Raw genomic sequence first — 144,179 nt, forward strand, 5'->3', positions numbered from 1 at the left:
AGCGTTAATTTAGTCAGGCACCGGTAAATTTATTCAGGCAAGCGTAAATCATTCAGGCATGCGTTAATTTAGTCAGGAAAGCGTTAATTTTTTCCTGCAAGAGTTAATTTACTCAGGCAGGTAACAATTTATTCAGGTAAGTAATAAATTAGTCAGGAAAGTAATAATTTAGTCAGGTAAGAGTTAATTTACTTAGGCAAGCGTTAATTTAGTCAGGCAAACGTTAATGTTGTCAGGCAAGCGAAAATGAAGTCAGACAAGCGTAAATGTAGTCAGGTCACCGTAAATATACTCAGGCAAGCGTAAATGTAGTCAGGCAATCGTAAATATAGTCAGGCAATAGTAAATGTAGTCAGCTTACCGTAAATATACTCAGGCACCCGTAAATGTAGTCATAAACTCGTAAAAATAGTTAGGCAAGAGTAAATGTAGTCTGGCAAGCGCAAATGTTGTCAGGCAAGCGTAAATGTAATCAGGTCGTCGTAAATATAATCAAGCAAACGTAAATGTATTCAGGCAAGTGGAAATGTAGTCAGGCATGCGTAAAAGTAGCAGGGCAAGCGTAAATGTAGTCAACCATGCATAAATGTAGTCACGCCACTGTAAATATAGTCAGACAAGCGTAAATATAGCAAGGCAAGCGTAAATATAGTCAGGCAAGTGTAAATCTAGTCAGGCAAGCGTAAATATGGTCCGGCCATAGTAAATATACTCAAGCAAGCGTAAATGTAGTCAGGCATGCGTAAATGTAGTCAGACAAGCGTAAATGTGTTCAGGCAAGCCAAATGAAGTCAAGCAATCATGAATGTAGTCAGGCAAGTGTAAATGTAGTCTAGCCAACTTAAATATGCTCAGGTTTAAATGTAGTCAGGAAAGCGTAAAGGTAGTCAGGCAAGCGTAAATTTAGTCAGGCAAGCATAATTTTAGTCAGGCCAGCGTAAATGTAGTCAGGGAAGCGTAAATGTAGACAAGCCATCGTAAATATACTCAGGATTAATTGTAGTCAGCAAAGCGTAAATGTAGTCAGGCAAGCGTAAATGTAGTCAAGCCATCGTAAATGTAGTCAGGCAAGCGTAAATGTAGTCAAGCCATCGTAAATGTATTCAGGCAAGCGTAAATGTAGTCAAGCCATCGTAAATGTAGTCAGGCAAGCGTAAATATAGTCAAGCCATCGTAAATGTAGTCAGGCATGCGTAAATGTAGTCAAGCCATCGTAAATATATTCAGGTGTAAATGTAGTCAGGCAAGCATAAATGTTGTCAGGCAGGAGTAAATGCAGTGAGACAAGCGAAAATTTAGTCAGACAAGCACAAATGAAGTCAGACCAGCGTAAATGTTGTCTTTCAAGCACAAATGTAGGCAGGCAAGCATAAGTGTAGTCTGGCAAGCGATGTTGGAAATTTCCAACACTAATACAATACTATTGTATTATAAGAAATCAGTATTATTATATACTAACTACAGTAGTCACTAAAACTTTCTAACAGTAATGTTCACATAAACTAACCATTATATCTACATATGGATGCTGGAATTCTTACGAAACCAAGCACCAGTATTGCGTCAGATTATATCTAGTTAATCACATTTATTGCCAGTGTGTTAGAGAATTGAATGTGGTTCTCTAAAATCATAAAAGTATTCCGTGTGATAATTATTTATGGATAACATAACTCCCAAATAATTCTAAATCGAGAGTTTTTAGTTACAATTGTTATCAAGTAATAGTTTTTCTGTCACGCGTGAATGCCATGGAGAAAACTAAAATCTTCTCCATTTCTCGTTTACCACCATAAGATGAGAAAGCAATAATATTTAAATCCCTAGAATCACAACCCAGTCTTTATTAAAGTATTTCAACCGCAATTGCGCGAAATAGTATTATTTGTGATAAATAATTTTTGTGGTGAATGCGGGATGCGGGTTGAGGGAGAAGGAGACGCCGTTGTGAGGGTGGCGGGCTCGTGTTGCGGAGTGAGCAGCGAACGCACGTACTTGGACAGGAAAGTCGTGGCGTCAGAGTCTGAGACACGTGACGTTGGGATTATGAGCAAGAATTACACTGATACTCAGCTTAGAACGAATAATTATTCTTCCACGTGATCTACAGTGCTCGGTCAAATAATAACATGTCGATATTCAAGCCAAACTCTCAACCACGTGTACAACATTGTGGAAGTTTGAGACTGTGACGCAATACCGGCAGACTTCAGCATACACTGCACTCATCGCTAAGTATATATTTCTTTCTTGATGCATCATTAGAGATTGTATATTTCGTGGGCAGTCTGTCGTTACATAGCAAGACGACTAAAAATCCAATGTTTGTACCGCATTAATCTTTATTTTCTATTTTCATAAATATTGAGATTTAAGTAGCCTAGTTCAATGCTACGTAATATCCTTTAAATTACAGCTCGTATGTGAGGAGTCGACGAGCCGTTAACTACATTCGTGTTATTCACCTCAAAGGGCTTCTATGTGGAGATCCTGAGATCACGAGGACGAGGCACGAACGATGTCATAGAAATCGTCTTAATGCTAAGACTTTTTGTACACATTTAATTGTTCCAATTTATTCCACATATCTATAATATTATTATATTGAGTACTTGCCATGTGAACTGGAGATGGATGTGTTTACTTAGATGATTGCTCTTTAATTCTAACAATCATTAATATTTTCTATTTGAATTTACCTTTTGAGTCTATAATAATTTGGTCATAATATTCTTTATTCAACAATGAACTGGTGCACGAACCACACTAGTTCCTAGACGTATATGAAGTTCTAGCAATACCCCCCCCAATGTAGGTGTTTGAGGCTCTGACTTTAGTTAATTAACCATACAGTTCATTATTTATTTAAGTGATTATTCTTTCTAGTATTTATCCATAGACACTGGTTCTTTCTTGTGTTTCTAATGATCACTTTTTATTAGTTTCCCTCTTTTCTCAAAATTGGGTAGTCCTTCGTTATTAAATTAAATCATTAAATAAATAAATAATTGAGTCAAGTATATTGTCAAGTATAATTAGTATATTTATATAAATATAAATATACTAATTAGTAATAACTAATCACCGTGTGAAGTAGTCTAGACTAACCACATTAATTAATTGTGTCTACTGGCAGCGTAACACATAGGTTAGCCTAATTCACACCAATTCATTGCTACTTATACCTCATGTATAAGGTAGCACTCGTGGGACACAGTCAATTACCCACAACGCTTAGACCTATACCTCATACTGAAGTAAGAATCTTTAGGTCACCAGGAGCAACAGCTCATAACTTCTATAACAATTCCACACTAACACCTGCGTTAGAGTAGCCTCACCATCTAACCATTATTTATTTAGGTGGTAATGACATTCATCCTACTCGACATCCAGCTGAGGTAATTAATCACCTTAAAACCATAATTTCTTCATTTAAACTCATCAGCAATTCGGTAGTATTCACATTGGTGGAACCTCGCCAACTGAGTAATGATAATCGTTGGGGAGTAACCCCAGAATATTACCAAAGAGCTGCCAAATACATAAACTTCAGGCTGAAAAAACGAGTACGATTGGATGCCACTTATGTTCAATTTACAGCCAGACCATACAGACAAAACCTGGCAAGAGATGGTGTACACCTGTCAGGTGAGTCTAGGTCACATGTAGTTGACAAATTGATCAACACAATCAATTATCACAAACAACTGTGGCTAGCAAGCCAAAATTAACTGTGCATAATTGTTTTTCACCTGTGTGCAAGTGCACATTTATATAAACTATAAAATCCCCCCCCCCCCAAAAAAATACAGCACAACTATATAGTCACATTACTGCACCACAATATAAGCTTTGCCAACCTTTATTAGGTAGGAATTTAGGCTGTGATTGTGCTGAATTTGGCACAAACGCAGACTAAATAAATTTGTAGTTTCTTAGGTAGAAATTCTTACAACTAGGCTTGAGCTAGCTAGTTAGTAGTACATATATTATTCATTCTTGTGCTGACCCTATCAAGGGTGGGATTAAAGCTTAAGATAACTCTGATTAGAGTATATTCATATTATTTATTCTTTTACTCATTATTTGTGTATACATTTTGAGTGCTGCTGAATGATCACCATTACATCTAATGGTGATAAAGATGAGCTAGCCGGACGAAAGTTAATGGTGAAGTTCAAGCACTACTCAAAATAATTAGTTACTTGTTGTTAGGTAGGTAAATTAACCTCTGAACGAGGTAGTGTAGTCTATTCCAATATTAGGCTATTATATTGATATTGAACTCCATTGAATGAGTCAATATCCCAGTTATCTCAGTAACAACTATTTACTGTCAAACCAGCCTTTACCCACCAAGATGGAAACGGCTGAAAAAATGAAAAGGGCCCTTATCGGTCTGAAAGGTCATTTGACCCGACATATTACTAAATGTCAAAATCTGTCACAACAGTCACCTGTTGACTACCTTGAATTAGAAGATTTACTTCAAGTTGCTGAAAACAAATTCGCCCATATTAAGCAACATATGAATCTGTATTTGACAAAACTTTACTCAACTTCTATGGGTAATAGTGAACTTGAGGATGTTGTAAACGACTTAGCGCAGTATGAAGATGATATACAGGTTAAGCTTCAACCCTTTAAAAGGCAAATTGCTAAAAACAAATTAACAATAACTTCTACTGCACATACAGATCCTGATGTCAAATTACCTCAGATCAACATACCCACATTCTCTGGTAACGAGAATGAAAGTTGGGATGATTTCTGGAGTAAATTCGTGGATGCAGTAGACTCTAAAGACAACATTCCTAAAACAACCAAATTCACTTATTTACAAGGCTTGTTACGAAATGAAGCCTTGAAAGTAATCTCTAACATAACACTGACCAGTGATGGTTACACCCTAGCTGTTCAATTGCTCAAAATCAACTACGATAACAAGGAGAGAACTATTACTGTCTTAGTTCAAAAATTGCTAGATTTACTATCTGCTAATAATTCTACCGATTCTCTCCAAACATTCAGGCTAGAATTAGAATCTTTACTCAAGGCCTCAAGCCTTAAAGTCCAAATTCAGACAGCTGAATGGATGACCAAAGTAGTTGTAAGGCGAAAATTACCAAGAGAAACTTTAGATAAATTGTGTACTATGTACAATAAAACCTTTCTGAAAGAAATTACAGAAGGTCTACATACGTTAGTCGAAAGACAAAGAGCCAACCAAGATGGGAAAGGTGTTTCAAAATTCTCTACTAACTCCCATCGTAACTCAGCTCATATTGACACTTCAGTCAAACCCAAACCGACTTTAAATAAGTCTAATAAATTTAAACCTAGGACTGCTCCATCCACTGGAAAGAGGAGTGGTAATGTAGGTACTTATTCAGTATCTCCTTCTGATGTAACCAATGACTTGTCTGCTAAAGAGACAAAGTCAACCAGAGAGAGAAGGTGTCTGTTCTGTAGTCAAGATCATGCCACCTACCAATGCACTGTTTATCCAAACTTTAATACCAGGTGTGACGATAATCTCCTTCAAGAGAGATTGAGCCTGCTCTTCCCTCCTAAGTACGTCCCTATACAACTAATATAGAAGAAATATCTAACAAATACAACACCAAGGTTTGCCCAGAGAGCAAACGTATTCAGCACCGGGAACACCTGCTCCACCTCCACCACTCCAACCACCAAACTACCTGTCCGTCGCCTGCTCATTGCTGATTGGCTGGTGCCCTGTCACACCTGCTCCCTCCACCCGCCACACTAGCTGACGTCTGAGCCACCACGACCTACAGACCTCAGAATATCCCGTGCTTTCCACAAGTTAACACGTCTCATTGGTAGACTAAGCTCTGGCTTACGTGTACTAAGAGAGGTGGCAGCTTAAAGCCAATATTCCTGCACCCATATATTTCATTGTATATTATTCACTTTGTTATTACTCACTTGTCTTAACGTAACTTTTCATTTTGCCATTGATTATTCGTATTATTTTGATTGATTGATTTTATGTTACAATTTGTATGTCCATTTTATTCATGTTTTGCTTTTCTAACGTAATTAAAATCTCATTGTTAAATTTACTTGTGTTTTGTGTGTCTTCCCATTACCTTACCTCAGACGAAAGTTTCAGATTTTCTCTTTTTGTTTCTTTATGTGACGAGGCCATACCCCTAGCTTTTGAAACAGCCGAACACCAACGCGTTACCGTCACACAGGATTAAACGGTTACAAGAAATACACAGGTGCACCAAGTGCATGGGCTCTCATGATCCCAGTAAATGTGTAGTGCAACTACGTTCATGCAGTAGATGCAACAAAGGTATACATCATTATGCCTTATGTAGAAAAACTTCTACCCAATCCATGACAACTGGGGAGAATTCTACGAATTCTACCACGGTACAATATTGCAAGGTACATCAAGAAATAAATGTACTTGCTACTGAGTCAGGCAATAATACCACTCTGCCTACAGCTCAACTCAAATTAATTAACAGGAAATCTAGAGTTAACACTACAGGTCTTTTTGATCAAGGATCACAGAAAACCTTCATCACACAACAATTAGTCGAGCAGTTAAATTTAAAACCTACCAAAAGTGAGATTGAATATTTCTGGTTTCTTGACTAATAGTGGACCTCGTGAATACCAAGTGGTTAAGGTATTAGTGAGACTTGGATCTTCCACTAGTTCAATACAAGCGGTAGTAGTAGACAAACTTCCTACAGACCTGCAGGTCACAGGATTAGCTCGCACTGCGAAATATCTTAAACGAAACCGCATGAGGCTAGCAGATTACAAAATAAATTCTGACTTCCTCACTGATGTTGGAATACTTATAGGTGCTGACCATTATTATAAATTTATAACGTGATGCACCAGACAACACGGAATGAATTTGTTGTCATCTGCTAGAGGCAAGTTGCTTACTGGACCGGTGCTTTTCCAACAAAATCCAGCGTCAACCAACCAACAATCTAACAATACAATAGTGGCGTGACTAGGCTTGGAACAGTCACCCCTACATTTCAGAGAAATATCTGAAGATATTGAATCTGATCCACCTGTTCATCGTCTGTGAGATTTAGACACTTTAGGTATTGTCCCTGAACAATCAAGCCCTGATGATATGTGGACTTACCAGCAATATCTGGATACAGTTGTCTATAAAGATAAACAATACTGGGTGAGACTACCATGGAAGTTGAATCATCCACAACTTCCAGTTAATTATTTCATGGCAGCCTCACAATTACAGTCTCAATTAATACGGCTGAAGAAGCAGCAAGACAAACTGAACATGTATCATCAACTAATCCAACAACAACTCAACAGTAAATTTATCAATGTTGTTGATAATGATGACCGAAAAATAGGTCACTATTTACCCCATCACGCTGTGGTGAAAGATTCATTGACAACACGAATACGTATTGTCTTCAACTGTAGTGCTAAAGTGAAGCCAAACAGCGTGTCCTTGAATGAATGTCTCCAAACGGGACCTAGCCTAACACAAAGGCTACATGATGTGCTATTACGATTCCGTACTGGTATTTTTGCTTATACTGCTGATATCAGCATAGCTTTCCTTAGAGTAGGCTTACAAGAAGAGGATCGTAATTACACCAAGTTTCTCTGGATTAAGGACCCACTGGATCCTAACAGTGATATCATAACTTATCGTTTTGCCTCAGTGCTATTCGGAGCAACTTTCTCCCCCTTTCTACTTCAAGCAACATTAGATACACATTTGAGGAAGTCAAATAGCCCTTATAAGGCAGAAATCAGTGACAACCTGTATGTCGATAATTTCCAGGGAACTACAAATAATCAATCCAATTTGGTAGGAATCTACCATGAGGCTAACCGTGAGTTATTAGGAGCCAATATGCCACTACAATCATGGGCCTCAAATAATAAATCATTAAACCAGATAATCGAGAAAGAGTTTCCAGGTTATCAGGTGCCTAATCAATTAAAAGTTCTGGGTGTGGAATGGAACACAAGTACTGACGAGATGAATGTCAAGTCAGTACAAACCGATAATTCATCCCTTACCATGAGAAAATTACTCTCGTATGTCAGTCAACCATTTGACCCTTTAGGCTCACTTAGTCCTATATTAATAAGGGGCAAACTCCTAATGCAGGAGTGCTGGCAGAAACATATGGGATGGGATGATCCATTGCCAATTGAGTTGCAAGATAAATGGCAGATACTCACAACGGATTTCAATCAGTTAGGTGTTTTGAAATTTCCTCGTAATGCTTCAGGACAATACTTGCCCACAAATTTGGACGTTTTTTGCGATGCCTCTGGTAAAGCATATGGCGCTGTAGCCTACTTAGTCAATAGTGCACAATCAATTTTGCTCACATCTAAAGCAAGAGTTGCTCCCATTAAGAAGAGATCTTTACCTCAAATGGAGTTAACTGCATTGCTGGTGGGAGTAAGATTAGCTCTTTGCCTGACCATGACACTCAATAATATCCACTTTGGTGAAATCGTCGTGTGGTCAGACATTGAGGCAGTCTTACAATGGATAAGAAACAACAACAATAAAACTCCCTACGTTAGTAATCGTGTTAGGGAAATTCATGAATTATCTGCTGGATATAAATTCAGACATGTTCCCACTAAGGACAATCCTGCAGATTACTTATCTCGAGGATTAACATTAAAACAACTCATCAAGTCTTCGATGTGGTTTAATGGACCTTCAAGGCTTGTTAGTGGTCAGTGGCCCAAACAAAAGCCACAAGTCATAGTGACCAATATCACTACTCCCATGAAAGAACCAGAACCTCATCGAATCTTAGCTATTAATCCTCACAATTATTCTAACTTGAGTAAGTTATTAAGAGTAACAGCACATGTGTTTGACTTTCTTGCTAAGATAGGAATCAGACTTAAGTTTACCAATCCTATCCTCTACTGGATCAAACGTGCACAGCAAGAGACATATGGAAGTGAATATGAAAATCTTCCAGATAAATTAACCAAGTCTCTAGGTATCTGGTATGATGCCAACACTCATAATATATTAAGGTGTGGAGGACGTTTGCTTCATGCAAAAATTGACTTGGATACAAAGAATCCGATCCTTCTACCACGTCACCACATTATTACAAAACTTCTAGTTTTACATCACCATCAATATGGTACTTTGCATGCTGGAGTGTTAGACACTCTCACCTACCTTAGACAGAAATATTGGCTTCCTCAAGGTCGTCAAACGTCAAATCAATTATTAAGTTCTGTGTGATCTGCAAAAGATACGACGCTCGAGTGTGTCCTTACCCAGGACCTCCACCACTCCCTGAAGAAAGAGTAGTTCATCTTCGTCCTTTTGAGACCACTGGTGTCGATTACACAGGAGCCTTGCTTCTCACTGGCAATCCAGATATGATACCAGTGAACGCTTATATTTGCCTCTTCACGTGTGCTACCACGCGAGGCGTACATCTAGAAGTGACTTCGGACATGAGTGCTGAAGCCTTCATCCAAGCTTTTCGTAGATTTGCAGCTCGCAGATCCTGTCCCAAACTAATGATATCGGACAATGGTTCAAATTTTGTAGCAGGAGAAGCCTGTCTACGAGAGGTATGGAATCATCCAGAAGTGCAGTCAGTCCTGCAGAGACGACAATGCCACTGGAAATTTATTGCTCCCAGAGCCCCCTGGCAAGGTGGGTTCTACGAACGTATGATAGGAACTGTCAAGAAGTGTTTAAGGAAGACCTTACATCGACAGAAAATTAGTTACTCCGAACTCCAAACACTTGTCGTGGAAATCGAGGCGCGAGTCAACAATCGCCCATTAACATACCTATCAGATGATTTCTCACAGAGAGAACCTCCGAGTCCCTCACACTTAATACATGGAGGCCTGCTGAGCCCTCTAATACCTTTGACAGAAGAGGACCCCGTCGACCCTTCCCATGTAACCAGGAGTGACTTAGTAGAAAGTTACCAACATCTCTCAAGAGCAATCGAAAGGTGGAATGAGGTGTGGACTCGAGAGTACCTCACAGCTCTACGAGAGTACCACTACGGAGCTTCGAGCCCCCTATAATAAAGGTCAACTTAAACCAGGAGACCTAGTATTGGTTGACAGTGATGGACCAAGGTCAGAGTGGCCCCATAGGCAAAATTGTTGCTATCCACCCAGATCACCAAGGCATCCTGAGAGTCGTAAAGGTTTTGTGCCGAGGCAACACTACCCTAAAAACCTTAGAGAAGTTGGTACCGCTCGAATTAGCAGAACGAGAGTGTTTACCAGAACCAGCTTCACCAACAGTTTCCGCGGACAACAATTCTGATCCACCGAGCAACCGCCCCACTGGAGCTGCTGCTCAACAATGCAAACGAAAACTACAAGCCTATTATAGCTCTGACCAAGAGCAAATAATTTCCCATCCAATTTAAGTAAACATGATGATACTGTGCTGTGATGTCAAGTAACAAATCGTTACAAGTCACAATGACCCAGAACATTCTCACCACAGTGGATTCTCAATTACTTTAAATTGTATGATTTAATTCTTAATTTGTTGTATAGGCTATTAACAATAACATTATTTCGTCTAGAGTATCTGAGAGTTTACAAGACTTTAAGACTTAGTAACATAAACATTACATGTCATAGCGACACCAGTCCCAGAGTTTATTGTAGGCTTTGTTAGTCATTAACTATAGATGATTCACAATAACATGTTCCATTCAACATGAATTTCTTTGCAGGACTTAAATTTCTAGTATGTCCTTGACAATTACGGGACATCCGTTATGTGTGTACTAACATACTAACATATTAACATTAATACTAACTTCGGGATAGGTATGTCAGTACTCAACATTGCACTGCGACCCAAGAAATCTCCCCCCGGAGTTATGTTGGAAATTTCCAACACTAATACAATACTATTGTATTATAAGAAATCAGTATTATTATATACTAACTCCAGTAGTCACTAAAACTTACTAACAGTAATGTTCACATAAACTAACCATTATATCTACATATGGATGCTGGAATTCTTACGAAACCAAGCACCAGTATTGCGTCAGATTATATCTAGTTAATCACATTTATTGCCAGTGTGTTAGAGAATTGAATGTGGTTCTCTAAAATCATCAGTATTCCGTGTGATAATTATTTATGGATAACATAACTCCCAAATAATTCTAAATCGAGAGTTTTTAGTTACAATTGTTATCAAGTAATAGTTTTTCTGTCACGTGTGAATGCCATGGAGAAAACTAAAATCTTCTCCATTTCTCGTTTACCACCATAAGATGAGAAAGCAATAATATTTAAATCCCTAGAATCACAACCCAGTCTTTATTAAAGAATTTCAACCGCAATTGCGCGAAATAGTATTATTTGTGATAAATAATTTTTGTGGTGAATGCGGGATGCGGGTTGAGGGAGAAGGAGACGCCGTTGTGAGGGTGGCGGGCTCGTGTTGCGGAGTGAGCAGCGAACGCACGTACTTAGACAGGAAAGTCGTGGCGTCAGAGTCTGAGACACGTGACGTTGGGATTATGAGCAAGAATTACACTGATACTCAGCTTAGAACGAATAATTATTCTTCCACGTGATCTACAGTGCTCGGTCAAATAATAACACGTCGATATTCAAGCCAAACTCTCAACCACGTGTACAACATTGTGGAAGTTTGAGACTGTGACGCAATACCGGCAGACTTCAGCATACACTGCACTCATCGCTAAGTATATATTTCTTTCTTGATGCATCATTAGAGATTGTATATTTCGTGGGCAGTCTGTCGTTACATAGCAAGACGACTAAAAATCCAATGTTTGTACCGCATTAATCTTTATTTTCTATTTTCATAAATATTGAGATTTAAGTAGCCTAGTTCAATGCTACATAATATCCTTTAAATTACAGCTCGTATGTGAGGAGTCGACGAGCCGTTAACTACATTCGTGTTATTCACCTCAAAGGGCTTCTATGTGGAGATCCTGAGATCACGAGGACGAGGCACGAACGATGTCATAGAAATCGTCTTAAAGCTAAGACTTTTTGTACACATTTAATTGTTCCAATTTATTCCACATATCCATAATATTATCATATTGAGTACTTGCCATGTGAACTGGAGATGGATGTGTTTACTTAGATGATTGCTCTTTAATTATAACAATCATTAATATTTTCCATTTGAATTTACCTATTGATTCTATAATAATTTGGTCATAATATTCTTTATTCAACAATGAACTGGTGCATGAACCACACTAGTTCCTAGACGTATATGAAGTTCTAGCAATACCCCCTCCCCCAATGTAGGTGTTTGAGGCTCTGACTTTAGTTAATTAACCATACAGTCCATTATTTATTTCAGTGATTATTCTTTCTAATATTTATCCATAGACACTGGTTCTTTCTTGTGTTTCTAATGATCACTTTTTATTAGTTTCCCTCTTTTCTCAAAAGTGGGTGGTCCTTCGTTATTAAATTAAATCATTAAATAAATAAATAATTGAGTCAAGCCCCAGATATCCCACAATTGTAAATGTGGTCAGGCATGCAAACAGTTAATCAGGCAAGCGTTTATTTTGTCAGGCAAGAGTTAGTTTAGTCAGAAATGTAATAATTTAGTCAGGCAAATAATAATTTAGGGAGAAAAGAATTAATATTTTCAGGCAAGTAATTATTTAGTCAATCATGTAGTATTTTAGTCAGGCAAGCGTTAATTTTGTCAGGAAATTATATATTTAGTCAGGCAGGAGTTCATTTATTCTTACAAGAGTTAATTTATTCAAGAAAGTAAAAATTTATTCAGGCAAGTAATAATTTATTCAGGCAAGTAATAATTTAGTCAGTAAAATAATAACTTAGTGAGGCAAAAATTAATTTATTCAGGCAAGTGATAATTTAGTCAGGCAAGTAATAATTTAGTCAGGTAAGAGTTAATTTAGTCAAGCAAGGGGTAATTTAGGCAGGCAAGCGGTAATTTAGTCACGCATCCGTTAAGTCAGGCAAGAGTTAATTTGGTCAGCAAGCGTTAACATTAAATAGCTTAAATCTATTCGGGAAAGCATTAATGAGGTCAGGCAAGCGGTAATGAAGTCAGGCAGGCGTAAATGTAGTCAGGCAACCGTAAATATACAGGCTAGCGTAAATGTAGACAGGCAACCGTAAATATACAGGCTAGCGTAAATGTAGTCAGGCAATCGTAAATAGTCAGGCAAGAGTAAATGTAGTCAGGCCACCGTAAATATACTCAGGCACGAGTAAATGTAGTCATAAACTCGTAAAAATAGTTAGGCAAGAGTAAATATACTCAGACAAACGGAAATGAAGTCAGGCCATTATAAATATACTCAGGCAAGCGTAAATGTCGTCAGGCAAGCGCAAGTATTGACAGACAAGCAAATATGTATTTAGGCAAGCGTAAATGTAGTCAGGCAAGCCTAAAGTAAGTTCAGCTAGCGTAAATGTAGTCTGGCAATCGTAAATTGAGTCAGGCAGGCGTAAATGTAGTCAGGTCGTCATAAATATAATCAGGCAAACGTAAATGTATTCAGGCAAGCGTAAATGTAGTCAGGCAAGCATTAATGTAGTCAGGCAAGCGTAAATGTAGTCAGGTCATCGTAAATATAATCAGGCAAACGGAAATGTATTCAGGCAAACCTAAATGTAATCAGGCAAGCGTAAATGTAGCCAGGCAAGGTAAATAAAGTCAGACAAGCGTAAATTTAGTAAGGCAAGCTTAAATGTAGTAAGTCAAGGGAAAATATAGTCAGACAGCGTAAATGAGGTCACACAAGCGTAAATGTAGCCAAGCAAGCGCAAATGTAGTCACACCACCGTAAATATAGGCAGGGAAGCATAAATATTGTCAGGCAAGCGTAAATGTAGTCAGGCAAGCGTAAATCTAGTTAAGTCATCATAAATATACTCAGGATTAAATGAAGTCAGGCAAGCAAAAATGTTGTCAAGCAACCGTATATGTAGTCAACCCATCGCAGAAATATACTGAGGATTATATGTAGTTAGGTAAGCGTAAATGTAGTCAGGCATGGGTAAATGTTGTCATGCATGAGTAAATGTAGTCAGACAAGCGTAAATGCAGTCAGACAAACGAAAATTTAGTCAGACAAGCGTAAATGGTGTGTGGCAAGCATAAATGAAGTCAGGCAAGCATAAATGTAGTCAGGAAAGAGTAAATGTAATCAGGCAAGCATAGAAAGGAATGCGAACATTTATTCAGTCAAGCGTTTATTATGTCAGGCAATAGTTAGTTTAATCAAGCAGGTAATAATTTAATCAGGCAAGTAATAATTTAGTCAGAAAAATGATAATATTGTCAAGCAAGTAATAAATTAGACACGCAAGTAGTAATTTAGTCAGGTAAGCGTTAATTTAGTCAGGCAAGTTTTAATTTTGTCAGGCAATAACCATTTTTATTCCTGCTGGAGTTAATTTATTTAGGCAAGTAATAATTTAGTTAGGCAAGTAATAATTTACTCGGACATGAAATAATTTAATATGGCACAAAATCATTTAGTCAGGCAAGTGATAATGTAGTCAGACAAGTAATAAATTTGTCAGGAAAGCAGTAATTTATTCAGGCAAGCGTTAATTTAGTCAGGCAAGCGTTAATCTAGTAAGGAGCGTAAATTTATTCTGGCAAACGTTAATGTTGTTAGACAAGCGAATATGTATTCAGGCAAGCTGAATACAGGCAAAATAAAGTCACCCCAGCGTAAATGTTGTCAGGCCACCTTAAATACACTCAGGCAAGCGTAAATGTTGTCAGGCACTCGTGAATGTTGTCAGGCAATCGTAAATATAGTTTGGCCAGAGTAAATGTAGTCAGGCAATCGTAAAAATAGTCAGGAAAGAGTAAGTGTAGTCAGGCCATCGTAAATATACTCAGGCAAGCGTAAATGTAGTCAAGCAAGCGCAAATATAGTTAACCCACCGAAAATATAGGCAGGCAAGCATAAATGTAGTCAAGCAAGCGTAAATGTAGTCACGCAACCATAAATATGGTCAGGCAAGCGTAAATGTAGTCAGGCAAGCGAAAATGTAGTTAAGTCATCATAAATATACTCAGGATAAATTGAAGTCTGGCAAGCATAAATGTAGTCAGGCAAGCGTAAATGTAGTTAAGCCATCGTAAATATACTTAGGATTAAATGTAGTCAGGCAAGCGTACATGTAGTCAGGCATGGGTAAATGTTGTCAGGCATGAGTTAATGTAGTCAGATAAACGTAAATGTAGTCAGACAAGTGTAAATGGTGTCTGGCAAACATAAATGTAGTCAGGCAAGCATAAATGTAGTCAGGCAGGAGTAAATGTAATCAGGCAAGCATAAATATAGTCAGGCATGCGAACATTTATTCAGTCAAGCGCTTTTTTTGTCAGGCAATAGTTAGTTTAGTCAGGCAGGTATTAATTTAGTCAGGCAAGTAATAATTCAGTCAGAAAAGTAATAATATTGTCAGGCAAGTAATAATTTAGTCAGGCACCTGTAAATTTATTCAGGCAAACGTCAATTAGTCAGGCAAGCGGTAATGTAGTCAGGTAACCAATATATGTAGTCAGGCAAGAATCTTTTTTATTCTTGGAGTTAATTTATTTAGTCAAGTAATAATTTAGTCAGGCAAGTAATAATTTACTTAGGCAAGAAATATTTTTTTTGGGGCAAGCGTTAATTTATTCAGGCAAGCGTTAATCTAGTAAGAGGCGTAAATTTATTCTGGCAAGCGGTAATGTTGTCAGGCAAGCGAAAATAAAGTCAGTCCAGCATAAATGTAGTCAGGCCACCTTAAATATACTCAGGCAAGCGTAAATGTTGCCAGGCAATCGTAAATGTTGTCAGGCAATCGTAAATGTTGTCAGGCAATCGTAAATATAGTCTGGCAAGAGTAAATGAAGTCAGGCAATCGTAAAAATAGTCAGGAGAGAGTAAATGGAATCAGGCCATCGTAAATATACTGAGGCAAGCGTAAATGTAGTCAGGCAAGCGTAATTTTACTCAAGCAATCATAAATGTAGTGAAGAAAGCGTAAATGTAGTCAGACAAGCGTAAATGTAGTCAGGCAAGCGTAAATGTAGTCAGGCATGCGTAAATGTAGTCAGGCTAGCGGAAATGTGTTCAGGCAAGCAAAAATATAGTCAGGCAAGCGTAATTGTAGTCAAGTAAGCGTAAATGTATTCAGTCAAGCGGAAATGTAGTTAAGTCATCGGAAATATACTCAGGATTAATTGAAGTCAGGCAAGCATGAATGTAGTCGGGCACGCGTAAAAGTAGTCAAGCCATCGTAAACATACTCAGGTTTCAAAGTAGTCAGGCTAGCGTAAATGTTGTCAGGCATGAGTAAATGTAGTCAGACAAGCGTAAATTTAGTCAGACAAGCATAAATGTAGTCAGACAAGGGTAAATTTTGCCTTTCAAGCACAAATGTAGACAGGCAAGTATAAATGTAGTCTGGCAAACATAAATGTAGTCAGGCATGCGAACATTTATTCAAGCAAGCGTTTATTTTGTCAGGGAAGAGTTAGCTTAGTCAGGCAAGTAATAATTTAGGCAGAATCGATTATAATATTTCCAGGCAAGTAATTATATAGTCAAGCAAGTAGTATTTTAGTCAGGCAAGCGTTAATTTAGTCAGGCACCGGTAAATTTATTCAGGCAAGCGTAAATCATTCAGGCATGCGTTAATTTAGTCAGGAAAGCGTTAATTTTTTCCTGCAAGAGTTAATTTACTCAGGCAGGTAACAATTTATTCAGGTAAGTAATAAATTAGTCAGGAAAGTAATAATTTAGTCAGGTAAGAGTTAATTTACTTAGGCAAGCGTTAATTTAGTCAGGCAAACGTTAATGTTGTCAGGCAAGCGAAAATGAAGTCAGACAAGCGTAAATGTAGTCAGGTCACCGTAAATATACTCAGGCAAGCGTAAATGTAGTCAGGCAATCGTAAATATAGTCAGGCAATAGTAAATGTAGTCAGCTTACCGTAAATATACTCAGGCACCCGTAAATGTAGTCATAAACTCGTAAAAATAGTTAGGCAAGAGTAAATGTAGTCTGGCAAGCGCAAATGTTGTCAGGCAAGCGTAAATGTAATCAGGTCGTCGTAAATATAATCAAGCAAACGTAAATGTATTCAGGCAAGTGGAAATGTAGTCAGGCATGCGTAAAAGTAGCAGGGCAAGCGTAAATGTAGTCAACCATGCATAAATGTAGTCACGCCACTGTAAATATAGTCAGACAAGCGTAAATATAGCAAGGCAAGCGTAAATATAGTCAGGCAAGTGTAAATCTAGTCAGGCAAGCGTAAATATGGTCCGGCCATCGTAAATATACTCAAGCAAGCGTAAATGTAGTCAGGCATGCGTAAATGTAGTCAGACAAGCGTAAATGTGTTCAGGCAAGCCAAATGAAGTCAAGCAATCATGAATGTAGTCAGGCAAGTGTAAATGTAGTCTAGCCAACTAAAATATGCTCAGGTTTAACCCCTGCACTGCTCACCCATTTTCGGCAAAAACGTCTTGGTGCAATTGTCAAGGACATATTTTTGTTGTTTTCATAAATGCTCAGGTAAAGTTAATGTCAAAATGTTTCCAAAGTCAACTATTTCCCTTTCAGAACACAAAGAGTAATGAAAACATTAAAAACATAAAAATAGAGTCTAATTAAAAAACAAACCTCACAACTCTTAGAGCGCCTAAAGGCGCTTTGCGCAGTGCAGTGGTTAAATGTAGTCAGGAAAGCGTAAAGGTAGTCAGGCAAGCGTAAATTTAGTCAGGCAAGCATAATTTTAGTCAGGCCAGCGTAAATGTAGTCAGGGAAGCGTAAATGTAGACAAGCCATCATAAATATACTCAGGATTAATTGTAGTCAGCAAAGCGTAAATGTAGTCAGGCAAGCGTAAATGTAGTCAAGCCATCGTAAATGTAGTCAGGCAAGCGTAAATGTTGTCAAGCCATCGTAAATGTATTCAGGCAAGCGTAAATGTAGTCAAGCCATCGTAAATGTAGTCAGGCAAGCGTAAATGTAGTCAAGCCATCGTAAATGTAGTCAGGCATGCGTAAATGTAGTCAAGCCATCGTAAATATATTCAGGTGTAAATGTAGTCAGGCAAGCATAAATGTTGTCAGGCAGGAGTAAATGCAGTGAGACAAGCGAAAATTTAGTCAGACAAGCACAAATGAAATCAGACCAGCGTAAATGTTGTCTTTCAAGCACAAATGTAGGCAGGCAAGCATAAGTGTAGTCTGGCAAGCGTTGTTGGAAATTTCCAACACTAATACAATACTATTGTATTATAAGAAATCAGTATTATTATATACTAACTACAGTAGTCACTAAAACTTTCTAACAGTAATGTTCACATAAACTAACCATTATATCTACATATGGATGCTGGAATTCTTACGAAACCAAGCACCAGTATTGCGTCAGATTATATCTAGTTAATCACATTTATTGCCAGTGTGTTAGAGAATTGAATGTGGTTCTCTAAAATCATCAGTATTCCGTGTGATAATTATTTATGGATAACATAACTCCCAAATAATTCTAAATCGAGAGTTTTTAGTTACAATTGTTATCAAGTAATAGTTTTTCTGTCACGCGTGAATGCCATGGAGAAAACTAAAATCTTCTCCATTTCTCGTTTACCACCATAAGATGAGAAAGCAATAATATTTAAATCCCTAGAATCACAACCCAGTCTTTATTAAAGTATTTCAACCGCAATTGCGCGAAATAGTATTATTTGTGATAAATAATTTTTGTGGTGAATGCGGGATGCGGGTTGAGGGAGAAGGAGACGCCGTTGTGAGGGTGGCGGGCTCGTGTTGCGGAGTGAGCAGCGAACGCACGTACTTGGACAGGAAAGTCGTGGCGTCAGAGTCTGAGACACGTGACGTTGGGATTATGAGCAAGAATTACACTGATACTCGGCTTAGAACGAATAATTATTCTTCCACGTGATCTACAGTGCTCGGTCAAATAATAACACGTCGATATTCAAGCCAAACTCTCAACCACGTGTACAACATTGTGGAAGTTTGAGACTGTGACGCAATACCGGCAGACTTCAGCATACACTGCACTCATCGCTAAGTATATATTTCTTTCTTGATGCATCATTAGAGATTGTATATTTCGTGGGCAGTCTGTCGTTACATAGCAAGACGACTAAAAATCCAATGTTTGTACCGCATTAATCTTTATTTTCTATTTTCATAAATATTGAGATTTAAGTAGCCTAGTTCAATGCTACGTAATATCCTTTAAATTACAGCTCGTATGTGAGGAGTCGACGAGCCGTTAACTACATTCGTGTTATTCACCTCAAAGGGCTTCTATGTGGAGATCCTGAGATCATGAGGACGAGGCACGAACGATGTCATAGAAATCGTCTTAATGCTAAGACTTTTTGTACACATTTAATTGTTCCAATTTATTCCACATATCTATAATATTATTATATTGAGTACTTGCCATGTGAACTGGAGATGGATGTGTTTACTTAGATGATTGTTCTTTAATTCTAACAATCATTAATATTTTCTATTTGAATTTACCTTTTGAGTCTATAATAATTTGGTCATAATATTCTTTATTCAACAATGAACTGGTGCACGAACCACACTAGTTCCTAGACGTATATGAAGTTCTAGCAATACCCCCCCCAATGTAGGTGTTTGAGGCTCTGACTTTAGTTAATTAACCATACAGTTCATTATTTATTTAAGTGATTATTCTTTCTAGTATTTATCCATAGACACTGGTTCTTTCTTGTGTTTCTAATGATCACTTTTTATTAGTTTCCCTCTTTTCTCAAAATTGGGTAGTCCTTCGTTATTAAATTAAATCATTAAATAAATAAATTATTGAGTCAAGTATAATTAGTATATTTATATAAATATAAATATACTAATTAGTAATAACTAATCACCGTGTGAAGTAGTCTAGACTAACCACATTAATTAATTGTGTCTACTGGCAGCGTAACACATAGGTTAGCCTAATTCACACCAATTCATTGCTACTTATACCTCATGTATAAGGTAGCACTCGTGGGACACAGTCAATTACCCACAACGCTTAGACCTATACCTCATACTGAAGTAAGAATCTTTAGGTCACCAGGAGCAACAGCTCATAACTTCTATAACAATTCCACACTAACACCTGCGTTAGAGTAGCCTCACCATCTAACCATTATTTATTTAGGTGGTAATGACATTCATCCTACTCGACATCCAGCTGAGGTAATTAATCACCTTAAAACCATAATTTCTTCATTTAAACTCATCAGCAATTCGGTAGTATTCACATTGGTGGAACCTCGCCAACTGAGTAATGATAATCGTTGGGGAGTAACCCCAGAATATTACCAAAGAGCTGCCAAATACATAAACTTCAGGCTGAAAAAACGAGTACGATTGGATGCCACTTATGTTCAATTTACAGCCAGACCATACAGACAAAACCTGGCAAGAGATGGTGTACACCTGTCAGGTGAGTCTAGGTCACATGTAGTTGACAAATTGATCAACACAATCAATTATCACAAACAACTGTGGCTAGCAAGCCAAAATTAACTGTGCATAATTGTTTTTCACCTGTGTGCAAGTGCACATTTATATAAACTATAAAATCCCCCCCCCAAAAAAATACAGCACAACTATATAGTCACATTACTGCACCACAATATAAGCTTTGCCAACCTTTATTAGGTAGGAATTTAGGCTGTGATTGTGCTGAATTTGGCACAAACGCAGACTAAATAAATTTGTAGTTTCTTAGGTAGAAATTCTTACAACTAGGCTTGAGCTAGCTAGTTAGTAGTACATATATTATTCATTCTTGTGCTGACCCTATCAAGGGTGGGATTAAAGCTTAAGATAACTCTGATTAGAGTATATTCATATTATTTATTCTTTTACTCATTATTTGTGTATACATTTTGAGTGCTGCTGAATGATCACCATTACATCTAATGGTGATAAAGATGAGCTAGCCGGACGAAAGTTAATGGTGAAGTTCAAGCACTACTCAAAATAATTAGTTACTTGTTGTTAGGTAGGTAAATTAACCTCTGAACGAGGTAGTGTAGTCTATTCCAATATTAGGCTATTATATTGATATTGAACTCCATTGAATGAGTCAATATCCCAGTTATCTCAGTAACAACTATTTACTGTCAAACCAGCCTTTACCCACCAAGATGGAAACGGCTGAAAAAATGAAAAGGGCCCTTATCGGTCTGAAAGGTCATTTGACCCGACATATTACTAAATGTCAAAATCTGTCACAACAGTCACCTGTTGACTACCTTGAATTAGAAGATTTACTTCAAGTTGCTGAAAACAAATTCGCCCATATTAAGCAACATATGAATCTGTATTTGACAAAACTTTACTCAACTTCTATGGGTAATAGTGAACTTGAGGATGTTGTAAACGACTTAGCGCAGTATGAAGATGATATACAGGTTAAGCTTCAACCCTTTAAAAGGCAAATTGCTAAAAACAAATTAACAATAACTTCTACTGCACATACAGATCCTGATGTCAAATTACCTCAGATCAACATACCCACATTCTCTGGTAACGAGAATGAAAGTTGGGATGATTTCTGGAGTAAATTCGTGGATGCAGTAGACTCTAAAGACAACATTCCTAAAACAACCAAATTCACTTATTTACAAGGCTTGTTACGAAATGAAGCCTTGAAAGTAATCTCTAACATAACACTGACCAGTGATGGTTACACCCTAGCTGTTCAATTGCTCAAAATCAACTACGATAACAAGGAGAGAACTATTACTGTCTTAGTTCAAAAATTGCTAGATTTACTATCTGCTAATAATTCTACCGATTCTCTCCAAACATTCAGGCTAGAATTAGAATCTTTACTCAAGGCCTCAAGCCTTAAAGTCCAAATTCAGACAGCTGAATGGATGACCAAAGTAGTTGTAAGGCGAAAATTACCAAGAGAAACTTTAGATAAATTGTGTACTATGTACAATAAAACCTTTCTGAAAGAAATTACAGAAGGTCTACATACGTTAGTCGAAAGACAAAGAGCCAACCAAGATGGGAAAGGTGTTTCAAAATTCTCTACTAACTCCCATCGTAACTCAGCTCATATTGACACTTCAGTCAAACCCAAACCGACTTTAAATAAGTCTAATAAATTTAAACCTAGGACTGCTCCATCCACTGGAAAGAGGAGTGGTAATGTAGGTACTTATTCAGTATCTCCTTCTGATGTAACCAATGACTTGTCTGCTAAAGAGACAAAGTCAACCAGAGAGAGAAGGTGTCTGTTCTGTAGTCAAGATCATGCCACCTACCAATGCACTGTTTATCCAAACTTTAATACCAGGTGTGACGATAATCTCCTTCAAGAGAGATTGAGCCTGCTCTTCCCTCCTAAGTACGTCCCTATACAACTAATATAGAAGAAATATCTAACAAATACAACACCAAGGTTTGCCCAGAGAGCAAACGTATTCAGCACCGGGAACACCTGCTCCACCTCCACCACTCCAACCACCAAACTACCTGTCCGTCGCCTGCTCATCGCTGATTGGCTGGTGCCCTGTCGCACCTGCTCCCTCCACCCGCCACACTAGCTGACGTCTGAGCCACCACGACCTACAGACCTCATAATATCCCGTGCTTTCCACAAGTTAACACGTCTCATTGGTAGACTAAGCTCTGGCTTACGTGTACTAAGAGAGGTGGCAGCTTAAAGCCAATATTCCTGCACCCATATATTTCATTGTATATTATTCACTTTGTTATTACTCACTTGTCTTAACGTAACTTTTCATTTTGCCATTGATTATTCTTATTATTTTGATTGATTGATTTTATGTTACAATTTGTATGTCCATTTTATTCATGTTTTGCTTTTCTAACGTAATTAAAATCTCATTGTTAAATTTACTTGTGTTTTGTGTGTCTTCCCATTACCTTACCTCAGACGAAAGTTTCAGATTTTCTCTTTTTGTTTCTTTATGTGACGAGGCCATACCCCTAGCTTTTGAAACAGCCGAACACCAACACGTTACCGTCACACAGGATTAAACGGTTACAAGAAATACACAGGTGCACCAAGTGCATGGGCTCTCATGATCCCAGTAAATGTGTAGTGCAACTACGTTCATGCAGTAGATGCAACAAAGGTATACATCATTATGCCTTATGTAGAAAAACTTCTACCCAATCCATGACAACTGGGGAGAATTCTACGAATTCTACCACGGTACAATATTGCAAGGTACATCAAGAAATAAATGTACTTGCTACTGAGTCAGGCAATAATACCACTCTGCCTACAGCTCAACTCAAATTAATTAACAGGAAATCTAGAGTTAACACTACAGGTCTTTTTGATCAAGGATCACAGAAAACCTTCATCACACAACAATTAGTCGAGCAGTTAAATTTAAAACCTACCAAAAGTGAGATTGAATATTTCTGGTTTCTTGACTAATAGTGGACCTCGTGAATACCAAGTGGTTAAGGTATTAGTGAGACTTGGATCTTCCACTAGTTCAATACAAGCGGTAGTAGTAGACAAAATTCCTACAGACCTGCAGGTCACAGGATTAGCTCGCACTGCGAAATATCTTAAACGAAACCGCATGAGGCTAGCAGATTACAAAATAAATTCTGACTTCCTCACTGATGTTGGAATACTTATAGGTGCTGACCATTATTATAAATTTATAACGTGATGCACCAGACAACACGGAATGAATTTGTTGTCATCTGCTAGAGGCAAGTTGCTTACTGGACCGGTGCTTTTCCAACAAAATCCAGCGTCAACCAACCAACAATCTAACAATACAATAGTGGCGTGACTAGGCTTGGAACAGTCACCCCTACATTTCAGAGAAATATCTGAAGATATTGAATCTGATCCACCTGTTCATCGTCTGTGAGATTTAGACACTTTAGGTATTGTCCCTGAACAATCAAGCCCTGATGATATGTGGACTTACCAGCAATATCTGGATACAGTTGTCTATAAAGATAAACAATACTGGGTGAGACTACCATGGAAGTTGAATCATCCACAACTTCCAGTTAATTATTTCATGGCAGCCTCACAATTACAGTCTCAATTAATACGGCTGAAGAAGCAGCAAGACAAACTGAACATGTATCATCAACTAATCCAACAACAACTCAACAGTAAATTTATCAATGTTGTTGATAATGATGACCGAAAAATAGGTCACTATTTACCCCATCACGCTGTGGTGAAAGATTCATTGACAACACGAATACGTATTGTCTTCAACTGTAGTGCTAAAGTGAAGCCAAACAGCGTGTCCTTGAATGAATGTCTCCAAACGGGACCTAGCCTAACACAAAGGCTACATGATGTGCTATTACGATTCCGTACTGGTATTTTTGCTTATACTGCTGATATCAGCATAGCTTTCCTTAGAGTAGGCTTACAAGAAGAGGATCGTAATTACACCAAGTTTCTCTGGATTAAGGACCCACTGGATCCTAACAGTGATATCATAACTTATCGTTTTGCCTCAGTGCTATTCGGAGCAACTTTCTCCCCCTTTCTACTTCAAGCAACATTAGATACACATTTGAGGAAGTCAAATAGCCCTTATAAGGCAGAAATCAGTGACAACCTGTATGTCGATAATTTCCAGGGAACTACAAATAATCAATCCAATATGGTAGGAATCTACCATGAGGCTAACCGTGAGTTATTAGGAGCCAATATGCCACTACAATCATGGGCCTCAAATAATAAATCATTAAACCAGATAATCGAGAAAGAGTTTCCAGGTTATCAGGTGCCTAATCAATTAAAAGTTCTGGGTGTGGAATGGAACACAAGTACTGACGAGATGAATGTCAAGTCAGTACAAACCGATAATTCATCCCTTACCATGAGAAAATTACTCTCGTATGTCAGTCAACCATTTGACCCTTTAGGCTCACTTAGTCCTATATTAATAAGGGGCAAACTCCTAATGCAGGAGTGCTGGCAGAAACATATGGGATGGGATGATCCATTGCCAATTGAGTTGCAAGATAAATGGCAGATACTCACAACGGATTTCAATCAGTTAGGTGTTTTGAAATTTCCTCGTAATGCTTCAGGACAATACTTGCCCACAAATTTGGACGTTTTTTGCGATGCCTCTGGTAAAGCGTATGGCGCTGTAGCCTACTTAGTCAATAGTGCACAATCAATTTTGCTCACATCTAAAGCAAGAGTTGCTCCCATTAAGAAGAGATCTTTACCTCAAATGGAGTTAACTGCATTGCTGGTGGGAGTAAGATTAGCTCTTTGCCTGACCATGACACTCAATAATATCCACTTTGGTGAAATCGTCGTGTGGTCAGACAATGAGGCAGTCTTACAATGGATAAGAAACAACAACAATAAAACTCCCTACGTTAGTAATCGTGTTAGGGAAATTCATGAATTATCTGCTGGATATAAATTCAGACATGTTCCCACTAAGGACAATCCTGCAGATTACTTATCTCGAGGATTAACATTAAAACAACTCATCAAGTCTTCGATGTGGTTTAATGGACCTTCAAGGCTTGTTAGTGGTCAGTGGCCCAAACAAAAGCCACAAGTCATAGTGACCAATATCACTACTCCCATGAAAGAACCAGAACCTCATCGAATCTTAGCTATTAATCCTCACAATTATTCTAACTTGAGTAAGTTATTAAGAGTAACAGCACATGTGTTTGACTTTCTTGCTAAGATAGGAATCAGACTTAAGTTTACCAATCCTATCCTCTACTGGATCAAACGTGCACAGCAAGAGACATATGGAAGTGAATATGAAAATCTTCCAGATAAATTAACCAAGTCTCTAGGTATCTGGTATGATGCCAACACTCATAATATATTAAGGTGTGGAGGACGTTTGCTTCATGCAAAAATTGACTTGGATACAAAGAATCCGATCCTTCTACCACGTCACCACATTATTACAAAACTTCTAGTTTTACATCACCATCAATATGGTACTTTGCATGCTGGAGTGTTAGACACTCTCACCTACCTTAGACAGAAATATTGGCTTCCTCAAGGTCGTCAAACGTCAAATCAATTATTAAGTTCTGTGTGATCTGCAAAAGATACGACGCTCGAGTGTGTCCTTACCCAGGACCTCCACCACTCCCTGAAGAAAGAGTAGTTCATCTTCGTCCTTTTGAGACCACTGGTGTCGATTACACAGGAGCCTTGCTTCTCACTGGCAATCCAGATATGATACCAGTGAACGCTTATATTTGCCTCTTCACGTGTGCTACCACGCGAGGCGTACATCTAGAAGTGACTTCGGACATGAGTGCTGAAGCCTTCATCCAAGCTTTTCGTAGATTTGCAGCTCGCAGATCCTGTCCCAAACTAATGATATCGGACAATGGTTCAAATTTTGTAGCAGGAGAAGCCTGTCTACGAGAGGTATGGAATCATCCAGAAGTGCAGTCAGTCCTGCAGAGACGACAATGCCACTGGAAATTTATTGCTCCCAGAGCCCCCTGGCAAGGTGGGTTCTACGAACGTATGATAGGAACTGTCAAGAAGTGTTTAAGGAAGACCTTACATCGACAGAAAATTAGTTACTCCGAACTCCAAACACTTGTCGTGGAAATCGAGGCGCGAGTCAACAATCGCCCATTAACATACCTATCAGATGATTTCTCACAGAGAGAACCTCCGAGTCCCTCACACTTAATACATGGAGGCCTGCTGAGCCCTCTAATACCTTTGACATAAGAGGACCCCGTCGACCCTTCCCATGTAACCAGGAGTGACTTAGTAGAAAGTTACCAACATCTCTCAAGAGCAATCGAAAGGTGGAATGAGGTGTGGACTCGAGAGTACCTCACAGCTCTACGAGAGTACCACTACGGAGCTTCGAGCCCCCTATAATAAAGGTCAACTTAAACCAGGAGACCTAGTATTGGTTGACAGTGATGGACCAAGGTCAGAGTGGCCCATAGGCAAAATTGTTGCTATCCACCCAGATCACCAAGGCATCCTGAGAGTAGTAAAGGTTTTGTGCCGAGGCAACACTACCCTAAAAACCTTAGAGAAGTTGGTACCGCTCTAATTAGCAGAACGAGAGTGTTTACCAGAACCAGCTTCACCAACAGTTTCCGCGGACAACAATTCTGATCCACCGAGCAACCGCCCCACTAGAGCTGCTGCTCAACAATGCAAACGAAAACTACAAGCCTATTATAGCTCTGACCAAGAGCAAATAATTTCCCATCCAATTTAAGTAAACATGATGATACTGTGCTGTGATGTCAAGTAACAAATCGTTACAAGTCACAATGACCCAGAACATTCTCACCACAGTGGATTCTCAATTACTTTAAATTGTATGATTTAATTCTTAATTTGTTGTATAGGCTATTAACAATAACATTATTTCGTCTAGAGTATCTGAGAGTTTACAAGACTTTAAGACTTAGTAACATAAACATTACATGTCATAGCGACACCAGTCCCAGAGTTTATTGTAGGCTTTGTTAGTCATTAACTATAGATGATTCACAATAACATGTTCCATTCAACATGAATTTCTTTGCAGGACTTAAATTTCTAGTATGTCCTTGACAATTACGGGACATCCGTTATGTGTGTACTAACATACTAACATATTAACATTAATACTAACTTCGGGATAGGTATGTCAGTACTCAACATTGCATTGCGACCCAAGAAATCTCCCCCCGGAGTTATGTTGGAAATTTCCAACACTAATACAATACTATTGTATTATAAGAAATCAGTATTATTATATACTAACTACAGTAGTCACTAAAACTTTCTAACAGTAATGTTCACATAAACTAACCATTATATCTACATATGGATGCTGGAATTCTTACGAAACCAAGCACCAGTATTGCGTCAGATTATATCTAGTTAATCACATTTATTGCCAGTGTGTTAGAGAATTGAATGTGGTTCTCTAAAATCATCAGTATTCCGTGTGATAATTATTTATGGATAACATAACTCCCAAATAATTCTAAATCGAGAGTTTTTAGTTACAATTGTTATCAAGTAATAGTTTTTCTGTCACGCGTGAATGCCATGGAGAAAACTAAAATCTTCTCCATTTCTCGTTTACCACCATAAGATGAGAAAGCAATAATATTTAAATCCCTAGAATCACAACCCAGTCTTTATTAAAGTATTTCAACCGCAATTGCGCGAAATAGTATTATTTGTGATAAATAATTTTTGTGGTGAATGCGGGATGCGGGTTGAGGGAGAAGGAGACGCCGTTGTGAGGGTGGCGGGCTCGTGTTGCGGAGTGAGCAGCGAACGCACGTACTTGGACAGGAAAGTCGTGGCGTCAGAGTCTGAGACACGTGACGTTGGGATTATGAGCAAGAATTACACTGATACTCAGCTTAGAACGAATAATTATTCTTCCACGTGATCTACAGTGCTCGGTCAAATAATAACACGTCGATATTCAAGCCAAACTCTCAACCACGTGTACAACATTGTGGAAGTTTGAGACTGTGACGCAATACCGGCAGACTTCAGCATACACTGCACTCATCGCTAAGTATATATTTCTTTCTTGATGCATCATTAGAGATTGTATATTTCGTGGGCAGTCTGTCGTTACATAGCAAGACGACTAAAAATCCAATGTTTGTACCGCATTAATCTTTATTTTCTATTTTCATAAATATTGAGATTTAAGTAGCCTAGTTCAATGCTACGTAATATCCTTTAAATTACAGCTCGTATGTGAGGAGTCGACGAGCCGTTAACTACATTCGTGTTATTCACCTCAAAGGGCTTCTATGTGGAGATCCTGAGATCACGAGGACGAGGCACGAACGATGTCATAGAAATCGTCTTAATGCTAAGACTTTTTGTACACATTTAATTGTTCCAATTTATTCCACATATCTATAATATTATTATATTGAGTACTTGCCATGTGAACTGGAGATGGATGTGTTTACTTAGATGATTGCTCTTCAATTCTAACAATCATTAATATTTTCTATTTGAATTTACCTATTGAGTCTATAATAATTTGGTCATAATATTCTTTATTCAACAATGAACTGGTGCACGAACCACACTAGTTCCTAGACGTATATGAAGTTCTAGCAATACCCCCCCCCCAATGTAGGTGTTTGAGGCTCTGACTTTAGTTAATTAACCATACAGTTCATTATTTATTTAAGTGATTATTCTTTCTAGTATTTATCCATAGACACTGGTTCTTTCTTGTGTTTCTAATGATCACTTTTTATTAATTTCCCTCTTTTCTCAAAATTGGGTAGTCCTTCGTTATTAAATTAAATCATTAAATAAATAAATAATTGAGTCAAGTATATTGTCAAGTATAATTAGTATATTTATATAAATATAAATATACTAATTAGTAATAACTAATCACCGTGTGAAGTAGTCTAGACTAACCACATTAATTAATTGTGTCTACTGGCAGCGTAACACATAGGTTAGCCTAATTCACACCAATTCATTGCTACTTATACCTCATGTATAAGGTAGCACTCGTGGGACACAGTCAATTACCCACAACGCTTAGACCTATACCTCATACTGAAGTAAGAATCTTTAGGTCACCAGGAGCAACAGCTCATAACTTCTATAACAATTCCACACTAACACCTGCGTTAGAGTAGCCTCACCATCTAACCATTATTTATTTAGGTGGTAATGACATTCATCCTACTCGACATCCAGCTGAGGTAATTAATCACCTTAAAACCATAATTTCTTCATTTAAACTCATCAGCAATTCGGTAGTATTCACATTGGTGGAACCTCGCCAACTGAGTAATGATAATCGTTGGGGAGTAACCCCAGAATATTACCAAAGAGCTGCCAAATACATAAACTTCAGGCTGAAAAAACGAGTACGATTGGATGCCACTTATGTTCAATTTACAGCCAGACCATACAGACAAAACCTGGCAAGAGATGGTGTACACCTGTCAGGTGAGTCTAGGTCACATGTAGTTGACAAATTGATCAACACAATCAATTATCACAAACAACTATGGCTAGCAAGCCAAAATTAACTGTGCATAATTGTTTTTCACCTGTGTGCAAGTGCACATTTATATAAACTATAAAATCCCCCCCCCCAAAAAAAAATACAGCACAACTATATAGTCACATTACTGCACCACAATATAAGCTTTGCCAACCTTTATTAGGTAGGAATTTAGGCTGTGATTGTGCTGAATTTGGCACAAACGCAGACTAAATAAATTTGTAGTTTCTTAGGTAGAAATTCTTACAACTAGGCTTGAGCTAGCTAGTTAGTAGTACATATATTATTCATTCTTGTGCTGACCCTATCAAGGGTGGGATTAAAGCTTAAGATAACTCTGATTAGAGTATATTCATATTATTTATTCTTTTACTCATTATTTGTGTATACATTTTGAGTGCTGCTGAATGATCACCATTACATCTAATGGTGATAAAGATGAGCTAGCCGGACGAAAGTTAATGGTGAAGTTCAAGCACTACTCAAAATAATTAGTTACTTGTTGTTAGGTAGGTAAATTAACCTCTGAACGAGGTAGTGTAGTCTATTCCAATATTAGGCTATTATATTGATATTGAACTCCATTGAATGAGTCAATATCCCAGTTATCTCAGTAACAACTATTTACTGTCAAACCAGCCTTTACCCACCAAGATGGAAACGGCTGAAAAAATGAAAAGGGCCCTTATCGGTCTGAAAGGTCATTTGACCCGACATATTACTAAATGTCAAAATCTGTCACAACAGTCACCTGTTGACTACCTTGAATTAGAAGATTTACTTCAAGTTGCTGAAAACAAATTCGCCCATATTAAGCAACATATGAATCTGTATTTGACAAAACTTTACTCAACTTCTATGGGTAATAGTGTACTTGAGGATGTTGTAAACGACTTAGCGCAGTATGAAGATGATATACAGGTTAAGCTTCAACCCTTTAAAAGGCAAATTGCTAAAAACAAATTAACAATAACTTCTACTGCACATACAGATCCTGATGTCAAATTACCTCAGATCAACATACCCACATTCTCTGGTAACGAGAATGAAAGTTGGGATGATTTCTGGAGTAAATTCGTGGATGCAGTAGACTCTAAAGACAACATTCCTAAAACAACCAAATTCACTTATTTACAAGGCTTGTTACGAAATGAAGCCTTGAAAGTAATCTCTAACATAACACTGACCAGTGATGGTTACACCCTAGCTGTTCAATTGCTCAAAATCAACTACGATAACAAGGAGAGAACTATTACTGTCTTAGTTCAAAAATTGCTAGATTTACTATCTGCTAATAATTCTACCGATTCTCTCCAAACATTCAGGCTAGAATTAGAATCTTTACTCAAGGCCTCAAGCCTTAAAGTCCAAATTCAGACAGCTGAATGGATGACCAAAGTAGTTGTAAGGCGAAAATTACCAAGAGAAACTTTAGATAAATTGTGTACTATGTACAATAAAACCTTTCTGAAAGAAATTACAGAAGGTCTACATACGTTAGTCGAAAGACAAAGAGCCAACCAAGATGGGAAAGGTGTTTCAAAATTCTCTACTAACTCCCATCGTAACTCAGCTCATATTGACACTTCAGTCAAACCCAAACCGACTTTAAATAAGTCTAATAAATTTAAACCTAGGACTGCTCCATCCACTGGAAAGAGGAGTGGTAATGTAGGTACTTATTCAGTATCTCCTTCTGATGTAACCAATGACTTGTCTGCTAAAGAGACAAAGTCAACCAGAGAGAGAAGGTGTCTGTTCTGTAGTCAAGATCATGCCACCTACCAATGCACTGTTTATCCAAACTTTAATACCAGGTGTGACGATAATCTCCTTCAAGAGAGATTGAGCCTGCTCTTTCCTCCTAAGTACGTCCCTATACAACTAATATAGAAGAAATATCTAACAAATACAACACCAAGGTTTGCCCAGAGAGCAAACATATTCAGCACCGGGAACACCTGCTCCACCTCCACCACTCCAACCACCAAACTACCTGTCCGTCGCCTGCTCATCACTGATTGGCTGGTGCCCTGTCGCACCTGCTCCCTCCACCCGCCACACTAGCTGACGTCTGAGCCACCTCGACCTACAGACCTCAGAATATCCCGTGCTTTCCACAAGTTAACACGTCTCATTGGTAGACTAAGCTCTGGCTTACGTGTACTAAGAGAGGTGGCAGCTTAAAGCCAATATTCCTGCACCCATATATTTCATTGTATATTATTCACTTTGTTATTACTCACTTGTCTTAACGTAACTTTTCATTTTGCCATTGATTATTCTTATTATTTTGATTGATTGATTTTATGTTACAATTTGTATGTCCATTTTATTCATGTTTTGCTTTTCTAACGTAATTAAAATCTCATTGTTAAATTTACTTGTGTTTTGTGTGTCTTCCCATTACCTTACCTCAGACGAAAGTTTCAGATTTCCTCTTTTTGTTTCTTTATGTGACGAGGCCATACCCCTAGCTTTTGAAACAGCCGAACACCAACGCGTTACCGTCACACAGGATTAAACGGTTACAAGAAATACACAGGTGCACCAAGTGCATGGGCTCTCATGATCCCAGTAAATGTGTAGTGCAACTACGTTCATGCAGTAGATGCAACAAAGGTATACATCATTATGCCTTATGTAGAAAAACTTCTACCCAATCCATGACAACTGGGGAGAATTCTACGAATTCTACCACGGTACAATATTGCAAGGTACATCAAGAAATAAATGTACTTGCTACTGAGTCAGGCAATAATACCACTCTGCCTACAGCTCAACTCAAATTAATTAACAGGAAATCTAGAGTTAACACTACAGGTCTTTTTGATCAAGGATCACAGAAAACCTTCATCACACAACAATTAGTCGAGCAGTTAAATTTAAAACCTACCAAAAGTGAGATTGAATATTTCTGGTTTCTTGACTAATAGTGGACCTCGTGAATACCAAGTGGTTAAGGTATTAGTGAGACTTGGATCTTCCACTAGTTCAATACAAGCGGTAGTAGTAGACAAACTTCCTACAGACCTGCAGGTCACAGGATTAGCTCGCACTGCGAAATATCTTAAACGAAACCGCATGAGGCTAGCAGATTACAAAATAAATTCTGACTTCCTCACTGATGTTGGAATACTTATAGGTGCTGACCATTATTATAAATTTATAACGTGATGCACCAGACAACACGGAATGAATTTGTTGTCATCTGCTAGAGGCAAGTTGCTTACTGGACCGGTGCTTTTCCAACAAAATCCAGCGTCAACCAACCAACAATCTAACAATACAATAGTGGCGTGACTAGGCTTGGAACAGTCACCCCTACATTTCAGAGAAATATCTGAAGATATTGAATCTGATCCACCTGTTCATCGTCTGTGAGATTTAGACACTTTAGGTATTGTCCCTGAACAATCAAGCCCTGATGATATGTGGACTTACCAGCAATATCTGGATACAGTTGTCTATAAAGATAAACAATACTGGGTGAGACTACCATGGAAGTTGAATCATCCACAACTTCCAGTTAATTATTTCATGGCAGCCTCACAATTACAGTCTCAATTAATACGGCTGAAGAAGCAGCAAGACAAACTGAACATGTATCATCAACTAATCCAACAACAACTCAACAGTAAATTTATCAATGTTGTTGATAATGATGACCGAAAAATAGGTCACTATTTACCCCATCACGCTGTGGTGAAAGATTCATTGACAACACGAATACGTATTGTCTTCAACTGTAGTGCTAAAGTGAAGCCAAACAGCGTGTCCTTGAATGAATGTCTCCAAACGGGACCTAGCCTAACACAAAGGCTACATGATGTGCTATTACGATTCCGTACTGGTATTTTTGCTTATACTGCTGATATCAGTATAGCTTTCCTTAGAGTAGGCTTACAAGAAGAGGATCGTAATTACACCAAGTTTCTCTGGATTAAGGACCCACTGGATCCTAACAGTGATATCATAACTTATCGTTTTGCCTCAGTGCTATTCGGAGCAACTTTCTCCCCGTTTCTACTTCAAGCAACATTAGATACACATTTGAGGAAGTCAAATAGCCCTTATAAGGCAGAAATCAGTGACAACCTGTATGTCGATAATTTCCAGGGAACTACAAATAATCAATCCAATTTGGTAGGAATCTACCATGAGGCTAACCGTGAGTTATTAGGAGCCAATATGCCACTACAATCATGGGCCTCAAATAATAAATCATTAAACCAGATAATCGAGAAAGAGTTTCCAGGTTATCAGGTGCCTAATCAATTAAAAGTTCTGGGTGTGGAATGGAACACAAGTACTGACGAGATGAATGTCAAGTCAGTACAAACCGATAATTCATCCCTTACCATGAGAAAATTACTCTCGTATGTCAGTCAACCATTTGACCCTTTAGGCTCACTTAGTCCTATATTAATAAGGGGCAAACTCCTAATGCAGGAGTGCTGGCAGAAACATATGGGATGGGATGATCCATTGCCAATTGAGTTGCAAGATAAATGGCAGATACTCACAACGGATTTCAATCAGTTAGGTGTTTTGAAATTTCCTCGTAATGCTTCAGGACAATACTTGCCCACAAATTTGGACGTTTTTTGCGATGCCTCTGGTAAAGCGTATGGCGCTGTAGCCTACTTAGTCAATAGTGCACAATCAATTTTGCTCACATCTAAAGCAAGAGTTGCTCCCATTAAGAAGAGATCTTTACCTCAAATGGAGTTAACTGTATTGCTGGTGGGAGTAAGATTAGCTCTTTGCCTGACCATGACACTCAATAATATCCACTTTGGTGAAATCGTCGTGTGGTCAGACAATGAGGCAGTCTTACAATGGATAAGAAACAACAACAATAAAACTCCCTACGTTAGTAATCGTGTTAGGGAAATTCATGAATTATCTGCTGGATATAAATTCAGACATGTTCCCACTAAGGACAATCCTGCAGATTACTTATCTCGAGGATTAACATTAAAACAACTCATCAAGTCTTCGATGTGGTTTAATGGACCTTCAAGGCTTGTTAGTGGTCAGTGGCCCAAACAAAAGCCACAAGTCATAGTGACCAATATCACTACTCCCATGAAAGAACCAGAACCTCATCGAATCTTAGCTATTAATCCTCACAATTATTCTAACTTGAGTAAGTTATTAAGAGTAACAGCACATGTGTTTGACTTTCTTGCTAAGATAGGAATCAGACTTAAGTTTACCAATCCTATCCTCTACTGGATCAAACGTGCACAGCAAGAGACATATGGAAGTGAATATGAAAATCTTCCAGATAAATTAACCAAGTCTCTAGGTATCTGGTATGATGCCAACACTCATAATATATTAAGGTGTGGAGGACGTTTGCTTCATGCAAAAATTGACTTGGATACAAAGAATCCGATCCTTCTACCACGTCACCACATTATTACAAAACTTCTAGTTTTACATCACCATCAATATGGTACTTTGCATGCTGGAGTGTTAGACACTCTCACCTACCTTAGACAGAAATATTGGCTTCCTCAAGGTCGTCAAACGTCAAATCAATTATTAAGTTCTGTGTGATCTGCAAAAGATACGACGCTCGAGTGTGTCCTTACCCAGGACCTCCACCACTCCCTGAAGAAAGAGTAGTTCATCTTCGTCCTTTTGAGACCACTGGTGTCGATTACACAGGAGCCTTGCTTCTCACTGGCAATCCAGATATGATACCAGTGAACGCTTATATTTGCCTCTTCACGTGTGCTACCACGCGAGGCGTACATCTAGAAGTGACTTCGGACATGAGTGCTGAAGCCTTCATCCAAGCTTTTCGTAGATTTGCAGCTCGCAGATCCTGTCCCAAACTAATGATATCGGACAATGGTTCAAATTTTGTAGCAGGAGAAGCCTGTCTACGAGAGGTATGGAATCATCCAGAAGTGCAGTCAGTCCTGCAGAGACGACAATGCCACTGGAAATTTATTGCTCCCAGAGCCCCCTGGCAAGGTGGGTTCTACGAACGTATGATAGGAACTGTCAAGAAGTGTTTAAGGAAGACCTTACATCGACAGAACATTAGTTACTCCGAACTCCAAACACTTGTCGTGGAAATCGAGGCGCGAGTCAACAATCGCCCATTAACATACCTATCAGATGATTTCTCACAGAGAGAACCTCCGAGTCCCTCACACTTAATACATGGAGGCCTGCTGAGCCCTCTAATACCTTTGACAGAAGAGGACCCCGTCGACCCTTCCCATGTAACCAGGAGTGACTTAGTAGAAAGTTACCAACATCTCTCAAGAGCAATCGAAAGGTGGAATGAGGTGTGGACTCGAGAGTACCTCACAGCTCTACGAGAGTACCACTACGGAGCTTCGAGCCCCCTATAATAAAGGTCAACTTAAACCAGGAGACCTAGTATTGGTTGACAGTGATGGACCAAGGTCAGAGTGGCCCATAGGCAAAATTGTTGCTATCCACCCAGATCACCAAGGCATCCTGAGAGTAGTAAAGGTTTTGTGCCGAGGCAACACTACCCTAAAAACCTTAGAGAAGTTGGTACCGCTCGAATTAGCAGAACGAGAGTGTTTACCAGAACCAGCTTCACCAACAGTTTCCGCGGACAACAATTCTGATCCACCGAGCAACCGCCCCACTAGAGCTGCTGCTCAACAATGCAAACGAAAACTACAAGCCTATTATAGCTCTGACCAAGAGCAAATAATTTCCCATCCAATTTAAGTAAACATGATGATACTGTGCTGTGATGTCAAGTAACAAATCGTTACAAGTCACAATGACCCAGAACATTCTCACCACAGTGGATTCTCAATTACTTTAAATTGTATGATTTAATTCTTAATTTGTTGTATAGGCTATTAACAATAACATTATTTCGTCTAGAGTATCTGAGAGTTTACAAGACTTTAAGACTTAGTAACATAAACATTACATGTCATAGCGACACCAGTCCCAGAGTTTATTGTAGGCTTTGTTAGTCATTAACTATAGATGATTCACAATAACATGTTCCATTCAACATGAATTTCTTTGCAGGACTTAAATTTCTAGTATGTCCTTGACAATTACGGGACATCCGTTATGTGTGTACTAACATACTAACATATTAACATTAATACTAACTTCGGGATAGGTATGTCAGTACTCAACATTGCACTGCGACCCAAGAAATCTCCCCCCGGAGTTATGTTGGAAATTTCCAACACTAATACAATACTATTGTATTATAAGAAATCAGTATTATTATATACTAACTACAGTAGTCACTAAAACTTTCTAACAGTAATGTTCACATAAACTAACCATTATATCTACATATGGATGCTGGAATTCTTACGAAACCAAGCACCAGTATTGCGTCAGATTATATCTAGTTAATCACATTTATTGCCAGTATGTTAGAGAATTGAATGTGGTTCTCTAAAATCATCAGTATTCCGTGTGATAATTATTTATGGATAACATAACTCCCAAATAATTCTAAATCGAGAGTTTTTAGTTACAATTGTTATCAAGTAATAGTTTTTCTGTCACGCGTGAATGCCATGGAGAAAACTAAAATCTTCTCCATTTCTCGTTTACCACCATAAGATGAGAAAGCAATAATATTTAAATCCCTAGAATCACAACCCAGTCTTTATTAAAGTATTTCAACCGCAATTGCGCGAAATAGTATTATTTGTGATAAATAATTTTTGTGGTGAATGCGGGATGCGGGTTGAGGGAGAAGGAGACGCCGTTGTGAGGGTGACGGGCTCGTGTTGCGGAGTGAGCAGCGAACGCACGTACTTGGACAGGAAAGTCGAGGCGTCAGAGTCTGAGACACGTGACGTTGGGATTATGAGCAAGAATTACACTGATACTCAGCTTAGAACGAATAATTATTCTTCCACGTGATCTACAGTGCTCGGTCAAATAATAACACGTCGATATTCAAGCCAAACTCTCAACCACGTGTACAACATTGTGGAAGTTTGAGACTGTGACGCAATACCGGCAGACTTCAGCATACACTGCACTCATCGCTAAGTATATATTTCTTTCTTGATGCATCATTAGAGATTGTATATTTCGTGGGCAGTCTGTCGTTACATAGCAAGACGACTAAAAATCCAATGTTTGTACCGCATTAATCTTTATTTTCTATTTTCATAAATATTGAGATTTAAGTAGCCTAGTTCAATGCTACGTAATATCCTTTAAGTTACAGCTCGTATGTGAGGAGTCGACGAGCCGTTAACTACATTCGTGTTATTCACCTCAAAGGGCTTCTATGTGGAGATCCTGAGATCACGAGGACGAGGCACGAACGATGTCATAGAAATCGTCTTAAAGCTAAGACTTTTTGTACACATTTAATTGTTCCAATTTATTCCACATATCCATAATATTATCATATTGAGTACTTGCCATGTGAACTGGAGATGGATGTGTTTACTTAGATGATTGCTCTTTAATTCTAACAATCATTAATATTTTCCATTTGAATTTACCTATTGATTCTATAATAATTTGGTCATAATATTCTTTATTCAACAATGAACTGGTGCATGAACCACACTAGTTCCTAGACGTATATGAAGTTCTAGCAATACCCCCCCCCCCCCAATGTAGGTGTTTGAGGCTCTGACTTTAGTTAATTAACCATACAGTCCATTATTTATTTAAGTGATTATTCTTTCTAACATTTATCCATAGACACTGGTTCTTTCTTGTGTTTCTAATGATCACTTTTTATTAGTTTCCCTCTTTTCTCAAAAGTGGGTGGTCCTTCGTTATTAAATTAAATCATTAAATAAATAAATAATTGAGTCAAGCCCCAGATATCCCACAATTGTAAATGTGGTCAGGCATGCAAACAGTTAATCAGGCAAGCGTTTATTTTGTCAGGCAAGAGTTAGTTTAGTCAGAAATGTAATAATTTAGTCAGGCAAATAATAATTTAGGGAGAAAAGAATTAATATTTTCAGGCAAGTAATTATTTAGTCAATCATGTAGTATTTTAGTCAGGCAAGCGTTAATTTTGTCAGGAAATTATATATTTAGTCAGGCAGGAGTTCATTTATTCTTACAAGAGTTAATTTATTCAAGAAAGTAAAAATTTATTCAGGCAAGTAATAATTTAGTCAGGCAAGTAATAATTTAGTCAGTAAAATAATAACTTAGTGAGGCAAAAATTAATTTATTCAGGCAAGTGATAATTTAGTCAGGCAAGTAATAATTTAGTCAGGTAAGAGTTAATTTAGTCAAGCAAGGGGTAATTTAGGCAGGCAAGCGGTAATTTAGTCACGCATCCGTTAAGTCAGGCAAGAGTTAATTTGGTCAGCAAGCGTTAACATTAAATAGCTTAAATCTATTCGGGAAAGCATTAATGAGGTCAGGCAAGCGATAATGAAGTCAGGCAGGCGTAAATGTAGTCAGGCAACCGTAAATATACAGGCTAGCGTAAATGTAGACAGGCAACCGTAAATATACAGGCTAGCGTAAATGTAGTCAGGCAATCGTAAATAGTCAGGCAAGAGTAAATGTAGTCAGGCCACCGTAAATATACTCAGGCACGAGTAAATGTAGTCATAAACTCGTAAAAATAGTTAGGCAAGAGTAAATATACTCAGACAAACGGAAATGAAGTCAGGCCATTATAAATATACTCAGGCAAGCGTAAATGTCGTCAGGCAAGCGCAAGTATTGACAGACAAGCAAATATGTATTTAGGCAAGCGTAAATGTAGTCAGGCAAGCCTAAAGTAAGTTCAGCTAGCGTAAATGTAGTCTGGCAATCGTAAATTGAGTCAGGCAGGCGTAAATGTAGTCAGGTCGTCATAAATATAATCAGGCAAACGTAAATGTATTCAGGCAAGCGTAAATGTAGTCAGGCAAGCATTAATGTAGTCAGGCAAGCGTAAATGTAGTCAGGTCATCGTAAATATAATCAGGCAAACGGAAATGTATTCAGGCAAACCTAAATGTAATCAGGCAAGCCTAAATGTAGCCAGGCAAGGTAAATAAAGTCAGACAAGCGTAAATTTAGTAAGGCAAGCTTAAATGCAGTAAGTCAAGGGAAAATATAGTCAGACAGCGTAAATGAGGTCACACAAGCGTAAATGTAGCCAAGCAAGCGCAAATGTAGTCACACCACCGTAAATATAGGCAGGGAAGCATAAATATTGTCAGGCAAGCGTAAATGTAGTCAGGCAAGCGTAAATCTAGTTAAGTCATCATAAATATACTCAGGATTAAATGAAGTCAGGCAAGCAAAAATGTTGTCAAGCAACCGTATATGTAGTCAACCCATCGCAGAAATATACTGAGGATTATATGCAGTTAGGTAAGCGTAAATGTAGTCAGGCATGGGTAAATGTTGTCATGCATGAGTAAATGTAGTCAGACAAGCGTAAATGCAGTCAGACAAACGAAAATTTAGTCAGACAAGCGTAAATGGTGTGTGGCAAGCATAAATGAAGTCAGGCAAGCATAAATGTAGTCAGGAAAGAGTAAATGTAATCAGGCAAGCATAGAAAGGAATGCGAACATTTATTCAGTCAAGCGTTTATTATGTCAGGCAATAGTTAGTTTAATCAGGCAGGTAATAATTTAATCAGGCAAGTAATAATTTAGTCAGAAAAATGATAATATTGTCAAACAAGTAATAAATTAGACACGCAAGTAGTAATTTAGTCAGGTAAGCGTTAATTTAGTCAGGCAAGTTTTAATTTTGTCAGGCAATAACCATTTTTAGTCCTGCTGGAGTTAATTTATTTAGGCAAGTAATAATTTAGTTAGGCAAGTAATAATTTACTCGGACATGAAATAATTTAATATGGCACAAAATCATTTAGTCAGGCAAGTGATAATGTAGTCAGACAAGTAATAAATTTGTCAGGAAAGCAGTAATTTATTCAGGCAAGCGTTAATTTAGTCAGGCAAGCGTTAATCTAGTAAGGAGCGTAAATTTATTCTGGCAAACGTTAATGTTGTTAGACAAGCGAATATGTATTCAGGCAAGCTGAATACAGGCAAAATAAAGTCACCCCAGCGTAAATGTTGTCAGGCCACCTTAAATACACTCAGGCAAGCGTAAATGTTGTCAGGCACTCGTGAATGTTGTCAGGCAATCGTAAATATAGTTTGGCCAGAGTAAATGTAGTCAGGCAATCGTAAAAATAGTCAGGAAAGAGTAAGTGTAGTCAGGCCATCGTAAATATACTCAGGCAAGCGTAAATGTAGTCAAGCAAGCGCAAATATAGTTAACCCACCGAAAATATAGGCAGGCAAGCATAAATGTAGTCAAGCAAGCGTAAATGTAGTCACGCAACCATAAATATGGTCAGGCAAGCGTAAATGTAGTCAGGCAAGCGAAAATGTAGTTAAGTCATCATAAATATACTCAGGATAAATTGAAGTCAGGCAAGCATAAATGTAGTCAGGCAAGCGTAAATGTAGTTAAGCCATCGTAAATATACTTAGGATTAAATGTAGTCAGGCAAGCGTACATGTAGTCAGGCAAGGGTAAATGTTGTCAGGCATGAGTTAATGTAGTCAGATAAACGTAAATGTAGTCAGACAAGTGTAAATGGTGTCTGGCAAACATAAATGTAGTCAGGCAAGCATAAATGTAGTCAGGCAGGAGTAAATGTAATCAGGCAAGCATAAATATAGTCAGGCATGCGAACATTTATTCAGTCAAGCGCTTTTTTTGTCAGGCAATAGTTAGTTTAGTCAGGCAGGTATTAATTTAGTCAGGCAAGTAATAATTCAGTCAGAAAAGTAATAATATTGTCAGGCAAGTAATAATTTAGTCAGGCACCTGTAAATTTATTCAGGCAAACGTCAATTAGTCAGGCAAGCGGTAATGTAGTCAGGTAACCAATATATGTAGTCAGGCAAGAATCTTTTTTATTCTTGGAGTTAATTTATTTAGTCAAGTAATAATTTAGTCAGGCAAGTAATAATTTACTTAGGCAAGAAATAATTTTTTTGGGCAAGCGTTAATTTATTCAGGCAAGCGTTAATCTAGTAAGGGGCGTAAATTTATTCTGGCAAGCGGTAATGTTGTCAGGCAAGCGAAAATAAAGTCAGTCCAGCATAAATGTAGTCAGGCCACCTTAAATATACTCAGGCAAGCGTAAATGTTGCCAGGCAATCGTAAATGTTGTCAGGCAATCGTAAATGTTGTCAGGCAATCGTAAATATAGTCTGGCAAGAGTAAATGAAGTCAGGCAATCGTAAAAATAGTCAGGAGAGAGTAAATGGAATCAGGCCATCGTAAATATACTGAGGCAAGCGTAAATGTAGTCAGGCAAGCGTAATTTTACTCAAGCAATCATAAATGTAGTGAAGAAAGCGTAAATGTAGTCAGACAAGCGTAAATGTAGTCAGGCAAGCGTAAATGTAGTCAGGCCATCGTAAATATATTCAAGCAAACGTAAATGTAGTCAGGCAAGCGTAAATGTAGTCAGGCAAGCGGGAATGTGTTCAGGCAAGCGTAAATATGGTCAGGCTATCGTATACACACTCAAGCTAGCGTAAATGTAGTCAGGAATGCGTAAATGTAGTCAGGCAAGCGGAAATGTGTTCAGGCAAGCGTAAATATTGTCAGGCAAGCGTAAATGTAGTCAGGCAAGAGTAAATGTATTCAGGCAAGCGTAAATGTAATTAACTCATCGTAAATATAATCAGGATTAATTGGAGTCAGGCAAGCATGAATGTAGTCAGGCATGTGTAAATGTTGTCAAGCCATCGTAAATACACTCAGGAATAAATGTAGTCGGGCAAGCGTAAATGTAGTCAAGCCATCGTAAATATAATCAGGTTTCAAAGTAGTCAGGCAAGAGTAAATGTTGTCAGGCAAGAGTAAATGTAGTCAGACTAGCGTAAATAATTTCTTTGAAGCACAAATGTAGTCAGGCAAGCATAAATGTAGTCTGCCGAGCCTAAATGTAGTCAGACATGCGAACATTTATTCAGGCAAGCGTTTATTTTGTCATGCAAGAGTTAGTTTAGTCAGGAAAGTAATAATTTAGGCAGAAATGATTATGACATTTTCAGGCAAGTAGTAATTTAGTCAAGCAAGTAGTATTTTATTATTTACAGGTCAGGCACCTGTAAATTTCTTCAGGCATTAATTTAATATAGTCAGGAATGCGTTAATTTATTCATGCAAGAATTAATTTATTCGCGCAAGTAATAATTTATTCAGGAAAGTAATAATTTAGTCAGGCAAATAATAATTTAGTCAGGCAAAAAATATTTTAATCAGGCAAATGATAATTTAGTCAGGAATGTAATAATTTTAACAGGTAAGAGTTAATTTAGTAGGCAAGCGTTAATTTAGGAAGGCAAGCTGTAATTTAGTCACGCAACCGTTAATTTAGTCAAGCAAGCGTTAATTTAGTCATGCAAGAGTTAATGTTGTCAGGCAAGTGAAAATAAAGCCAGGCGAGCGTAAATTTAGTCAGGCCACCGTAAATATACTCAGGCACGCGTAAATGTAGTCATAAACTAATAAAAATAGTCAGGTAAGAGTAAATGTAATCAGACAAGCGTAAATGAAGTCAGGCCATCCCAAATATACTGAGGAAAACGTAAATGTAGTCAGGCAACCGCAAATACGTGTCAAATGTATGACGAAAATGTATTATGGCAAGCGTAAATTTGGTCAGGCAAGCTTAAATTAGCTTAAGCAAGCGTAAATGTAGTCAGACAATCGTAAATGGAGTCAGGCAATCGTAAAAATAGTCAGGAAAGAGTAAGTGTAGTCAGGCCATCGTAAATATACTCAGGCAAGCGTAAATGTAGTCAAGCAAGCGCAAATATAGTCACACCACCGAAAATATAGGCAGGCAAGCATAAATGTAGTCAAGCAAGCGTAAATGTAGTCACGCAACCATAAATATGGTCAGGCAAGCGTAAATGTAGTCAGGCAAGCGTAAATGTAGTTAAGTCATCATAAATATACTCAGGATTAATTGAAGTCAGGCAAGCATAAATGTAGTCAGGCAAGCGTAAATGTAGTCAAGCCATCGTAAATATACTTAGGATTAAATGTAGTCAGGCAAGCGTATATGTAGTCAGGCATGGGTAAAGTTTGTCAGGCATGAGTAAATGTAGTCAGACAAACGTAAACGTAGTCAGACAAGCGTAAATGTAGTCAGACAAACGTAAATGTAGTCGGACAAACGTAAATGTAGTCGGACAAGTGTAAATGGTGTCTGGCAAGCATAAATGTAGTCAGGCAGGAGTAAATGTAATCAGGCAAGCATAAATTTAGTCAGGCATGCGAACACTTATTCAGTCAAGCGTTAATTTTGTCTGGCAATAGTTAGTTTAGTCAGGCAGGTAATAATTTAGTCGGGCAAGTAATAATTTAGTCAGAAAAGTAATAATATTGTCAGGCAAGTAATAATTTAGTCACGCAAGTAGTAATTTAATCAGCTAAGCGTTAATTTTGTCAGGCAAGTTTTAATTTAGTCAGGCACCTGTAAATTTATTCAGGCAAACGTCAATTAGTCAGGCAAGCGTTAATGTAGTCAGGTAAGCAATATATCTAGTCAGGCAAGAATCATTTTTATTCTTGCAGGAGTTAATTTATTAAGTCAAGTAATAATTTAGTCTGGCAAGTAATAATTTACTTAGGCAAGAAATAATTTTGTTGGGCAAGCGTTAATTTATTCAGACAAGCGTTAATTTAGTCAGACAAGCGTTAATTTAGTCAGGCAAGCGTTAATCTAGTAAGGGGCGTAAATTTATTCTGGCAAGCGGTAATGTTGTCAGGCAAGCGAAAATAAAGTCAGTCCAGCATAAATGTAGTCAGGCCACCTTAAATATACTCAGGCAAGCGTAAATGTTTTCAGGCAACCGAAAATGTTGTCAGACAATCGTAAATGTTGTCAGGCAATCGTAAATGAAGTCAGGCAATCGTAAAAATAGTCAGGAAAGAGTAAATGGAATCAGGCCATCGTAAATATACTGAGGCAAGCGTAAATGTAGTCAGGAAAACGTAATTTTACTCAGGCAATCATAAATGTAGTGAAGAAAGCGTAAATGTAATCAGGCAAGCGTAAATGAAGTAAGGCCATCGTAAATATACTCAAGCAAACGTAAATATAGTCAGGCAAGCGTAAATGTAGTCAGGCAAGCGGAAATTGGTTCAGGCAAGCGTAAATATGGTCAGGCCATCGTAAACACACTCAAGCAAGCGTAAATGTAGTCAAGAATGCATAAATGTAGTCAGGCAAGCGGAAATGTGTTCAGGCAAGCGTAAATATTGTCAGCCAAGCGTAATTGTTGTCAGGCAAGTGTAAATGTATTCAGGCAAGCATAAATGTAATTAAGTCATCGTAAATATAATTAGGATTAATTGGAGTCAGGCAAGCATGAATGTAGTCAGGCATGTGTAAATGTTGTCAAGCCATCGTAAATATAATCAGGTTTCAAAGTAGTCAGGCAAGCGTAAATGTTGTCAGGCAAGAGTAAATGTAGTCAGACATGCGAACATTTATTCAGGCAAGCGTTTATTTTGTCAGGCAGGAGTTAGTTTAGTCAGGCAAGTATTAATTTAGGCAGAAAAGATTAATTTCAGGCAAGTAGTTATTTAGTCAAGCAAGTAGCATTTTATTATTTACAGGTCAGGCACCTGAAAATTTATTCAGGCATTTATTTAATATAGTCAGGAAAGCGTTAATTTATTCTTGCAAGAATTAACTTATTTACGCAAGTAATAATTTATTCAGGAAAGTAATAATTTAGTCAGGCAAATAATAATTTAGTCAGGCAAAAAATAATTTAACCAGGCAAGTGATAATTTAGTCAGGAAAGTAATAATTTTATCAGGTAAGAGTTAATATAGTAGTCACGCGTTAATTTAGGCAGGCAAGCTGTAATTTAGTCACGCAACCGTTAATTTTATCAGGTAAGAGTTAATTTAGTCATGCAAGCGTTAATGTTGTCAGGCAAGCGAAAATGAAGCCAGGCGAGCGTAAATGTAGTCAGGCCTCCGTAAATATACTCAGAAAAGCGTAAATGTAGTCAGGCAATCGTAAAAAAATTCAGTCAAGAGTAATTGTAGTCAGGCCACCGTAAATATACTCAGGCACGAGTAAATGTAGTCATAAACTCATAAAAATAGTCAGGTAAGAGTAAATGTAGTCATAAACTCATAAAAATAGTCAGGTAAGAGTAAATGTAGTCAGACAAGCGTAAATGAAGTCAAGCCATCGCAAATATACTCAGGCAAACATAAATGTAGTCAGGAAACAGCAAATATTGTCAAGCAAGCGAAATTGTATTATGGCAAGCGTAAATTTGGTCAGGCAAGCTTAAATTAACTTAAGCAAGTGTAAATGTAGTCAGACAATCGTAAATGGAGTCAAGCAAGCGTAAATGAAATCACATCGTCGTAAATATAATCAAGCAATCGTAAATGTATTCAGGCAAGCAGAAATATAGTCAGGCAAGCGTAAAGGTAGTCAGGTCATCGTAAATATACTCAGGCAAACGTAAATGTAGTCAGGCAAGCGTAAATGTAGTCAGGCAAGCGTAAATGTAGTCAGGCCAGCGTAAATGTAGTCAACCATACAAAAATGTAGTCACCCCACCGTAAATACAGTCAGCCTAGCGTAAATGTAGTCAGGCAAGCTTAAATGTAGTCAGGCAAGCATAAATGTAGTCAGGTACGCGTAAATGTAGTCAGGCCAACGTAAATTTAGTCAGGCAAGCGTAAATTTAGTCATGCATATATAAAAGTAGTCAGGCAAGCGTAAATGTAGTCAGGTTAGCGTAAATGTAGCCATGCAAGCGTAAATACAGTCAGGCAAGCGTAAATGGAGTGAGCCAAGCATAAATGTATTCAAGCAAGCGTAATTTTAGACAGGCAAGCATAAATGTAGTGAGGAAAGCGTGTATGTAGTCAAGCAAGCGTATATGTATTCAAGCAAGCGTAAATGTAGTCAGGCCATAGCAAATATACTCAGGCAAGCGTAAATGAAGTCAGGCAAGCAAAAATATAGTCAGAAAAGCGTAAGTATGGTGAGGCAAGAGTAAATTAAATCAGGTAAGTGTAAATGTAGTCAGTCACGCGGAAATGTCGTCAGGCCATCATAAATATACTCAGGCAAGCGTAAATGAAGTCACGCAAGCAAAAATATAGTCAGGCAAGCGTAAATGTAGTCAGGCAGGCGTAAATGTAGTCTGGCAAACGTAAATTTAGTCAGGCACGTGAACATTTATTCCGGCAAGTGTTCATTTACTCAGACAAGAGTTAGTTTAGTCAGGCAGTCAAAAATTTTGTCAGAAAAAAAATTATTTAGTCAGGAGAGTAATAATAAAGTCAGACAAGAAATAATTTCGTCACGCAAGTAATAATTTAGTCAGGCAAGCGTTAATTTAGTCAGGCAGGATTTAATTTACTCAGGCACCCGTTAATCTATTCAGGCCCGCGTCAATTTAGTCAGGCAAGCGTAAATTTAGTCTGGTAATCGTAAATTTAGTCAGAGAAGCGTTAATTTAGTAAGGCAATCATAAATTTAGTCAGGCAAGAATTAATTTATTCTTCCAAGAGTTAATTTAGTCAGGCACCCGTAAATCTATTCAGGCATGCGTCAATATAGTCAGAGAAGCGTAAATATAGTCAGGTAATTGTAAATTTAGTCAGACAAGAGTTAATTTAGTCAGGCAAGCATAAATTTAGTCAGGCAAGCGATAATTTATTTTGGCAAGCATTAATGTTGTCAAGCAAGCGAAAATGTAGTCAGGCAAGCCTACATGTAGTCAGGCTACCGTAAATAGAGTAAAGCAAGCGTAAATGTAGGCAGGCGTTCGTAAATATAGTCAGGCAGGAGTAAATGTAGTCAGGAAAGCGTAAATATAGGCAGGCATGCGTAAATGCAGTCAGGCTATCGAAAATTTTCTCAAGCAAGAGTAAATGTAGTCAGACAAGCGTAAATGTAGTCAGGCAAGAGTAAATATAATTAAGTCTTCGTAAATATAATCAGGATTAATTGGAGTCAGGCAAGCATGAATGTAGTCAGGCATGTGTAAATGTTGTCAAGCCATCGTAAATACACTCAGGAATAAATGTAGTCGGGCAAGCGTAAATGTAGTCAAGCCATCGTATATATAATCAGGTTTCAAAGTAGTCAAGCAAGCGTAAATGTTGTCAAGCAAAAGTAAATGTCGTCAGACAAGCGTAAATTTAGTCAGACAAGCATAAATGTAGTCAGACTAGCGTAAATATTGTCTTTCAAGCACAAATGCAGTCTGGCCAGCATAAATGTAGTCTGCCGAGCCTAAATGTAGTCAGACATGCGAACATTTATTCAGTCCAGCGTTTATTTTGTCAGGCAAGAGTTAGTTTAGTCAGGCAAGTAATAATTTAGGCAGAAAAAATTATGATATTTTCAGGCAAGTAGTAATTTAGTCAAGCAAGTAGTATTTTATTATTTACAGGTCAGGCACCTGTAAATTTATTCAGGAATTTATTTAATATAGTCAGGAATGCGTTAATTTATTCTTGCAAGAATTAATTTATTCGCGCAAGTAATAATTTATTCAGGAAAGTAATAATTTAGTCAGGCAAATAATAATTTAGTCAGGCAAAAAACATTTTAATCAGGCAAGTGATAATTTAGTCAGGAAAGTAATAATTTTATCAGGTAAGAGTTAATTTGGTAGGCAAGCGTTAATTTAGGCAGGCAAGCTGTAATTTAGTCACGCAACCGTTAATTTAGTCAAGCAAGCGTTAATTTAGTCATGCAAGCGTTAATGTTGTCAGGCAAGCGAAAATGAAGCCAGGCGAGTGTAAATGTAGTCAGGCCACCGTAAATATACTCAGGCAAGCGTAAATGTTTTCAGGCCACCGTAAAAGTTGTCAGACAATCGTAAATGTTGTCAGACAATCGTAAATGTTGTCAGGCATTCATAAATGAAGTCAGGCAATCGTAAAAATAGTCAGGAAAGAGTAAATGGAATCAGGCCATCGTAAATATACTGAGGCAAGCGTAAATGTAGTCAGGAAAGCTTAATTTTACTCAGGCAATCATAAAAGAAGTGAAGAAAGCGTAAACGTAGTCAGGCAAGCGTAAATGTAGTCAGGCCATCGTAAATATATTCAAGCAAACGTAAATGTAGTCAGGCAAGCGTAAATGTAGTCAGGCAAGCGGGAATGTGTTCAGGCAAGCGTAAATATGGTCAGGCTACCGTATACACACTCAAGCAAGCGTAAATGTAGTCAGGAATGCGTAAATGTAGTCAGGCAAGCGGAAATGTGTTCAGGCAAGCGTAAATATTGTCAGGCAAGCGTAAATGTAGTCAGGCAAGAGTAAATGTATTCAGGCAAGCGTAAATGTAATTAACTCATCGTAAATATAATCAGGATTAATTGGAGTCAGGCAAGCATGAATGTAGTCAGGCATGTGTAAATGTTGTCAAGCCATCGTAAATACACTCAGGAATAAATGTAGTCGGGCAAGCGTAAATGTAGTCAAGTCATCGTAAATATAATCAGGTTTCAAATTAGTCAGGCAAGCGTAAATGTTGTCAGGCAAAAGTAAATGTCGTCAGACAAGCGTAAATTTAGTCAGACAAGCATAAATGTAGTCAGACTAGCGTAAATATTGTCTTTCAAGCACAAATGTAGTCGGCCAAGCATAAATGTAGTCTGCCGAGCCTAAATGTAGTCAGACAAGCGAACATTTATTCAGGCAAGCGTTTATTTTGTCAGGCAAGAGTTAGTTTAGTCAGGCAAGTAATAATTTAGGCAGAACAGATTATGATATTTTCAGGCAAGTAGTAATTTAGTCAAGCAAGTAGAATTTTATTATTTACAGGTCAGGAATCTGTAAATTTATTCAGGCATTTATTTAATATAGTCAGGAATGCTTTAATTTATTCAGGCATTTATTTAATATAGTCAGGAATGCTTTAATTTATTCTTGCAAGAATTAATTTATTCACGCAAGTAATAATTTAGTCTGGCAAGTAATAATTTAGTCAGGCAAAAAAAAAAAATTAATCAGGCAAGTGATAATCTAGTCAGGAAAGTAATAATTTAGTCAGGTAAGAGTTAATTTAGTAGGCAAGCGTTAATTTAGGCAGGCAAGCGAAAATGAAGCCAGGCGAGTGTAAATGTAGTCAGGCCACCGTAAATATACTCAGGCAAGCGTAAATGTAGTCAGGCAATCGTAAATAAAGTCAGTCAAGAGTAATTGTAGTCAGGCCACCGTAAATATACTCAGGCACGCGTAAATGTAGTCATAAACTCATAAAAATAGTCAGGAAAGAGTAAATGTAGTCAGACAAGCGTAAATGAAGTCAGGCCATCGCAAATATACTCAGGCAAACGTAAATGTAGTCAGGCAACCGCAAATTTTTCAAGCAAGCGAAAATGTATTATGGCAAGCGTAAATTTGGTCAGGTAAGCTTAAATTAGTTTAAGCAAGCGTAAATGGAGTCAGGCAATCGTAAAAATAGTCAGGAAAGAGTAAGTGTAGTCAGGCCATCGTAAATATACTCAGGCAATCGTAAATGTAGTCAAGCAAGCGCAAATATAGTCACACCACCGAAAATATGGGCAGGCAAGCATAAATGTAGTCAAGCAAGCGTAAATGTAGTCACGCAACCATAAATATGGTCAGGCAAGCGTAAATGTAGTCAGGCAAGCGTAAATGTAGTTAAGTCATCATAAATATACTCAGGATTAATTGAAGTCAGGCAAGCATAAATGTAGTCACGCAAGCGTAAATGCAGTCAAGCCATCGTAAATATACTTAGGATTAAATGTAGTCAGGCAAGCGTATATGTAGTCAGGCATGGGTAAAGTTTGTCAGGCATGAGTATATGTAGTCAGACAAGCGTAAATGTAGTCAGACAAGCGTAAATGTAGTCAGACAAACGTAAATGTAGTCAGACAAGTGTAAATGGTGTCTGGCAAGCATAAATGTAGTCAGGCAAGCATAAAATGTAGTCAGGCAGGAGTAAATGTAATCAGGCAATCATAAATTTAGTCAGGCATGCGAACATTTATTCAGTCTAGCGTTTATTTTTTCAGGCAATAGTTAGTTTAGTCAGGCAGGTAATAATTTAGTCAGGCAAGTAATAATTTAGTCAGAAAAGTAATAATATTGTCAGGCAAGTAATAATTTAGTCACGCAAGTAGTAATTTAATCAGCTAAGCGTAATTTAGTCAGGCAAGTAGTAATTTAATCAGCTAAGCGTTAATTTAGTCAGGCAAGTTTTAATTTAGTCAGGCACCTGTAAATTTATTATGGCAAACGTCAATTAGTCAGGCAAGCGTTAAAGTAGTCAGGTAAGCAATATATCTAGTCAGGCAAGAATCATTTTTATTCTTGCAGGAGTTACTTTATTTAGTCAAGTAATAATTTAGTCAGGCAAGTAATAATTTACTTAGGCAAGAAATAATTTTGTTGGGCAAGCGTTAATTTATTCAGGCAAGCGTTAATTTAGTCAAGCAAACGTTAATCTAGTAAGGGGCGTAAATTTATTCTGGCAAGCGGTAATGTTGTCAGGCAAGCGAAAATAAAGTCAGTCCAGCATAAATGAAGTCAAGCCACCTTAAATATACTCAGGCAAGCGTAAATGTTTTCAGGCCACCGTAAATGTTGTCAGACAATCGTAAATGTTGTCAGACAATCGTAAATGTTGTCAGACAATCGAAAATGTTGTCAGACAATTATAAATGAAGTCAGGCAATCGTAAAAATAGTCAGGAAAGAGTAAATGGAATCAGGCCATCGTAAATATACTGAGGCAAGCGTAAATGTAGTCAGGAAAGCGTAATTTTACTCAGGCAATCATAAAAGTAGTGAAGAAAGCGTAAACGTAGTCAGGCAAGCTTAAATGTAGTCAGGCCATCGTAAATATATTCAAGCAAACGTAAATGTAGTCAGGCAAGCGTAAATGTAGTCAGGCAAGCGGGAATGTGTTCAGGCAAGCGTAAATATGGTCAGGCTATCGTATACACACTCAAGCAAGCGTAAATATGGTCAGGCTATCGTATACACACTCAAGCAAGCGTAAATGTAGTCAGGAATGCGTAAATGTAGTCAGGCAAGCGGAAATGTGTTCAGGCAAGCGTAAATATTGTCAGGCAAGCGTAAATGTAGTCAGGCAAGAGTAAATGTATTCAGGCAAGCGTAAATGTAATTAACTCATCGTAAATATAATCATTATTAATTGGAGTCAGGCAAGCATGAATGTAGTCAGGCATGTGTAAATGTTATCAAGCCATCGTAAATACACTCAGGAATAAATGTAGTCGGGCAAGCGTAAATGTAGTCAAGCCATCGTAAATATAATCAGGTTTCAAAGTAGTCAGGCAAGCGTAAATGTTGTCAGGCAAGATTAAATGTCGTCAGACAAGCGTAAATTTAGTCAGACCAGCATAAATGTAGTCAGACTAGCGTAAATATTGTCTTTCAAGCACAAATGTAGTCGGGCAAGCATAAATGTAGTCTGCCGAGCCTAAATGTAGTCAGAGAAGCGAACATTTATTCAGGCAAGCGTTTATTTTGTCAGGCAAGAGTTAGTTTAGTCAGGCAAGTAATAATTTAGGCAGAACAGATTATGATATTTTCAGGCAAGTAGTAATTTAGTCAAGCAAGTAGAATTTTATTATTTACAGGTCAGGAATCTGTAAATTTATTCAGGCATTTATTTAATATAGTCAGGAATGCTTTAATTTATTCTTGCAAAAATTAATTTATTCACGCAAGTAATAATTTAGTCTGGAAAGTAATAATTTAGTCAGGCAAAAAATAAATTAATCAGGCAAGTGATAATCTAGTCAGGAAAGTAATAATTTAGTCAGGTAAGAGTTAATTTAGTAGGCAAGCGTTAATTTAGGCAGGCAAGCGTTAATGTTGTCAGGCAAGCGAAAATGAAGTCAGGCGAGCGTAAATGTAGTCAGGCCACCGTAAATATACTCAGGCAAGCGTAAATGTAGTCAAGCAAGCGGAAATGTAGTCAGGCAAGCGTAAAGGTAGTCAGGCCATCGTAAATATACTCAGGCAAACTTAAATGTAGTCATGCAAGCGTAAATGTAGTCAAGCAATCATAAATGTAGTCAGACATGCGTAAATGTAGTCAGGCAAGCGTAAATGTAGTCAACCATGCAAAAATGTAGTCACGCCACCGTAAATATAGTCAGCCTAGCGTAAATGTAGTCAAGCAAGCTTAAATGTAGTCAGGCAAGCGTAAATGTAGTCAGGTAAGCGTAAATCTAGTCAAGCCAACGTAAATTTAGTCAGGCAAGCGTAAATTTAGTCAGGAAAGTATAAATGTAGTCAAGCAAGCGTAAATGTAGTCAGTATATCGCAAATATACTCAGGCAAGCGTAAATGAAGTCAGGCAAAGAAAAATATAGTCAGAAAAGCGTAAATATTGTGAGGCAAGCGTAAATTAAATCAGGCAAGCGTAAATGTAGTCAGTCAAGCGGAAATGTCGTCAGGCCATAGCAAATATACTCAGGCAAGCGTAAATGAAGTCACGCAAGCAAAAATATAGGCAGGCAAGCGTAAATGTAGTCAGGCAAGCTTAAATGTAGTCTGGCAACCGTAAATTTAGTCAGGCACGTGAACATTTATTCCGGCAAGCGTTTATTTAGTCAGACAAGAGATAGTTTAGTAAGGCAGTTAAAAATTTTGTCAGGAAAATAATTATTTAATCAGGAGAATAATAATATAGCCAAACAAGAAATTATTTCGTCACGCAAGTAATAATTTAGTCAGGCAAGCGTTAATTTAGTCAGGCAGGATTTAATTTACTCAGGCATCCGTTAATCTATTCAGGCCCGCGTCAATTTAGTCAGGCAAGGGTAAACTTAGTCTGGTAATCGTAAATTTAGTCAGAGAAGCGTTAATTTAGTAAGGCAAGCATAAATTTTGTCAGGCAAGAATTAATTTATTCTGCCAAGAGTTAATTTAGTCAGGCAAGCGTAAATTTAGTCAGATATTGTAAATTTAGTCAGACAAGCGTTAATTTAGTCAGGCAAGCATAAATTTTGTCAGGCAAGAGTTAATTTATTCTTCCAAGAGTTAATTTAGTCAGGCAAAAAATGATTTAATAAGGCAAGTAATAATTTAGTGAGGCAAGCGTTAATTGGGTCAGGCAAGGGTTAATTTTTTCAGGAAAGCGATAATTTATCCTGGCAAGCATTAATGTTGTCAAGCAAGCGAAAACGTAGTCAGGCAAGCGTAAATGTAGTCAGGCCACCGTAAATAGAGTAAAGTAAGCGTGAATGTAGGCAGGCATTCGTAAATGCAGTCAGGCTATCGTAAATTTACTCACGCAAGGGTAAATGTAGTCAGGCAAGCGTAAATGTAGTCAGGCAAGAGTAAATGTAGTCAGGCAAGAGTAAATGAAGTCAGGTAAGCTAAAATTTAGTGAGGCTAGGGTAAATGTAGTCAGGCATACGTAAATATATTCAGGCAGAGTAAATGTAGTCAAGCAAGCGTAAATGTAGTCAGGCCATCGTAAATATACTTACGCAAGCGTAAATGTAGTCAGGCAAGCGAAAATGTATTCAGGAAAGCGAAAATGTAGTCAGGCAATCGTAAATGGAGTCTGGCAAGCGTAAATGTAATCACGTCGTCGTAAATATAATCAACCAAGCGTAAATATAGTCAGGCAAGCTTAATTGTAGTAAGGCAACCGTAAATGTATTCAGGCAAGCGTAAATGTTGTCAAGCCATCGTAAATATACTCAGGAATAAATGTAGTCGGGCAAGAGTAAATGGTGTCAAGCCCTTGTAAGTATACTCAGGTTTCAAAGTAGTCAGACAAGCGTAAATGTTGTTTGGCAAGAGTAAATGTAGTCAGACAAGCGTTAATTTAGTCAGACAAGCATAAATGTAGTCAGACAACCGCAAATATTGTCTTTCAAGCACAAAGGTAGTCATTTACTCAGGCCAGCGTTAATCTAGTCTGGCAAGCGTTAAACTAGTAAGGCAAGCGTTAAACTAGTAAGGCAAGCGTTAAACTAGTAAGGCAAGCGTAAATTTATTCTGGCAAGCTTAAACGTAATAAGACAATCAAAAATATAGACAGAAAAAGGAAAATGTAATCAGGCAAGCGTAAATGTAGTCAGGAAAGCGAAAATGTAGTCAGGCATCTTGCATATACTCAGGTAAGCGTAAATGTAGTTAGGCAATCGAAAATTTACTCAGGCCAGCGTAAATGTAGTCAGGCAAGCGTAAATGGAGTCAGGCAAGCGTAAATTTAGTTAGGCAAGGGTAAATGTAGGCAAGCAAGCGTAAATATAGTCAGACAGAGTAAATGTAGTCAAGTAAGCGTAAATGTAGTAAGGCCATCGTAAATATACTCAGGCAAGGGTAAATGTAGTCAGGCAAGCGTAAATGTATTCAAACCATTGTTAATACAGTCAGGCAAGAGTAAATGTAGTCAGGCAAGCGTAAATGTAGTCAGAGAAGCGTAAATGTATTCACGCAAGCGAAAAATGTAGTCAGGCAGGCGTAAAAATAGTCAGGCTACAGAAAATATAGTCAGGCCTGCGTTGATGTAGTCAGGCAAGTGTAAATGTAGTCAAATCATCATAAATAAGCTCAGGATTAAATGTAATCAGGCTAGCATAAATGTAGTCAGGCAAGCGTAAATGTAGTCAGGCAAGTGTAAATGTAGTCAGGCAAGCGTATATATATCCAAACCACAGTAAATATAGTCAGGCAAGCGTTAACGTAGTCAGGCAAGCGTAAATGTAGTCAGGAAAGAGAAAATGTACTCAGCCATCTTACATATACTCAGGTAAGCGTAAATGTAGTCAGGCAATCGTAAATTTACTCAGGCCAGCGTAAATGAAGTCAGGCTAGCGTAAATTTACTTAGGCAAGGGTAAATGTATGCAAGCAAGCGTAAATGTATTCAGGCAAGCTTAAATGTAGTCAGGCCATCGTAAATATACTCAGGCAAGGGTAAATGTAGTCAGGCAAGCGTAAATGTATTCAAACCGTTGTTAATACAGTCAGGCAAGCGTAAATGTAGTCAGGCAAACGTAAATGTTGTCAGAAAAGCGTAAATGTAGTCAGGCCACAGTAAATATAGCCAGGCAATTGTAAATGTTGTCAGGCAGAAGTAAATGTAGTCAGGCAAACGTAAACGTAGTCAGACAAGCGTAAATGTAGAAAGGAATGCGTAAATGTAGTCTGGAGCGTAAATGTAGTCAAGCAAGTGTAAATATTGTCATGCCACCGTAAATATAGTAAGGCCGGCTTAAATGTAGTCAGGCAAGCGTAAATGTAGTCAGGCAAACGTAAATGTAATAATGCAAGCGTAAATGTAGTCAGGCAAGCGTAAATGTAGTCAGGCAAGCGTAAATGTAGTCAGGCAAACCTAAATGTAATCTGGCAAGCGTAAATGTAGTCAGGCAAGCGTAAATGTTGTCAGGCAAACCTAAATGTAATCTGGCAAGCGTAAATGTAATCAGGCACGTGAACATTTTTTCAGGCATGCATTTATTTAGTCAGGCTAGAGTTACTTTAGTCAAGCAGGTAAAAATTTTGTCAATCAAGTAATAATTTAGTTAGGCAAGTAATAATTTAGTCGGAAAGTAATAATATAGTCAAGCAAGTAATAATATAGTCAAGCAAGTAATAATTTAATCACGCAAAAAAATATTTAGTGAAGCAAGCGTTAATTTAGTCAGGCAGGCTTTAATTTAGTCAGGCACTCGTAAATTTTCTCAGGCACACGAAAATTTTGTAAAGCAAGCGTCAATTTTGTCAGCCAACTGTACATTTAGTCAGGCAAGAGTAAATTTATTCTTCTAACATGTAATTTAGTCAGGCAACAAATAATTTATTTAGATTAGTATTAATTTAGTCAGGCAAATAATAATTTAGTCAGGCAAGTAATAATTCAGTGTGGCCAGTAATAATTTAGTCAGGAATGTAAAAATCTTGTCAGGCAAGCGTTAATTTGGTCATGCAAGTGGTAATTTAATCAGGAAAGAGGTAATTTACTCAGGCAAGCGTTAATTTAGTTAGGCAAGCGTTAATTTAGATAGGCAAGTGTAATTTTGTCAGGAAAGAGTTAATCTAGTCAGGCAAGCGTTAATCTTGTCTGGCAAGCGTTAAACTAATAAGGCAAGCGTAAATTTGTTCTGGCAAGCGAAAATTTATTCTGGCAAGCGTTAATGTTATCAGGCAATCTAAAATGTAGTCAGGCAAGCGTAAATGTAGTGAGGCCACCGTAAATATAGTCAGACAAGCATAAATGTAGTCAGACAATCGTAAATATAGACAGGATGGAGTAAATGTAATCAGGCAAGCGTAAATGTAGTCAGGAAAGTAAATATGTAGTCAGGCATCTTATATATACTCAGGTAAGCGCAAGTATTGTTAGGCAATCGAAAATTTACTCAGGCTAGCGTAAATGTAGTCACACAAGCGTAAAAGTAGTCAGGCAAGCGTAAATTTAGTTAGGCTAGGGTAAATGTAGGCAAGCAAGCGTAAATATAGTCAGACAGAGTAAATGTAGTCAAGTAAGCGTAAATGTATTCAGAAAAGCGTAAATGTAGTCAGGCCATCGTAAATATACTCAGGCAAGCGTTGATGTAGTCAGGCACGTGTAAATGTTGTCAGGCAGGAGTAAATGTAGTCAGGCAAGTGGAAATGTAGTCAGAGAAGTGGAAATGTAGTCAGGCAAGTGTAAATGTAGTCAAATCATCATAAATATGCTTAGGATTAAACGTAATCAGGCAAGCATAAATGAAGTCAGGCAAGCGTAAATGTAGTCAGCAGGCAAATATAAATCTAGTCAGGCAAGCGTATATATATCCAAACCACCGTAAATATAGTCAGGCAAGCGTAAATGTAGTCAGGCATGGATAAATGTTGTCAGGCAAGAGTAAATGTAGTCAGGCAAGCGTAAATGTAGTCAGGTAAACATGAAGGTAGTCAGGCAAGCGTAAATGTAGTCATGCAAGCGTGAATGCAGTCAAGCAACCGTAAATGTAGTCAAGCAAGCATAAATGTAGTAACGCCATCGTAAATATATCCAGTCAAGCATAAATGTAGTCAGGCAAGCGTAAATGTATTCTAGCAAGCGTAAATATAGTCAAGCATGCCTAAATTTAGTCAGGGATGCGTAAATGTAGAAAGGCAAACGTAAATGTAGTCAAGCCGGTCGGCCGTAAATGTAGGGGAGCCGGTCGGCCGAGCGGACAGCACGCGGGACTTGTGATCCTGTGGTCCTGGGTTCGATCCCAGGCGCCGGCGAGAAACAATGGGCAGAGTTTCTTTCACCCTATGCCCCTGTTACCTAGCAGTAAAATAGGTACCTGGGTGTTAGTCAGCTGTCACGGGCTGCTTCCTGGGGGTGGAGGCCTGGTCGAGGACCGGGCCGCGGGGACACTAAAAAGCCCCGAAATCATCTCAAGATAACCTCAAGAAGAAGCCATCGTAAATATACTCAGAATTAAATGTAGTCCGGCCACAGTAAATATAGTCAGGCAAGCGTAAATGTAGTCTGGCTTGTTAAATGTTGTAAGGTGAGAATAAATGTAGTACGTTAAGCGTAAATGTAGTCTGGCAAGCGTAAATGTAGTCTGGCAAGCGTAAATGTAGTCAGGCAAGTGTAAATGTAGTCAGGCAAGCGTACATTTAGTCAGGCACGTGAAGATATTTCAGGCATGCGTTTATTTATTAAGGCAAAAGTTAATTTAGTCAAGCAGGTAAAAATTTAGTTAATCAAATAGTAATTTAGTTAGGCAGAAATAAATTAGTCACGCAAAAAGTATTTAGTGAAGCAAGCGTTAATTTAGTCAGGCAGGCTCTAATTTAGTCAGGCACTCGTAAATTTACTCAAGCACGCGTAAATTTTGTCAAGCAAGTGTTAATTTACTCAGGCAACTGTACATTTAGTCAGGCAAGAGTTAATTTAATCATCAAGGAGATTATTTAGTCAGGCAACAAATTATTTAGTCAGGCAAGTAATAATTTAGTAAGGCAAATAATAATTTAGTCAGGCAAGTAATAATTTAGTCAGGAAAGTAATAATTTTGTCAGGCATGCGTTAATTTGGTCAGGCAAGTGGTAATTTAGGCAGGCTAGCGGTAATTTACTCAGGCAAGCGTTAATTTAGATAGGCAAGCGTAATTTTGTCGGGCAAGAGTTAATCTAGTCAGGCCAGCGTTAATCTAGTCTGGCAAGCATTAAACTAGTAAGGCAAACGTAAATTTATTCTGCCAAGCGTTAATGTTGTCAGGCAAGCTAAAATTTAGTTAGTCAAGCGTAAATGTAGTCAGATACAGTCTCCGTGGTGTAGTGGTAAGACACTCGCCTGGCGTTCCGCGAGCGCTATGTCATGGGTTCGTATCCTGGCCGGGGAGGATTTACTGGGCGCAATTCCTTAACTGTAGCCTCTGTTTAACGCAACAGTAAAATGTGTACTTGGATGAAAAAACGATTCTTCGCGGCAGGGGATCGTATTCCAGGGACCATAGGATTAAGGACTTGCCCGAAACGCTACGCGTACTAGTGGCTGTACAAGAATGTAACAACTCTTGTATATATCTCAAAAAAAGATAATCGTAAATATAGACGGGAAGGAGTAAATGTAATCAGGCAAGCGTAAATGTAGTCAGGAAAGCGAAAATGTAGTCAGGCATTTTAAATATACTCAGGTAAGCGTAAACGAAGTCAGGAAATTGTAAATTTACTCAGGGCATCGTAAATGTAGTCAGGCAAGCGTAAATGTAGTCAGGCAGGCGTAAATTTAATTATGCAAGGGTAAATGTAGGCAAGCAAGCATAAAAATAGTCAGAGTAAATGTAGTCAATTAAGCGTAAATGTATTCAGGCAAGCGTAAATGTAGTCAGGCTAACGTAAATATACTCAGGAAAGCGTAAATGTAGTCAGGCAAGCGTAAATGTAGTCAGGCAAGCTTAAATATAGTCAGGCCACAGAAAATATAGTCAGGCAAGCGTTGATGTAGTAAGGCATGTATAAATGTTGTCCAGCAGGAGTAAATGTAGTCAGGCAAGTGTAAATATAATCAGACAAGCGGAAATGTAGTCAGGCAAGTGTAATTGTAGTCTGGCAAGCGTAAATATACTCAAACCAGCGTAAATATAGTCAGGCAAGCGTAAATGTAGTCAGGCATGGATAAATGTTGTCAGGCAAGAGTAAATGTAGTCAGGCAAACGTAAATGTAGTCAGGCAAGCGTAAATGTATTCTGGTAAGCGTAAATGTAGTCAGGCAAGCGTATATGTAGTCAGGCATATGAATATATGCTATATATCAGGTAATATGTATCAGGTATATGTAGTGTTAATTTAGTCAAGCAACTGTATATTTAGTCAGGCAAGAGTTAATTTATTCTTCTAAGAGGTAATTTAGTCAGGCAACAAATAATTTAGTCAGGCAAGTAATAATTTAGTCAGGCAAATAATAATTTACTCAGGCAAGCGTTAATTTAGTCAGGCAAGCGTTAATTTAGATAGGCAAGCAAAGTTTTGTTTGGCAAGAGTTAATCTAGTCAGGCCAGCGTTAATCTAGTCTACCAAGCGTTAAACTAGTAAAGTACGCGCAAATTTATCTGGCAAGCGTTAATGTTGTCAGGCCAGCTAAAATGTAGTCAGACAATCGTAAATATAGACAGGAAGGAGTAAATGTAATCAGGCAAGCGTAAATGTAGTCAGGAAAGAGAAAATGTAGTCAGACATCTTACATATACTCAGGTAATCGTAAATGTAGTCAGGCAATCGTAAATTTACTCTGGCCAGCGTAAATGTAGTCAAGCAAGCGTAAATGTCGTCAGGCAAGCGTAAATGTAGTCAGGCAGGCGTAAATTTAATTATGCAAGGGTAAATGTAGGCAAGCAAGCATAAAAATAGTCAGACATAGTAAATGTAGTCAATTAAGCGTAAATGTATTCAGGCAAGCGTAAATGTAGTCAGGCTAACGTAAATATACTCAGGAAAGCGTAAATGTAGTCAGGTAAGCGTAAATGTAGTTAGGCAAGCTTAAATATAGTAAGGCCACAGAAAATATAGTCAAGCAAGCGTTGATGTAGTAAGGCATATATAAATGTTTTCCGGCAGGAGTAAATGTAGTCAGGCAAGTGTAAATATAGTCAGACAAGCGGAAATGTAGTCAGGCCAGTGTAAATGTTGTCAAAACATCATAAATATACACAGGATTAAATGTAATCAGGCAAGCATAAATGTAGTCAGGGAAGCGTATATATAGTCAGGCATATGAATATATGCCATATATCAGGTATATGTATCAGGTATATGTAGTGTTAATTTAGTCAAGCAACTGTATATTTAGTCAGGCAAGAGGTAATTTAGTCAGGCAACAAATAATTTAGTCAGGCAAGTAATAATTTAACCAGGCAAATAAAAATTTAGTCAGGCAAGTAATAATTTAGTCAGGCTAGTAATAATTTTGTCAGGAAAGTAATAATTTTGTCAGGCAAGCGTTAATTAGGTCAGGCAAGTGGCAATTTAGGCTGGCAAGCGGTAATTTACTCAGGCAAGCGTTAATTTAGTCTGGCAAGCGTTAATGTAGATAGGCAAGCGAAGTTTTGTTTGGCAAGAGTTAATCTAGTCAGGCCAGCGTTAATCTAGCCTACCAAGCGTTAAACTAGTAAAGTACGCGCAAATTTATCTGGCAAGCGTTAATGTTGTCAGTCCAGCTAAAATGTAGTCAGACAATCGTAAATATAGACAGGAAGGAGTAAATGTAATCAGGCAAGCGTAAATGTAGTCAGGAAAGAGAAAATGTAGTCAGGCATCTTACATATACTCGGGTAAGCGTAAATGTAGTCAGGCGTGGATAAATGCTGTCAGGCAAAAGTAAATGTAGTCAGGCAAGCGTAAATGTAGTCTGGGGAGCGTAAATGTAGTCAGGTAAGCGTAAAGGTAGTCAGGTAAGCGTAAAGGTAGTCAGGCAAGCGTATATGTAGTCAGGCAAGCGTATATGTAGTCAAGCAAGCGTGAATGCAGTCAAGCAACCGTAAATGTAGACAAACAAGCATAAATGTAGTAACGCCATCGTAAATATATCCAGTCAAGCGTAAATGAAGTTAGGCAAGAGTAAATATAGTTTTGCAAGAGTAAATATAGTCAAGCATGCCTAAATTTAGTCAGGGATGCGTAAATGTAGTAAGGCAAGCGTAAATGTAGTCAAGCCAACGTAAATATACTCAGTATTAAATGAATTCAGGCCACAGAAAATATAGTCAGGCAAGCCTAAATGTAGTCAGGCTTGTTAAATGTGGTCAGGCAAGGGTAAATGTAGTACGTTAAGCGTAAATGTAGTCAGACAAGTGTAAATGTAGTCAGGCAAGCCTAAACGTAGTCTGGCAAGCGTAAATGTAGTCAGGCAATTGTAAATGTAGCCAGGCAAGCGTTAATATAGTCAAGCCCGTGAAGATTTTTTCAGGCATGCATTCATTTAATCAGGCAAAAGTTAGTTTAGTCAAGGAGGAAAAAATTTTGTTAAGCAAGTAATAATTTAGTTAGGCAAGTATAATTTAGTCACACAAAAAATTATTTAGTGAAGCAAGCGTTAATTAGTCAGGCAGGCTTTAATTTAGTCAGGCACTCGTAAATTTACTCAGGCACGCGTAAATTTTGTCAAGTAAGTGTTAATTTAGTCAGACAACTGTACATTTAGTCAGGCATGAGTTAATTTATTCTTCCATGAGGTTATTTAGTCAGGCAACAAATAATTTAGTCAGGTAAGTAATAATTTAGTCAGGTAAATACTAATTTAGTCAGGCAAGTAATAAATTAGTCAGGCCAGTAATAATTTAGTCAGGAAAGTAATAATTTTGTCAGGCAAGCGTTAATTTGGTCAGGCAAGTGGTAATTTAGGCAGGCAAGCGGTAATTTACTCAGGCAAGCGTTAATTTAGTCAGGCAAGCGTTAATTTAGATAAGCAAGCGAAGTTTGGTCTGGCAAGAGTTAATCTAGTCAGGCCAGCGTTAATCTAGTCTAGCATGCGTTAAACTAGTAAAGTAAGCGCAAATTTATTTTGGCAAGCGTTAATATTGTCAGGCAAGATAAAATTTAGTCAGTCAAGCGTAAATGTAGTCGTATAAGCGTAAATATAGACAGGAAGGAGTAAATGTAATGAGGCAAACGTAAATGTAGTCAGGCAAACGTATACATAGTTAGGAAATCGTAAATGTAGTCAGGCAAGCGTAAATGTTGTCAGGCAAGCGTATACGTTGTTAGGAAATCGTAAATGTAGTCAGGCAAGCGTAAATGTATTCAGGCAAGCGTATACGTAGTTAGGAAATCGTAAATGTAGTCAGGCAAGCGTAAAAGTATTCAAACCATTGGCAATATAGTCAGGCAAGCGTAAATGTTTTCAGGCAAGCGTAAATGTAGTCAGGCCAGCGTAAATGTAGTCAGGCAAGCTAAATGTAGTCAGTGAAGCATAAATGTTGTCAGGCTAGCGTAAATGTACTCAGGCTACCGAAAACATACTCAAGAGACATAAATGTAGTCAGGCATGGGTAAATGCTGTCATGCAAGAGAAAATGTAGTCACGCAAAGGAAAATGTAGTCAGACTAAGGTAAATGCAGTCAGGCAAGCGTAAATGTATTTAAGTCATCGTAAATATACTAAGGATTAAATGAAGTCAGGCATGCATAAATGTAGTCAGGCAAGCGTAAATGTAGTCAGGCAAGCGTAAATGTAGTCATGCAAGCTTAAATTAAGTCAGGGGGATGAAAATGTTGTCAGGCAAGCGAAATGTTGGCATGCAAACGTGAAGAACGTGCAGGAACCTCCTCAATGCAAGTAAATGTACGAAAAGCTGTGAATTCTTTCACCCAGAAATTTGCAAGAACTCTTTGGACAGGAAAGAGTGCTTCAATGCTGAATGTCCAGCTTTTCATATAAGATGTACCAGGCGAATAAAACCGACAGACCGCCACTATGAAAACAGCTACTACTCCATCGTCCGTGATAATTTTTTAGCAAGATGAGGAGGAGAAGAATGGCTAAAAATGACCAGACTCTACCACCAACTCGGTCAAATGCTAGAGAGGACGCAAACACAGTGGCCTCCTTACCAGAGCCTCAGATATTAACACCAAGTAAAGCATCCAGCACTTCCCCTAACACGATAATATCATTTATATTTGCCAACATCCAGGGTATAAAAACACGCAAATCCAACAAAGTTCACTTTATAGATGGTCTCCTTCATGAGGCAAATGCAGTGTTTGCCGCCCTAACAGAAACCCACACAAAGGACTACAATGAAGGTGAAATATGGATCTCAGAGTACAATCTTTTCAGATGTGATAGGAAACACCGGATTCAAGGTGGGGTCAGCCTCTACATCAAAGACACACTTATCTGTACTGAGCTGCTAAACACTTCAAATGATATGGTGGAAGTGCTGATAATCAAAATAGAGATAATAAATGTAGCTATTGTCCTTGTATATAAGTCACCGGAGGGAAACCCTCAGCAGTGTAAAGACCAACTAATGAAAATAGAGCACTGCTTGGAAAACCACACAAATCCAGCTCCGAACATCATCCTGCTTGGGGACTTCAACCTACGGCACCTGAAATGGAAGCACCTGGCTAATACAGTAATATCAGAAGGAATACCAGGAAGTAGCCTAAATGAACAGGCACATGCAAATGACCTGCTACGGATGTGCGACAGGTTTGCCTTAAACCAGCAAATAGTAGAACCAACTAGGAAGGAGAACACGCTGGACCTCATTTTCACAAATAATGATGAATTGATCAGGAACATAATGATTACAAATACCTGTTACTCAGATCACAACTTAATTGAAGTTATGACAACCATGGGGAATAGACCTTCAAAACCAGTCCAGATTCCCGGTGGAGAAGCTTTCAGCAAATTCAACTTCAATAATAAACAGATAAACTGGGAGCAAATAAACCAGGACTTCACAGAAATAAACTCGGAAGAACAGGTAGAAAATGCAAACCTGCACCAGTGCCTGGAAAAAATAAGCTCAGTAGCACTAGAAATATGTTCAAACCGCATACCCCTAAGAAAAAAGAGAAAGAGATGCAGATTGGAACGGGAACGTCGTTCCCTATATAGGCGAAGAAAACGAATCGCGGAACAACTTGAGAGTCGCACCCTATCTCAAGAACGGCGAAGAAGGTTAGGTAGAGAAATAGAAACAATTGAACTCAAGCTACAAGAATCATACAAAACCCAGGAGAGGCAAAGAGAGCAAAAGGCCATCAGTGAAATAGAGAGAAATCCGAAATATTTTTTCTCCTATGCAAAATCAAGATAAAAAAAACACATCTAATATCGGGCCCCTGCGATAGGGAGATGGAACTTTCACCGATGACAACAAAGAAATGAGCGAGCTACTGAGGAAGCAGTACGACTCTGTTTTCAGCGAGCCATTAAACGCACTAAAGATTGATAACCCAAATGAATTTTCTAGGATATGATACCAACATCAAGTCATATATCAGACGTCACCCTATCCCCACTGGATTTTGAAGAAGCCATAAACAGTATGCCTATGCACTCTGCACCAGGTCCGGATTCTTGGAACTCCATATTCATCAAGAACTGTAAAAAAAACACTATCGCAAGCACTCCACATTCTGTGGAGATAAAGCCTAGATACTGGCGTTATCCCTGATATTCTAAAAGCAGCACAAATAGCACCACTTCATAAAGGAGGAAATAAGGCAGAGGCAAAAAATTACAGACTGATAGCACTAACATCGCACAACATAAATATTTTTTGAGAGAGTGCTAAGAAGTAAGATCACAAAATACATGGAATCACAGCATCTCCATAACCCCGGACAACATGGTTTCAGAACAGGGCGCTCTTACCTGTAGCTGTTGCTGGACCACTATGATATGGCATTAGGTGCTATGGAAGACAAACAAAACGCTGATGTAATTTACACAGATTTCGCAAAAGCTTTTGATAAATGTGACCATGGTGTTATTGCACATAAAATGTGTTCAAAAGGAATAGCCGGAAAAATAGGCAGATGGATCTACAGTTTCGTGATTAACAGAACCCAATGTGTAATAGTCAACAAAATAAAATCCAGCCCATCAACCGTGAAGAGCTCAGTCTCCCAGGGTACTGTGCTTGCTCCAGTACTTTTTCTCATCCTCATATCGGACATAGACAAGAACACAACCTATAGCAATGTATCATCCTTTGCAGATGACACTAGGATCTTCATGAGAGCAGGCAACATAGAGGACACGGCAAACCTCCAATCAGATGTAGATCAGGTCTATCTATGGGCTTCAGAAAAAAATATGGTGTTTAACGAAGATAAGTTCCAGCTCATGCGCTATGGAAAAAAATAAAATATAAAAACGAAAACCAAGTACAAAACTCAGGCAAATCATAACATAGAACGAAAAGGCAATGTAAAGGATCTGGGTGTACTCATGTCGAAAGACGTTACCTTTAAAGAACACAATAAAGTAGCCGTCACAACTGCAAGGATAATGACAGGTTGGATAACAAGAACTTTTCACACTAGAGATGCTATACCGATGATGATACTTTTCAAAACGCTTGTGCTCTCTAGAGTGGAGTACTGCTGCAAAATGACAGACCCTTTCAAAGCTGGAGAAATTGCTGACCTGCAGAGCGTTCAGAGATCCTTTACTGCTGGAATCCACTCAGTAAGACATCTAACCTATTGGGACCGACTAAAGAGCCTAAATCTGTACTCCCTTGAGCGCAGGCGGGAGATATACATAATAATTTACACGTCGAAAATATTAGAGGGGCTGGTCCCAAACCTGCACACAGAAATAACATCACATGAGACCAGAAGACATGGCAGGATGAGCAGAATACCCCCGTTGAAAAGCAGAGGTGCAACAGGTACTCTGAGAGAGAACTCTATCAACATCAGAGGCCCGAGACTGTTCAACACGCTTCCGCTACACATAAGGGGCATAACTGGCAAACCCCTCACAGTGTTCAAGAGAGAACTGGATAAGCCCCTCCGAAGGATACCTGATCAACCAGGCTGTGGCTCATACGTCAGGCTGCGAACAGCCGCGTCCAACAGCCTGGTTGATCAGTCCAGCAACCAGGAGGCCTGGTCGACGACCAAACCGCGGGGACGCTAAGCCCCGGTAGCACCTCAAGGCAAGGTATCGTAAATATACTTTAGGATTAAATTAAGTCAGGAATAGGTAAATGTTGTTAGGCAAGAGTAAATGTATTCAGACAAGCGTAAATGCTGTATGGCAAGCATAAATGTAGTCAGGCAAGCATAAATGTAGTCAGGCAAGCATAAATGTAGTCAGGCAAGCATAAATGTAGTCAGGCAATAGTAAATTTAGTCACGCATGCAAACATTTATTCAAGCAAGCGTTTATTTTGTCAGGCAAGAATTAGTTTAGTCAGGTAAGTAATAATTTAGTCAGAAAAGTAATAATTTAGTCAGAAAAGTAATAATTTAATCAGAAAAGTAATAATTTAGTCAGAAAAGTAATAATGTAGTCAGAAAAAATATATGTTGTCAGACAAGTAATAATTTAGTCACGCAAGGAGTAATTTAGTCAGGCAAGCGTTAATTTAGTCAGGCAAGTGTCAATGTAGTCAAGCTATCGTAAATGTACTCAGGATTTAATGTAGTCAGGCAAGCATAAATGTAAGCAGGCAACCATAAATGTAGTCAAGCAAGCGAAATTTTAGTCAGATAACAGTAAATTTAGTCAGACAAGCATAAATGTAGTCAGGCAATCATAAACGTAGTCAGGCAAGCCTAAATGTAGTCAGGCAAGCGTAAATGTAGTTAAATAATCGTAAATATGCTCAGGATTAAATGAAGTCAGGGAAGAATAAAAATAGTCAGGCAAGCGTATATGTAGTCAAGTTATCGTAAATATATTCAGGATTAAATGTAGTCAGGCAAGCGTAAATGTAGTCAGGCTTGAGTAAATGTTGTCAGGCAAGAGTAAATGTTGTCAGGCAAGAGTAAATGAAGTCAGACAAGCGTAAAGGTAGTCAGGAAAGCGTAAATGAACTCTGACAAAGGTAAATATAGTCAGGAAAGCGTAAATGTAGTCAAGCCACCATAAATATAGTCAGGCAAGTGTAAATGTAGTCAGGTATTGGGAAATGTTGTCAGGGAAGAGTAAATGTAGTAAGGCAAGCGAAAATGTAGTCATACAAGCGTAAATGTAGTCTGGCAAGTGTAAATGTAGTCAGGCAAGCGAAAATTTAGTCAACCAAGCGTAAATGTAGTCAAGTAAACATAAATGTAGTCAGGCAACAGTAAATATAGTCAGACAAGCATAACTGTAGTCAGGCAAGCATAAATGTATTCAGGCAAGCGTAAATTTAGTCAGGCAGGTAATAACTAAATCAGGCAAGTAATAATTTAGAAAGAAAAGTAATAATATTGTCAGGCAAGTAATAATTGAGTCACGAAAGTTGTAATTTAGTCAGGCAAGATTTAATTTATTCAGGCAAGTTTTTATTTAATCAGGTACCTGTAAATTTATTCAGGCAAGCGTAAATTAGTCAGGCAAGCGTTAATTTAGTCAGGAAAATAAATTTATTCTGTCAAGAGTTAATTTATTCTTCCAAGAGTTAATTTACTCTTGCAGCAGTTAATTAATTCATGCAAGTAATAATTTAGTCAAGAAAGTAATAATTTATTCAGGCATGTAATATTTTAGTCAGGGAAAAAATTATTTAGTCAGGCAAGTGATAATTTTTGTCAGGCAACCGGCAATTTATTCACGCAAGCTATTATTTAGTCAGGCGAGCGTTAATTTTGTAAGACAAGCGTTAATTTAGTCAGGCAAGCGTTAATCTAGTAAGGAGCGTAAATTTTTTCTGGCAAGCGTTAATGTTGTCTAGCAAGCGAAAATAAAGTCAGGCCCCCGTAAATATACTCAGGCAAGCGTAAATGTAATCATGCAATCGTAAATATAGTCAAGCAAGAATAAATGTAGTCAGACAACCGTAAATATACTCAGGAAAGAGTAAATGGAGTTAGGCCGTCGGAAATTTACTTCGGCTAGCGTAAATGAAGTCAGACAAGCGTAAATGTAGTCAAGTAAGCGTAAATAATGTCAGGCAATCGTAAATTTAGTCAGGCCAGCGTAAATATAGTCAGGCAAGCGTAAATGAAGTTAGGCAAGCGTGTATATAGTAAAGCTATTGTAAATATACTCAGGATTGAATGTAGTCAGGAAGGCAAAATGTAGTCAGGCAAGCGTAAATTTTGTCATGCAAGCATAAATGTAGTGAGGCAAGCGTAAATGTAGTGAGGCAAGGGTAAATGTATCCAGGCAAGCATAAATTTAGTTAAGCACGCGAACATTTATTCAGGGAAGTGTTTATTTAGTCAAGCAAGAGTTAGTTAGTTAAGTTAGTGTTAAGTTGTAGTTTAGTAATCGTAATTATACACAGGATTAAATGAAGTCAGGCAAGCATAAATGTAGTCAGGCAAGCGTAATGTAGTCAAGCGATCGTAAATATACTCAGAATTAAATGTAGCCAGGCAAGCATAAATGTTGTCAGGCATAGGTAAATGTTGTTAGGCAAGAGTAAATGTAGTCAGACAAGCGTAAATGTAGTCAGACAAGCGTAAAAGTAGTCAGCCAAGCGTAAATGTAATCTGGCGAAAGTAAATGTTGTCAGGCAAGCGCAAATGTAGTCAGGCAAGCGTAAATGTAGTCAGGCAAGCGTAAATTTAGTCAGGCAATCGTAAATTTAGTTAGGCAAGCGTATTTGTAGTCAGCCAAGCGAAAATGAAGTCAGGCAAGCGTGATTGTAGTCAAGCAAGCGTAAATCTAGTCAAGCAAGCGTAATTATAGTCTGGCCATCGTAAATATACTCAGGCTAGCGTAAATAAAGCCAGGCAAGCGTAAATTTAATCTGGCCAGCGTAAATGTAGTCTGGCAAGCGTTAATGAAGTCAGGCAAGCGAAAATGTAGTCAAGCTATTGTAAATATACTGAGGATTAAATGTTGTCAGGCAAGCAAAATGTAGTCTGGAATGTGTACATGTTGTCAAGCAAGCGTAAATTTTGTCATGCAAGCATAAATGTATTCAGGCAAGCGTAAATGTAGCGAAAATTTAGTCAGGCACGCGAACACTTATTCAGACAAGCGTTTATTTAGTCAGGCATGAGTTAGTTTAGTCAGGCAGGTAAAAATTTAGTAAAACAAGTATTAATTTACTTTGGAGGGTAATAATTTAGTCAGGCAAGCAGTAATTTACTCAGGCAGGCTTAAATTTAGTCAGGCACCCGTAAATTTAATCAGGCACGCGTAAATTTTATCAGGCAAGCGTTAATTTAGTCAAGCAAGTGTAAATTTACTCACCTAAGAGTTAATTTATTCTTCCAAAAGTTAATGTAGTCAGGTAAGTACTATTTTAGTCAGGCCAGTAATAATTTAGTCAAGCTAGTAATAATTTGTCAGAAAAGATATAAATTAGTCAGGCAAGCGTTAATTTGGTCAGTACAAGTGGTAATTTAGGCAGGCAAGCGGTTATTTACTCAGGCACGCGTTAATTTTGTCAGGCAAGCGTTAATATAGTAAGGCCACAGTAATTTTGTCAGGCAAGAGTTAATCTAGTCAGGCCATCGTTAGCTAGTCAGGCAAGCGTTAAACTTGTCAGGCAAGCGTAAATTTATTCTGGCAAGCGTTATTATTGTCAGGCAAGTGAAAATGTAGTCTGGCAAGCGTAAATGAAGTCAGGCCACTGTAAATATAGCCAGGCAAGCTTAAATGTAGTCACACAATCATAAATATAGACAGGCAAGAGAAAATGTAGTCAGGCAAGCGTAAATGTAGTCAGGCAAGCGTAAATGTAGAGAGCTCATCTTAAATATACTCAGGCAAGCGTAAATGTAGCCAGGCCATCGTAAATTTACTCAGTCCAGCGTAAATGTAGTCAGCAAGCGTAAATGTAGTTAGGCAAGCGTCAATTTAGTCAAGCAAGCGTAAATGTAGTCAGCCAAACGTAAATTTAGTTAGGCAAGGATAAATAAAGTCAGGCAAGCGTAAATTTAGTTAGGCAAGGGTAAATGTAGTCAAGAAAGCGTAAATATTGTCTGGCAGATTAAATGTAGTCAACTAGCATAAATGTATTCAGGCAAGCGTAAATGTAGTCAGGCAAGCGTAAATGTAGTTAGGCAAGCGTCAATGTAGTCAAGCAAGCGTAAATGTAGTCAGGCATGCGAAAATTTATGCAGGCAAGTGTTTATTTTGTCAGGCAAGCGTTAATTTACTCAGGCCAGTAATAATTTAGTCGGGCAAGTAATAATTTAGTCAGGCAAGTAATAATTTTGTCAGGCAAGTGATAATTTAGTTAGGCAAGTGATAATTCAGTTAGGCAAGTAATAATTTAGTCAGGCAAGCATTAATTTAGTCAGGCAAGCATTAATTTAGTCAGGCAAGCGTTAATTTTGTCAGGCAAGCGCTAATTTTGTCAGGAAAGTGTCAATCTATTAAGGAGCATAAATTTATTCAGGCAAACGTTAATGTTGTCAGGCAAGCGAAAATGAAGTCAGGCAAGCGAAAATGAAGTCAGGCAAGCGTAAATGTAGTCCAGCCACTGTAAATATCCTCAGGTAAGCGTAAATGTAGTCATGCAATCGTAATTATAGTCAGGCAAGAGTAAATGCAGTTAGGCCTCCGTATATATTCTCAAGCAAGCGTAAATATAGTAAAGAAATCGTAAAAATAGTCAGGAAGGAGTAAATGTAGTCAGGCAATCGTAAATGGAGTTAGGCATGTGTAGATGTAGTCAGGAAAGCGTAAAAGTTTTCAGGCAAGCATAAAAGTATTCAGGCAAGCGTAAATTTAGTCAGGCAAGCGTAAATTTAGTTAGGGAAGCGTAAATGAATTCAAGCCATCGAAAATGCAGTCAAGCAAACGTAATTGTAGTCAGGTCATCATAAATATATTGAGGCAAACGTAAATGTAGTCAAGCAAGTGTAAATGTAGTCTGGCAAGCGTAAATGTAGTCAGGGTATCTTAAATATACACAGGCAAACGTATAACTAGTCAGGCTAGCGTAAATGTAGTCAGGCATGCGTAAATGTAGTCAGGCAAGCGTAAATTTATTCAGGCAAGCGTAAATGTAGTCAATCAAGCGTAAATATAGTCAGGCAAGTATAAATGTAGTCAGGCAACCGTAAATGAAGTCAGGCAAGCTTAATAAAATGTAGTCAAGCCTCGTAAATATTCTCAGGCAAGCTTAAATGTAGTCAAGCCTCGTAAATATTCTCAGGCAAGCTTAAATGTAGTTAAGCCTCGTAAATATTGTCAGGCAAGCGTAATTTTAGTCAGGCAAGGATAAAGGTAGTGAGGAAAGCGTAAATGAAGTCAGGCCTTGATAAATGCTGTCAGGCAAGAGTAAATGTAGTCAGGCAAACGTAAATGTAATCAGACCAGCGTAAATGTAATCCTCACGGTGCCACTGTTCACCTGGAGAGTCTCTCAATCTATCTCTGGCCGGCCTCGTAGCCTAAGACGAGTGAGAACACGATCACCTTACTTGATCATGTGCCCGTCCCGACAGAAGGCTCTACCGCTCACTAAAGGTCGCCAACTGGTGTTTCCTGTGTCCAGTAACACCTCAGTGGAAATAGTAATAATGTTGTAGTAGTAGTTGTCCCTTAGAACACTGATTAAGTTGGTAGCAGGTAAGTATATGTTTAAATCATTCACTCTCAGAAGCAACAAGGTAATGGAGGGTTGATACAAACACGGCGGTGGTTTTGTAGTTTACTTAAAAGATTAAAGAATTAAAACTCTGCATCAACAACATGTCAAAGGAACAAATGAGCAGCTTCCTCTCCGCCTCTTCACAATTCTGGAACACTCCTGAATGGCAACACTCCCGGCGGGCATGTTTTCCCACGCTCTACAAGCAGTATTATCAAACGTTTGGCAACTCGCGAGATGCCACGCCCATTCACTTTCCTCGCTAAGCTCACTATGCTCACTATGCTCACTATATTCACACTATTTGGCGTGAGGCGCCTCTTATTCCTTCATGTTCACAGTATATCACTACACTGGCATAATCACAGTTAATAACCAGACATATGAATATGTTATTTAATAACTCCAGTATATAGATCACTTTATCAATATTCATAATAATAATAATGAGGCAACTCCAGGCACACAGCCTCCCTGGAAACACAAACCGTAACTGTCTCCATTTTCCGCTTGTTACAACTTATAATAAAGTTGTTACATCTTGCCTTAACGTGCCCCCTCCCCGCTCAGCTCGTTGTCGCCGTCTGGGGGCTTAGTGGGCGGCTGCCGGAGTGTGATGCTCCTTGGGACAGTCCTCTGTCCTTTTCTAGCCTTGTGCTCCTGCTGCCGTCCTCTCCAATTCTGCTGGGCATCTTTTCCTTTTCCTTCTGTTTCGTTTTTCTCCCCCCTCTTCTCCTATCTGCTTGCCGTTTCCTGCCGACCTTTTGCTCGTTCTGGTTCTTCCCTTCGACTTCTTCTACTTTGACGCCCGGGTGCTTGAGGAGGCATACTCTTGCACCCGTAGAACTGCAGTACCCGACGTCGAGAGCGAGGGGAACCTTTTATTGTCAATCCCCACTTCGTCACTGAACCCGATCTCGACGGACTGTCGGTTTCTTAAGGTGGCGTTTGTGGGGCGTATACTCACGACGCACCCCTAGGAGGCCCCGACAAGATCGGCGATAGCTTCTTGTTGGGTGTCCTGCCTCTAATTGTGGCTCCATGGTGGGTGTGGGGGCACATTCGTGAGTGAATTCGTAATTTCGTCAAGATGATAACCCCTGTTTCGGCTGCTTCTGGCTTACCTTTTCAGGCTCGTGGGGTGGGCGACCAAGCCCCCGAGTCGGTCCGTATTGGAAGACCGGGCTCTGTAGCCTCCGCTGCATTGGGCCCCGACCTTGCTCCTCCTTTGGCCTCTCTGACTCCTTCCCCTGGCTCCCCTCCCTCCTCTGTGGTTGGGTCGAGCCCCAAGCCCCCAGTGGTGACTACCTCGTCCCCTGGCGCGGCTCCTTCTCTAGTTGTAACTACTGCGCCTTTTAACCCCTCTCTCTCTGGGGGTTCTCACCGCCGTTCTCGTCACGGCCGCCCTCGCTCGATTCCTTCCAGTTCTGCTACCTATCAAGCCTTGTTTGGTCCCGCTTCGTGGGCCAAATATTTTGATCTCCTCCCTCTTGATTCTGCGCCTCCTGACGATTTCTCCCTTCATCGACATCTCATTGATTCCGTGGATGCCTCCATTACTTTTAACCCCACTCGTCTCGGTACGCGTGTCGTTGCTGCTCCTTCTCAGGATGCTGCTTCCCGCTTGGCTGCCTTATCCTGCCTTGGCGAGACCCCCGTTCGGGTCTCGAAGAACGTTCAGTTGAATGCCAGTGTTGGCACTATTTTGCTCCCGCCCCATGTTGCGACCGGTGTTCGGGACCTACGCGACTGCCACGACGATATTCGACATATCCTCGCTGCCCAGGGCCATTCTATTCTCCAGGTGGACACGTTTACTCGTCCCCCTCGTGGTAGTCGCCGTCAACCCCTCCGGGTTGTGAAGATTACCTTTGATGGTAGGACCCTTCCACCCTCTGTCATTCTTGCTGGTGCCAGGTGCTCTGTCCAGGAGTACGTTCCTTCTCCTCGGCTCTGCAACAAGTGCTGGAGGTTTGGGCATGGTGCCCTCCGCTGCTCCGGGACTGTCTCTCTCTGTCCTTTGTGTGGTGGCGAAGGTCACTCTAAGTCGGAGTGCGCTTCTCCCCAGGCTCGTTGCCTCAACTGCGGTGAGGCCCATCCTACCTTCTCCCGTGCGTGTGTCCATTACAAGCTTGAGGCAGCCGTCCTCAACTTGAAGCACCGGGAGCGTTTATCTTTTCCTGAGGCGAGGCGCCAGGTTCGCCGGCTCCCGCCTTATGCTAATATCTCTTATGCTCGCGTGTTGCGCTCTTCCTCTCCTCGTCCTTCCCGCCTTCCTCAGACTCACAACCGTTTCCAGGCCTTGGACCCTGATGCGCCCACTGCCCCCTCCTCTGTCCCTTTGGGTTCTCTCCCGAAGGATCCTCCTCCTGGTCCTCTGTCTGGGGTTCCCCTTCCTTCTACCCGGTCTGTCGTGTCTTCTGTGTCTCCTTCCTCGTCCCCCTCCGATCCTCCTTCCCATCCTCTTCCTCCATCTATCGGCTCTCCCCGCCGCCTGTCGGTGCGGGCGGATGTCCATCGCTCTCCTAACGGCCGTCGTGTGTGCTCTCGTTCGGCTTCTCCTGTTGAGACACTGGAATCCGTTGCCCGGTACGTAGTTGCTGGGACACCGGTCTCTTTAAGTCAGAAGCGTAAGCCTGGCTCCTCTCCTTCCTCTTCCCCGGCGGGTAAGAAGGCTTCGCTTTCTTCCTCAGCTCCTCCTTCTGGCTCTGTTGCTCCTTCCACTCCCGTTTCAGTGCTTGCGCCCCCTGTTCCCGCTATGGAGGTTTCTTTGGCCCCTGCTTCCCTTTCGGTTGCTGCTCTTGCTGGGGTGCGCTCCTCTCTTTCTACTCCCCCTCTTCCTGCTGCTGTCCTTGACTGCTCCTCTCCGTTGTCTCCTCCTCCTCCTCCTCCTCCGGACCCTGCCCGCCCACCTCTGATCTGTTCTCCCGTTTCCTTCCCTCCGTCTTTGCTCAGTTTACCCATGCCCCCTAACCCTGACTTTGCTGACCCTGATCCCGACCCTGATATTCTTTAACGTGCTCTGTTGGTCTTTCGCCTTTGTTTCTTCCTTGTTCTCTGTTTTTGTCCTTTCTCTTCTCGTCGTTGTCCATTCTTCAATGGAACGTTCGAGGTTATTACGCCAATTTCCTCGAACTCCAACTTCTGGTTTCGCGGTTTTCGCCCCTTTGTGTCTGTCTCCAGGAGCCGATGCTTGGTGCTCGTCCTGGTCGTTTTCGTGGCTATTCCTTTCTCTCCCCCCCCCCCCCAGCCATTGCTGGGGCTTCTAATTCTTCTGCTCTCTTGATTCGGGCTGATGTTCCCTTTGTTCCTTTACTTTTTCCTTCGCCTCTCCATTGTTCTGCTGCTCGTATCTTTGTGGGGAAATGGTACACAGTTTGTTCCATTTATCTCCCCCCGAGTGTCCCGCTCTCTCTTCCTGATTTGAAACACCTCCTAGACTCCTTGCCGGAGCCTGTGCTCCTGCTGGGTGACTTCAATTGTCGTCATTCTCTTTGGGGTGACGTTCTGACGAATACCCGGGGTCGCCTCCTTGAGCCGTTTCTCCTCTCTTCTTCCCTGTCTCTTCTGAATTCTGGTGAGCCCACTCATTTGGACTCTCGAACTCGCACCCTTTCTTGTCTTGATCTTTCTCTCTGCTCTTCTTCTCTTTACTTAGATTTCACATGGCAGGTTCTTGATGACCTCCATGGTAGTGATCATTTCCCTATCCTTGTTTCCTTTTTCTCTTTTCGCCCTTCCCTCTCTTTCCCTAGGTGGCAGTTTGCTAAGGCGGACTGGACCCTATTTTCCCTCAGTGCTACTCTCTCTGACCTCTCCCTTCTGCCCCTCTCTCGCGCTCTCCTCCTTTTTCATGACACTGTCTTCGACGCTGCCCTCCGCTCTATTCCTCGCTCTTCCTCTCGGGGTCCACGGAAGTGCGTTCCCTGGTGGAATGCGGACTGTGCTCGGGCTGTCCGCTGTAAGCGTGCAGCCTGGAAGAAGCACCGCCGTAGGCAGACGACCGATTCTTTTCTTTTCTTTCGGAAAGCGAGTGCGGTGGCCCGTAGGGCCATCCGTACGGCTAAACGTGAATGTTGGGCATCTTATGTCTCGACAATTACGTCCGAAACCCCTCTGGCCCAGATCTGGAAGCGTATCCGCAAGATAGCGGGTAAGTTCGTTCCCGATGTTTCACCGGTCCTTCACCTCCATGATACTCTTGTGGCGGACCCGTTGCAGGTCGCTTCCGAACTGGGTTCCCACTTTTCTTCTGTTAGCTCTGGTCTTCATCTTCCCCAATCTTTCCTTCTTCGTAAACCTGTCCTTGAGTCTCGTCCTTTAGATTTCTGCACTCATCTTCAGCTTCCCTATAATGATCCCTTCTCTCTCTCTGAACTTCGTTCTGCCCTGGCCCTCTGCGGTTCTACGGCGGCGGGCTCCGATGGTATTCATTATGAGATGCTTCGCCATCTCCCTCCGAGCACGTCTCAGTATTTACTGAGTCTGTATAATCGGATCTGGGAGTCGTCGTCAGTCCCTGAGGACTGGCTCGATGCCGTTGTCCTCCCTGTTCGCAAACCGGGGTCTCTGGGTACTTCCCCTAAGGACTTTCGCCCTATTGCTCTCACAAGTTGTGTCTGCAAACTCTTTGAACGTATGGTTAACGTTCGTCTGATGTGGTTCCTGGAACACCGTCACCTCCTCTCCCCTTCTCAATTTGGTTTCCGCAAGTGCCGCAGCACGACAGATGTCCTGGTGAACTTGGAGGTCTATATACGTACTGCTTTTGCTGCGAAGACCTCCGTTGTTGCCGTCCTTTTTGACCTAGAAAAGGCTTACGACACCACTTGGCGTTATCATATCCTATCTCAACTTCATTCTTTTGGCCTTCGTGGTCATCTCCCTCTCTTTCTCCGCAGCTTCCTCTCTCGTCGTTCCTTTCGGGTGCGCCTTGGTACCGCTCTCTCTCCCTCTTTTCAGCAATACGAAGGTGTGCCCCAGGGTAGTGTTCTGAGCACTACTCTTTTTCTGGTTGCCCTCAATGGTCTTCTTTCCTCTCTTCCTTCTGGTGTCTTCTCCGCTCTCTATGTCGATGATCTTACCCTTTGTTGTCAGGGTGATGATTCGCCTCTCCTTCAACGCCGGCTTCAACTTGCGATTGATGCCGTGTCGTCTTGGGCCACAGGTCATGGCTTCAAGTTCTCTACTTCTAAGACTTGTGCCATGACTTTTTCGCGGAAACGGGTTGTTCTTCGTCCCTCTTTGTCACTTTATGGTCATCCCCTTGAATACAAAGATTCCGCGAAGCTTTTGGGGTTATTCCTTGACACTCGTTTGTCTTGGTCTCCCCATATCTCTTACCTCCGTGTTGAGTGCTCTAAGGCCCTTACCCTCCTTCGGGTCTTGTCCCATACTTCTTGGGGGGCAGATAGGCGCACTCTCCTTGCTTTACATTCCTCTCTCGTCCTGTCTAAGCTCGATTATGGTTGCCCTGCTTACTCGTCTGCTTCTCCTTCTACTCTTCGCCGTCTTGATGCTTTGCACCATACTGGGTTGCGACTCAGTTCTGGTGCCTTTCGTTCGGCTCCCGTCCTTAGCTTGTATGTTGACACTGGCTTCCTGTCTCTCCAGGACCGCCGTGATCGCTACTGTCTTCGCTATCTTGCGCGGTCCTTGCAACATCCTTCCTCTCGTCTCTGTCGTGCTTTAACTTTTACCCCTCCTGCGGTTCCTGTTCCTCTTCACCACCTCCCTCTTTCTGTCCGGTTATCTCGCCTGCAGGATTCTCTTTCCGTTCGTATTTCTGATGTTTCTCCTCGTGTTGTTCCTTCTTTGCCCCCGTGGAGGGTCCCTCTTCCGCGGTTTTGTACATCCTTGACTCGTATCACTAAAGCTTTTACCCCTCCTACAGTTCTAAAACGCCTTTTCCTCGAGCACTTTTCTTCTCATTCCCGCTCCGTTTCTGTCTTCACCGATGGGTCTAAGTCAGCGGACGGTGTTGGCTACTCTGTTGTTTTTCCTGATCGCACTTATATGTGTCGCTTGCCTCCGGAGACTAGCATCTTTACAGCGGAACTTTATGCTATTCTCTATGCTCTTCGTCTCCTGCTTTCTCGTTGTCAGTCTTCCTTTGTGGTTGTTGTTGACTCTCGTAGTGCCCTCATGGCTCTCGGGTGCTTTAATCCAGTTCATCCGGTAGTTGTCGAGATCCAGCATTGGCTGTTTCTCGTTCACAGTAAATTTAAGTCGGTTGAGTTTTGTTGGGTTCCCAGCCATATTGGCGTGTCTTTAAATGAGCGTGCGGATGCTGCCGCTAAGGAAGCTGTCCGCTCTTGTCCCATCTCTCGTAAAGGCATTCCGTATTCCGACTTTTACCCGGTTATCCATTCCTCAGTCCTTACCCGTTGGCAGGCTTCTTGGTTGTCTGTTACTGGTAACAAGCTCCGTACTCTTAAATGTTGTGTTTCCTCGTGGCCGTCCTCCTTCCACCGTAACCGGCGGTGGGAAACAGCTCTAGCGAGGTTGCGTATTGGCCATACTCGCTTAACCCATGGTCACTTGATGGAGCGCCGCCCTGCTCCTTATTGTCCTAGTTGCATTGTCCCTCTTACGGTCGTGCATGTCCTTCTTGAATGTCCTGACTTCCAGGACGAGCGTGTGTCTTGCTTTCCGACCGCCCCTCGCGGTCACCTGTCCCTCGATAGAATTCTTGGTGACTCGGATACTTTTGATATCGTTCGCCTTATGCGTTTTTGTTCTCGTATTGGCATCCTTGGTGATATTTAGCGCCCTCTGATTATTTTGCGTATTTGATGGTGCTACATAGCCTTCCCGGTTTGGTGCCTTCTTTTGATAATTACTTACTTACTTGCCTTAACGTGTTTGTGACGTATTAGAACGTTGTTACAACTTGCTATATTGGTTGTTATAACTGGTTAGGAGATGTTAAAACTTGTTCGAACGTTGTACCAACGTCGTAGTTTCGGTGTGTGTTTGGCGGGCTTACACTATTAAATTGTACATAGATATACATATATATATCCTCTGGCACAAACTTATATATAAATGACACTCCAGGCACACAGCCTCACACTATTAAATTGTACATTTATATATATATATATCCTCTGGCACAAACTTATAATATAAATGTCCTTATCACGGTAATCTCTTCATCAAATCACAGGTGCAATCACACACCATAAATATCTCGTGAGAGCTCTATAGCCTCTACCTTCATAACTGTGTCTCACTAGAAACAGACATTGGTGAGCCCTGCTCACGACATAAAAGATACTCTGGCTAATAGCTAACTAAAGGGGAATGGGAGGGAAAACTGAATTACCTACTTCCACCATCAATCATGTGGACTCGTCCTCTGTTGAGGGTTGAATTCAGGGAAACTCATGGGCTCCTGGGCTCTATTCAATTTATTTATTCAATTATTAATTTATTCAATTTATTTATTCAATTATTAATTTATTCAATTTATTCAATTTATTAATTTATCGATCTATTCAATTTATTCCCGGGCTCCTGGTCCCGGCTCACGACTTGCTATAGGGAAACCCCCACACACTCTGATGCTCTTACCAGTACTCAACCAACTCCCAAAAACAAGTTTTCTCCGTGCTGCTTCCCACTGCAGGTTCCATGCTCCTCCACAACCTCTTGAAGGGTTAGAGTCGGTCTCCTGGCCGTCGCCTCCTCCTCACAACTACGTCTGTAGTCCTCACTCACGGCTGCAGTCGTTCGTATTCCCAGCTAGTTTGTTCTTCTCCTTCCTCACGGTGAACTGGCCCAGCTGCTATGTCATCACCCGACTGGTGAAACTGTACAGTCGTCCCTGACGTCACTGCCCAGGCTCCACTCTTGCTAAGCACCTGTCACTGGAGCACTTGTTGCTCGTTTCCCGTCAATTCCTTCTTCTGTCCGCTTCACGGAGTTCAGGAAGACCTCACAGAATGCTTGCAGACCACTGGTGATGCGTATGTCCACCGGAGGGAGGCGAAAACTGTCAGACTGACAGGACCCCCTATCGCACACCCCCCCTTGACGACGTGTCATATCAAACTCCTTCCCGCCGTGGGGCGCGCCGCCTGGACCCCCCTTCACTCATGACGTCATACTTGCCAGGGGCGTTTGTCATTGGCTCCCTGTACTACGTCACTGTTCTTGACCAATCTGGTGCCACTGAGGTCATAACGTCTTGGCGGGAAAACGTAGGGGCCGGCGCCATCTTTGCGTCCAAAAGGGCCTAAGCCAATGGCCAAAACACTCTTCTTGTGCTAATTTCTCGCCAACACGAGAACACCTCATGCTCCCACATGTGTCAAATTGTTATCTGGAAGGCAGTGAACGTTCGAGTAAACTAGATATGACTCTTACAGCTGGCGAGGGAGAAATATAAGGGGGGGAACACCGTCACATCAGGCAAGCGTAAATGTAGTCAGGCAAACGTAAATGTAGTCAGGCAAGCGTAAATGTAGTCAGGCAAACGTAAATGTAGTCAGGCAAGCGTAAATGTAGTCAGGCAAGCGTAAAAGTATTTAAGTCTTCGTAAATATACTCAGGATTAAATGAAGTCAGGCAAGCACATATGTAGTCAGGCAAGCGTAAATGTAGTCAGGCAAGCGTAAAAGTATTTGTCTTCGTAAATATACTCAGGATTAAATGAAGTCAGGCAAGCACATATGTAGTCAGGCAAGCGTAAATGTAGTCAAGTCATCGCAAATATACTCAGGATTAAATGTAGCCTGGCAAGCGTAAATGTTGTCTGGCAAGCATAAATGTAGTCAGGCAAGCACGAATGTAGACAGGTAAGCATAAATGTAGTCAGGCAAAAGAAAATTTAATCAGGCTTGCGAACATTTATTCAGGCAAGCGTTTATTTTGTCAGGAAAAAGTTAGTTTAGTCAGGCAGGTAATAATTGATTCAGGCAAGTAATAATTTAGACAGAAAAGCAACAATATTGTCAGGCAAGTAATAATTTTGTCACGCAAGTAGTAATTTAGTCAGGCAAGCATTAATTTATTCAGGCAAGTTTTAATTTAGTCAGTCACCTGTAAATTTATTTAGGCAAGCGTAAATTAGTCGGGCAAGCATAAATTTAGTTAGGCAAGAGTTAATTTATTCTTACAAGACGTAATTTATTCAGGAAAGTAATAATTTAATCAGGCAAATAATAATTTATTCAGGCAAGTAATAATTTAGTCAGACAATAAATATTTTAGTCAGGCAAGTGATAATTTAATCAGGCATGTAATAAGTTAGTCAGGCAAACGTTAATTTAGTCAGGCAAGCGTTAATTTTGTAAGGCAAGCGTTAATTTAGTCAGGCAAGCGTTAATCTAGTAAGGAGCGTAAATTAATTCAGGCATGCGTTAATGTTGTCAGGCAAGCGAAAATGATGTGAGGCAAGCGTAAATGTAGTCAGGCCACCGTAAATATACTCAGGCAAGCGTATATGTAGTCAGTCATTCGTAAATATATTCAGGCAAGAGTAAATGTAGGAAGAAAACAGTAAAAGTACTCAGGCAAGCGAAAATGCAGTCAAGCCATCGTAAATATACTCAGGCATACTTTAATCGCTATACTTTAATCGCTAGTCACCAACTTCTCATAAATAACAGCTCTATGTAAACACTTGCTGGAAGAAGTCAAATGCTTAGGTGCTGGTTCATTGGTTACCTATTCATTTATAAAGAATTGTTGGCCTTCATATCCTTTATTTTTCCTAACTAAAAAGCTGTAGTCAGCTATTTTGAAAAAAAAAAAAGTTTTATGCAAGATAAGAATTTTACAAAATTCTATTTTTCCTCAAAACTGTACATTTATTGAATAAAATATATATAATCAGTTTGTACTCCCAACTGAACACACTAATTGGTTCCAACCTCCTCCTGCTCAATCCTAACTTCAGTTACACCCGATGCCCATCCCAGTTTCCATTGCGTCCAATGCCAATCTCAACTTATGTTGCAGCCAGTGTGCATCTCAACTCTAATTGCACAACTGGATGGGTAAAGACACTATGTAGCATGGGTGATATACGAACAAGGAGAGACAGGTGGAAACTTAGTATGGTACTCAAATGAACCACAGACCTTATCTTGCTGTTACCTTGCGTTGGTTCCCGGGGCTCAAGGTCCCTGCAGCCTGGTCTCTGACTTTGCCTCATGGATGATGGTCTGGGCAACCAGGCTGTTGGACACGGCTGCTCGCAGCCTGATGTACGAATCACAACCTAGTTGATCAGGTATCCTTTGGGTTTTTTATTGAGTTCTCTCTTGGACACTTTTGAGATGTCAGCTAGTTATGCCCCTTGTATATAGTAGTAGTATGTCTTGGGCCTCTGATGTTGATAGAATTCTCTCTCTCTGCGAGTACCTATTGCACCTCTAATTTTAGAAAGAGGTTAAAGGAAAGAGAAAGACATTAAAGTTTATTTCAGTTTTAGTGTAGTTAAATGGAATACACTAGGCAGTGATGCGGTAGAGGGAGACTTCATGCAAAGTTTCAAATATAGATAGCGAGCCCAATAGGCTCAAGAACGCGTACACCAGTTGATTGACAGTCGAGAAGTGGGACCAAAGAGCAGAAGCTCAACCCTCGCAAGCACAACAAGCACAGCTAGGCAAGTACACAATGCCTATCTCAAATTCTGTTGTCGCTCACATTGGCACAAGCTTGGCCATCTGGTGGGGGACGGGGCAACAAGGTTATGCTATTGTCATGAATTTTTGACAGTTTGTTTAAATTGTTGGTGGTTTTTGGAGTATGAATATGTGTTGAAAGCACCAATGGTCTGTTTTGTTTCGCTGACTTTGTGGGAGCTTCCCCAGTGAGGGCAAACATGATTAAAATTCACGGTCAATTTTATCTCGGTGGAGAGACTCGGAGGCTCTGAACCTCTTTAGAGGGTTTAAAGGGGATTAGGTTCTGGTTTCTTGGTAGGCCGGCGAGAAACAATGGGCAGAGTTTCTTTCACCCTATGCCCCTGTTACCTAGCAGCAAAATAGGTACCTGGGTGTTAGTCAGCTGTCACGGGCTGCTTCCTGGGGGTGGAGGCCTGGTCGAGGACCAAGCCGCGGGGACACTAAAAGCCCCGAAATCATCTCAAGATAACCTCAAGATAAGGCAAGCGAAAATGTAGTCAGACAAGCGTAAATGTATTCAGCCATCGTATATATAATCAGACTAGCGTAAATGAAGTCAAGCAAACGTGAATGTAGTCAGGTCACCATAAATTTTCTCAGGCAAGCGTAAATGTAGTCAGGCAATCGTAAATATAGTCAGTCAGGAGTAACTGTAGTCAGACCACAGTAAAAATACTCAGGCAAGCGAAAATATAGTCAGGCAATCACCATTAAACTCAAGAAAGCATAATTGTAGTTAGGCCATCGAAAATATACTCAGGCAAGCGAAAATGCAGTCAGGCAAGCGTAAATGTAGTCAGGCAAACGTAAATGTAGTCAGGCAAGCGTAAATGTATTCAGGCAAGGGTAAATTTAGTCAGGCAAGCGTAAATATAGTTAGGCAAGCGTGTATGTAGTCAGGCAAGCGAAAATGTAGTCAGGCAAACGTAAATAAAATCAAGCAAGCGTAAATGTAGTCAAGCAAGCGTAAATGTAGTCAGGCCATCGTAAATATACTCAAGCAAGAGTAAATGAAGTCAGGCACGCGTAAATGTAGTCAGGCTAGCGTAAATGTAGTCAGGCAAGCGTAAATGAAGTCAGGCAAGCGTAAATGTAGTCAAGCTACTGTAAATATACTCAGGATTAAATGTACTCAGGGAAGCAAAATGTAGTCAGGCAAGTGTAACTGTTGTCAGGACAGCGTAAATTTTATCTTGCAAGCATAAATGAAGTGAGGCGTAAATTGTAGTCAGGTAAGCGTAAATTTAGTCATGCACGCGAACATTTATTCAGGAAAGCGTTTTTTTTTAGTCAGTCAAGAGTTAGTTAAGTCATAAGCACTTAAAAATATAGTCAAGCATGTATAAATTTAGTTAGGCAAGTAATAATTTAATCAGGAAAGTAATTATATAGTCAGGCAGGTAATAATTTAGTCACGCAAATAATTAAGTCAGGCAAACGTTAATTTAGTCAGGCAGACTTTAATTTATTCAGGCACCCGTAAATTTACTCAGGCACGCGTAAATTTAGTCAGGCAAGCGTTAATTTAGTCAGGCAAGTGTAAATTTAGTCAGGTAAGAGTGAATTTATTCTTCCAAGAATAAATGTATCAAGTAATAATTATTTTTTGCCAGGCACGTATGAATGTAGTGATGAAAGCGTAAATGAAGTCGGGCTAGCATAAATGTAGTCAGGCAATCGTAAATATAGTCAGGCAAGAGTAAATGGAGTCAGGCCTCTGTAAATATACTCATACAAGCTAAAATGTAGTCAGGAAATCGTTAAAATAGTCAGGGACGAGTAAATGTAGTCAGGAAAGTGAAATGTAGTCAGGCAAGCGAAATATAGGCAGGCTTGCGTAAAAGTAGTGAGGAAAGCGTAAATTTAGTCAGGCAAGAATAAATATAGTCCGGCAAGCATAAATGTAATCAGGCGAGCGTAAATGTAAAATACCTGTACTGTACACACCTAAATATACCTGTACTGTACACTCCTACATATACCTGTACTGTACACTCCTACATATAACTGTAATGTACACTCCTACATGTAACTATACTGTACACACCTACATATACCTGTACTGTACACGCCTGCAGGTGACTGTACTGTAAACTCCTACATATACCTGTACTGTAAACTCCTAAAAATAACTGTACTCTATACACCTTCATATAACTGTTCTGTACACTCCTACAAGTACCTAAAATATACTCACCTACATATTCCTGTACTGCACACTCCTAAATGTAAATGTACTGTACACACCTACATATAACTGTACTGTACACACCTACATATAACTGTACTGTACACTCCTATATATACGTGTACTGTACACTCCTACATGTACCTGTACTGTACACTCCTACATATACCTGTGCTGTACACTCCTACATATACCTGTACTATACACTCCTACATATACCTGTACTGTACAATCCTACATATACCTGTACTGTACACTCCTACATGTACCTGTACTGTACACTCCTACATATACCTGTAATGTTCACACCTACATGTACCTGTACTGTACACTCCTACATATACCTGTACTGTTCACACCTACATATACCTGTACTATACACACCTACATATACATGAACTTCACACTCCTACATGTAACTGTACTGTACAATTCTACAAGTATATGTACTGTACATACCTACATGTACATGTACTGAATACTCCAACATGTACCTGTACTGTACACTCCAATGTGTACATGTACTGTACACAGCTACATGTTCATGTACTGTACACTCCTACATACACCTGTACTGTACACTCCTATATGTACCTGCACTGAACACTCCTACATGTACCTGTACTGTACACTCCTATATGTACCTGTACTGTACACAATTACATGTACCTGTGCTGTATACTCCTACATATACATGTACTGTACACTCCTACATATACCTGTACTGTACACACCTACATGTACATGTACTGTACACTCCTACTTGTACCTGTACTGTACACTCCTACATGTACATGTACTGTACACACCTACATGTACATGTACTGTACACTCCTGCATGTACCTGTACTGAACACTCCTAAATGTACATGTACTGTACACACCTACATATAACTGTACTGTACACTCCTACATATACGTGTACTGTACACTCCTACATATACCTGTACTGTACACTCCTACATATACCTGTACTGTACACTCCTACTTGTAACTGTACTGTACACACCAACATGTACCTGTACTGTACACTCCTACATGTACCTGTACTGTAGACTCCTACAAATACCTGTACTGTACACACCTACTTGTACACGTACTGTACACTCCTACGTGTACCTGTACTGTACACTCCTACATGTAAATGTACTGTACACTCCTACAAGTACCTGAACTGTACACACCTACATGTATATGTACTGTACACTCCTAAATGTATCTGTATTGTACACACCTACATGAACCTGTACTGTACACTCCTACATGTAAATGTCCTGTACACTCCTACATGTACCAGTATTGTACACACATACAAAAACATGTACTGTACACACCTACATGTAATGTACACTCCCAAATGTACCTGTACTGTACACACCTAAATATACCTGTACTGTACACGCCAACAGGTGACTGTACTGTACACTCCTATATGTACCTGTACTGTACACACCTACATGTACCTGTACTGTATACTCCTACATGTACATGTACTGTACTACATGTACTTGTACAATACACACCTACATATACCTGTACTGTACACTCCTACATATAACTGTATTGAACACTCCTACATATAACGGTACTGTACACACCTACATGTACATGTACTGTACACTCCTACTTGTACCTGTACTGTACACTCCTACATGTACATATACTGTACACATCTACATGTACTTGTACTGTACACTCCTACATGTAACTGTACTGAACACTCCTACATGTATCTGTACTGTACACTCCTACATGTAACTGTACTGAACACTCCTACATGTACCTGTACTGTACACTCCTACATGTACCTGTACTGTACACTCCTACATATACCTGTACTGTACACACCTAAATGTACCTGTACTGTATACTCCTACATGTACATGTACTGTACTACATGTAATGTACAATACACACCTACATATACCTGTACTGTACACTCCTACATATAACTGTATTGTACACTCCTACATATAAGGGTACTGTACACACCTACATGTAAATGAACTTCACACTCCTACATGTAACTGTACTGTACAATCCTACAAGTACATGTACTGTACACACCTACATGTACATGTACTGAATACTCCAACATGTACCTGTACTGTACACTCCTACATGTACATGTACTGTACACACCTACATGTTCATGTACTGTACACTCCTACATCTACCTGTACTGTACATTCCTACATGTACCTGTACCGTACACTCCTACATGTAACTGTACTGTACACTTCCACATATACCTTTACTGAACACTCCTACATGCACCTGTACTGAACACTCCTACATGTACCTGTACTGTACACTCCTACATGTACCTGTACTGCACACTCCTACATATAACTGTACTGTACACTCCTATATATACCTGTACTATGCACTACTACATATACCTGTATTGTTCACACATACATGTACCTGTACTGTGCACACCTACATATACATGAACTTCACACTCCTACATGTAACTGTACTGTACAATCCTACAAGTACATTTACTGTACACACCTACATGTACATGTACTGAATACTCCAACATGTACCTGTACTGTACACTCCTACATGTACATGTACTGTACACACCTACATGTTCATGTACTGTACACTCCTACATGTACCTGTACTGTACATTCTTATATGTACCTGTACCGTACACTCCTACATGTAACTGTACTGTACACTTCTACATATACCTGTACTGAACACTCCTACGTGTACCTGTACTGTACACTCCTACATGTACCTGTACTGTACACTCCTATATGTACCTGTACTATACACACCTACATGTTCCTGTACTTTTCACTCCTACATATACATGTACTGTACACTCCTACATGTATCTGTAATGTACACACCAACATGTACCTGTACTGTACACTCCTACATGTATTTGTACTGTACACTCCTACATGTATTTGTACTGTACACTCCTACATATACCTGTAATGTACACACCTATTTGTACATGTACTGTACACTCCTACGTGTACCTGTACTGTACACTCCTACATGTATATGTACTGTACACTCCTACATGTACATGTACTGTACACTCCTACTTGTACCTGTACTGTACACTCCTACATGTACATGTACTGTACACACCTACATGTACATGTACTGTACACTCCTGCATGTACCTGTACTGAACACTCCTAAATGTACATGTACTGTACACACCTACATATAACTGTACTGTACACTCCTACATATACGTGTACTGTACACTCCTACATATACCTGTACTGTACACTCCTACATATACCTGTACTGTACACTCCTACTTGTAACTGTACTGTACACACCAACATGTACCTGTACTGTACACTCCTACATGTACCTGTACTGTAGACTCCTACAAATACCTGTACTGTACACACCTACTTGTACACGTACTGTACACTTCTACGTGTACCTGTACTGTACACTCCTACATGTACCTGTAATGTACACTCCTATATATACCTGTACTGTACACTCCTACATGTAAATGTATTGTACACTCCTTCATGTACCTAAATTATACACACCTACATATTCCTGTACTGCACATTCATATATATAACTGTACTGTATACACCTACATATAACTGTACTGTACACTCCTACATATACCTGTACTGTACACTCCTACATATACCTTAATGTACACTCCTACATGTACCTGTACTGTACACACCTAAATATACCTGTACTGTACACTCCTACATATACCTGTACTTTACACTCCTATATATAACTGCACTGTACACTCCTACATGTACCTATACTGTACACACCTTCATATACCTGTACTGTACACGCCTAGAGGTGACTGTACTGTACACTCCAACATATACATGTACTGTACACTGCTACATATACATGTACTGTACACTCCTACAAATAACTGTACTCTACGCACCTTCATATAACTGTTATGTACACTCCTACATTTACCTAAATTATACACACCTAAATATTCCTGTACTGCACACTCCAATATATAACTGTACTGTACACACCTACATATAATTGTTCTGTACACTCCTACATATACCTTTACTGTACACTCCTACATATACCTGTACTGTACACTCCTACATATACTTGTAATGTTCACACCTACATGTACCTGAACTGTACGCACCTACATGTACATGAACTTCACACTCCTACATGTACCTGTACTGTACAATCCTACATGTACATGTGCTGAATACTCCAACATGTAGCTGAACTGTAAACTCCTAAATGTACATGTCCTGTGCACACCTACATGTTCATGTACTGTACACTCCTACATGTACCTGTACTGTACACTACTACATATAACTGTATTGTACACTCCTACATATAACGGTACTGTACACACCTACATGTAAATGAAATTCACACTCCTACATTTAACTGTACTGTACACTCCTACAAGTACATGTACTGTACACACCTACATGTACATGTACTGAATACTCTAACATGTTCATGTACTGTACACTCCTACATCTTCCTGTACTGTACATTCCTACATGTACCTGTACCGTACACTCCTACATGTAACTGTTCTGTACACTTCCACATATACCTGTACTGAACACTCCTACATGTACCTGTACTGTACACTCCTACATGTACCTGTACTGTACACTCCTATATGTACCTGTACTGTACACACCTACATGTTCCTGTACTGTTCACTCCTAAATATACATGTACTGTACACTCCTAAATGTATCTGTACTGTACACTCCTACATGTACCTGTACTGTACACTCCTACATATACCTGTACTGTACACACCTACTTGTACATGTACTGTACTCTCCTACATTTATCTGTACTGTACACTCCTACATGTATATGTACTGTACACTCCTACATGTATATGTACTGTACACTCCTACATGTACATGTACTGTACACTCCTACATATACCTGTATTGTACACTCCTACAAATACCTGTACTGTACACTCCTACATGTACATATACTGTACACTCCAACATGTACCTGTACTTTACAAACCTACATGAACCTGTACTGTACACTCCTACATGTACCTGTACTGTACACTCCTACATGTACCTGTACTGTACACACCTATATGTACATGTATTGTACACTCCTACATGTACCTGAACCGTTCACTCCTACATGTTCCTGAACCGTTCACTCCTACATGTAAATGTCCTGTACACTCCTACATATACCTGTATTGTACACTCCTACAAATACCTGTACTGTACACTCCTACATATACCTGGTTCTGTACACTTCTACATGTACCTGTCCTGTACACTCCTACATATACCTGTACTGTACACATCTACAGGTGACTGAACTGTACACTCCTACATGAATCTGTAATGTACACTACTACATATATCTGTACTCTACACTCCTACATATAATTGTACAGTACACTCCTACATGTACCTGTAATGAACACTCCTACATATACCTGTACTGTACACTCCTACATGTAAATGTATTGTACACTCCTTCATGTACCTAAATTATACACACCTACTTATTCCTGTACTGCACATTCATATATATAACTGTACTGTATACACCTACATATAACTGTACTGTACACTCCAACATATACCTGTACTGTACACTCTTACATATACCTTAATGTACACTCCTACATGTACCTGTACTGTAAACACCTAAATATACCTGTACTGTACACTCCTACATATACCTGTACTTTACACTCCTATATATAACTGCACTGTACACTCCTACATGTACCTATACTGTACACACCTTCATATACCTGTACTGTACACGCCTACAGGTGACTGTACTGTACACGCCTAGAGGTGACTGTACTGTACACTCCTACATTTACCTGTACTGTACACTCCAACATATACATGTACTGTACACTGCTACATATACCTGTATTGTACACTCCTACAAATAACTGTACTCTACGCACCTTCATATAACTGTTATGTACACTCCTACATTTACATAAATTATACACACCTAAATATTCCTGTACTGCACACTCCAATATATAACTGTACTGTACACACCTACATATAATTGTTCTGTACACTCCTACATATACCTTTACTGTACACTCCTACATATACCTGTACTGTACACTCCTACATATACTTGTAATGTTCACACCTACATGTACCTGAACTGTACGCACCTACATGTACATGAACTTCACACTCCTACATGTACCTGTACTGTACAATCCTACATGTACATGTGCTGAATACTCCAACATGTAGCTGTACTGTAAACTCCTACATGTACATGTCCTGTGCACACCTACATGTTCATATACTGTACACTCCTACATGTACCTGTACTGTACACTACTACATGTACCTGAACTGTACACATCTACATGTACCTGTACTGTATGCTCCTACATGTCCCTTTACTGTACACTCCAACAAGTACCTCTACTGTACACACCTACATGTATATGTATTGTACACTCCTACATGTACCTGTACTGTACACACCTACATGTACATGTATTGTACACTCCTACATGTACCTGTACTGTACACACCTATATGTACATGTACTGTACACTCCTACATGTACCTGTACTGTACACACCTATATATATATGCTGTACACTCCTACATGTACCTGTACTGTACACACCTACATGTACATGTACTGTACATTCCTAAATGTACCTGAATTGTACACACCTACATGTACCTGTACTGTACACTCCTACATGTACCTGTACTGTAAACTCCTACATATACCTGTATTGTACACTCCTACATGTACCTATACTATACACACCTACATATAACTCTTCTGTACACTCCTTCATATTCCTGTTCTGTACACACATACAAATACCTTTACTGTACACTCCTACATATACATGAACTCTACACTCCTACCTATAATTGAACAGTACACTCCTATATGTACCTGTACTGTACAATCCTACTTGTACAGTACACACCTACATGTACATGTACTGTATACTCCAACATGTACCTGTACTGTACTCTTCTACATGTACCTGTACCGTACACTTCTACATGTCTCTGTACTGTACACTACTACATATACCTGTACAGTACACACCTACATGTACATGTACTGTATACTCCAACATCTACCTGTACTGTACACTCCTACATGTACCTGTACCGTACACTCCTACATATATTTGTAATGTACACTCCTACATGTAACTGTACTGTACACTCCAACATATACCCAAATTATACACACCTACTTATTCCTGTACTGCACACTCCTACATATAACTGTACTGTACACACCTACATATAACTGTACTGTACACTCCAACATATTCCTGTACTGTACACTCCTACATATTCCTGTACTGTACACTCCTATATATACCTATACTGTACACTCCTAAATGTACCTGTACTGTACACACCTACATGTACCTGTACTGTACACTCCTTCATATACTTGTACTGTACACTCCTACATATAACTGTCCTGTACACTCCTACATGTACCTGTATTGTACACACCTACATGTACCTGTACTGTACACTGCTACATATACATGTACTGTACACTCCTACATATAACTGTACTGTACACTCCTACCTGTACCTGTACTGTACACTCCTACATATACTTGTACTGTACCCTTCAACATGTACCTGTACTGTACACTCCTAAATATACCTGTATTGTACACTCCAACATGTAACTGTACTGTTCACTCCTACATGTACCTATACAATACACACCTACATATATCTGTACTGTACACTCCTACATGTACCTATACAATACACACCTACATATATCTGTACTGTACACTCCTACATGTACCTAATTTTTACACGCCTACATATTCCTGTACTGCACACTCCTACATATAACTGCACTCTGCACACCTACATATAACTGTACTGTACACTCCTACATATTTCTGTACTGTACACACCTACAAATACCTGTTCTGTACACTCCTACATATACCTGTACTTTACACTTCTACATATACTTGTACTGTACACTCCTACATATAACTGTACTATACACTCCTACATGAACCTATACTGTACACACCTACATACACCTCTACTGTGCACGCCTAGAGGTGACTGTACTGTACACTCCTACACGAACCTGTACTGTACACACCAACATGTACCTGTATTGTACATTCCTACTTATATTTGTACTATACACTCCTACATATTCCTGTACTGTACACGCCTACATATACCTGTACTGTGTACTCCTGCATGTACCTATACTGTACACAACTACATGTACCTATACTGTACACAACTACATGGACCTATACTGTACACAACTACATGTACCTGTACTGTACATTCATACATATACCTGTACTGTACATTCCTACATATACCTGTACTGTACACGCCTACAGGTGATTGTACTGTACACGCCTACAGGTTAATGCACTATACACTCCTACATATACCTGTACTGTACACTCCAAAAAATAACTGTACTCTTCTAACCTTCATATAACGGTTCTGTACACTCCTACATGTACCTAAATTATACACACCTACATATTCCTGTACTGCACACTCCTACATATAATTGTCCTGTACACACCTACATATAACTGTACTGTATACTCCTACCTATACCTGTACTGTACACTCCTACATATTCATGTACTGTACACTCATACATGTACCTGTACTGTACACACTTACATGTACCTGTACTATCCACATCTACATTTACCTGTTCCTCACACTCCTACATATAACTGTATAGTACACTCCTACATATAACGGTACTGTACACACCTACATGTACATGTACTGTAAACTCCTTCATGTACCTGTACTGTACACTTCTAAATGTACCTGTACTGTACACACCTACATGTACATGTACTGTACACTCCTACATGTACCTGTACTGTACACACCTACATGTATATGTTCTGTACACTCCTACTTGTAACTGTTCTATACACACCTAAGTGTATATGTACCGTACACTCCTACATGTACCTGTACTGAACACACCTACATGTACATGAACTGTACACTCCTACATATACCTGCACTGTACACTTCTACATATACCTGTACTGTACACTCCTACATGTAACTGTATTGTGCACTCCTACATGTACCTGTACTGAACACTCCACATTTACATGTACTGTACACTCCTACTTGTACCTGTACTGTTCACACCTACATATATATGTACTGAACACTCCTATATGTAACTGTCCTGTAGACAAGTACATGTACATGTACTGTACACTCCTACATGTACCTGACTTGTACACACCTACATGTGCCTGTACTGTACACTCCTGCATGTACCTGTACTTTAAACTCCTACATATACCTGTATTGTACACTCCTATATATACCTGTACTGTACACTCCTACATGTACCTATACTATACACACCTTTATATAACTCTCTTGTACACTCCTACATATTCCTGTTCTGTACACACATACAAATACCTGTACTGTACACTCCTACATGAACATGAACTCTACACTCCTACCTATAATTGTACAGTACACTTCTACATGCACCTTTACTGTACACTCATACATATACCTGTACTGAACAATCCTACATGTACATGTACTGAATACTCCAACATGTAGCTGTACTGTAAACTCCTACATGTACATGTACTGTGCACACCTACATGTTCATGTACTGTACACTCCTATATGTAAATGTACTGAACAATCCTACATGTACAGTACACTCCAATATGTACATGTACTGTACACTCCAACATGTACCTAAATTATACACACCTACTTATTCCTGTACTGCACACGCCTACATATAACTGTACTGTACACACCTACATATAACTGTACTGTACACTCCAACATATTCCTGTACTGTACACTCCAACATATTCCTGTACTGTACACTCCTACATATACCTATACTGTACACTCCTACATGTACCTGTACTGTACACACCTACAAGTACCTGTACTGTACACTCCTTCATATACCTGTACTGTACACTCCTACATATAACTGTCCTGTACACTCCGACATGTACCTGTATTGTACACACCTACATGTACCTGTACTGTACACTGCTACATATACATGTACTGTACACTCCTACATATAACTGTACTGTACACTCCTACATGTACCTGTACTGTACACTCCTACATATACCTGTACTGTACCCTTCAACATGTACCTGTACTGTACACACCTAAATATACCTGCACTCCAACATGTAACTGTACTGTTCACTCCTACATGTACCTACACAATACACTCCTACATATAACTGTACTGTACACTTCTACATGTACCTAATTTATACACACCTACATATTCCTGTACTGCACACTCCTACATATATCTGTACTCTACACACCTACATATAACTATACTGTACACTCCTACATATTCTTGTACTGTACACTCCAACATATACCTGTACTGTACACTCCTACATGTACCTGTACTGTACACACCTACATGTACCTGTACTGTACACTCTTACATATACCTGTACTGTACACTCCAACATGTACCTGTACTGTACACTCCTACATATACCTGTACTGTACACTCCAACATGTAACTGTACTGTTCACTCCCACATGTTCCTCTACAATACACACCTACATATAACTGTACTGTACACTCCTACATATTTCTGTACTGTACACACATACAAATACCTGTACAGCACACTCCTACATATACCTGTACTCTACACTTCTACATATACCTGTACTGTACACTCCTACATATAACTGTACTGTACACTCCTACATGTACCTATACTGTACACACCTGTACTGTACACGCCTAGAGGTGACTGTACTGTACACTCCTACATATTCCTGTACTCTACACGCCTACATATACCTGTACTGTGTACTCCTACATGTACCTATACTGTACACAACTACATGTATCTGTACTGTACATTCATACATATACCTGTACTGCACACTCCTACATATACCTGTACTGTACACTCCAACAAATAACTGTACTCTTCTAACCTTCATATAACTGTTCTGTACACTCCTACATGTACCTAAATTATACACACCTACATATTCCTGTACTGTACACTCCTACATATTCCTGTACTGTACACTCCTACATATAATTGTCCTGTACACACCTACATATAACTGTACTGTACACTCCTACATATACCTGTACTGAACACTACTACATGTACCTGAACTGTACACTCCTACATGTACCTGTACTGTACCCTCCTACATATAACTGTATTGTACACACCTACATGTACCTATACCGTGCACACCTACATATACCTGTACTGTACACTCCTACATGAACCTGTACTGTACAATACTACATATACCTGTTCTGTTCACACCTACATATACCTATACTGTACACTCCTACCTGTACCTGTACTGTACACTCCTACATGTACAGTACACACCTACATGTACATGTACTGTATACTCCAACATGTACCTGTACTGTACACTCCTACATGTATATGTACTGTACACACCTACATGTACATGTACTGTACACTCCTACATTTACCTGTACCATACACTCCAACATGTCCCTGTACTGTATACTTCTACATATACCTGTACTGTAAACTCCTACATGTAACTGTACTGTACACTCCTACATGAACCTGTACTGTACACTCCTATATATACCTGAACTGTACACACCTCAATGTACCTGTACTGTATACTACTACATGTCCCTATACTGTACACACCTACATGTACCTGTACTGTACACTCCTACATATTCATGTACTGTACACTCATACATGTACCTGTACTGTACACACTTACATGTACCTGCACTATACACATCTACATGTACCTGTTCCTCACACTCCTACATATAACTGTATTGTACACTCCTACATATAACGGTACTGTACACATCTACATGTACATTTACTGTGAACTCCTTCATGTACCTGTACTTTACACTCCTAAATGTACCTGTACTGTACACACCTACATGTACATGTACTGTACACTCCTACATGTACCTGTACTGTACACACCTACATGTATATGTACTGTACACTCCTACTTGTACCTGTACTGTATACACCTACATGTATATTGTTCGGGTTTCACCACTCTATTCTTACTCTGGGGTGAGCAATAGTTGTGCTCAAGGTCACTCACCGTAGCCCTGCGGGTCTTCACTCGATCCTCACGGCGCCACTGCATACCAGGAGAGTCTCCCAGTCAATCTCAACGGCCTCTGATTGAGAAGGAGTGGGAACACGACTCGTTCACTTGACTGTCATGTGCCCTCCCCAACAATCGGGCTCTACGGTTAACCACAAGGTCGCCAACTGGTGTTTTAGGTGGCCAGTAACACCTCAGTGGACTGGTTGAATTAGTGGTAGCCTTGGCAAGGTCACACTCAAAAGATCAGGAATCAGGCAGGTACTTACTGTTATCACTCTATGCTTTCCAGTATAATATAGCCACAAGATCAATGGAGGGAATGATATAAACACAATGGTAATTTTGTATTTTACTTAAAATGTATGAAAGATGTCACAAGGCCAAACAATAATAAGTAAATCAACTGATCCTGGCAGCGGCCGGTAGTTCCCACGAATAGTATGCACTCACTAAGTGGCAACACCTCCCCTCCTCATCAAGTGTCAAGAACAGCTGATCGCCTGGCTCCCGCGCGAAAGCTTATTGCTTGTTTTCAGATTCACGCGCGCTGTTTCTTTAAATTCTCCAATATTACTAGAAACTCGCACACTCCATATTGGCACAAATAGACCGTATTACTTAGTTACACTGTACTCAGGCTCAAACAGTCTTTTTTACAATCAATGCTACAATGACTCACTCTAATGGCTTTCACTGCCCTTCATTCAATGACATATTATGAAGTATTAACACTTGAGTTTTCAGTACTTTCTCTCGTGGGCGATAACGCAATAGTTCACTGTACTCACAAATGATTAATCACTGCATGAACATAAGACATATATAGTGTATACCAATCAAACATCAATACATGGAAAATAAATAGTTTCTGGGCACATAGCCTAACCTCCAAATACTGGCATAATATTATATATAATTTATCACTATATGTTCACATCAAAATCTCTAGAAAGATATAAAAAACACAGTAAATTTATCACTTGTTCCTGGTGCCTGTACACACCAATAATAAACATAAGTATTACAAGTACTCTTGATAGTACTACACGGCAAACTGGTGCCTTACTGTGACACAGGTGAGACTTGCTCACGACATATAAAATCCTCAGGCTAGATAATATAGCCGAATAATATAGCTAACTAAAGGGAAATGGGGAGGGAACTAGAAACACCTACTTCAACCTATCCTCCGATGAGAGTCGAGATGTAGCTCCTGGTCCTCGTGTCGGGAACGCCCCCACACGACACGTCGTCGTGTCCTACCAGAGCCTCTCGTCGTACCACAGTTTAGCGCGTCGTCTCCGTGCCCTCTTCACTGCAGGTCCGTCCTCCTTCTTGACTTCTTGAAGGGTTGGAGTCGGTCTCCTGGCCGTCGTCTTCTCCCATCAACGGCTGCCGCCTACGTCTCAGCAACAGTCGTCCGGATCCCCCAAATAGTCCTCTCCTTCCTCAGCTACCCAGTGGCTCTGTCAGCCACTACGCTGTCACGAACTGGTGAACTGCCACAGACGTCACATACGTCACTGCACGGCTTCACTGCTTCTTCTTGCACAGTACCTGACTGGAGCACTTGTTGCTCAAATAACCGTCGATTCCCTCTCTGGTTCAACACATGAACTAGGGAAGACCTCACAGAGTACTGGCAGACTTCAGGTGACGCGTAAATCCACGGGAGCGGGAAACAACCGTCAAACTGACAGGACCAATCGTCGCACGTCCGACCTCTCTGACGTGTCGTGTCTGACTGCTGGCGCCAGCTCGGCGCGCTGGCCGGACCCCCTTCCTTCGTGACGTCACTTTCACTACGGGAGGTTTTCATTGGCTCCCGGTGCCACATTGCTGTCTGTGACCAATCCGGTGCCACTGACGTCACACGGTTTTGGTGGGAAATCAGGGAGGCAAGCGCCATCTTGGCTCCCTAAAGGGCCTATACCACAGGCCAAAATATTACTATTTCACAAATTTCTCGGCTCTCCGAGAACACTTCACTCTCTCCCATATATCAAATTGTAGCCTGCAACGTAGAGAACGCTTGGGAAAAGTAGACATGACTCTTACTGCAGGCGTGGGAGAATTATAAGGGGGGGAACACCGTCACAATATGTACTGTACACTCCTACATGTACCTGTACTGAACACACCTACATGTACATGTACTGTACACTCCTACATATACCTACACTGTACACTTCTACATATACCTGTAATGTACACTCCTACATGTAACTGTATTGTGCACTCCTACATGTACCTGTATTGTGCACTCCTACATGTACCTGTACTGTAAACTCTTTCATGTACCTGTACTGTATACTCCAACATGTCCTTGTACTGTACACACTTACATGTACCTGTACTGTACACTCCTACATATACATGTACTGTACACACCTACATGTACCTGTACTATACACACCTACATGTACCTGTACTGTACACTCCTACATGTACCTGTACTGTACACTCCTACATATACATGTCCTGTTCACTCCTACATGAACCTGTACTGTACACTCCTACATATACCTGTACTATACACACCTACATGTACATGTACTGTACACTCCTACAAGTACCTATACTATACACACCTACATATAAATGAACTGTACACTCCTACATATAAATGAACTGTACACTCCTACATATTCTTGTACTGTACACACCTACAAATACCAGTACTTTACACTTCTACATATACCTGTACTCTACACTCTTACATGTACCTGTACTGAACACCCCACATTTACATGTACTGTACACTCCTACTTGTACCTGTACTGTTCAGACCTACATATATATGTACTGTACACTCCTATATGTAACTGTACTGCAGACAAGTACATGTACATGTACTGTACACTCCTACATGTACCTGTATTGTACACACCTACATGTACCGGTACTGTACACTCCTCCATATACCTGTATTGTATACTCCTACATATACATGTACTGTACATTCTTACATATAACTGTACTGTACACTCCTACATGCATCTGTACAGTACACTCCTACATATACCTGTTCTGTACACTCCAACATGTAACTCTACTGTTCACTCCTACATGTACCTATACTATACACACCTACATATAAGTGTACTGTACACTCCTACATATTCCTGTACTGTACACACCTACAAATACCAGTACTTTGCACTCCTACATATACCTGTGCTCTACACTCCTACATATCATTATACTGTACACTCCTACATGTACCTGTACTGTACACTCCTACATGTACCTGTACTGTACACTCCTACATGTACCTGTACTATATACACCTACATGTACCTGTACTGTACACTCCTACATGTACCTGTACTGTACACTCCTACATATTCATGTACTGTACATTCCTACATATAACTGTACTGTACACTCCTACATGCATCTGTACAGTACACTCCATCATATACCTGTACTGTACACTCCAACATGTAACTGTACTGTTCACTCCTACATGTACCTATACTATACACACCTACATATAAATGAACTGTACACTCCTACATATTATTGTACTGAACACACCTACAAATACCAGTACTTTACACTCCCACATATACCTGTGCTCTACACTCCTACATATCATTATACTTTACACTCCGACATATACATGTTCTGTACACTCCTACATATACCTGTACTGTTCACACCTTCCTGTACCTGTAAAGTACACTCCTACATGTACCTGTACTGTACACTCCTACATGTACCTGTATTATATACACCTACATGTACCTGTACTGTACACTCCTACATGTACCTGTACAGTACAATCCAACATATACCTGTACTCTACACTCCAACATGTAACTGTACTTTTCACTCCAACATGTACCTATACAATACAAACCTATATATAACTGTACTGTACACTCCTACGTATTCCTGCACTGTACACACCTACAAATACCTGTACTGTACACTCCTACATATACCTGTACTCTACACTCCTACATATAATTGTACTGCACACTCCTACATATACCTGTACTGCACACTCCTAACTATAACTGTACTGTACACACCTACATATAACTGTACTGTACACTCCGACATATTCCTGTACTGTACACTTCTACATATACATGTACTGTACACTCCTACATGTACCTGTACTGTACACAACTACATGTAACTGTACTGTACACTCCTACATGTACCTGTACTGTACACACCTACATGTCCATGTACTGTACACACACCTACATGTACATGTACTGTACACTCCTACATGTACCTGTACCGTACACTCCTACATGTCCCTGTACTGTACACTTCTACGTATACCTGTACTGTACATCTTACATATAACTGTATTGTACACTCCTACATATAACGGTACTGTACTCACCTACATGTACCTGTACTATACACCTCTACATGTACCTGTACTGTACACTCCTACATATAACTGTATTGTACACTCCTACATATAACGGTACCGTACACTCCTTCATGTAAGTGTCCTGTACACTCCTACATGTACATGTACTGTACACACCTACATGTACCTGTACTGTACACTCCTACATGTATATGTACTGTACACACCTACATGTACATGTACTGTACACTCCTACATTTACCTGTACCATACACTCCAACATGTCCCTGTACTGTATACTTCTACATATACCTGTACTGTAAACTCCTACATGTAACTGTACTGTACACTCCTACATGAACCTGTACTGTACACTCCTATATATACCTGAACTGTACACACCTCAATGTACCTGTACTGTATACTACTACATGTCCCTATACTGTACACACCTACATGTACCTGTACTGTACACTCCTACATATTCATGTACTGTACACTCATACATGTACCTGTACTGTACACACTTACATGTACCTGCACTATACACATCTACATGTACCTGTTCCTCACACTCCTACATATAACTGTATTGTACACTCCTACATATAACGGTACTGTACACATCTACATGTACATTTACTGTGAACTCCTTCATGTACCTGTACTTTACACTCCTAAATGTACCTGTACTGTACACACCTACATGTACATGTACTGTACACTCCTACATGTACCTGTACTGTACACACCTACATGTATATGTACTGTACACTCCTACTTGTACCTGTACTGTATACACCTACATGTATATTGTTCGGGTTTCACCACTCTATTCTTACTCTGGGGTGAGCAATAGTTGTGCTCAAGGTCACTCACCGTAGCCCTGCGGGTCTTCACTCGATCCTCACGGCGCCACTGCATACCAGGAGAGTCTCCCAGTCAATCTCAACGGCCTCTGATTGAGAAGGAGTGGGAACACGACTCGTTCACTTGACTGTCATGTGCCCTCCCCAACAATCGGGCTCTACGGTTAACCACAAGGTCGCCAACTGGTGTTTTAGGTGGCCAGTAACACCTCAGTGGACTGGTTGAATTAGTGGTAGCCTTGGCAAGGTCACACTGAAAAGATCAGGAATCAGGCAGGTACTTACTGTTATCACTCTATGCTTTCCAGTATAATATAGCCACAAGATCAATGGAGGGAATGATATAAACACAATGGTAATTTTGTATTTTACTTAAAATGTATGAAAGATGTCACAAGGCCAAACAATAATAAGTAAATCAACTGATCCTGGCAGCGGCCGGTAGTTCCCACGAATAGTATGCACTCACTAAGTGGCAACACCTCCCCTCCTCATCAAGTGTCAAGAACAGCTGATCGCCTGGCTCCCGCGCGAAAGCTTATTGCTTGTTTTCAGATTCACGCGCGCTGTTTCTTTAAATTCTCCAATATTACTAGAAACTCGCACACTCCATATTGGCACAAATAGACCGTATTACTTAGTTACACTGTACTCAGGCTCAAACAGTCTTTTTTACAATCAATGCTACAATGACTCACTCTAATGGCTTTCACTGCCCTTCATTCAATGACATATTATGAAGTATTAACACTTGAGTTTTCAGTACTTTCTCTCGTGGGCGATAACGCAATAGTTCACTGTACTCACAAATGATTAATCACTGCATGAACATAAGACATATATAGTGTATACCAATCAAACATCAATACATGGAAAATAAATAGTTTCTGGGCACATAGCCTAACCTCCAAATACTGGCATAATATTATATATAATTTATCACTATATGTTCACATCAAAATCTCTAGAAAGATATAAAAAACACAGTAAATTTATCACTTGTTCCTGGTGCCTGTACACACCAATAATAAACATAAGTATTACAAGTACTCTTGATAGTACTACACGGCAAACTGGTGCCTTACTGTGACACAGGTGAGACTTGCTCACGACATATAAAATCCTCAGGCTAGATAATATAGCCGAATAATATAGCTAACTAAAGGGAAATGGGGAGGGAACTAGAAACACCTACTTCAACCTATCCTCCGATGAGAGTCGAGATGTAGCTCCTGGTCCTCGTGTCGGGAACGCCCCCACACGACACGTCGTCGTGTCCTACCAGAGCCTCTCGTCGTACCACAGTTTAGCGCGTCGTCTCCGTGCCCTCTTCACTGCAGGTCCGTCCTCCTTCTTGACTTCTTGAAGGGTTGGAGTCGGTCTCCTGGCCGTCGTCTTCTCCCATCAACGGCTGCCGCCTACGTCTCAGCAACAGTCGTCCGGATCCCCCAAATAGTCCTCTCCTTCCTCAGCTACCCAGTGGCTCTGTCAGCCACTACGCTGTCACGAACTGGTGAACTGCCACAGACGTCACATACGTCACTGCACGGCTTCACTGCTTCTTCTTGCACAGTACCTGACTGGAGCACTTGTTGCTCAAATAACCGTCGATTCCCTCTCTGGTTCAACACATGAACTAGGGAAGACCTCACAGAGTACTGGCAGACTTCAGGTGACGCGTAAATCCACGGGAGCGGGAAACAACCGTCAAACTGACAGGACCAATCGTCGCACGTCCGACCTCTCTGACGTGTCGTGTCTGACTGCTGGCGCCAGCTCGGCGCGCTGGCCGGACCCCCTTCCTTCGTGACGTCACTTTCACTACGGGAGGTTTTCATTGGCTCCCGGTGCCACATTGCTGTCTGTGACCAATCCGGTGCCACTGACGTCACACGGTTTTGGTGGGAAATCAGGGAGGCAAGCACCATCTTGGCTCCCTAAAGGGCCTATACCACAGGCCAAAATATTACTATTTCACAAATTTCTCGGCTCTCCGAGAACACTTCACTCTCTCCCATATATCAAATTGTAGCCTGCAACGTAGAGAACGCTTGGGAAAAGTAGACATGACTCTTACTGCAGGCGTGGGAGAATTATAAGGGGGGGAACACCGTCACAATATGTACTGTACACTCCTACATGTACCTGTACTGAACACACCTACATGTACATGTACTGTACACTCCTACATATACCTACACTGTACACTTCTACATATACCTGTAATGTACACTCCTACATGTAACTGTATTGTGCACTCCTACATGTACCTGTATTGTGCACTCCTACATGTACCTGTACTGTAAACTCTTTCATGTACCTGTACTGTATACTCCAACATGTCCTTGTACTGTACACACTTACATGTACCTGTACTGTACACTCCTACATATACATGTACTGTACACACCTACATGTACCTGTACTATACACACCTACATGTACCTGTACTGTACACTCCTACATGTACCTGTACTGTACACTCCTACATATACATGTCCTGTTCACTCCTACATGAACCTGTACTGTACACTCCTACATATACCTGTACTATACACACCTACATGTACATGTACTGTACACTCCTACAAGTACCTATACTATACACACCTACATATAAATGAACTGTACACTCCTACATATAAATGAACTGTACACTCCTACATATTCTTGTACTGTACACACCTACAAATACCAGTACTTTACACTTCTACATATACCTGTACTCTACACTCTTACATGTACCTGTACTGAACACCCCACATTTACATGTACTGTACACTCCTACTTGTACCTGTACTGTTCAGACCTACATATATATGTACTGTACACTCCTATATGTAACTGTACTGCAGACAAGTACATGTACATGTACTGTACACTCCTACATGTACCTGTATTGTACACACCTACATGTACCGGTACTGTACACTCCTCCATATACCTGTATTGTATACTCCTACATATACATGTACTGTACATTCTTACATATAACTGTACTGTACACTCCTACATGCATCTGTACAGTACACTCCTACATATACCTGTTCTGTACACTCCAACATGTAACTCTACTGTTCACTCCTACATGTACCTATACTATACACACCTACATATAAGTGTACTGTACACTCCTACATATTCCTGTACTGTACACACCTACAAATACCAGTACTTTGCACTCCTACATATACCTGTGCTCTACACTCCTACATATCATTATACTGTACACTCCTACATGTACCTGTACTGTACACTCCTACATGTACCTGTACTGTACACTCCTACATGTACCTGTACTATATACACCTACATGTACCTGTACTGTACACTCCTACATGTACCTGTACTGTACACTCCTACATATTCATGTACTGTACATTCCTACATATAACTGTACTGTACACTCCTACATGCATCTGTACAGTACACTCCATCATATACCTGTACTGTACACTCCAACATGTAACTGTACTGTTCACTCCTACATGTACCTATACTATACACACCTACATATAAATGAACTGTACACTCCTACATATTATTGTACTGAACACACCTACAAATACCAGTACTTTACACTCCCACATATACCTGTGCTCTACACTCCTACATATCATTATACTTTACACTCCGACATATACATGTTCTGTACACTCCTACATATACCTGTACTGTTCACACCTTCCTGTACCTGTAAAGTACACTCCTACATGTACCTGTACTGTACACTCCTACATGTACCTGTATTATATACACCTACATGTACCTGTACTGTACACTCCTACATGTACCTGTACAGTACAATCCAACATATACCTGTACTCTACACTCCAACATGTAACTGTACTTTTCACTCCAACATGTACCTATACAATACAAACCTATATATAACTGTACTGTACACTCCTACGTATTCCTGCACTGTACACACCTACAAATACCTGTACTGTACACTCCTACATATACCTGTACTCTACACTCCTACATATAATTGTACTGCACACTCCTACATATACCTGTACTGCACACTCCTAACTATAACTGTACTGTACACACCTACATATAACTGTACTGTACACTCCGACATATTCCTGTACTGTACACTTCTACATATACATGTACTGTACACTCCTACATGTACCTGTACTGTACACAACTACATGTAACTGTACTGTACACTCCTACATGTACCTGTACTGTACACACCTACATGTCCATGTACTGTACACACACCTACATGTACATGTACTGTACACTCCTACATGTACCTGTACCGTACACTCCTACATGTCCCTGTACTGTACACTTCTACGTATACCTGTACTGTACATCTTACATATAACTGTATTGTACACTCCTACATATAACGGTACTGTACTCACCTACATGTACCTGTACTATACACCTCTACATGTACCTGTACTGTACACTCCTACATATAACTGTATTGTACACTCCTACATATAACGGTACCGTACACTCCTTCATGTAAGTGTCCTGTACACTCCTACATGTACATGTACTGTACACACCTACATGTACCTGTACTGTACACTCCTTCATGTGCATGTACTCTACACACCTACATGTACATGTACTGTACACTCCTACATGCACCTGTACTGTACACTCCTACATGTTCATGTACTGTACACTCCTACATGTATCTGTACTGTACACACCTACATGTACCTGTAATGTGCATTCTTACATGTACCTGTACTGTACACTCCTACATGTACCTGTATTGTACACACCTACATGTACCGGTACTTTACACTCCTACATGAACCTGTACTGTACACTCCTACATATACATGTACAGTACACTCCTACATATACCTGTACTGTACACTCCTAAATGCACCTGTACTGTACACTCCTACATATACTTGTACTGTACACTCATACATGTACATGTACTGTACACTCCTACATGTACCTGTATTGTACACACCTACATGTACCGGTACTGTACTCTCCTACGTGAACCTGTACTGTTCACACCCTCATATATATGTACTGTACACTCCTATATGTAACTGTACTGTACACACCTACATGTACATGTACTGTACACTCCTACATGTACCTGTATTGTACACACCTACATGTACCTGTACTGTTCACTCCTACATATACCTGTATTGTACACTCCTACATATACCTGTACTGTACATATTCTTTACACACCTACATATAAATGCACTGTACACTCATACATATTCCTGTACTGGACACACCTACAAATACCTGTACTGTACACTCCTACAAATACTTGTATTGTATACTCCTACATATAACTGTACTGTACACTCCTACATGCACCTATACTGTACAAACCTACATATACCTGTACTGTACACGCCTACAAGTGACTCTACTGTACACTCCTTCATGTACCTGTATTGTACACTTCCACATATACCTATAGTGTACACTCCTTCATGTAACTGTACTGTACACTCTTACATGTACCTAATTTATATACACCTACATATTCCGGTACTGGACACTCCTACATATAACTGTACTGTACACTCCTACATAAACCTTTACTGTACACTCCTACATATACCTGTACTGAACACTCCTACATGCACCTGTACTATTCAAAACCTATATGTACCTGAACTGTACACCTCTACATACACCTGCAATGTACACTCCTACATATAACAGTACTGTACACTCCTACATATACCTATACTCTCACACCTACATATACCTGTACTGTACACGCCTACATGTGATTGTACTGTGCACGCCTACAGGTGATTGTACTGTACACACCTACAGGTGACTGTACTGTACACTCCTACATATACCTGTACTGTACACTCCAACAAATAACTGTACTCTACACAACATTTTTTTACTGTTCTGTACACGAATACATGTACCTAAATTATACACACCAACATATTTCTGTACTGCACACTCCTACATATAATTGTACTGTACACACCTACATATAACGGTACTGTACACTCCTACATATAACTGTACTGTACACTCCTACATATATCTGTACCTTATACTCCTACATGTACCTGTACTGTACACTCCTACATATAACTGTAAGGTATATTCCTACATGTACCTGAACTGTACACTCCTAAATGCACGTGTACTGTACACACCTACAAGTACATGAACTGTATATTCCTAAATATCCTGTACTCTACAATCCTATATGTACTGTACACACCTACATGTACATGTACTGTATTGTATTCTCTAACATATACCTGTACTGTACACTCCTACATGTACATGTAATGTACACACCTACATGTACATGTACTGTACACTTCTACATATACCTGTACTCTACACTCCTACATGTACCTGTACTGAACACTCCTCATTTACATGTACTGTACACTTTTACAAGTACCTGTACTGTACACACCTACATATATATGTGCTATATACTCCTATATGTAACTGTACTGTACACACCTACATGTATATGTACTGTACACTCCTACATGTACGTTTATTGTACACACCTACACGTACCGATACTGTACACTCCTACATATACTGTACTGTACACGCCTACCTACCTGCATAACTGTACTGTGCACTCCTACATATACCTGTACTGTACACGCCTACAGGTTACTGTACTGTGCACTCCTACATATACCTGTACTGTACACACCTACATATAACTGTTCTGTACACTCCTTCATGTACATGTACTATACACTCCTACATATATCTGTACTGTACACTCCTACATATAACTGTACTGTACACAACTACAAATACCTGTACTGTACATACCTACATTTAACTGTATGGTACACACCTACATATAACTGTACTATACACTCTAGGGCAAGGTGTATGTGAGGTAGCGTGAGGGCTCTGGGGCAAGATGAATGTGAGGGAGAGAGAGGGCTCTGGGGCAAGATGTATGTGAGGTAGAGAGAGGTCTCTGGGTCAAGATATATGCCAGGTAGAGAGAGGGCTCTGGGTCATGATGTATGTGAGGTAGAGAGAGTGCTTGGGGACATGATGTATGTGAGATAGAGTGAGGGCACAGGGGCAAGAATGTGAGGTAGAGAGAGGGCTCTGGGGCAAGATGTATGTGAGGTAGAGAGTGGGCTCTGGGGCAAGGTGTATGTGAGCTAGAGAGAAGGCTCTGGGTTATGATGTATGTGAGGTAGAGAGAGGGCTCTGAGGCATGATGTTTGTGAGAGAGTGAGGGCTCTGGGGCACGATGTATGTGAGGGAGAGAGAGAGGGCTCTGGGGCAAGATGTATGTGGGGTAGAGAGAGGGCTCTGAAGCAAGAAGTATGCGAGGTAGAGAGATAGGGTTCTGGGGCAAGAAGGATGATAGGTGGAGAGAGGGGTTTGGGGTAAGATGTATGTGAGGTAGAGAGAGGGCTCTTAGGCAAGACCTATGCGAGGTAGAGAGAGAGGGCTCTGGGGCAGGAAGGATGTGAGGTGGAAAGAGGGCTCTGTGGTAAGAATTGTGAGGGAGAGAGATGGCTCTGCAGGGCATGATGTATGTGAGGAAGAGAGTGGGCTCTGATGCAAGATGTATGTGAGTGAGAGATCAGGCTCTGGGGCTAGATGTATGTGAGGTAGAAAGAAGGCTCTTGGGCAAGAAGTGTCTGAGGTAGAGAGAGGGCTCTGAGGCAAGAAGTATGTGAGGAAGAGAGAGAGCTCTGGGGCAAGATGTATATGAGGTAAAGAGAGGGCTCTGAGAAAAGAGGTATGTGAGGTAAATTGAGGATTCTGGGGCAAGACGTATGTGAGGTAGAGAGGGCTCTGATGCAAGAAATATGAGAGGTAGAGACAGGGCTCTCAGGCAAGAAGTGTCTCAGGTAGAGACTTGGCACTGAGGCAAGAAGTATCCGAGGTAGAGAGAGGGCTCGGGGGCAAGATGTATGTGAGGTAAAGTGAGGGCTCTGGGGCAAGATGAATGTGAGGGAGAGAGAGGGCTCTGGGGCAAAAATTATGTGAGAGAGAGTGATGGCTCTGGGGCCTGATGTATGTGAGGTAGAGAGAGGGCTCTGTGGGCAATAAGTATTTGAGGTAGAGAGAGAGGATTCTGTGGTAAGAAGTATGTGAGGTAGAGAGAAGGCTCTGGTGCAAGATGTATGTGAGGGAGAGAAAGGGCTCTGAGGAAAGAAGTATGTGAGGTAGAGAGAGAGAGAGAGCTCTTGGGCAAGATGTATGTGAGGTAGAGAGAGGGCTCTGGGGTGGGAAGTATGTGAGTTAGAGAGAGAGCTCTGAGGCAAGATGTATGTGAGGGAGAGAGAGGGCTCTGGGGCAAGAATTATTTGAGGTAGAGAAAAAGTTCTGGGTGACGAAGTGCCTGAGGTAGAGAGAGGGCTCTGAGCCAAGAAGTATGTGAGGTAGAGAGAGGGCTCTGGGGCAAGAAGTATGTGAGGGAGAGAGAGGGCTCTGGGGCATGATGTATGTGAGGTAGAGAGAGGGCTCTGGGGCAAGAAGTCTCTGAGGTAGAGAGAGGGTTCTGAGGCAAAAAGTATGCGAGGTAGAGAGAGAGGGCTCTTGGGCAAGATGTATGTGAGGTAGAGAGAGGGTTCTGAGGCAAGAAGTATGCGAGGTAGAGAGAGAGGGCTCTGGGGCAAGATGTATGAGAGGGAAAGAGAGGGGGCTCTGGGGCGTGATGTATGTAAGGGAGAGAAAGGGCTTCGGGACATGATGTATTTGAGATAGAGACAGGGCACTGGGGCATTATGTATGTGAGGAAGAGAGAGGGCTTTGGGGCAAGAAGTCTCTGAGGTAGAGAGAGGGTTCTGAGGCAATAAGTATGTGAGGTAGATAGAGGGCAATTGACACGATATAGGTGAGGTAGAGAGAGGGCTCTGGGGCAAGATGTATGTGAGGTAGAGAGAGGGCTCTGAGGCAAGAAGTATGCGAGGTAGAGAGAGAAGGCTCTGGGGCAAGATGTATGTGAGGTAGAGAGAGGGCTCTGGGGCAATAAAAATGTGAGGTAGAGAGAGAGCTCTGGCGAAAGATGTATGTGAGGCAGTGAGAGGGCTCTGGGGCAAGAAGTATGTGAGGTATAGAGAGGGCTCTGGGGCAAGATGTATGTGAGGTAGAGAGAGGGCTCTGGGCCAAGAAGTATGAGAGATAGAGAGAGGGCTCTGGGCCAAGAAGTATGTGAGGTAGAGAGAGGGCTTTGGGGCAAGATGTATGTGAGGTAGAGAGAAGGCTCTAGGGCAAGAAGTGTCTGAGGTAGAGAGAGGGCTCTGAGGCAAGAAGTATGTGAGGAAGAGAGAGAGCTCTGTGGCAAGATGTATGTGAGGTAAAGAGAGGGCTCTGAGGAAAGAGGTATGTGAGGTAGATTGAGGATTCTGGGGTAAGAAGTAAGTGAGGTAGAGAGGGCTCTGATGCAAGAAGTATGAGAGGTAGAAAGAGGGCTCCCAGGCAAGACGTGTCTGAGGTAGAGAGTGGGCACTGAGGCAAGAAGTATTCGAGGTAGAGAGAGGGCTCTGGGGCAATAAGTATGTGAGGTAGTGAAAGGGCTCTGGGGCCAGATGTATGTAAGGTAGAGATAGGGCTCTGAGGCAAGATGTATGTGAGGGAGAGAGAGGGCTCTGAAGCAAGATGTATGTGAGGCAGATAGAGGGTTTTGGGGCATGATGTATGTGAGAGAAGGACGGGGTTCTGGGGCAAGATATATGTGAGGTACAGAGAGGGCTCTGAGGAAAGAAGTATGTGAGGTAGAGAGAGAGCTCTGGGGCAAGATGTATGTGAGGTTGAGAGAAGGCTCTAGGGCAAGAAGTATGTGAGGTGTAGAGAGAACTCTGGAGCAAGATGTATGTGAGGTAGAGAGAGGGCTCTGAGGCAAGATGTATGTAAGGGAGAGAGAGGGCTCTGGGGCAAGAATTATGTGAGGTAGAGAGAAAGCTCAGGGTGAAGAAGTGTCTGAAGTAGAGAGAGGGCCTGAGCCAAGAAGTATGTGAGGTGGAGACAGGTCTGTGGTGCATGATGTATGTGAGGTAGAGAGAGAGCTCTGGGGCAAGAAGCATGCGAGGTAGAGAAAGAGGGCTGTAGGGCAAGAAGTATGTGATGTGGAGAGAGGGCTCTGGGGCAAGTAGTATGTGAGGTAGAAAGAGGGTTTTTGGGCAAGAAGTATGTGAAGTGGAGAGATAGCTCTGGGGAAAGAAGTATGTGAGGTAGAGAGAGGGCTCTTGGGCAAGAAGTGTGTGAGTGAGCGAGAGGGCTTTGGGGCAAAAAGTATGTGAGATAGAGAGAAGGCTTTGGGGCAAGATGTATGTGAGGTTGAGAGAGGGCTCTGGGGCGTGATGTATGTGAGGTAGAGAGAGGGCGCTGGGGCTAGAAGTCTCTGAGGTAGAGAGAGGGTTCTGAGGCAATAAGTATGTTAGGTAGACAGAGGGCAATTGGCATGATATATGTGAGGTAGAGAGAGGGCTCTGGGGCGAGATGTATGTGAGGTAGAGAGAATGATCTGAGGCAATAAGTATGCGAGGTAGAGAGAGAGGGCTCTGGGGCAAGAACTATGCGAGGTGGAGAGAGGGCTCTGGAGCAAGAAGTGTGAGGGAGAGAGATGGCTCTGCAGAGCAAGACGTATGTGCGGGAGCGAGAGGGGTCTGAGGCAAGATGTATGTGAGGGAGAGATCAGGCTCTGGTGCTAGATGTATGTGAGTGAGAGAGGAGGGATCTGGGGCGATATGTAAGTGACGAAGACAGAGAAGGCCGTTGTGCAAGATATATGCGAGGGAGAGAGAGGGCTTTGGGGCAAGATGTATGTGACGTAGAGAGATGTCTCTGGGGCAAGAAGTATGTGAGTGAGAGAGAGCGCACTGGGGCAAGAAGTATGTGAGGTAGAGTGAAGGCTCTGGGGCAAGAAGTATGTAAGGTAGAGAGAGAGGGTTCTGGGGACAGAAGTATGTGAGGTAGAGAGAGGGCTCTGGCGCAATAAGTATGTGAGGAAGAGAGAGAGCTCTGGCGCAAGATGTATGTTAGGCAGTGAGAGGGCTCTGGGGCAAGATGTATGTGAGGTAGAGAGAGAGCTCTGGCACAAGACGTATGTGAGGCAGAGAGAAGGTTCTGGGGGCAAGATGTATGTGAAGGAGAGAGAGGGCTCTGGGGCAAGAATTATGTGAGGTAGAGAGAAGGCTCTGGGGCAAGAAGTATATGAGGTAGAGAGAAGGCTCTAGGGCAAGGTGTATGTGAGGTAAAGTGAGGGCTCTGGGGCAAGATGTATGTGAGGTAGAGAGAGAGCTCTGGCACAAGACGTATGTGAGGCAGAGAGAAGGTTCTGGGGGCAAGATGTATGTGAAGGAGAGAGAGGGTTCTGGGGCAAGAATTATGTGAGAGAGAGTGAGGGCTCTGGGGCAAGAAGTATGTGAGGTAGAGAGAAGGCTCTGGTGCAAGATGAATGTGAGGGAGAGAGAGGGCTCTGAGGCATGATGTATGTGAGGGAGGTAGTGGGTTTTGGGGCATTATGTATGTGAGAGATGGACAGGGTTCTGGGGCAAGATGTATGTGAGGTAAAGACAGGGTTCAGGGGCATGAAGTATGTGAGGTACAGAGAGGGCTCTGAGGCAAGAAGTATTTGAGGTAGAGAGAGGGCTCTGAGGCAAGAAGTATGTGAGGGAGAGAGAGGGCTCTGGGGCATGATGTATGTGAGGTAGAGAGAGAGTTTTGGGGCAAAAAGTATGTGAGGTGGAGAGGGCTCTGGGGCAAGAAGTATGTGATGGAGAGAAAGAGAGGGCTTTTGGGAAAGAAGTGTGTGAGTGAGAGAGAGGGCTCTGGGGCAAGAAGTATGTGAGGTAGAAAGAGGGCTCTTGGGCAAGAAATAAGTGAGATAGAAAGAGGGCTCTTGGGCAAGAAGTGAGGTAGAGAGAGGGTTCATGGGCATGATGTATGTGAGGTAGAGATAGGGTTTTAGGGCAAAAAGTATGTGAGGTGAGGAGAGGGCTCTGGGGCAAGAAGTATGTGAGGGAGAGAGAGGGCTCTTGGGCAAGAAGACTGTGAGTGAGAGAGTTCTGGGGCAAGAATTATGTGAGGTAGAGAGAGGGCTTTGGGGCAATAAGTATGTGAGGTTGTGAAAGGGCTCTGGGCCCAGAAGTATGGGAGGGAGAGAGAGGGCTCTGGGGCAAGAATTATGTGAAGTAGAGAGAAAGCTCTGGGTGAAGAAGTGTCTGAGGTAGAGAGAGGGCTCTGAGCCAAGAAGTATGTGACGTAGAGAGAGGGCTCTGGGGCAAGAAGTATGTGAGGGAGAGAGAGTGCTCTGGGGCATGATGTATGTGAGGTAGAGAGAGGGCTCTGGGGCAAGAAGTATTTGAGGTAGAGAAAAGACTCTGGGGCAAGAAGTATGTGAGGTAGAGAGAAGGCTCAGGGACAAGATGTATGTGACGTAGAGAGAGGGCTCTGATGCAAGAAGTATGTGAGGTAGATAGAGGTCTCTGGGGCATGAAGTATGTGAGGTAGAGTGAGAGCTCTGGGGCAAGAAATGTCTCAAGTAGAGAGATTGGCCTGAGACAAAAAGTATTTGAGGTAGAGAGAGGGCTCAGAGGCAAGAAGTGTCTAAGGTTGAGAGATTGCTCTGGGGCAAGAAGTATGCGAGGTAGAGAGAGGGCTCTGAGGCAAGACGTGTCTGAGGTTGAGAGAAGGATCTGAGGCAAGAAGTATGCGAGGTAGAGAGAGGGCTCTGGGGCAGAAAGTATATGAGGGAGAGAGAGGGCTCTGGGGCAAGAAGTATGTGAGGGAGAGAGAGGGCTCTGGGGCATGATGTATGTGAGGTAGAGAGAGGGCTCTGGGGCAAGAAGTCTCTGAGGTAGAGAGAGGGTTCTGAGGCAAAAAGTATGCGAGGTAGAGAGAGAGGGCTCTGGGGCAAGATGTATGTGAGGTAGAGAGAGGGTTCTGAGGCAAGAAGTATGCGAGGTAGAGAGAGAGGGCTCTGGGGCAAGATGTATGAGATGTAGAGAGAGGGCTCTGGGGCAAGAAGTATGTGAGGTAGAGTGAGGGCTCTGGGGCAAGAAGTATGTGAGGTAGAGAGAGGGCTCTGGGGCAAGTAGTATGTGAGGTAGAAAGAGGGTTTTTGGGCAAGAAGTATGTGAAGTGGAGAGAAAGCTCTGGGGAAAGAAGTATGTGAGGTAGAGAGAGGGCTCTTGGGCAAGAAGTGTGTGAGTGAGCGAGAGGGCTTTGGGGCAAAAAGTATGTGAGATAGAGAGAAGGCTTTGGGGCAAGATGTATGTGAGGTTGAGAGAGGGCTCTGGGGCGTGATGTATGTGAGGTAGAGAGAGGGCGCTGGGGCTAGAAGTCTCTGAGGTAGAGAGAGGGTTCTGAGGCAATAAATATGTTAGGTAGACAGAGGGCAATTGGCATGATATATGTGAGGTAGAGAGAGGGCTCTGGGGCGAGATGCATGTGAGGTAGAGAGAATGATCTGAGGCAATAAGTATGCGAGGTAGAGAGAGAGGGCTCTGGGGCAAGAACTATGCGAGGTGGAGAGAGGGCTCTGGAGCAAGAAGTGTGAGGGAGAGAGATGGCTCTGCAGAGCAAGACGTATGTGCGGGAGCGAGAGGGGTCTGAGGCAAGATGTATGTGAGGGAGAGATCAGGCTCTGGGGCTAGATGTATGTGAGTGAGAGAGGAGGGATCTGGGGCGATATGTAAGTGACGAAGACAGAGAAGGCCGTTGTGCAAGATATATGCGAGGGAGAGAGAGGGCTTTGGGGCAAGATGTATGTGACGTAGAGAGATGTCTCTGGGGCAAGAAGTATGTGAGTGAGAGAGAGCGCACTGGGGCAAGAAGTATGTGAGGTAGAGAGAGGGTTCTGAGGACAGAAGTATGTGAGGTAGAGAGAGGGCTCTGGGGCAAGATGTATGTGTGGTAGAGAGAGGGCTCTGGCGCAATAAGTATGTGAGGAAGAGAGAGAGCTCTGGCGTAAGATGTATGTTAGGCAGTGAGAGGGCTCTGGGGCAAGAAGTATGTGAGGAAGAGAGAAGGTTCTGGGGCAAGATGTATGTGAAAGAGAGAGAGGGCTCTGAGGCAAGAAGTATGTGAGGAAGAGAGAGGGCTCTGGGGCAAGATGTGTGTGAGGTAGAGAGAGAGCTCTGGCGCAAGACGTATGTGACGCAGAGAGAAGGTTCTGGGGGCAAGATGTATGTGAAGGAGAGAGAGGGTTCTGGGGCAAGAATTATGTGAGGTAGAGAGAAGGCTCTGGGGCAAGAAGTATATGAGGTAGAGAGAAGGCTCTAGGGCAAGGTGTATGTGAGGTAAAGTGAGGGCTCTGGAGCAAGATGAATGTGAGTCAGAGAGAGGGTTCTGGGGCAAGAATTATGTGAGAGAGAGTGAGGGCTCTGGGGCAAGAAGTATGTGAGGTAGATAGAGGCCTCTGGGGCATGAAGTATGTGAGGTAGAGTGAGAGCTCTGGGGCAAGAAATGTCTCAAGTAGAGAGATGGGCCTGAGGCAAAAAGTATTTGAGGTAGAGAGAGGGCTCAGGATCAAGAAGTGTCTAAGGTTGAGAGATTGCTCTGGGGCAAGAAGTATGCGAGGTAGAGAGAGGGCTCTGAGGCAAGACGTGTCTGAGGTTGAGAGAAGGATCTGAGGCAAGAAGTATGCGAGGTAGAGAGAGGGCTCTGGGGCAGAAAGTATATGAGGTGGAGAGAGGGCTTTAGGGCAAGATGTATGTGAGGTAAGAGATGGCTCTGGAGCAAGTAGTATGTGAGGTAGTGAAAGGGTTCAGGGGCAAGAAGTATGTGAGGTGGAAAAAGGGCTCTGGGGCAAGAAGTATGTGAGGTAGAGTGAGAGGGCTCTGGGGCAAGAAGTATGTGAGGTAGAGAGAGGGCTCTTGGGCAAGAAGACAGTGAGTGAGAGGGTTCTGGGGCTTGAAGTATGTGAGGTAGAGAGAGGGCTCTGGGCCAAGGTGTATGTGAGGTAAAGTAAGGGCTCTGGGCCAAGGTGTATGTGAGGTAAAGTAAGGGCTCTTGGGCAAGATGTATGTGAGGAAGAGAGAAGGCTCTGAGGCAAGATATATGTGAGGGAGAGAGAGGGCTCGGGGGCATGATGTATGTGAGGGAGAGAGAGGGGTCTCGGGCAAGATGTATGTGAGGGAGAGAGAGGGCTCTGGAGCAAGATGTATGTGAGGTAGAGATAGGGCTCTTGGTCAAGATGTATGTGAGGGAGAGAGAGGGCTCTGGGGCAAGATGTATGTGAGGAAGAAAGACATGGCTCTGGTTTAAGATTTATGTGAGGTAGAGAGAGGGTTCTGGGGCAAGATGTATGTGAGGTAGAGAGAGGGTTCTGGGGTGAGATGTATATGAGGTAGAGAGAGAGCTCTGGGGCAAGATGTATGAGAGGGAGAGAGAGGGCTCTGAGGCAAAATGTATATGAGGGAGAGAGAAGGCTCTGGGACAAGATGTATGTGAGGCAGAGAGAGGGCTCTGGGGCATGATGTATGTGAGGTAGAGAGAAGGCTCTGGGGTATGATGTATGTGAAGTAGAGAGAGGGCTCTGGGGCATGATGTATGTGAGGTTAAGAGAGGGCATCGGGACATGATGTATGTGAGATAGAGTGAGGGCTCAGGGGCAAGAATGTGAGGTGGAGAGAGGGCTCTGGGGCAGCATGTATGTGAGGTGGAGAGAGGGCTCTGGGGCATGTTGTATGTGAGATAGAGTGAGGGCTCTGGGACAAGATGTATGTGAGGGAGAGATAGGGCTCTGGGGCAATATGTATGTGAGATAGAGAGAAGGCTCTGGGGCATGATGTATGTGAGGTAGAGAGAGGGCTCTGGGGCATGTTGTATGTGAGATAGAGTGAGGGCTCTGGGACAAGATGTATGTGAGGGAGAGATAGGGCTCTGGGGCAAGATGTATGTGGGGTAGAGAGGGGTTTTGGGGCAAGATGTGTGTGAGGTAGAGTGATTGCTCTGAGTAAAGCAGTATGTGAGGTAGAGAGAGGGCTCTGGGGCAAGAATTGTGTGAGGTAGAGAGAGGGCTCTTGGGCAAGATCTATGTGAGGGAGAGAGAGAGGGCTCTGGGGCAAGATGTATGAGAGGAAGAAAGACGGGGCTCTGGAGCAAGATGTATGTGAGGTAGAGAGAGGGCTCTGGGGCAAGATGTATTTGAGGTAGAGAGAGAGGGTTCTGGGGCATGATTTATGGGATGTAGAGAGAGAGCTCTGGGGCAAGATGTATGAGAGGTAGAGAGAGAGCTCTGGGGCAAGATGTATGAGAGAGGGAGAGAGGGCTCTGAGGCAAGATGTATATGAGGGAGAGAGAGGGCTCTGGGGCAAGATGTATGTGAGGTGGAGAGAAGGGTCTGGGGCAAGATGTATGTGAGGTAGAGAGAGGGCTTTGGGGCATGATATATGTGAGGGAGAGAGAGGGCTCTGGAGCATGATGTATGTGAGGAAGAGATAAGGCTCTGGGGCATGATGTATGTGATGTAGAGAGAGGGCTCTGGGGCATGATGTATGTGAGGAAGAGAGAGGGCTTCGGGACATGATGTATGTGAGGTAGAGAAAGGGCTTTGGGCAAGATGTATGTGAGGTAGAGAGTGGTCTCTGGGGGAAGAAGTATGTGAGATAGAGAGAGAGAGAGCTCTGGGGCAAGGAGTGTGGGACTTTTGAGGCTTGACTCTATTTATTTAAATATTAATGTAATGAAAATCAATTACGAAGGACCACCCGCTTTTATAGTAAAGAGGGAAACTAATAAAATGTGATCATTAGAAAATTCCTAGATGAACCAGTAACTATGGATAAATACTAGAGAATATAATCACTTATAGAATTAATGGGCTGTATATAATTTAACTGAATCAAAGCCTCAAACACCTACATTGGGGGGTTATTACTAGAACTTCATATATGTCTAGGAACTAGTGTGGTTCGTGCACCAGTTCATTATGCAATAATCTAATCCTATGACCAATTATAGAATCAATAAAACAATCACCAATGAGAACATAGATTATGAACATGAGAAATTAATGATTATAATAAACACATGTTAATCCAGAAAACAGTGATCCGCAAGAATAATATACTACAGATAATGTAATTTAAGGAATACGGAAAAAGGTCTTAGCTTGAAGACGTTTTCCAAGACATCGGTTATGACTCATCCTCGGAATCTCCTGAACTCATCATGGAACACTGGGAGATGATTAACACGGGAAATGACAGCTCGGGGAATTCTTCACACACGCTGCAAATCAAAATATATTCAGTAGCAACATATTAGGCTGCTAAATATCTATGTTCAAGAAATTAAAATAGAGAGTGGAGACAGATAATAACCTGTGGTTTTTTATAGTCGCTCGGCGTAACGACAAGCTACCCAGCTATAACCTATCCTAAATGATGCATCAAACAGGAATAAGGGTACTTAGCTAATAGGGCACTGTGTAAGTTAAGGCTTGCCGAAGCTCGCGTCCTAGGTTCTGGCGTCGTAGCAACGAACACGTGGTGTCGAGCCTAGCCTAGATGTTGACGCGCTACTCTGGCCGGTCACGTTGGGTTACACGGAACAAATTAACAGGTTCCGGGCTGAACGTCAAATTAATTCTCTTGACAATTCAACACGGCGTATCCAGTGACACTGACACCAGCTAAGCTGCTATATTCTGCAACTATTCTTCACACCTCACAGTGGCGACTTTCTTCTCCCGCTCTCGGTGGCGTCCACCCGGCCGGCTTGGGTAATGGCGTCTCTCTGCCCCGCTCCGCGTCCCGCATTTGATACACAAATTATTTACTACGAATAATATCATTTATCGCAGTTGTGATTGAAATGCTCGGATAAGGACGGGTTTATTATTCAGAGGAGTTAAATATTATTATTTGCCCGTTTTACGGTGGTAAACAAGCAATGGAGATGAATTAAAGTCTCTCCAGGGCATTCACGCGTGACGTTAAATTTATTACCAGATAACAGTTATAACTATAAACGCTCTATTTGGCATTAGTTGGGGATCAGTTTATCTGTAAATAATTATCACACAGAACACCGTTGTTTTATAGAGAATCAAACTCAATTCTCAGACACACTGGATATAGATGTGTTCATTATAATGGAATCTGACGCAATACTGGCGTCTGGTGACGTAAGAATTCTAGCCTTATTGTACAGATGTAATTATTAGTACATGTGAACTCTACGTTTGGTTAATTTTAATTACTACAATGATTAGTAGATTTAGTAATAATTAATAATAATACAACAGTGTTGTATTAGTGTTGGAAATTTCCAACAAGAAGTGTCTGAGGTAGAGAGAGGGCTGTGAGGTAAGAAGGTTCTGAGGTAGAGAGATTGCTTTGGGGAAAGCAGTATGTGAGGTAGACAGAAAGCTCTGGTGCAAGAAGTGTGTGAGGTAGAGAGAGGGCTCTGAGGCAAGAAGTATGCGAGGTAGAGAGAGGGCTCTGGGGCAAGTAGTGAGTTAGAGAGAGGGTTCTAGGGCAAGAAGTATGAGAGGTGAAGAGAGGGCTCTGGGGAAAGAAGTAGAGAGAAGGCTATGGGGCAAAAAGTATGTGAGGTAGAGAGAGGGCTCTGGGGCAAGTAGTATGTGACGAAGAAAGAGGGTTTTGTGGCAAGAAGTATGTGAAGTGGAGAGATAGCTCTGGGGGCAAGAAGTATGTGAGGGAGAGAGAGGGCTCTGGGTTTAAAAGTTTGTAAGGTAGTGGGAGGGCCCTGGGCATGATGTATGTGAGGTAGAGACAGGGCTCTGGGGCAAGAAGTATGTGTGGTAGAGAGAAGGTTCCGGGGCAAGATGTATGTGAAGGAGAGAGAGGGCTCTGGGGCAAGAAATATGTGAGGTAGAGAGAAGGCTCTGGGGCAAGAAGTATTTGAGGTAGAGAGAGGGATCTGGGGCAAGAAGTATGTGAGGTAGATAAAAGGCTCTGGGGCAAAATGTAAGTGAGGGAGAGAGAGGGCTCTGGGGCAAGATGTATGTGAGGGAGAGATAGGGCTCTGGGGTAAGAAGTATGTGCGGTAGAGAGAGGGCTCTGGGGGAAGAAGTATTTGAGGCAGAGAGAGAGCTCTGGGGCAAGATATATGTGAGGGAGAGATAGGGCTCTGGGGCAAGATGTATGTGAGGTAGAGTGAGGATTCTGGGGCAAGAAGTATGTGAGGAAGAGAGGGCTCTGATGCAAGAAGTATGAGAGGTAGCGAGAGCGCTTTCAGGCAAAAAGTATCTGTGGTAGAGAGTGGGCACTGAGGCAAGAAGTATCCGAGGTAGAGAGAGGGCTCTGGGGCAATAAGTATGTGAGGAAGAGCAAGGGCTCTGGGGTAAGAAGTATGTGCGGTAGAGAGAGGTCTCTGGGGCAAGAAGTATTTGAGGCAGAGAGAGGGCTCTGGGGCAAGACGTATGTGAGGGGGAGAGAGGGTTCTGTGGCATGATGTATGTGAGGTAGAGAGAGGGCTCAGGGGCAAGAAGTATTTGAGGTAGAGAGAGAGGGCTCTGGGGCAAGATGTATGTGAGGTCGATAGAAGGCTCTGAGGCAAGATGTATGTGAGGGAGAGAGAGGGCTCTGAGGTAAGATGTATGTGAGGGAGATAGAGGGTTTTGGAGCATGATGTATGTGAGGGAAAGAGAGGGTTCTGGGGCAAGATGTATTTGAAGGAGAGAGAGGGCTCTAGGGCAAGAAGAATGTGAGGTAGAGATAGGGCTCCGGGGCATGATGTATATGAGGTAGTGAGAGGGCTCTGGAGCATGATGTATGTGAGGTACAGAGAGGGCTCTGAGGCAAGAAGTATGTGGGGATGAGAGAGAGCTCTAGGGCAAGATGTATATGAGGTAGAGAGAGAGCTCTGGGGCAAGAAGTTTGTGAGGTAAGAGAGAGCTCTGGGGCAAGAAGTCTCTGAGGTAGAGAGAGGGCTCTGGGGCAAGGAGTATGTGAGGTAGAGAGAGGGCTCTGGGGCAAGATATATATGAGGTAGAGAGAGGGCTCTAGACAACATGTATGTGAGGGAGAGAGAGGGCTCTGAGGCATGATGTATGTGAGGTAGAGAGAGGGCTCTGGGCCAAGAAGTATTTGAGGTAGAGAGAGGGCTCTGGGGCAAGAGGTATGTGAGGTAGAGAGAGGGTCCGTAGGCAATAAGTATGTGAGGTAGATAGAGCGCAATTGGCATGATATATGTGAGGTAGAGGGAGATCTCTGGGGCAAGAAGTATGTGTGGTAGAGAGAAGGTTGTGGGGCAATATGTATGTGAAGGAGAGAGAGGGCTCTGGGGCAAGAATTATGTGAAGTAGAGAGAAGGCTCTGGGGCAAGATGTATGTGAGGTAAAGAGAGGGCTCTGAGGGAAGAGGTATGTCAGGTAGAGTGAGGATTCTGGGGCAAGAAGTATGTGAGGTAGAGTGAGGATTCTGGGGCAAGAAGTATGTGAGGTAGAGAGGGCTCTGATGCAAGAAGTATGAGAGGTAGCGAGAGCGCTCTCAGGCAAAAAGTATCTGAGGTAGAGAGTGGGCACTGAGGCAAGAAGTATGTGAGGTAGAGAGAGGGCTTTGGGGCAAGAAGTATGTGTGGTAAAGAGAGGGCTATGGGAGCAAGATGAATGTGAGGTAAAGTGAGGGCTCTGGGGCAAGAATTATGTGAGGGAGATTGAGGGCTCTGGGGCATGATGTATGTGAGATAGAGAGAGGGCTCTGGGGCAAGAAGTATTTGAGGTAGAGAGAGGGCTCTGGGGCAAGAAGTATGTGAGGTAGATAGAATGCTCTGGGGCAAGATGTATGTGAGGGAGAGAGAGGGCTCTGAGGCAAGATGAATGTGAGAGAGAGATCAGGCTCTGGGGCTAGATGTATGTGAGGGAGAGAGAGGGCTCTGGGGCAAGAAGTATGAGAGTGAGAGAGAGGGCTCTAGGGCAAGAAATATGTGAATTAGAGTGTGGGCTCTGAGGCAAGATGTATGTGTGGTAGAGAGAAGGTTCTGAGGCAAGACGTATGTGAAGGAGAGAGAGAGTTCTGGGGCAAGAATTATGTGAGGTAGAGAGAAGGCTCTGGGGCAAAAAGTGTCTGAGGTAGAGAGAGGGCTCTGAGACAAGAAGTATGTGAGGAAGAGATAGGGCTCTGGGGCAAGATGTATGAGAGGTAAAGGGAGGGCTCTGAAGCAAGAGGTATGTGAGGTAGAATGAGGATTCTGGGGCAAGAAGTATGTGACGTAGAGAGGGCTCTGATGCAAGAAGTATGAGAGGTAGCAAGAGCGCTCACAGGCAAAAAGATTCTGAGGTAGAGAGTGGGAACTGAAGCAAGAAGTATCCGAGGTAGTGAGAGGGCTCTGGAGCAATAAGTATGTGAGGTAGAGAAAGGGCTCAGGGGCAAGTATTATGTGAGGTAGAGAGAGGGCTCTGGGGTATGAAGAACGTGAGGTAGAGAGAGTGCTCTGGGGCAAGATGTATGTGAGGTAGAGAGTGGGCTCTAAATCAAGATGTATATGAGGTAGAGAGAGGGCTCTGGGACAAGAAGTTTGTGAGGTAGAGAGAGAGCTCTGGGGCAAGAAGTCTCTGAGGTAGAGAGAGGGCTCTGGGGTAAGGAGTATGCGAGGTAGAGAGAGACCTCTGGGGCAAGATATATGTGAGGTAGAGAGAGGGCTCTAGACAAGATGTATGTGAGCGAGAGAGAGGGCTCTGGGGCAAGAATTATGTGAGGTAGACAGAAAGCTCTGGGGAAAAAGTGAGTGAGGTAGAGAGAGGGCTCTGGGGCAAGAAGTATGTGAGAGAGAGAGAGGGCTCTGGGGCATGATGTATGTGAGGTAGAGAGAAGCCTCTGGGCCAAGAAGTATTTGAGGTAGAGAGAGGGCTCTGGGGCAAGAAGTATGTGAGGGAGAGAATGGGCTCTGAGGTAAGATGTATGTGAGGGAGAGAGAGGGCTCTGAGGTAAGATGTATGTGAGGGAGATAGAGGGTGTTGGAGCATGATGTATGTGAGGGAAAGAGAGGGTTCTGGGGCAGGATGTATTTGAAGGAGAGAGAGGGCTCTGGGGCAAGAATTATGTGAGGTAGAGAGAAGGCTCTGGGGCAAAAAGTGTCTGAGGTAGAGAGAGGGCTCTGAGACAAGAAGTATGTGAGGAAGAGAGAGGGCTCTGGGGCAAGATGTATGAGAGGTAAAGGGAGGGCTCTGAAGCAAGAGGTATGTGAGGTAGAGTGAGGATTCTGGGGCAAGAAGTATGTGAGAGAGAGAGAGAGGGCTCTGGGGCATGATGTATGTGAGGTAGAGAGAGGCCTCTGGGCCAAGAAGTATTTGAGGTAGAGAGAGGGCTCTGGGGCAAGAAGTATGTGAGGGAGAGAAAGGGCTCTGAGGTAAGATGTATGTGAGGGAGAGAGAGGGCTCTGAGGTAAGATGTATGTGAGGGAGATAGAGGGTTTTGGAGCATGATGTATGTGAGGGAAAGAGAGGGTTCTGGGGCAGGATGTATTTGAAGGAGAGAGAGGGCTCTAGGGCAAGAAGAATGTGAGGTAGAGATAGGGCTCCGGGGCATGATGTATATGAGGTAGTGAGAGGGCTCTGGAGCATGATGTATGTGAGGTACAGAGAGGGCTCTGAGGCAAGAAGTATGTGGGGATGAGAGAGAGCTCTAGGGCAATATCTATATGAGGTAGAGAGAGAGCTCTGGGGCAAGAAGTCTCTGAGGAAGAGAGAGGGCTCTGGGGCAAGGAGTATGTGAGGTAGAGAGAGGGCTCTGGAGCAAGATATATGTGAGGTAGAGAGAGGGCTCTAGACAAGATGTATGTGAGGGAGAGAGAGGGCTCTGGGTCAAGAATTACGTGAGGTAGAGAGAAGGCTCTGGGGGAAGAAGTGATTGAGGAAGAGAGAGCACTCTGGGGCAAGAAGTATGTGAGAGAGAGAGAGGGCTCTGAGGCAGGATGTATGTGAGGTAGAGAGAGGCCTCTGGGCCAAGAAGTATTTGAGGTAGAGAGAGGGCTCTGGGGCAAGAAGTATGTGAGGTAGAGAGAGGGTCCGTAGGCAATACGTTTGTGAGGTACATAGAGCGCAATTGGCATGATATATGTGAGGTAGAGGGAGGGCTCTGGGGCAAGAAGTATGTGTGGTAGAGAGAAGGTTGTGGGGCAATATGTATGTGAAGGAGAGAGAGGGCTCTGGGGCAAGAATTATGTGAGGTAGAGAGAAGGCTCTGGGGCAAAAAGTGTTTGAGGTAGAGAGAGGGCTCTGAGACAAGAAGTATGTGAGGAAGAGAGAGGGCTCTGGGGCAAGATGTATGAGAGGTAAAGAGAGGGCTCTGAAGCAAGAGGTATGTGAGGTAGAGTGAGGATTCTGGGGCAAGAAGTATGTGACGTAGAGTGGGCTCTGATGCAAGAAGTATGAGAGGTAGCAAGAGCGCTCACAGGCAAAAAGATTCTGAGGTAGAGAGTGGGAACTGAGGCAAGAAGTATCCGAGGTAGTGAGAGGGCTCTGGAGCAATAAGTATGTGAGGTAGAGAAAGGGCTCAGGGGCAAGAATTATGTGAGGTAGAGAGAGGGCTCTGGGGCATGAAGAACGTGAGGTAGAGAGAGTGCTCTGGGGCAAGATGTATGTGAGGTAGAGAGTGGGCTCTAAAGCAAGATGTATATGAGGTAGAGAGAGGGCTCTGGGACAAGAAGTTTGTGAGGTAGAGAGAGAGCTCTGGGGCAAGAAGTCTCTGAGGTAGAGAGAGGGCTCTGGGGTAAGGAGTATGCGAGGTAGAGAGAGAGCTCTGGGGCAAGATATATGTGAGGTAGAGAGAGGGCTCTAGACAAGATGTATGTGAGCGAGAGAGAGGGCTCTGGGGCAAGAATTACGTGAGGTAGAGAGAAAGCTCAGGGGAAAAAGTGATTGAAGTAGAGAGAGGGCTCTGGGGCAAGAAGTATGTGAGAGAGAGAGAGGGCTCTTAGCCATGATGTATGTGAGGTAGAGTGAGGCCTCTGGGCCAAGAAGTATTTGAGGTAGAGAGAGGGCTCTGGGGCAAGAAGTATGTGAGGTAGAGAGAGGGTCCGTAGGCAATACGTTTGTGAGGTAGATAGAGCGCAATTGGCATGATATATGTGAGGTAGAGGGAGGGCTCTGGGGCAAGAAGTATGTGTGGTAGAGAGAAGGTTGTGGGGCAATATGTATGTGAAGGAGAGAGAGGGGTCTGGGGCAAGAATTATGTGAGGTAGAGAGAAGGCTCTGGGGAAAGAAGTATCTGAGGTAGAGAGAGGGCTCTGAGGCAAAAAGTATGTAAGGAAGAAAGAAGGGTCTGGGGCAAGATGTATGTGAGGTAAAGAGTGGGCTCAGAGGGAAGAGGTATGTGAGGTAGAGTGAGGATTCTGGGGCAAGAAGTATGTGAGGTAGAGAGGGCTCTGATGCAAGAAGTATGAGAGGTAGGGAGAGCGCTCTCAGGCAAAAAGTATCTGAGGTAGAGAGTGGGCACTGAGGCAAGAAGTATCCGAGGTAGAGAGAGAGGGCTCTGGGGCAATAAGTATGTGAGGTAGAGAGAGGGCTCTGGGGGCAAGATGTATGTGAGATAAAGGGGGGGCTCTGGGGCAAGAATTATGTGAGGGAGATTGTGGGCTCTGGGGCATGATGTATGTGAGATAGAGAGAGGGCTCTGGGGCAAGAAGTATTTGTGGTAGAGAGAGTTCTCTGGGGCAAGAATTATGTGAGGTAGATAGAATGCTCTGGGGCAAGATGTATGTGAGGGAGAGAGAGGGCTCTGAGGCAAGATGAATGTGAGTTAGAGAGAGGGCTCTGGGGCTAGATGTATGTGATGGTAGAAAGTGGGCTCCGGGGCATGATGTATGTGAGGTAGTCATAGGGCTCTTGGGCATGATGTATGTGAGGTAGAAAGAGGGCCATGGGGCATGATGTATGCGAGGTAGATAGAGGGCTCTGGGGCAAGATGTATGTGAGGTAGAGAGAGGGTTCTGAGGCAAGATGTATGTAAGAAAGAGATCATGATCTGGGGCAAGATGTATGTGAGGGTGAGAGAGGGCTCTGGGGCAAGATGTATGTGAGGGTGAGAGAGGGCTCTGGGGCAATATGTATGTGAGGGAGAGAGAGAGGGCTCTGGGGCAAGAAGTATCCGAGGTAGAGAGAGAGCTCTGTGGCCAAGAAGTATATGAGGTAGAGAGAGGGCTCTGGGGCCAGATGTATGTGTGGTAGAGAGAGGGCTCTGGGGCCAGATGTATATGAGATGGAGAGAGGGCTCAGCCATGATGTATGTGAGGTAGAGATAGGGCTCTGGGGCAAGATGTATGTGAGGTAGAGAGAGGGATCTGGGGCAAGATGCATGTGATGGTAGAGAGTGGGCTCCGGGGCATGATGTATGTGAGGTAGAGAGAGGGCTCTGGGGCAAGATGTATGTGAGGTAGAGAGGGGTCTCTAGGGCATAGTGTATGTGAGGTGGAGAGAGGGCTCTGGGGCAAGAAGAGTCTGAAGTAGAGAGTTTGCTCTGAGGCAAGTAGTATGTGAAGTAGAGAGAGGGCTCTGAGGCAAGAGGTATGTGAGGTAGAGTGAGAGCTCTGGGGCAAGAAGTATGTTAGGTACAGAGAGGGTTACTAGGGCAAGTAGTATGTGAGGTAGAAAGAGGGTTTTGGGGCAAGAAGTATGTGAGGTGGAGAGAGGGCTCTGGGGCAAGAAGTATGTGAGGTAGAGAGAGGGCTCTGGGGCAAAATGTATGTGAGGTAGAGAGAAGGCTCTGGGGCAAGAAGTATGTGAGGTAGAGAGAGAGCTCTGGGGCATGATATATGTGAGGTAGAGAGAGGGCTCTGGGGCAAGATGTATGTGAGATAGAGAAAGGGCTCTGGGGCAAGAAGTATGTGAGGTAAAAAACGGGCTCTGGGTGCAAGATGTATGTGAGGTAGAGAGAGGGCTCTGGGCCAAGAAGTATTTGAGGTAAAGAGAGGGCTCTGGGGCAAGAAGTATGTGAGGTAGAGAGAGGGTCCATAGGCAATAAGTATGTGAGGGAGATAGAGGGCAATTGGCATGATATATGTGAGGTAGAGAGAGGGCTCTGGGGCAAGAAGTATGTGAGGGAGATAGAGGGCTCTGGGGCAAGATATATGTGAGGTAGAGAGAGGGCTCTGGGTCAAGAATTACGTGAGGTAGAGAGAAAGCTCTGGGGGAAAAAGTGATTGAGGTAGAGAGAGCGCTCTGGGGCAAGAAGTATGTGAGAGAGAGAGAGGGCTCTGAGGCATGATGTATGTGAGGTAGAGAGAGGGCTCTGGGCCAATAAGTATTTGAGGTAGAGAGAGGGCTCTGGGGCAAGAGGTATGTGAGGTAGAGAGAGGGTCCGTAGGCAATAAGTATGTGAGGTAGATAGAGCGCAATTGGCATGATATATGTGAGGTGGAGGGAGATCTCTGGAGCAAGAAGTATGTGTGGTAGAGAGAAGGTTGTGGGGCAATATGTATGTGAAGGAGAGAGAGGGCTCTGGGGCAAGAATTATGTGATGTAGAGAGAAGGCTCTGGGGCAACATGTATGTGAGGTAAAGAGAGGGCTCTGAGGGAAGAGGTATGTGAGGTAGAGTGAGGATTCTGGGGCAAGAAGTATGTGAGGTAGAGTGAGGATTCTGGGGCAAGAAGTATGTGAGGTAGAGAGGGCTCTGATGCAAGAAGTATGAGAGGTAGCGAGAGCGCTCTCAGGCAAAAAGTATCTGAGGTAGAGAGTGGGCACTGAGGCAAGAAGTATCCGAGGTAGAGAGAGGGCTCTGGTGCAATAAGTATGTGAGGTAGAGAAAGGGCTCTTGGGGGAAGAAGTATGTGCGGTAGAGAGAGGGCTTTGGGGCAAGAAGTATGTGAGGTAGAGAGAGGGCTCTGGGAGCAAGATGAATGTGAGGTAAAGTGAGGGCTCTGGGGCAAGAATTATGTGAGGGAGATTGAGGGCTCTAGGGCATGATGTATGTGAGATAGAGAGAGGGCTCTGGGGCAAGGAGTATTTGAGGTAGAGAGAGTGCTCTGGGGCAAGAAGTATGTGAGGTAGATAGAATGCTCTGGGGCAAGATGTATGTAAGGGAGAGAGAGGGCTCTGAGGCAAGATGAATGTGAGAGAGAGATCAGGCTCTGGGGCTAGATGTATGTGAGGGAGAGAGAGGGCTCTGGGGCAAGAAGTACGAGAGTGAGAGAGAGGGCTCTGGGGCAAGAAATATGTGAATTAGAGTGTGGGCTCTGAGGCAAGATGTATGTGTGGTAGAGAGAAGGTTCTGGGGCAAGACTTATGTGAAGGAGAGAGAGGGCTCTGGGGCAAGAATTATGTGAGGTAGAGAGAAGGCTCTGGGGCAAAAAGTGTCTGAGGTAGAGAGAGGGCTCTGAGACTAGAAGTATGTGAGGAAGAGAGAGGGCTTTGGGGCAAGATGTATGAGAGGTAAAGAGAGGGCTCTGAAGCAAGAGGTATGTGAGGTAGAGTGAGGATTCTGGGGCAAGAAGTATGTGACGTAGAGAGGGCTCTGATGCAAGAAGTATGAGAGGTAGCAAGAGCGCTCACAGGCAAAAAGATTCTGAGGTAGAGAGTGGGAACTGAGGCAAGAAGTATCCGAGGTAGTGAGAGGGCTCTGGAGCAATAAGTATGTGAGGTAGAGAAAGGGCTCAGGGGCAAGAATTATGTGAGGTAGAGAGAGGGCTCTGGGGCATGAAGAACGTGAGGTAGAGAGAGTGCTCTGGGGCAAGATGTATGTGAGGTAGAGAGTGGGCTCTAAAGCAAGATGTATATGAGGTAGAGAGAGGGCTCTGGGACAAGAAATTTGTGAGGTAGAGAGAGAGCTCTGGGGCAAGAAGTCTCTGAGGTAGAGAGAGGGCTCTGGGGTAAGGAGTATGCGAGGTAGAGAGAGAGCTCTGGGGCAAGATATATGTGAGGTAGAGAGAGGGCTCTAGACAAGATGTATGTGAGCGAGAGAGAGTGCTCTGGGGCAAGAATTACGTGAGGTAGAGAGAAACCTCTGGGGAAAAAGTGATTGAGGTAGAGAGAGGGCTCTGGGGCAAGAAGTATGTGAGAGAGAGAGAGGGCTCTGGGGCATGATGTATGTGAGGTAGAGAGAGGCCTCTGGGCCAAGAAGTATTTGAGGTAGAGAGAGGGCTCTGGGGCAAGAAGTATGTGAGGTAGAGAGAGGGTCCGTAGGCAATACGTTTGTGAGGTAGATAGAGCGCAATTGGCATGATATATGTGAGGTAGAGGGAGGGCTCTGGGGCAAGAAGTATGTGTGGTAGAGAGAAGGTTGTGGGGCAATATGTATGTGAAGGAGAGAGAGGGGTCTGGGGCAAGAATTATGTGAGGTAGAGAGAAGGCTCTGTTGAAAGAAGTATCTGAGGTAGAGAGAGGGCTCTGAGGCAAGAAGTATGTAAGGAAGAAAGAAGGCTCTGGGGCAAGTTGTATGTGAGGTAAAGAGTGGGCTCAGAGGGAAGAGGTATGTGAGGTAGAGTGAGGATTCTGGGGCAAGAAGTATGTGAGGTAGAGAGGGCTCTGATGCAAGAAGTATGAGAGGTAGCGAGAGAGGGCTCTGGGGCAATAAGTATGTGAGGTAGAGAGAGGGCTCTGGGGGCAAGATGTATGTGAGATAAAGTGGGGGCTCTGGGGCAAGAATTATGTGAGGGAGATTGAGGGCTCTGGGGCATGATGTATGTGAGATAGAGAGAGGGCTCCGGGGCAAGAAGTATTTGTGGTAGAGAGAGTTCTCTGGGGCAAGAATTATGTGAGGTAGATAGAATGCTCTGGGGCAAGATGTATGTGAGGGAGAGAGAGGGCTCTGAGGCAAGATGAATGTGAGTTAGAGAGAGGGCTCTGGGGCTAGATGTATGTGATGGTAGAGAGTGGGCTCCGGGGCATGATGTATGTGAGGTAGTCAGAGGGCTCTTGGGCATGATGTATGTGAGGTAGAAAGAGGGCCATGGGGCATGATGTATGCGAGGTAGATAGAGGGCTCTGGGGCAAGATGTATGTGAGGTAGAGAGAGGGCTCTGAGGCAAGATGTATGTAAGAAAGAGATCATGATCTGGGGCAAGATGTATGTGAGGGTGAGAGAGGGCTCTGGGGCAAGATGTATGTGAGGGTAAGAGAGGGCTCTGGGGCAATATGTATGTGAGGGAGAGAGAGAGGGCTCTGGGGCAAGAAGTATCCGAGGTAGAGAGCTCTGTGGCCAAGAAGTATATGAGGTAGAGAGAGGGCTCTGTGGCCAGATGTATGTGTGGTAGAGAGAGGGCTCTGGGGCCAGTTGTATATGAGATGGAGAGAGGGCTCAGCCATGATGTATGTGAGGTAGAGATAGGGCTCTGGGGCAAGATGTATGTGAGGTAGAGAGAGGGAGATGGGGCAAGATGCATGTGATGGTAGAGAGTGGGCTCCGGGGCATGATGTATGTGAGGTAGAGAGAGGGCTCTGGGGCAAGATGTATGTGAGGCAGAGAGGGGTCTCTGGGGCATAGTGTGTGTGAGGTAGAGAGAGGGCTCTGGGGCAAGAAGAGTCTGAGGTAGAGAGTTTGCTCTGAGGCAAGTAGTATGTGAGGTAGAGAGAGGGCTCTGAGGCAAGAGGTATGTGAGGTAGAGAGAGGGCTCTGGGGCAAGAAGTTTCTGAGGAAGAGAGATTGCTCTGAGGCAAGAAGTATATGAGGTAGAGAGAGGACTCTGAGGCAAGATGTATGTGAGGTAGAGAGAGGGCTCTGGGGCAAGAAGTTTCTGAGGAAGAGAGATTGCTCTGAGGCAAGAAGTATATGAGGTAGAGAGAGGACTCTGAAGCATGAAGTATGTGAGGTAAAGACAGGGCTCTGGGGCAAGGAGTATGTGGGGTAAAGAGAGGGCTCTGAGGCAAAAAGTATGTGAGGTAAAGAGAGGGCTCTTGGGCAAGAAGTATGTGAGGTAGAGAGAGGGCTCTGGGGCAAGATGTATGTGAGGTAGAGAGAGAGGGCTCAGGGGCATGATGTATGCGAAGTAGAGAAAGGGCTCTAGGGCAAGATGTATGTGAGATAAAGATAGGGCTCTGAGGCAAGAAGTATGTGAGGTAAAGAGAAGGTTCTGGGGCAAGTAGTATGTTAGGTAGAGAGAGGGTTTTGGGGCAAAAGATATATGAGGTAGAGAGAGGGCTCTGGGGCAAGAAGTATGTGAGGTAGAGAGAGAGCTCTGGGGCAAGTAGTATGTGAGGTAGAGACAGGGTTCAGGGGAAAAAAGTATGAGAGGTGGAGATAGGGCTCTGGGGCGAGAAGCATGTGAGGTAGAGAGAGGGCTCTGGGGCAAGTAGTATGTGAGGTAGAAAGATTGGTTTTGGGGCAAGAAGTATGTGTGATGGAGAGAGGGCTCTAGGGCAAGAAGTGTGTGACGGAGAGAGAGGGCTCTGAGGCAAAAAGCATGTTAGGCAGAGAGAAGGCTCTGGGGCAAGAAGTATGTGAGGTAGAGAGAGGGCTCTGGTGGCAAAATGTATGTGAGGTAGAGAGAGATCTATGGAGCATGATGTATGTGAGGTAGAGTGAGAACTCTGGGGCAAAAAGTGTCTGAGGTAAAAAGAGGGTTCTGAGGCAAGAAGTATGTGAGGTGGACAGAGGGCTCTGGGGCATGATATATGTGAAGAAGAGTGAAGGTTTTGGGGCAAGATATATGTAAGATTGAGAAAGGGCTCTGAGGCAAAAAGTATGCGAGGTAGAGAGAGGGCTCTGGGGCAAGAAGTATGTGAGGTAATGAGAGGGCTCTGGGGGCAAGAAGTATGTGAGGTAGAGAGATGACTCTGGGGCAAGAAGTATGTGAGGGAGAGAGAGGGTTTTGGGGCAAAAAGTATGTGAGGTGGAGAGAGGGCTCTGGGGCAAAAATTATGTGAGGCAGAGAGAGGGCTCTGGGGCAAGATGTATGTGAGGGAGAGAGAGGGCTCTGAGGCAAGATGTATATAAGGTAGAGAGAGAGCTCTGTTGCAAGATGTATGTGAGGTAGACAGAGGGCTATGGGGCAAGACGTATGTGAGGTACTGAGAGAGGTCTGGGGCAAGATGTATGTGAGGTAGAGAGACGGCTCTGGGGCAAGAAGTATGTGAAGTAAAGAGAGGGCTCTGTGGCAAGATGTATGTGTGGTAGAATGAGGGCTCTGAGGGAAGATGTATGTGAGGTAGAGAAAGGGTTCTGAGGCAAGAAGTATGCGAGGTGGAGAGAGGGCTCTGAGGCAAGATGTGTCTGACGTAGAGAGAGGGCTCTGAGGCAAAAAGTATGCGAGGTAGAGTGAAGGCTCTGGGGCAAGAAGTATGTGAGGTGGAGAGAGGGCTCTGGGGGCAAGATGTATGTGAGGTAGAGAGAGAGCTCTGGGGCAAGAAGTTTCTGAGGTAAAGAGAGAGTTCTGAGGCAAGAAGTATGTGAGGTAGATTGAGGGCTCTGGGGCAAGATATATGTGAGGTAGAGAAAGAGGGCTCTGGGGCAAGATGTATGTGAGGTAGAGAGAGAGGGCTCTGGGGCAAGAAGTACGTGAAGTAAAGAGAGGGCTCTCGGCGCAAGAGGTATGTGAGGTCGAGAGATGGCTCTGGGGCAAGAAGTATGTAAGGGAGAGAGAGGGCTCTGTGGCAAGATGTATGTGAGGAGAGAGAGAGGGCTCTGAAGCCAGATGTGTGTGAGGGAGAGATCTGGCTCTGGGACAAGATGTATGTGAGGGAGAGAAGAGGGTTCTAGCGCAATATGTATGCGAGGTAGAGAGAGAGGGCTCAGGAGCAAGATGTATGTGAGGGAGAGAGAGGGCTCTGAGGCAAAATGTATGTGAGGTAGAGAGAGGTCTCTGGGGCAAGATGTATGTGAGGTAGAGCGAAGGCTCTGGGACATGATGTATGTGAAGTAGAGAGATGGCTCTGGGGCTAGAAGTATGTGAGGTAGAGAGAGGGCTCTGAGACAAGAAGAATACCAGCAAAAAGAAGCACACAAGATAAAATTATATATTATGTAAATCAAGAACACAAGTGCCGTGTACATTATGGACTATAGGCGTGAATGTAGAGATCTAGCGAGTGAGCGCCTCCTGAAGATTAGCGAACAGCGGTTTTATTGTGGACAGTATATTAATGAAAATATATTTAAGAGTAAACTAAGCAATGATCTACTGGACAGATCGGCCATATAAGTTAACTTCCAGTCATGTGAATTAATTACGTAAGATACATTCTAACTAGTTATCATATGCTGACACTAAAACACGGCTCGGTAGGAAGAAAACACGGTTTGGGAGGAAGAAAACACGACTCGGGAGGAAGAAAACACGGCTCGGGAGGAAGAAAACACTGCTTTTGAGGAAGAGAACACGGAAGAAAACACGAGTCCTTGGGAGGAAGAAAACACGGCTTGAGAAGAAAAAAACACGGCTTGGGAGGAAGAAAACACGGCTTGGGAGGAAAAAAACACTGCTTGGGAGGAAGAAAACACGGCTTGGGAGAAAGAAAACACGGCTCGGGAGGAAGAAAACACGGCTCGGGAGGAAGAGAGCACGGCTCGGGAGGAAGAAAACTCGGCTCGGGAGGAAGAAAACTCGGCTTGGGAGGAAGAAAACTCGGCTTGGGGGGAAGAAAACTCGGCTTGGGAGGAAGAAAACCCGGTTTGGGAGAAAGAAAACATGGCTCGGGAGGAAGAAAACGCGAATCGGGAGGAAGAAAACAAGGCTCGGGAGGAAGAGAACACGGTTTGGGAGGAAGAAAACACGGCTTGGGAGGAAGAAAACACGGCTCGGGAGGAAGAAAACACGGTTTGGGAGGAAGAAAACATGGCTCGGAAGGAAAAAACACGGCTCGGGAGAAAGAAATCATGGCTCGTAAGGAAGAAAACACGGCTTGGGAGTAAGAAAACACGGCTTTGGAGGAAGAAAACACTTCTTGGGAGGAGGAAAACGTGCCTCGAAAGAAAGAAAGCACGGCTCGGGAGGAAGAAAGCACGGCTCGTGAGGAAGAAAACACGGCTTGTGAGGAAGAAAACAAGGCTTGGGAGGAATAAAACACGGCTCGGGAGGAAGAAAACATGGCTCGGGAGGAAGAAAACACGGCTTGGGAGTAAGAAAACACGGCTTGGGAGGAAGAAAACACGGCTTGGGAGGATGAAACACGGCTCGGGAGGAAGAAAACACGGCTAGGGAGAAAGAAAACGCGGCTCGGGAGGACGAAAACACGGCTCGGGAGGAAGAAAACACGGCTCGGGAGGAAGAAAACACGGCTCGGGAGTAAGAAAACACGGCTTGGGAGGAAGAAAACATGGGTTGGGAGGAAGAAAACACGGCTTGGGAGAAAGAAATCATGGCTCGTAAGGAAGAAAACACGAGTTGGGAGGAAGAAAACACGGCTCGGGAGGAAGAAATCATGGCTCGGGAGGAAGAAAACACGGCTTGGGAGTAAGAAAACATGGCTTGGGAGGAAGAAAACACGGCTCGGGAGGAAGAAAACACGCCTTGGGAGGAAGAAAACACGGCTCGGGAGGAAGAAAACACGGCTCGGGAGTAAGAAAACACAGCTTGGGAGGAAGAAAACACCGGTTGGGAGGAAGAAAACACGGCTCGGGAGAAAGAAATCATGGCTCGTAAGGAAGAAAACACGAGTTGGGAGGAAGATAACACGGCTCGGGAGGAAGAATTCATGGCTCGGGAGGAAGAAAACACGGCTTGGGAGTAAGAAAACACGGCTTGGGAGGAAGAAAACACGGCTCGGGAGGAAGAAAACATGGCTTGGGAGGAAGAAAATGTTGTAATCCACAAGTTAGTAGGGATTATTAGCTAGAGGATCATTACTACAACACTTAACGAATGATGATTGGAAGTACATGTTAAGTAGACAGACTATGGATCACATATCTCAGAAAGGTTAATGGATTAAGACCGCAGCTGCTTAGCCAAATTAATAATTCCTGGAAAGAGGACTCAGGCTTCTAGGAATAAGGTTACCGCTCTAGGGATAAGGTTAATCGGATTATACCTTCCTTGAGAGGCGGTGTGAAATGGTTGAGGCCATGGCTGACTGGAGACAGTCTGGATGTGGGAGTGGAACTGGCAAGTCCTCCGGGGTCTCCGTTTGTGGCAGCAACGAAGTGTAGCAGACAGCTATGCGAGAGCCTGGTGTGATCTTAGTGACCAAGTTAAGTCTGCAGTATGTGAGTATTGAATGAAAGACTAACCAGGTGTGGAGCGTTGTAGTAATTATTCCATATTAGGGACTTAGGCGGAAGTTACGAGTGCAAGTGGTGACCGCGGAGGTCAAGTGGTTTATGGGTATTGAAAGTGTATTTACCTAAGAGAGTATATTAATATGTTATTAATTGTCAGAGTCTATTTTTGAAATTAAATGACAAAACCCGACGGCCTTTAAATACCTTCCATCTGTCCCCTCATAGTGTTCCTGGTTTGGTTGGTGATGGAATGTTATGGAATTGGTACACAACATATTTGGTGGCAGCGCAAACAGGTTTTGGAACACTTTGAGAGATGAAGGAAGTGTGTTACTGGTTTAGTTGGTGAGGGAATGTTCGGGAAATGGTAGACGTCGGGTTGTGTTGAGAACGGTGGTTACTAGACGGAGGAATGAAGGGTCAGGTGAGACCAGGTCAGAGGTGTTAGGCAATTAAAGGGACTAGGCCATTGTGGGGCACAAGTGGGATTTATTTCTTTCTTTCCAGATTCCTGCAACGAGAGACGGCTAAGATGCAAGTCTGGATCACTGAATCATCCGGATCCAAAACATGTGCAGTGTTCGTAGTGCGAATTATACAGAGTGGCGAGGGAAACTAGCGTGGGTGAATGTGGGCCAGTGTTGGCCATTTACGGGTCAAGCGATGGGTGGGCCAAGTGAGCTACACCTTGGAGCTTGTTATATATCGTCGGTATGGTGGAAATAGTGAGAAACCGTTGCAAAGGACAAAGCAAACGTGAAAACTACGTAGTTTGAAGTCAACCAAACCAAAGTCAAAGTCAACCAAATATCATGTAAAGTGTAGATCGAATATTTTAAAGATAATTAAATATTACGTAAAGATTTGAGCGAATTCCAGCGTTGTCAGACGTAGATACAGAAAATAGACACAGTGAATTATGGACGCCTTGGCATAGCGAGTGACGCGTAATTTCCCGTCTGGGGTTCGACGTCTAGAGTACCGTGGAGAGGTCCATGGAGATTTTTTTGTGGGTGCAGGTAGCATTATGGAAAGTGTTACCAGGGGACACGGGGAGCGTGTCCTGTTGGTGGGGGGGTGTGGCTTCCAGAGGTGGCGACGCAGTGTGTACTGGCGTTTGGACGCCAAGTGTAGTGCATGGTTGTGTATTGGCGTTTGTACGCCGGGGTGTGTAGTGTAATGCACGTGTAGTGGCTTATTAAACGCCAGCGTAATGCATAGTATTTACTGTAGTGAAATGTGCATGTTTTGACTGTTGATATTATGGATGTAGTATAGTGCATGCCATTGTTGGCATTGTAGCGCCAAGGTGTAGCATGTGTAGCATAACTGGTTGTTGTAACGCCGTGTGTTGTGTTGATGGCGTTGGGGACGCCGTGTGTTATGTTGATGGCGTTGGGGACGCCGTGTGTTATGTTGATGGCGTTGGGGACGCCGGGTGTTGTGTTGATGGCGTTGGGGACGCCGTGTGTTATGTTGATGGCGTTGGGGACGCCGGGTGTTGTGTTGATGGCGTTGGGGACGCCGTGTGTTATGTTGATGGCGTTGGGGACGCCGGGTGTTGTGTTGATGGCGTTGGGGACGCCGTGTGTTATGTTGATGACGTTGGGGACGCCGGGTGTTGTGTTGATGGCGTTAGGGACGGCGGGTGTTGTGTTGATGGCGTTGGGGACTCCGTGTGTGTTGTGTTGACGGCATTGGGGACGCCGTGTGTGTTGTGTTGACGGCGTTGGGGATGCCGGGTGTTGTGTTGATGGCGTTGGGGACGCCGGGTGTTGTGTTGATGGCGTTGGGGACGCCGGATGTTATGTTGATGGCGTTGGGGACACCGGGTGTTGTGTTGATGGCGTTGGGGACGCCGTGTGTTGTGTTGATGGCGTTGGGGACGCCGGATGTTATGTTGATGGCGTTGGGGACGCCGGGTGTTGTGTTGATGGCGTTGGGGACGCCGTGTGTGTTGTGTTGACGGCGTTGGGGACGCCGTGTGTGTTGTGTTGACGGCGTTGGGGACGCCGGGTGTTGTGTTGATGGCGTTGGGGACGCCGGGTGTTGTGTTGATGGCGTTGGGGACGCCGTGTGTTGTGTTGATGGCGTTGGGGACGCCGGGTGTTGTGTTGATGGCGTTAGGGACGCCGTGTGTGTTGTGTTGATGGCGTTGGGGACGCCGTGTGTGTTGTGTTGACGGCGTTGGGGACGCCGGGTGTTGTGTTGATGGCGTTGGGGACGCCGTGTGTGTTGTGTTGACGGCGTTGGGGACGCCGTGTGTGTTGTGTTGACGGCGTTGGGGATGCCGGGTGTTGTGTTGATGGCGTTGGGAACGCCGGGTGTTGTGTTGGGGACGCCGTGTGTTGTGTTGATAGCGTTGGGGACGCCGGATGTAATGTAATGGCGTTGGGGACACCGGGTGTTGTGTTGATGGCGTTGGGGACGCCGGATGTTATGTTGATGGCGTTGGGGACGCCGGGTGTTGTGTTGATGGCGTTGGGGACGCCGTGTGTGTTGTGTGTACGGCGTTGTGGACGCCGTGTGTGTTGTGTTGATGGCGTTGGGGACGCCGGGTGTTATGTTGATGGCGTTGGGGACGCCATTAGGTTGTGTAGTGTGGGGGCGTTTGGACGCCTGGTATGGAGTGAGGTGTTGTGGAGTATATGGTGGCGCAGGGGCGCCAGGTAGTGGTCGGTAAGGTGAGTATCGGCGTAGCAAGGTCGGTGTGTTAGGACGCAGGAATTGGTTGTGGGGATGTGTGGCGATATAATGAGGTCATCAGTGGTAGGGATGACCAGGGGTGATGGTGTGTCGGAGTGGGTAAGTCGTATGGATAAGATGAAATGTGGATAATTGCAGGAGTTGGTGGCTGCAGTAGGCGAGTCAAGTCGATATCTCTAGCAAGAGTCATAAAAGACTAATAAAAATTCATTATTTTCATTAAAATTTTCATTAATTAAGTCAGAGTGGGTAAGTCTTATGGATAAGATTACAAGGTAGAATTTCAAAAATTCAGGTGTTGGTGGTTGCAGTGGACGAGCCAAATAGATATACTAATTTCTCATTAATTAAGTTATTACAGGAATCTCGCTAGAGGCGAACCAGTGGCAGTATGATGCTTTAGTGACATTAGTTGTGGAATTATTTTAATGAGGTATTTATTGTGATAATGTATGTGCATGTATATACTGTATATTACCTCATCGGCACCATTACTGAGTGTTAGGCTTGAGAAGGTCCCCCGGGATCATGTCACAGAGCTTCAGGTAGAGTACAAGGGAAGCCATGAGGCTTCACTCAGTAATTCTAGAAAAAAAGGGGGAGGAAGTGAAGCCAACGTGACGTTATAGGCGAAATTCGCCCCTGACATCAAAGCAGGGATAAGGGCCAGCTGCAATGGCTTTGCAGCTGCGCTCAGGTTATAGACGGGGAGAGAGTAAGGAGCCGAGGGGGTGTCATGTAATAATGGGATCGAGGCAGGGGGCTCCGAGGGAATATTTTGCAGGTACAGTGGTCGGAAAGGTGTGAATACAGGTGGACACACTCTGGGCAGATGGGCCTAGAGTAATGTGTTACAGCTGTGGTGAGCACAGCAAGGAAGGATAACCAGAGAGCTGTGAGGTATCTACAGCGTTCTGGGGTTGGTGACCTGGAACGAGACGGCAGCATAGACCAGAGGGAACATGACCCTGGGGTAGGAATCTCCTTTGCTCAGGAGGCCAGGATCACGTTAGCTCAGAGCAACGATGGGACATTGACAACATTCACCAGGCTGGACAGCCTGGGTTTTGTCCGGGTCAGGGAGGATCTATGACCTAGCAACCATGGGACACGAAAACAAGAGAAGTGATGCTGCCAATTGGGGAGGAGGCCAGTGAAACATTGTGTGATCATTGTAAGCCCTTATGTCAACAGTACAGGGCAAGATGTTAAATTGTTATTAACTTGTTACTAAGGATGAAGAACCTTAGATATATATGTGTTGTGTATATATTAATGACTACTTTCATTTCTGTTTAAGTGCCAGCATTCTGGTCCATGTAATTTTATGGTTATGATTGTATGTAATTATATGTCAACAGTTTAGGTATATGTGCATTGTTCGATATGGGAGAAAATATTACAGACTATTTTACCTATGCTATCCCCCTCCCCGCTCAGCTCGTTGTCGCCGTCTGGGGGCTTAGTGGGCGGCTGCCGGAGTGTGATGCTCCTTGGGACAGTCCTCTGTCCTTTTCTAGCCTTGTGCTCCTGCTGCCGTCCTCTCCAATTCTGCTGGGCATCTTTTCCTTTTCCTTCTGTTTCGTTTTTCTCCCCCCTCTTCTCCTATCTGCTTGCCGTTTCCTGCCGACCTTTTGCTCGTTCTGGTTCTTCCCTTGGACTTCTTCTACTTTGACGCCCGGGTGCTTGAGGAGGCATACTCTTGCACCCGTAGAACTGCAGTACCCGACGTCGAGAGCGAGGGGAACCTTTTATTGTCAATCCCCACTTCGTCACTGAACCCTGATCTCGACGGACTGTCGGTTTCTTAAGGTGGCGTTTGTGGGGCGTATACTCACGACGCACCCCTAGGAGGCCCCGACAAGATCGGCGATAGCTTCTTGTTGGGTGTCCTGCCTCTAATTGTGGCTCCATGGTGGGTGTGGGGGCACATTCGTGAGTGAATTCGTAATTTCGTCAGGATGATAACCCCTGTTTCGGCTGCTTCTGGCTTACCTTTTCAGGCTCGTGGGGTGGGCGACCAAGCCCCCGAGTCGGTCCGTATTGGAAGACCGGGCTCTGTAGCCTCCGCTGCATTGGGCCCCGACCTTGCTCCTCCTTTGGCCTCTCTGACTCCTTCCCCTGGCTCCCCTCCCTCCTCTGTGGTTGGGTCGAGCCCCAAGCCCCCAGTGGTGACTACCTCGTCCCCTGGCGCGGCTCCTTCTCTAGTTGTAACTACTGCGCCTTTTAACCTCTCTCTCTCTGGGGGTTCTCACCGCCGTTCTCGTCACGGCCGCCCTCGCTCGATTCCTTCCAGTTCTGCTACCTATCAGGCCTTGTTTGGTCCCGCTTCGTGGGCCAAATATTTTGATCTCCTCCCTCTTGATTCTGCGCCTCCTGACGATTTCTCCCTTCATCGCCATCTCATTGATTCCGTGGATGCCTCCATTACTTTTAACCCCACTCGTCTCGGTACACGTGTCGTTGCTGCTCCTTCTCAGGATGCTGCTTCCCGCTTGGCTGCCTTATCCTGCCTTGGCGAGACCCCCGTTCGGGTCTCGAAGAACGTTCAGTTGAATGCCAGTGTTGGCACTATTTTGCTCCCGCCCCATGTTGCGACCGGTGTTCGGGACCTACGCGACTGCCACGACGATATTCGGCATATCCTCGCTGCCCAGGGCCATTCTATTCTCCAGGTGGACACGTTTACTCGTCCCCCTCGTGGTAGTCGCCGTCAACCCCTCCGGGTTGTGAAGATTACCTTTGATGGTAGGACCCTTCCGCCCTCTGTCATTCTTGCTGGTGCCAGGTGCTCTGTCCAGGAGTACATTCCTTCTCCTCGGCTCTGCAACAAGTGCTGGAGGTTTGGGCGTGGTGCCCTCCGCTGCTCCGGGACTGTCTCTCTCTGTCCTTTGTGTGGTGGCGAAGGTCACTCTAAGTCGGAGTGCGCTTCTCCCCAGGCTCGTTGCCTCAACTGCGGTGAGGCCCATCCTACCTTCTCCCGTGCGTGTGTCCATTACAAGCTTGAGGCAGCCGTCCTCAACTTGAAGCACCGGGAGCGTTTATCTTTTCCTGAGGCGAGGCGCCAGGTTCGCCGGCTCCCGCCTTATGCTAATATCTCTTATGCTCGCGTGTTGCGCTCTTCCTCTCCTCGTCCTTCCCGCCTTCCTCAGACTCACAACCGTTTCCAGGCCTTGGACCCTGATGCGCCCACTGCCCCCTCCTCTGTCCCTTTGGGTTCTCTCCCGAAGGATCCTCCTCCTGGTCCTCTGTCTGGGGTTCCCCTTCCTTCTGCCCGGTCTGTCGTGTCTTCTGTGTCTCCTTCCTCGTCCCCCTCCGATCCTCCTTCCCATCCTCTTCCTCCATCTATCGGCTCTCCCCGCCGCCTGTCGGTGCGGGCGGATGTCCATCGCTCTCCTAACGGCCGTCGTGTGTGCTCTCGTTCGGCTTCTCCTGTTGAGACACTGGAATCCGTTGCCCGGTACGTAGTTGCTTGGACACCGGTCTCTCTAAGTCAGAAGCGTAAGCCTGGCTCCTCTCCTTCCTCTTCCCCGGCGGGTAAGAAGGCTTCGCTTTCTTCCTCAGCTCCTCCTTCTGGCTCTGTTGCTCCTTCCACTCCCGTTTCAGTGCTTGCGCCCCCTGTTCCTGCTATGGAGGTTTCTTTGGCCCCTGCTTCCCTTTCGGTTGCTGCTCTTGCTGGGGTGCGCTCCTCTCTTTCTACTCCCCCTCTTCCTGCTGCTGTCCTTGACTGCTCCTCTCCGTTGTCTCCTCCTCCTCCTCCTCCTCCTCCTCCGGACCCTGCCCGCCCACCTCTGATCTGTTCTCCCGTTTCCTTCCCTCCGTCTTTGCTCAGTTTACCCATGCCCCCTAACCCTGACTTTGCTGACCCTGATCCCGACCCTGATATTCTTTAACGTGCTCTGTTGGTCTTTCGCCTTTGTTTCTTCCTTGTTCTCTGTTTTTGTCCTTTCTCTTCTCGTCGTTGTCCATTCTTCAATGGAACGTTCGAGGTTATTACGCCAATTTCCTCGAACTCCAACTTCTGGTTTCGCGGTTTTCGCCCCTTTGTGTCTGTCTCCAGGAGCCGATGCTTGGTGCTCGTCCTGGTCGTTTTCGTGGCTATTCCTTTCTCTCCCCCCCCCCAGCCATTGCTGGGGCTTCTAATTCTTCTGCTCTCTTGATTCGGGCTGATGTTCCCTTTGTTCCTTTACTTTTTCCTTCGCCTCTCCATTGTTCTGCTGCTCGTATCTTTGTGGGGAAATGGTACACAGTTTGTTCCATTTATCTCCCCCCGAGTGTCCCGCTCTCTCTTCCTGATTTGAAACACCTCCTAGACTCCTTGCCGGAGCCTGTGCTCCTGCTGGGTGACTTCAATTGTCGTCATTCTCTTTGGGGTGACGTTCTGACGAATACCCGGGGTCGCCTCCTTGAGCCGTTTCTCCTCTCTTCTTCCCTGTCTCTTCTGAATTCTGGTGAGCCCACTCATTTGGACTCTCGAAC

Source organism: Procambarus clarkii, chromosome 34, assembly GCF_040958095.1.
Source record: "Procambarus clarkii isolate CNS0578487 chromosome 34, FALCON_Pclarkii_2.0, whole genome shotgun sequence".
NCBI classification, from domain to species: domain Eukaryota; kingdom Metazoa; phylum Arthropoda; class Malacostraca; order Decapoda; family Cambaridae; genus Procambarus; species Procambarus clarkii.